At 39.5% G+C, this 144,179-nt stretch overlaps 2 protein-coding genes across 5 annotated transcripts; one reads left to right on the forward strand and one right to left on the reverse strand.

Annotated features, from left to right (window-relative positions):
* The first annotated feature begins 329 nt into the window (after positions 1-329).
* On the forward strand, positions 330-72,725 carry ABCB5 (ATP binding cassette subfamily B member 5). Its single transcript, XM_066238937.1, has 27 exons — positions 330-382; positions 3,314-3,371; positions 4,879-5,029; positions 7,945-7,999; positions 9,246-9,437; positions 9,519-9,690; positions 11,404-11,528; positions 11,619-11,796; positions 13,510-13,623; positions 13,935-14,045; positions 16,069-16,194; positions 18,310-18,513; positions 26,164-26,334; positions 36,352-36,513; positions 38,064-38,201; positions 41,630-41,773; positions 42,699-42,803; positions 42,993-43,070; positions 46,958-47,041; positions 50,378-50,581; positions 53,716-53,816; positions 54,675-54,815; positions 62,498-62,654; positions 63,007-63,204; positions 65,017-65,223; positions 70,773-70,919; positions 72,528-72,725. Exons 1-27 carry the CDS (start codon positions 330-332, stop codon positions 72,723-72,725), a joined length of 3,774 nt encoding a protein of 1,257 aa, XP_066095034.1.
* A 24,339-nt stretch (positions 72,726-97,064) lies between these two features.
* On the reverse strand, positions 97,065-99,696 carry SP8 (Sp8 transcription factor). 4 transcript variants are annotated; one of them, XM_066238939.1, is made up of 3 exons: positions 99,611-99,696; positions 98,772-98,868; positions 97,065-98,616 (listed from the first exon to the last, which is right to left on the reverse strand). In XM_066238939.1, exon 3 carries the CDS (start codon positions 98,581-98,583, stop codon positions 97,117-97,119), a length of 1,467 nt encoding a protein of 488 aa, XP_066095036.1. In that variant the 5' UTR covers positions 98,584-98,616; positions 98,772-98,868; positions 99,611-99,696; the 3' UTR covers positions 97,065-97,116. The 4 variants fall into 4 exon arrangements, with proteins under 4 accessions (XP_066095036.1, XP_066095035.1, XP_066095038.1 ...); XM_066238938.1 differs by lacking the exon at positions 98,772-98,868 and having other exon boundaries at positions 99,611-99,691; XM_066238941.1 differs by lacking the exon at positions 98,772-98,868 and having other exon boundaries at positions 97,065-98,612; positions 99,611-99,623.
* Positions 99,697-144,179: the final 44,483 nt, after the last annotated feature.

Raw genomic sequence — 144,179 nt, forward strand, 5'->3', positions numbered from 1 at the left:
GAGTAAAAATAAAATCCAATGTCCTGGAAAACTATGCATTGTCATGGAATCGGGCATTCCTTCTTTTATTCCATTTCCAGACTTTTCATTAGCTTCAAATCTAAGCCCAGAAAAGAAGTTATCGATTTAATGATAAAATGTGAAGAGACCTAACCAGAAACTTCAGTTGGGGTGGGGAACGGAGAGGCAGTGTGAGACTCAGCAGCCTGATTCTTCAGAAGCTGTTAGGCTTAGAAACAATGCTTTATATCAACGAAGTAGTAAAATTTTACACAGTCATAATATATTTGTTAATATTTTTATTTCAGAAGGATTAAGTTGTAAATAAGATGGCAAATTTTGAAAGAGCTGAAGAGATGCAAAAAAATTACAAGGGAAATAGGTAAGCTTTGCCTAAATTCTACAAAAATACCTTATCCTTTTCACAGCTGTAGCCAAAAAAAAAGTTTTATCTTTTTTCCTCCTAAAATAGCCATGCTATTTGCATTTTGTTGTACTTAACAGAATCAGTGCTATGACTGGTCTGATAGTAATTTTAGGAAGTATGGTAGCTACAGGATTTATTGATTGAAAACTTCAGATACCACTTCTTCTGAATTTTGTTAGCTTACCAGATCCAGAGAATTCCATTTTTAATTCTCTATGGATCCTTCATTCCATGTGGTACATTTAATAAAAGAAAACATTAGATTCTCATTATTTTTTTCTTTGAATGGGTATCTATCTGTGTGTGCATATATGTTGTAAAAATTTTTTAACCTATAATACATTAATTTAGTTTTAAAATGGAAATGGTTTAAAATCTATTTGATTTCCACTTTGACCATAATAATTGTGCTACATGTCAGTGTATAAACTGTGAGACTCCAGTGGACCCTCTGGTCACCTGGTTCATTGATGTGGGCACAACAGCCAGAAAGGGAGCTCCCACCATCACTCCCCATCTGCTCTTCTTCACTATTGTTTTTATTATTGTACAATCCTTATTTTTTTTTGAATTTATTGGGATGCCATTGGTTGATAAAATATTTAGGTTTCAGGTATACAATTCTATAACACATCACCTGCATGTTGTAAGTTCACCACTCCAAGTCTGGTCTCCTTCCATCACCATTTCCCCTCCTATACCCTCTACTCCCTCCCTACTTCCCTTTCCCTCTGGTAACCACTATACTGTCGTCTGTGCTTAGGATTTTTTTTTTTTTTTTGCTTAATCTCTTTACCTTTTTCACCCAACCCTATAACCCTTCTCCCCTCAGACAGCTGTCAGTTTGTCTTCTATGAGTCTTCACTTCCCACTCTGCTAGAAAAGAGATTTTTAAAAGCCTACTCGAGGGCCACCCAGCTAGCTCACTTGATAGAACATGGAACTCTTAAAAGAATACTCCACCCCTCCTTCCAGGGCTTCCCATGAAGGTCAGTGGGAGACAAAAATGTTCTCCTGAAACAAAAATTATCAAAAGAGAGTTTACTGGGTCTTAGGCTTCAAAATCTGCATTTGGGGTGGGAGAAGAGATTTACAATCTTAATGCACTTTTTGTCATCTAGGAGTCATCTTAGAGCAAATTGGCCCCATAAATAAGTAAATTATTAACCTCAAGTAAAATAAAATTAAGTGACTTCTCATTTATCAAAGCATATGGAACAATATGTTATAAAGCTGCAGAGAACTGGAGATTCGTCCTTCTGTGATGTCTTTTTTAGAAAACTTAATCTGATCCCCTCCAGTCTTCTGTTAATGTTTAAGAATCGTGTGTGTATTTAATTGACAGCTTTCCCTGAAATAAATAGATAAAATTTATAGTTTTCATCTGGACCTATTTGAAATGTAAACTAAGAAATGAAATTTTCAATGTAGACAAAATGCACAGTATACTTGTTCAATGTGTAATTAATAAAAGTTTCATTTAAAGCTCCCAGTTGCTCTTGAGCAATTTGTTACAAAGGATTAAAAATTCTAATCCACTACTTCATGCCCATTAGGATAACTACTATTAGAATTAATAATAATAAAATAAAGCAGAAAATAACAAGTATTGGTAAGGATGTAAAGAAGCCTTCTTGTGCACGGTTGGTGGGAATGTAAAATGATACAATTGGCTGTGGAAAACAGTATGATGGTTCCTCAGGAAATTAAAAATAGAATGACCACGTGATCCAGCACTTTCACTCTTGGTTTCAAAAGAATTGAAAGCAGGAATTGAAAAGATATTGGTATACCCATACTCATAGCAGCATTATTCACAGTAACCAAAACATGGGAGCAACTCAAGTGTCCATTGATTAAGGAATGGATGAATAGATTTTTAAAATGTGGTATATACATACAATGGAATAAAATTTAGCCTCACAAAAGAGGAAAATTCTGACATTTGTCACAACTTGGATGAACCCTGACAATACACTAAGGGAAAAAAGCCCAGGAGAAAAGGACAAATACTGAATGATTCCATGTGTATAAGTGAGGCTCATAGAGTAATCTGATTCAAGAGACAAAAAGCATGGTGGGGGCCAGAGGCTGGCAGGGTTTCAGTGTTTTAAGGTTCATGGTGTTCTGTGGGTGGAGGTGCTGATAGTAACACAATATGCGTGTACTTGATACCACTGAACAGTACCTACACACACACACACACACACACAGTTAAGATGGTAAATTCTATGTTTATGTGTACTTTACTATAATAAAAAAATCTCCAGATGTTTATCTTTAGTTGTTACTTTAATTAATAATTAATGTAGACAGCCAATGACAACTTAATTTTCCAGTGATACTATTCTAAAAATCTTTATCATTAAATTTGTTTTTAAAAATGCAGTGTTGGCCCTGGCCAGTTGGCTCAGCGGTAGAGCGTAGGACTGGCATGTGGAAGTCCCAGTTAGATTTCCGGTCAGGGCACACAGGAGAAGCGCCCATCTGCTTCTCCAATCTTTCCCCTCTCCCTTGTCTCTGTCTCTCTCTTCCCCTCCTACAGCCAAGGCTCCATTGGAGCAAAGTTGGCCCTGGTGCTGAGGATGGCTCCATCCATGGCCTCTGCCTCAGGCACTAGAATGGCTCCAATTACAGCGGAGCAAGGCCACAGAGGAGCTGAGCATCGCCCCTGGTGGGCATGCCAGGTGGATCCTGGTTGGGCGCACTGTCTGCCTGCCTCACCCCCTCTTCTCACTTCGGGGAAAAAAAAAATCAGTGTTAACATGAATTTGCTACCAAGACTAAAATTTGACACTTCTGCACAGTTATAATTTGAATATGTTGCAAATTATATACATTCATATTCACATTGTAACTTTTACATTTTAAACATTTATTTTCCAGAAAACGACAAGAACAATTGCCCAAAGTAAAAAACCAAATTGTTGGACCTTTTGAGATAGTAAGTGAGATCAGAATGTATGCATATCAGAAAATTTTATTGAATTGACAGTTGTGCATAGAATGATTGATAATTTGCATCAATTTGGGGGGAAGGGGAATTTAAAAAAAAATAATTCATCAGGTATTTTTAATAGGAAAAAATGTATAATCAACCCAACAGTTCTACAATAAAGGATAAGAAAAACTTATAACACAATATCCATACAATGCTGCCAATTTTGGAGGGGAAAAAGTGTGTGTATGTGTGTGTATGTGATGTATAAATGTTATTTCTGAGTGGTATGAAATTATGAGTGACTTTTACTATTTTGTTCACATTTCAGTATTTTCCAATGATAATACATTGATGAGTTGCTTTATTATTTTTTAAGTTCTATAAGCTTTTTAAACAAAAAAGAATTATCTAAATATTTTGTGAAGGCTCTGCATCAGAGTGTGTGTCAACACAGTTCTTTGACATTATGTTCAAGGAACCTTTTCAAATATGTGTTCCCAAAACAAGCCCTCCACCTACCCTAATCTCTAAATCAGCCTGCTATCAATATCACTAGAAATACCCATGAAACAGTACCTGTTTTTTCAAAGAGTCAAAAAAAATTTTTTTTTAATCTGGGAAGTAGCAGAACCTGAGAAACTCTGTCAAGTTTCATAAATACTTATTCGCTACTGCATGAACGAATGGAAAAATATTACATTTTTTTCATTCCTCACGTATAAAATATGTACTAGGTTTCTCTTGCTGTTATTCAAATCTAATTTCATTTCAATATCATTATACAACTTACCTTGACTTCTCTCAGTAAGGTAAATAATCCCCATTTTCAAGTTCATGTTTTGGTTTTGGAATAGTGCAGTGGGGATCCTATTATAGGATAGATTGTGAAGTGTTCAGTATTTGACTTTCAGTTATTTCTTTCTTATCCTAAACAGTTTTGCAAATTATTATAGACCCTAATTTATGGAGCAGATGTTGTCCTAGGTAGAAAAAAATATCTGAGTAATTTAAAGTAAGAATGGAAAATATAATTTATTACATTTAGTGAACTAATTTTTACTAGTTACTATTCATTGCACTTAGTTTTATCATTGCTGTGATGTTGATAAGCTTAGGGAATTGAAAGTTTGAAGATCAGTTGTTCAACCAAGATACTGTCATTGCAGTCTTTTGAAATATCTTAATTTGTTTCAGAATCAACCAGAAGAAACAAGTTTCTGATTCATAGCCATATCTGACCTGACTTGTGTCACAGGTCTACAATTTGTACTGATTTTGCTACTTTGTATTGTAAACAATTTCTGCAAAATACTTTGTAAATTCTTAGGATTGGCTACTTTTTTTTTTTTTTTTTTTTTACTTTCTAAATACTTGTCCATGATATTACACATTTATTTACTCTCTTAATTAATTTATAAAATAACATTTACCTGATGGCCTAAATTAAGTTAGTTTTGGTTTTAACTTTTCTACAGATATAATGCTACCATGTTTGGTTTACTTTTCTCAGTTTCGCTTTGCCGACGGACTGGACATCACACTGATGATCCTGGGATTACTGGCATCACTGGTGAATGGGGCCTGTCTTCCTATAATGTCACTGATTCTAGGAGAAATGAGTGACAACCTTCTTAGTGGATGTCTAGTCAAAACCAACACAAGTGAGTACAATATTTACTTTTCTATATTACTGGAGACTCAACAGCATTAAATAAAACAAACAGTGAGCTCATAATACAGATTACTGTATTGTCAAATAATATTTTTATAGTACATATTTAAGTCATGCATTCTTCTATATTGCCAGAACCAAAGAACCAAAATCTGTATTCATCAGCATTTTTCAAAGAAACAGAACAATAGAATGTGTTTATATATATGTGATTTTCTTTACATATATATATCATGTATATTTATATATATGTGATTATATATATACATATAGTGTGTATGAAAAACATCCTATTGTTCTATATATCTCTATATATTGAGAGAGAGACAGAAAGATTTATTTTAAGGAATACGTTCACTCAATAATGGAACTATCAGGTCCAAAATGTGCAGGGTGGGCCTGCAGGCTGGAGATTCAGGAGAGAGCAAATGTTACAGTTCAATCCAATGGCCATCTGCTCACAGAATATAAAAATCATCTGAGACTCCTTATAGCCCAGCTTGTCTCTCTAGGCGTTCAAATAATTTTCTATTTAAAGTACAGCATAAGAAATATAGTCAATATTGCAATAACTATGTATGATGTCAGATGGATACTAGATTTGTCAGAGTTATCACTTAGTAAGTTACATAATGTCCAATCACTGGGTTATACACCTGAAACTAATATAATGCTATATGTCAATTGTAAGTAAAAAATAAAAAATTATTAAAAAAGAAAGAAGTGATGATTATGTCAGGATTTAATCAAAGGCTTAGGCCATTCCAGGCCATTTATCTGTAATTCATCCTTTAAGAAGAAATCAATAATAACTAAATCTTTCAGGTAGCTATTTAAAGTTTCATTAATAGTCTATAGACATGCATGGCACTGTAGAACATAATGGAGCAAAGCAGTCGAAAAGAACAGACAGAAAATTACAGTACTAGAGACAAAGAGCCTGAATAAAGACAGGAGCGGAATCTTGCAATCAGGTGTGGAAAAAAAGTGCTTTTGTGCTTCCCATAATTACAGATGTCCTTTATGTTTGTTACCTTTGTAGCATCTTATTTTAAGGCATGTCCTTCAAGGGGACATTCTTTTGATGTAAATTCTATTAATTCTTCTATGCACTAACTTAGTGAACATTTACTTTTTTTTAAATCTGGTGGATATTATAAATATTCATAATTCCCTGATATTATATGTTTTTCTCCAAATTACACAGTAGGAAGTATCTTTATACTTTATTATAACTAGGATAAGTGTCAAAATAAAATCTTTCTGTCTTACAGGCATAAGCCTAGCTTAACACAGTGCACCTCCTGCTATGCCCTATTTCACTTTCAATACTGATTTATACCCTCTCGTGTTCCACTTGAAGGCTGATCTTTCTAGTGTCCCAATCTTGTTTGAGTGGAATAAAGCCACTGCCTCCACCTCTATGACCTTGCATGTGATGCTCTCCTATCTACACAGTTACTTATTAATTTATATTTTAATGATAGAAGCTAAATTAAGAATGTCATTCTGTTTGTTAAATGAAAAGGAACTCACCAATTGATTGAGCAAATATTTGTTGACGGCCAACTATGTGTCTCTTTCTCTCCCCGAATGAGTGAGGGAGGGCGGAAGGGAAGGAAAAACCTAGCCACCTAAGGCAGTATTCTTGGGAGTATTCCTTTTAGATCTACTCGATAACTGGTTGCCTTACCAGCTTCAGATAGAACAAGCCAAACACATCTGGTTGGTAGTGATTTGATTTTTAACTTTTGTTTTTGTTTAGGGCTTCTCTAGTTTATCTGAGTCTCATTGTGGAGTATACAGTCACCCTTCTAATACTGATTTTCTGGAGGACAACAGAGGAGAATTATTTGTTCCTACCAATGAGAATATAACTATTACTGATCAGGGGCCCATTTTTGTGCCAACACTGAGCTTTTGCATATGCTACCCCTATTAATATCGTCTCAAAAATGAGATTATGCCATTTTTATGTGATTCTAGGTACCACTCTTAGAATAAGGTTTATTATTTTTATTAGCTCAGTTAATCTCATTAAAACTTTTTACTAGGTTTTGCTACTTCTACGATGTCAACTACAGTATTTGGAATAAGCTAATTTAAATTTTTCCCTGCCATAATTTCATAAATAGAATAAGGGGAAATGATTGTTTGCATATAAATAATGATCATAGACATTATCATATGTAAAGATGTTATAGTTATGAAAGGGTGGAAGTCATGATGTTTGCAATTTCTTTTAAGTGTTTATTATCGCGGTTTCAAAAAGAATATGATGATTGTAAATATTGACCACCGTTTTGTGCTGTTGGTGAAAGCACAATCTTGGTATACTAATTAATGTTTGATACATTTTTTTACGAGATAATATGGAAAAGTTTACATAGAAAACTTGTAACTCAAGGAGTATTTTTACACACTGTTTTATTATGTTGCTATCTTTGTTATATTCAACATATTTCAATGAGCTTTATTTTAATTTTTACTATAACTACTGCTTCTAGAACTTTCCCACGTACTTACTTTTCTTGGCCTTTCTAAATTATGCCTGCGATATCTAAAATTGAATTCTAAATGCATAAATTCAGCAGGAAATAAGAGTTCAATTACACAGTTTTCACCTGAAATCAGATGTGTCCTAAGTAATTCTTCCAGGTATGAGCTTCATAATTAATATTAACTTGTAATTTTTCATGGTGCATGAGCACTTCTTGAGACCAGAGATAAATATTTCAAGATTTAAGTTAAAACAATAGAACATAAGTTGATCATAAACCTGTGTGTAGGCATTAAGTTTATTTTCTTGAGAATGCATTATATTTGGTTTGGAAAACTATGTATGAAACAGTATGGCCAATTGTAAATTAATTGCCTTTATAATTAAAAATAACTCTTTTACAGCAAATTACCGAAACTGTACTCAGTCTCAAGATAAGCTGAATGAAGATATGATTGTGTAAGTCAAAATGAAATGTTAATATCAAGTACATTGCATGCTGCTTTATGTATAAGGAAAAACTGAAAAGTTTGATTATTTATATTATTTATAAGTGATTAAAGCTAACCTGTCCTCTTCTTTCATTATGTATATAAAATATAATTATTAGATAATTTTCTTCTATGTGAACGAAATATAGGTTTATATGCGTTAAGTTGTATATGACAAAATTACCATCAATAGAAAAGTAGTTTTGACATTTGCATTTTTATATCAGTTTTGCCTCCTGTTACTCAAGGTACATATCCTAGAGACTGAAGGACTTATTTTCCTCTTTTTCAAATTATTTCCTTTAACAAAACTTATGAGAAATGCCCCTTCTATGGACTTTGGGGGGAAAAAGTGTACAATAGTGAAAAGAATAAAACAGTAAAGTTTTATTGACTAAATCTGCAGAATAATTATTCAGACTTTTGTAGTTCTGTTTAGACTAAAAATTATATAAAGTCTAAATAAGAATTTAGAAGGACATTCTGCGTTAACAGATTTATGTATTAAACAGTACACTTTCCTCTGTCACATGTATTGAGTTTGTTAGAGACATATTACTTTACTGAGCACATCCACTGGATTTCAGCAGTATCTCACTAAAATTATCAATATATCTTTGCTAGAGACCTAGGTGATTTCTCACACTTTCACCCGAAAGTGAAGCCTCTGTGTTGCACAACCCCAGGAGACACCTATCACTTTGCAATGACACCCTCTGGGTCATAATTCTTGACCTGTACTGTCCAGTATGTTAGCCACAGCCACATATGGCTATTTAAATTTGAATTAAACAAAATTACATACTCAGTTTTTCATTCTCAGTCACATCTCAAGTGTTCAGTAGCCACCTGTGACTGGCTGCCATCTTGTATGGTACAAATATGGACCGTTTTCTTCATGACAGAAAAGTCTGTTATGCAGTTCTGTAAGTTCTGTACCATGTGAACGTATCCCCTCAGGTTGTGCTAATAATGTAAGAGAGACATAGTCTAGTTGTCTTACTAGGGAAACCTAGATTTTTACATTCAATGCACTTCATTTTTTCTCATGGGGGGTTATTTTTAGTTATTTTACAGGTTTCAGCAAAAATTCTTTCAGTCAAATATTGAGAGAGCTTTTTGGGGGTGGGGGCTCCTGGAGGAGATTATTTTTTGATAGCAAGGGGAGAAGTTTGTCTTCAGTCTCACTAACATTTCCAATAATCTCTTACCAGGTTGACCCTGTACTATGTTGGAATAGGAGTTACCGCCTTGGTTTTTGGCTATGTGCAGATTTCATTTTGGATTATGACTGCAGCTCGACAGACCAAGAGAATTCAAAAACAGTTTTTTCATTCCATTTTGGCACAGGACATCAGCTGGTTTGACAGCTGTGACATCGGTGAACTTAACACTCGAATGACTGAGTAAGCAGATGGATGTGTAGCGTGTCAACTTTGTTTTCCTATGTGACATATAAATGACCTTGCTGCATGTACTTGTTTCAGTGACATCAACAAAATCAACGATGGCATTGGAGACAAGATTACTCTGTTGTTTCAAAACCTGTCTACATTTTCTGTTGGCCTGATGATTGGTTTGGTGAAGGGCTGGAAACTCACCCTGGTGACTCTGTCTACCTCTCCTCTGATAATTGCTTCTGCGGCCATGTTTTCTAGGGTAAGCAAGATGGCTAATGCAATGTTGACTCGAAGCAGGAATGTGAACTAGTTTTACTGAGTTTGTCAGAAGGACATTTATTTTCATTCTTTGTGTCCCAAAATACAAAGGGGCATTATACACCACTGTTACTTTTGATTTTATTCGCCATTAATCATCTTTTTATCTTCAAGTTATTAGGTTATGGTGAGGTTAGTTTTAATATCTTACTAGCATTAAAAAATATTCCTCTTCAATAAGAAGCCTAGTGCAGCTTCCAATGACAGCATGGGTAGTGTATTTATGTATGGATACATTGGATGCTGAGAGTGCCTTCTGTGTCCTAAATTCCCAGATAAATGTGTTGTTTATTTCACTGGAACAGAAAGAGAAAATACTATAACAGTAAATACTTAAACACAGTTTTAGGTCATCATTTAAAGTTTAAATTTCTAATAAGGCTCTGAATTATATATAAATTGTTTGCTAATATATATTTTTACATACTCTGTAAATCATTTTTAATTCCTTAACAAATTATGTATATGTATTTTAAATTAGATTTTAACACTGTTATACTGTGAGTTATACCACAAGGCAATCTAAGTTTTCACCTTGAGAAACCAGAGGTAAAAGAGCACACATGTCAAACCCCACGCAAACAGAAGAGGGGAAATAACAGGGATTACAGCAGCACTTAGTGAAATCTCCTTTCTCTGTCTCTGGAGTCTCACCTCTTAGTGTTTGGAGGTACAGCATTTACTAGGGAGGCTGCATTATGCAGTAATAGCTTCCAGGGTTATAACCCAGTCATTTGCGGGATCATCTTTCTCTTCCTGCCACAACCCTGTGACCAGTAGCCTCTGGAAGCCTCGCTTTTTACATAATAACAGATCTATTTAAATTAGGTACTAGGCCTGACCTGTGGTGGCGTAGTGGATAAAGCGTCAACCTGGAAATGCTGAGGTCGCCGGTTCGAAACCCTGGGCTTGCCTGGTCAAGGCACACATGGGAGTTGATGCTTCCAGCTCCTCCCCCCTTCTCTCTCTCTGTCTCTCTCTTCCTCTCTGTCTTCTCTCTCCCTCTCTCTCTCCTCTCTAAAAATGAATAAAAATTAAATTAGGTACTAATTTCCAGAGTGTACCCAAAAATAACTGTGTCCCTAATATCCTTCTCCAAATCAAGTCTTTACCAATTGCATTCACATAAATACTCATTTTCTAAGATTTTAAAAATACAGAGAGAAAACCATATAACTCTACAAGTAGAAGGCAAAAATAAAGATTTAGAACTAAGCTCTTTCACTGCCGTGAGACTTTTAATTTTTTTTTATTTTATTTATTCATTTTTAGAGAGGAGAGAGAGACAGAGAGGGAGAGAGAGGAGAGAGAGACAGAGAGAGAGAAGGGGGAAGGAGCTGGAAGCACCAACTCCCATGTGTGCCTTGACCAGGCAAGCCTAGAGTTTCGAACCGGCGACCTCAGCATTTCCAGGTCGATGCTTTATCCACTGTGCCACCACAGGTCAGGCCCGTGAGATTTTTAAATAAAAGTCAATTAATATCTCTGGCCACTGGTTTCCTCATCTGCAAATTGATGAGGTTAGGATTAAGTGATATTAAGTTCCTTTGCAATAATATTAGGCTATTGTATATTCTACTTGAATTAAATTCTCTGTACATTGTCAGTACCCCAGAGTCATTCTTTGGATAACTGTGGTCATGGTTTGTTACAGATAGTCATCTCACTGACCAGCAAGGAATTAAATGCCTATTCCCAAGCTGGAGCTGTGGCAGAGGAAGTTTTGTCATCAATTCGAACAGTCATAGCCTTTGGGGCCCAAGAGAAAGAAATTCAAAGGTCTGTCCCTTGAGTTATAACTATATATCTTGGTTTTATAAATATTTTGTTTTCCCCAAAGGCCAATATGTTATATTTTGTCTTTTTAAGGTATACACAAAATCTAAAAGATGCAAAGGACATTGGCATTAAAAAGGCTATAGCTTCGAAGCTCTCTCTTGGTGCCATGTACTTCTTTATGAATGGAACCTACGGACTCACTTTCTGGTATGGAACCTCCTTGATTCTGAGTGGAGAACCTGGCTACACCATCGGGACTGTCCTTGCTGTAAGTCTGGTCTGAGAACAGAAGTAACAGGCCTCGATAAATCTTTTCTTACCTAGAAAATAATAAACATTTCTCTTTGAACAACATTGGATATTCAAAGATAAATGTTTTTAATAAATATTTGTTTCTTTCAAATGACTTGTATACACCTTTCAATTATAGTTATGAATGCCGGGATATAGTCATCCAGCCTATCTTCTAAAAGCATTATACTTTTAGAAGAATCATAATATAATTTTCACTGGGAGATAGTTTCCTTAATGCAGCAGTCACAAAGGCCGGTCTCTGGGGAGACTTCTTTTCGATCTCTCTGAGACACACTGGGACCCTGCAGTCACCTTGCTAAGCGTCTTCCCTCTGGAAATACCGTGTACATTGGGCCCTCCTGCCCGTCCTCTGTCCTCTCAGCATACAGTAATGTTTAAAACAGACTAAAAGCTCCGTCCAACATCACAATTTAGAATTCTTTAAACTCTTTGGAATTATGCATTAAATTTGAATTTATTCAATTATCCTCCCAAGTTTCAACAATCAACAGATTATTTCAGGATTAAGAACTATTTACCTTGCTGAACTGACTTGATCTGGTCTCTATACATCAATTCATGTCTGGCTCCTCCAGACTATGTAGATTTCTTTTATTTCACATAAAGTCATCTTTTGAATTTGAGGTTTACATAGTTAAGATTTTAAGCTATTCATTTATTTCATATAAATGGAAACTTGGGCACAAAGAATATGGGGCGCGCCTGATTAGGCGGTGGCGCAGTGGATAGAGCGTCGGACTGGGATGCAGAAGACCCAGGTTCGAGACCTCGAGGTCGCCAGCTTGAGCACGAGCTCACCTGGTTTGAGCAAAGCTCACCAGCTTGAGCCCAAGGTCACTGGCTCCAGCAAGGGGTTACTCGGTCTGCTGAAGGCCTGCGGTCAAGGCACATATGAGAAAGCAATCAATGAACAACTAAAGTGTTGTAATGTGCAATGAAAAACTAATGATTGATGCTTCTCATCTCTCCATTCTTGTCTGTCTGTTCCTGTCTATCCCTCTCTCTGACTCTCTCTCTGTCTCTGTAAAAAAAAAAAAAAAAAAAAAAAAAAAAAAAAGAATATGGGGCACATCCTTGCTCCTCAATTTCTGTGTGACTAGGCAAACAACTTGCTACGCCTCAGTTTCCTCAGCTGTACGTAGGGAAAATAGCACCTAGTTTGTGGGTTTCTTTCCTTATTTGACCTTTTGCAGAGATGTGTCTATCTGAAAATGGACAGGTGTCCAGTAAGATAAGACTTCATAAATGTTTGGACAGAAATAGTACAATGTCTCGAAGTTAGTGAGATCTAACACATCCTTTTCTTTAAAGGTCAAGGGGTTGACCACAAGGAGGGGAGTGCAGCTCACCTCCTCATCAACCCACCTCCTCATCAACCAGGCTCATATGGCCGGCACTCCTCCGTAAGCCAGTTTTCCTGCTCAGACCTCCCACAGGTGATAACGACAGGACTAGCGGACAATCAAAAGCTGTTCCACATTAGGAAAAGGAAAAACACACTTGGATTAACTTATGTTTCCTTCATATTTGACAGCAGCTGCTATTCTCTCCTACCTGATTTTTCTAATGTCTGTCTGCCTCAACCACATATATACTTAATTCTGTTTGCTGTCTTATATCAATATAACCAAAGGAGGATAAATATTATTTTCTTTTGTTCTTACAGGTTTTCTTTAGTGTAATCCATAGTAGTTATTGCATTGGAACAGCAGCCCCTAACTTTGAAACCTTCACTATAGCCCGAGGAGCTGCCTTTAATATTTTTCAGGTTATTGATAAGGTAAGACTTCCAATTGCTTTGAAAGATGAGTAGCATTGCTGCAGGAAGGAAACCCAAAATAGGCATACTCATTTCACTAAAACAAAAAGATGGGCAAAATTCATGTTGGGCAATTGGCTATGGAAAGAGAGATTGTTTTAATTCTTCTACAAAGATATTGTGTTTTATTTAAACCTTCCTGTATAAATCAATGCACTTCTAAAGCAAAAAAGAAGACACTGTTAAAGAAAATCATCTTTATTTTATTTTAGAGTATAGATCATGTCAGCTTATTCCCTTGAAGATTCATAATGTTCTCTTCATTTTCCAAGAAACCTGCTATAGGTAACTTTTCAACAGCAGGTTATAAACCAGAATGCATAGAAGGAACTGTGGAATTTAAAAATGTTTCCTTCAGTTATCCATCAAGACCATCTGTCAAGGTACGTTAAAATTAATTATTGAATTGTACGGTTTTCTGATATCATCTGCTGGCTAAGATCTTCTCATATGAGATAAACGGGTTATTTTGCCAAGATTTAGCTACTTTTCTCAGAGACTTGAAGAGAGAGAGAGAGAGAGAGAGAGAGAGAGAGAAAGAAGAGGTAGTGGTTGGGAGGAGAGAAGGAAAAATCTGTAATGGACAAATAATCTGGATGAGCTAGTTACATTTTGCAGCCTCTTTTCCATATTCAACTGACTGAAGCCCCTTCCACTCCCTGGAGTTCCTTCACTCTATATTTGGAAGCAAACCAAAATGTCTGGGATTGATGTGCCACCTATTGGTTGTCCCTGGATGTTATCCCACTCAACATAACTCATTGCAGCCCAGTTTCTAACCGGGTGAATTACCCACAGGCTGTGCCTTTCTCTTCTGCCTCTCCCAGCGCGTTCCCTGCACGCGGGTCCTTGCCTTGGTTCCTTCCCTTCTCGCTTGTATGCATAGACGCACTCACGCATGCGCACACAGCACAGTTTATCCTCCTTTGTCATTCAACCTTTGACAAGTTCTTGAGAAAATGTGTCTGTCTCTTCTAGTCTTCCTCCTTTAATTTTATTGTGTGTGTATCCAAAAAAGGAGTTAGTTAAAGATTGCAAAGAGTAACTACAAATAAGTACCTGTTATATAGAAAATGACATGATTTTAAGCGAAACTAATAAAATTGTTAATGTCATCAATCTCTAATGCCTTTTAAAGTATACAAATGTCCCCTAAATAATTTGTATCCTGAAAGATCTACCTAATCCCACTTCCTTATTTTTCTCTAAGTCTTTGATTGAAATTCTCTTTTCTAAGCTCTTTTTTTTTTAATTTCTTGTTACTTAATTACCATTATTACAGTAATATTGTCTTCTACCAATTTCATAATAAAGCAATTTCAACTAAATTTGTGTTGCCTTCCTGGGAATTTAAGCACCAACTCTGCTATTATATTGCATAGTAAAGTGCTCTCTGGGTTTTAAAAAACTATTTTTTAAATGAACTTTTGAACATAGAACTATTTGTTAAGCTGAAGAATGAATAATTTTAAAAAGGAACAAATTCACTCATTTTAAATAAAACACAAATTCTTCTAAGGGAAGAACAGAAATCCACTCTCGAGTAAAAGTGCAGGTGGGAGAGAGGCCCTCCCACTGGGGCCCTGATTTCTCACCTCCTTTAGAGGATTTTTCTCTGCTTGGCCCTTTGAAGGTTTTATGTTTGGCTATTTGAAGGGCCTGTTTCTTTACAAATGGGGACATCAAAGTGAGAGAATCCAAGGAAAGATTCTGTGCTTCGGGCTGAATACATACAAATGCAAGCAAAGATAGGTGCGAGTTTCTCAAAAGGGTTGCTGTTGTCATTTTGGGAGGTTCCTCTCACATTGCAGGTCCCTCTGACACTAAATGCCGGTAGCAATCCCCAGTTATGAGACAATTTTGAAGTGCTTCCTCTAAGTTGAAATGTGCCCATGAAAGCCACCACCACAAGAGGGAAGGTTTCTATTGGTGGAGTCTCAGTCAGGGGAGTCCCTAGGAAGTTTTAACAGTTGTCTTACTTTGGAATATATTTTGCAATAATGTCAAATATATTCCAAGAAGGAGAACTTTCTTGAATCTGGCAAGATTTCATTCAGATATTGCAAATGAAAAGGTAAAATTTGTACTAACTTGGTAGTCATGAAATTCATAGAAAGTATTTCAGCTGAAAATACAGTTTGCTGTCGCTAGTTAATACTTAATGAGTACTCTTAGATTTCTTCTTCATATAGAGAGATGATGAGAGATTCTTTTACCCTTATTTTCCAAAATTATGTATGTTACTATTATACGTGTATGTCAAACAAACATAACAAAATCTAAATTTATTTTTAAGTACCACAGAAGAATCTGTTTTATGTTAATTACATTAAATTCCTGAGAATATGTAAACTATACTCTCACTTATCCTAGTTTTACAGAATTTCTTTTCATACGTTCCCATAGATTCTGAAAGGTCTGAATCTCAAAATTAAGTCTGGAGAGATAGTAGCCTTGGTTGGTCCCAACGGCAGTGGGAAGAGTACAGCAGTCCAGCTTCTGCAGAGGTTATACGATCCCGAAGACGGCTTTGTAAGTGCGCCTGGCAATATTACACATAGTCTACTCTACACAATGAGATTTGGAAATATTACGAAGATCTTACAGCTATGGCAACTTGTAACTTTTTTTTTTTTTTTTTTGTATTTTTCTGAAGCTGGAAACAGGGAGAGACAGTCAGACAGACTCCCGCATGCGCCCCACCAGGATCCACCTGGCACGCCCACCAGGGGTGACGCTCTGCCCACCAGGGGGCGATGCTCTGCCCCTCCGGGGGCGTTGCTCTGCCGTGACCAGAGCCACTCTAGCGCCTGGGGCAGAGGCCAAGGAGCCATCCCCAGCGCCCGGGCCATCTTTGCTCCAATGGAGCCTTGGCTGCAGGATGGGAAGAGAGAGACAGAGAGGAGGGGGGTGTGTGGAGAAGCAAATAGGCGCTTCTCCTATGTGCCCTGGCCGGGAATCGAACCCGGGTCCCCCGCACTCCAGGCTGACGCTCTACCGCTGAGCTAACCGGCCAGGGCCGCAACTTGTAACTTTTAACGGTGGAGCGTGGAGAGAAGCAAAATTGTTGTTTTTTCTAGCATGTTCATTTATTCAACAAATATTTCTTGAGCACCTACCAGTGCCAGGCATTGCTGTAGGTGCTGGGCATATATTAGTGAACAAAGCATAAAAACCTTTGCCCTCATCAGGTTTACATTCTAACAAGTAGAGATAGACAGCAAATAAAATAAATAAATTATATAGTAGGTTAGAAGGAATTAAATGCTGTGGAGAAAAATAACATAGTAATTTGTAACACCCAGAACTTACCAAGAATTTCAGTTTCTCAAAACATCCCAGAAGAATGACATCTGGAGATAATATACTTTCTCATTGTTTTCTGTCACCCATAGTGCTGCACTTAATTTTCTCACCCTTGTACATGGCATAGAGAAGGAGACTATGATAGTCACAGAAGCATGATTTTTAATGCTTCTATTCAAAGTTTCAGCCATTATTTTTAAAAGCAAATCTACTCTCCAATAGCCTGGTTTGACTTATATTTGACTTCTTAAGTAAGTCTTCATTTTGAGCCTACTGTACCCATATATTCATGCTAATATTGAATAAGTGATTGGATAACCATTCCATATAATTATATAATGCAGTAGCACAGAATACCTTTGCCTCAACGGAGTATCGGAGATGGGTAGAGAGACTCCATGAGTTATAATCATCAAACGTTTGCTTCTGTCTTTGGAATATGTTGGGATAATTGGTAATAGCACTATCAATGGAGAAGACAAATTCATTTACTATTATTTATAGCATTGAATAGGAGACACTTTTGCCTTTTGTAGAGGAGAGAGGTGTTAAAGGATAACATCCCACTTTTTTCCTAGGAAAGGATATTTCCTAGAAAAAAAAAAATGCAAAGATCACATTAATCTTAAGAAGGTTATTACATGTGTCTACATGATAACATTGTGGCTCCTTGAGTATATATGATTATAATACCTAATTTATGGATGTTAGAAGGAAGATGTTTAGGTAATGTGGTGAGATTTTAAGCCAATTTAAGTTCTCTTGGTTCCTGACTACCAGAAAAAGCTTCTTAACAATATAAATGCTATACATATTTTTATCAAAATTACTCAGTCTTGGCCCTGGCCGGTTTGCTCAGTGGTAGAGCGTTGGCCTGGCGTGCAGAAGTCCCTGGTTCAATTCCCGGCCAGGGCACACAGGAGAAGCGCCCATTTGCTTCTCCACTCCTCCCCCTCTCCTTCCTCTCTGTCTCTCTCTTCCCCTCCCGCAGCCAAGGCTCCATTGGAGCAAAGATGGCCCGGGCGCTGGGGATGGCTCTGTGGCCTCTGCCTCAGGCACTAGAGTGGCTCTGGTCGCAACATAGGTACGCCCCAGATGGGCAGGGCATCGCCCCCTGGTGGGCAGAGCATCGCCCACCCAGTCAGGCGCATGCGGGAGACTGTCTATCTCTCCCCGTTTCCAGCTTCAGAAAAATACAAAAAAAGTAAATAAATAAAAATTAGTCAGTCTTTGATTCCTGAAAAGCCATGCTTCTCAGCTTATGTTTTGGGCTAGTAAAAATGATATAAGCACAATGCAGTGAAAGGCATTCCAACGTGACTTATTCCTTTGGACTGGCAGATCACAGTGGATGGGAATGACATCAGAACTTTAAATGTGCAGCATTATCGAGAACATATTGGAGTGGTCAACCAAGAGCCCGTTTTGTTTGGGACTACCATTAATAATAATATTAAATATGGACGAGACGGCGTGACTGATGAAGAGATTGAGAAAGCAGCAAAGGAAGCGAATGCTTATGATTTTATAATGGAATTTCCCAATGTAAGTACACTGTGTACCTGTGTCCTTAGGTAAGAGCTAAAGCACTAGGATATTCCAAAATAAAATAACAAAGCAGTAACTTCTACAGAGTAGGGGGATATGGCTAATTTTTGAGTTGCCCTAAAGGAAACATCTGTAAGTGAGAGAGCACAGTAACAACTAAAAGAAATTCGTCATCGAAAGATAAGTTTAAAAAAATCACATTTAGTTCTAATTGGTTCTCACTGTAAATGACAAAGAAAAAAATAACAGGTTATGTATGAGACAAAATCATCATTTCAAACTGAGAAATGATGTCTCCCAAATGCTGGTTTGCAAGGCCATCTTGTGGCTGAGAGTGGGAATGTCACACAAAATATTGAGATTGGTTCTGTGATAAGGCAAAAGAAAAACTAGGATTGTGTTTTTAGAAACACATGGAGCTAATATTGGACAAGAAGGTGAAATCATACTTGAAAATAAATATAATAAACTAAAATTTTTGATATTAGGACGTATCTAAATGGGTATTTAGAATTGATTGATGTAAAACAATTTCTTTGCATTTCCCAAAGTAAGTGTTCATCAGTAGCACCTGAAATTGTTGCAGGGAGTAACTGTGAAATATGAAAATATAAGATTTTAAATTAAAATACAGAAAAAAATTCCACCATCCCTGAAGGCAACAATAATGAAAAAGTATATTTTCCTAGGTATATTTTACAAACCACTCTCCATTGTTTATAATATTTATGTTCTTTTCTTTTGTTTTTCTTTTTATAAAAACTTTCGTTATGCCAGTAAACACTTGCCATCCTCATTATTTAGTGATAATTAAGATAGCAAACTCATTAAAGACTTTACATCATTCTTTGCCTTATGGTTTAGGAAAACACAGACTTCCTTTTTTGACCTTTTGACACTTACAATGACTTTCTTTTCTCAAAATACCAGTCATCTTCAGTTTCCCACTTGGAATTAGGGAGCTTTCTGGTACCTTTTAAATTATACCTAAGTTACTACTTGCTTTTACTAAAGGTCCCATATTTATACAAAGATATCTTTGCTATAAATAGAACAATAAATCCTAAAGCTATAATCCAAAGAACAAATGAAAGAAACTGACTTTTAATGATGGAAACTAAATTTCACAAGCCATGCTTATCCAGAAAAATAAGAATAAGCACAATAATAAACAAAAATTCCAAAAAGTGGTTCATTCACATAGGTAAGAAAATTAAAGAACTATGCTGGAAAAAAAAAAAGAAGAAAAGAAAATACCATCACTTTTATAATACTTCTATGATATACAGGTACTTCTAAATTAATATACACTGCTCACAAACATTAGGGGATCAGGGAACATGCAGATACTCCAGGACTTTCAGCCTTTTTTGTTTTGGTTTTTTTTGTTGGTTTTTTTTATTTTATTTTTTACAGAGGCAGAGATAGACAGGGACAGACAGACAGAAACGGAGAGAGATGAGAAGCATCAATCATTCGTTTTTTCTTGCGCATTGCAACTTCTTAGTTGTTCATTGATTGCTTTCTCATATGTGCCTTGACCGCGGGCCTTCAGCAGACCGAGTAACCCCTTGCTGGAGCCAGCGACCTTGGGTCCAAGCTGGTGAGCTTTTTTGCTCAAGCCAGATGAGCCCACGCTCAAGCTGGCGACTCAGGGTCTCGAACCTGGGTTCTTCCGCATCCCAGTCCGACGCTCTATCCACTGCGCCACCACCTGGTCAGGCACTTTCAGCCTTTTGTAGAGTGCATTTTCACCAATGAAATAAAAGTTGGTTTTGCATCTCATTTGCATAATCGAACAATGTTCTTTGACTTGTCATTTGCTTTTCTGATGTTCCTGTTTAATTTAAAAAATCAAATGCTTCTTTTTTTTATCACTTCATATTCATTTTGAAATTTTTGTGAGCAGTATATTAGGATTAACTAATACCTGCTAGCCTTTTCTAATAAACAACCATAAGTCTGATTGAAATAGGATATTTGCTTCCAAGTACTGGATGAAAGGTAGCATTAAACTGTGATTCATGAGAGAAAGGAAGCTCATAAAGAAAGTCCATGAATTTGCAGCATTCTGCCTGCGAACAAATTTCTGACCACATCTCTGGGAACTGGAATCCAGACAGAACGTGGCAGTCCCACTGAGCTGAAAGACAGAGATAAAATGTCAGGGCAGCTTAAGCAAATGGAGAGGCAGTGAACGAGCCGTGGAGTTGAGGCAGGCGGCAGACGTCCACACAGGCATCCCTTGGGAATCTCTAAGTATGTATATAAGACTACCAAATGCTTACCAGAGAGCAGCTGCTACAAAGCTGAGAGTATAACAGAGATGCTAGAAGTGCATCCAGCAGGATGATGGGGATGTGGGAAGCACAGCCTAGCCAGACTGGGGGGATCACATTAACAACTTTCTATTACCTCAGGCATAGAGCTGAGACACCAATAAAAGCTACACCTTAGCAGTAGAGACCACACCTTAGAGTAGAGCTGACTCTAGACCTGCCCTAACAAATCCTGAAACCAAGCCATGACAAGATTCCCAAAGGAGACAGAACTTGGAGGTTGGGTCTGGCCAAGTTTCAAGACTTTCTAAATTCACTCCTAACAAAACATAAAACCAAAATCACACAAGTTCAAGGTGATAAGTCAATATCTGAATTGCCTATTAGAACAAAAATCAGCATTTTTCTCCAAAAGAAAACAAATCTAAAGTCTCTCTCCAACATATTGTGCATGGAATTGAGTACATCTTCTAAAATAACTAGACAGGCAAAAAAAAAATTATGATCCACAAGCAAGTAAACATACTCTACATGTTTATGTACTTCAAAAAGCTTCAAAATGAGGGAGGCAGAAAAGATACACCTGACAGGAGAAATAGACAAATCCACAATTTTAGTTGAAGTCTTTAGTAATTTACAAAATAAATAGGCAGAAAGTAAGAATATAGATGACTAGAACAATACTGTCAACCAAATAGATCTACCTGACGTTTATAGAAAACTCTACCCAATAACCACAAAAATACTTACTTAAGTGCACATGAAATGTCCACTGAGATAAACAATGTTATGACCATTAAAATAAAAATTAATACCTTTGCAATTTCAAAGGAAACATAAAATATATTCAGTCCATAAGAGAATTAAATCATAGAAATCAATAACAGAAATATATCTGGAAAACCCACAAATATTTGAAAATTAACCCATTTCTAAATAATCTATAACTCAAAGAGGAAATTTCAAGGAAAATTACAGGTTATTTTGTACTAAATAAAAATAAAAATGTGGCTTGACCAGGTGGTGGTGCAATGGATAGAGCGTTGGACTGGGATGCCGGTGACCCAGTTCGAGACCCCGAGGTCGCCAGCTTGAGCATGGGCTCATCTGGCTTGAGCAAAAAGCGCACCAGCTTGGACCCAAGGTCACTGGCTCGAGCAAGGGGTTACTCCATCTGCTGAAAGCCCACGGTCAAGGCACATATGAGAAAGCAATCAATGACCAACTAAGGTGTCACAATGAAAAACTGATGATTGATGCTTCTCATCTCTCTCCATTCCTGTCTGTCTGTCTGTCCCTGTCTATCCCTCTCTCTGATTCTCTCTGTCCCTGTAAAAAAATTAAAAAAAAAAAAAAAATAAATACAATGTATCAATAATGGTGGGATACAGTTAAACACTACCTCAAGAGAAACTTACAGCATTTGACGGCTATTTTAGAAAAGAAAAACGACCCAAAATCTGTAAACTAAGTTTTCACCTTGAGAAACTAAAATAAAAAGAGCACATCAAACCTCAAGCAAGCAGAAGAATGGGAATAATAGAGATTAGAGTGGCAATTAATAAAATCAAATATGGAAAAGTGAAATGTTAGGAGCAATCATTGAAACTAAAATCTTGTCCTTTGAGAAGATCAATAAAGTAAGTAAAACTATAGCAGGGCTGATGAAGAAACAACAAAAAGGAAGAAACTATCAATATGAGGAAAGAGAGAAGGTACATCACTATCGATCCCAAAGACATTAAAAGGAATACTATGAACAAGGCTCTGCCTATAAATTTGACAACTTGATGACGGTCAATTCCTTGAAAGACACAAACTACCAAAAATCACTTAAAAAGATGCAGATAATCTGTAATTGTGTAAGACCTGTAAGTATGAAAAAAAAAATCAACTAGATTTCTGAATAATTGTAATATTACAAATGAAACAAAAATTAAAAGTGGCATTCCCAATAGCATCAAAAAACATAACAGTAAATTTAATGAAAGATATGTAAATCTTCTTTGTGAAAATATCAAACATTACTAAGAGAAATTAAAGATCTAAATAAATAGGATGTACCTTACTCATTGATTCAGAGATTCAATATTTTTAAAGCTATGCATTCTTCCCTAATTGAGCTATAAATTTGATGCAATACCAATCAAAATCCCAGCATTGCATGTGTGTGTGTGTGCACAGAAACTGACATGCTGATTCCAAAACTGATTTGGAAATTTAAATGACTAAGAATAGCCAAAACAGTTTTGAAATATGAACAATAAAGCTGGAAGGCCTGGAATATCTCATTTTAAAGCAGCAGTTAAGACAGTAGTAATAGCATAAGTATGAACAAGAAGATCAGTGGAGCACAACAGAGAGTCCAGAAATAGACCCACATATATCCTGTCAATTGGTTTTTCAAAAGGCCAATGTATTTCAAGGGGGGGAGTCTTTTCAACAAATAGCACTAAAAAAATTTGGATAGCCCTATGGAAAAAAAACTAAAAGTGACCTTTACCTCACACCATACACACATATTAATTTGCCATGGATCTGAGACCAAATGTAAACACTGAAACTGTCAAACTTCAAAATTAAAAACTTAGGAGAAAATCTTTGTAACCTTGAGGTAAAGATTTCTTAGACAGAAATCAGGCGAGAAAACAATGATACCACTTACGCTTGATTTAGAATGGCCAAAATCCAGAACACTGGCAGCAATACATGCAGGTGAGGACATAGAGCAACAGAAACTCATTCAACAGATGTTGCTGGACATACTTATCTCATTTTACTTATGGTGCAAGAATATTGCTAGTGGGAATGCAAAATGGCACAGCCATTTTTGGAAACAGTTTGGTGGCTCCTTACAAAACCAAACATATTCCTGCCACATTATTCAGCAACTGTGCTCCTCGATCTTTACCCAAAGAAGTTGAAAATGTATATCCACACAAAAACCTACACACATATGTTTACAGCAGCTTTATTTTTTATTTATTTATTTTTATTAAGTGAAGGGTGAGGAGGCTAAGGCAGACTCCTGCATGCACCCTGACCAGGATCCACCCAGCAAGCCCCCTACCGGTGATGCTCTGCCCACCTGGGGCTACTTCTCTGTTGCTTGGCAACTGAGCTATTTTAGTACCTAAGGCAAAGCCACTGAGTCGTCCTCAGCACCCGGGGCCAACTTGCTCAAACCATTTGAGCCATGGCTGAGGGAGGAGTCCAGAAGCAGATGGTTGCTTCTCCTGTGTGCCCTGACCAGGAATTGAACCTGGGACTTCCACATGCTGGATTGATGCTCTATCATGGAGCCAACCAGCCAGAGCCAGCAGCTTTATATACATATATAATTGTCAAAGCTGGAAGCAACCAAAATGTTCTTTACTAGGTTAGTAGATTAACTTTGGTACATCCAGACAATGGAATATTATTTAGCACTAAAAAGAAATGAGCTTTCAAGCTATGAAAAGACATGGATAAAACTTAAATGCATAGTACTAAATGAAAGAAGCCAGTTTTAAAAGTCTGCATGCTGTGTGATTTCAACTATATATCATTCTGGAAAAGACAAAACTAAGGAGTCAGTAAAGAGATTAGTGGTTGCCAGGATTTGGGGAATGAGGGAGGTAGGTGAACAGATAGAGCACAAACAATTTTGGGGCCTTAAAAATACTCTGTATGATACAATAATGATGGATATATGTCATTATATGTTTGTCAAAATCATACCCAGAGTGAAGTCTAATGTACACTGTGGACTTTGGGTGATTATGATGTGTCAATGTAGCTTCCCCCGTTGTAACAAATGTACCACTCTGGTGAGTGCTCATTTCCATAATGGATAAGTCTGTGCATATCTGGAAACAGGGTATATGGGAAGTCTCTTTACCTTCCTCTCAGTTTTGCTGTGAGCCTAACATTGCTCTGTAAAAAGTCTTCTAAAAAAGTACATATTGCATGATTCTATTTATATAAAGTTCTGGAACTAGTCAAATTAATTTGTAGTGATTAAAATCACATCAGTGCTATCCTGAGGCAGGATGTGGGTTTTGATGAAAAGGGTCATGAGGAAACTTTCTGGGTTGATGGAAATATATCTTTATTGCATGGTGATAGCATGGGTATACTCATTTGTCAAAACTCATAGAACTCTATCCTTAAAACGAGTGCATAAGTTTATGATACATAATTATTAAATTATTCCTTGATAAAGTGTGTGTGTGTGTGTGTGTGTGTGTGTGTGTGTGTGTGTAGTATATAGTGACAAAGACAAAGAGAGGGACAGATAGGGAAAAAAAGGCAGGAAGGGAGAGAGATGAGAAGCATCGATTCTTCGTTGTGGCTCCTTAGTTGTTCATTGATTGCTTTCTCACATGTGCCTTGACCCAGAGGGCTACAGCAGAGCGAGTGACCCCTTGCTGAAGCCAGTGACCTTGGGCTCAAGCCAGCAACTGTGGGTTCATGTCTATGATCCAGTGCTCAAGCCAGCGAGCCTGCGCTCAAGCTGGTGAGCCTGCACTCAAGCCAGCGAGCCTGCACTCAAGCTGGATGAGCCAGTGCTCAAGCTGGCGACCTCTAGGTTTCGAACTCCGGTCCTCTGCATCCCAGTCTGACACTCTACCCCCTGTGCCACCACCTGGTCAGGCAGATTTACATTAAAAAAAAAACAAATTTGAAGATCAAACTCTAGAAATTAAAGTTTTAAAAAGGATATTTACATTTGTTTTTGAAGCAATGATGAATTTTGGATCAGGGATTTAATCCAACAGAATATTACTAACTATACTTCATTAGTTCCAGAAGTTACCTCTATCCTCAAATATCTAAAGATATCTACTTTGTTAAAGATTCATATACCAAAATAAGTATAAGAAGACCTAAAAAGCCTATCGAAATTGAAAAAAAGTTTTCAGGACAAGTTTATTTTTGCAATAATTTTTTTCATACTCTTTTTCAAAATATCCAGGAAAGAGAATGTGTATTATGCATTAAATTACCCCCCAAAATTATGAATAGTCATTAAGTATGTGTTTGTATTACACTGTTCTTCTAAAGCTATCAAAACATTCTAAAAATTTCCTAAAAACTTTGAAAATTGGTTCAAATTATTCATCTTCTTTAAAATCATGATTATTATATATATATATTCTCACTTTTTAATACCTAGCCAAATTTTTCTTAGATTCTCTCTTTATTAGACTTTTTAAAAAATAGTTGTTTGTTTTTACCAAAAAATAAAAAAAATCTAAGGTCAAAACCAGCCAGGCTGAACTAATGATTAAGCTGGTACCAAAGCATAACTGTAATTGTCGTTTCCTTTTCTAATCACTTGATCATGCTCTCTTTTGTGTCTGTGCCCTTTTCTATTTTTCATTAGAAATTCAATACCTTGGTAGGGGAAAAAGGAGCTCAAATGAGTGGAGGACAGAAACAGAGAATCGCAATTGCTCGAGCTTTAGTTCGAAACCCAAAGATACTGATCTTAGATGAGGCTACATCCGCCCTAGACACAGAAAGCGAATCAGTTGTTCAAGCCGCACTGGAAAGGGTAAGTGAACAGACCCATCTCTTATTTTCATATACCCGGTTCAGCATTTTCAAATACAAGAAAGTATAGTGCCCGAGTGGAGTATTTATTAAGCTTAGTGCCCTCCTCAATGTATGGGTGAAGGGTGTTCACCCTTGTAAATTTTATGTGATGGTTATAGAAAATGATTTGGAGAAGAGAAGAAGATGCTATAATTGGTGCTAAGAATACAAACTTTCCTCCCAATAGGCCTGCAGTGTGTCCCTCTGCTCAGTAACCCCACACCACCGCCACCTTCATGACTTCAACCACATCCGCTTTACCTTTTTCATACACACCTGTGAGGTTCTCTTCTCTGACAACTTTTCTTCCTTAGGACAATCCCAGAGTATGCTTTTTAACTTAATTGCACCTCAAGTAGAGAAGCACACAGTGTTATTTGACCTGAACTTGAACTTATTCTAACAGCCCTGTGCCCTCACACTTGACACTGACCTTCTGCTTACATGCTTCATGGCCACAGCGCAGTCATGACTGCACCAAACTGCACTGCATCGGGGAGGGTAGTTGGTGGTGATGCTGTGAAACCAGCAATACTGTTTTCAATTGCCAAATCCTCTTTTTAATTATGGCCTCCAAACCCTTCAGAAGGCTTCATGGTGCATTTTACTTTGACTTTATTTGAAAATGTGTGGTGTTTTTCTCTCAGGGTAAATATAGGCTTTTCTTTTTAAATACTGACTTTGTGGGACCAGAAATGTTTACTGCCAGCCAGAGTGCCCATTGCTTATTGGAAATATATTTCTTACTATTATCAATTTGCAATCAGAGTGCACACATTTTTTTTTCCAAAGTGAGAAGTATGGAGGTAGAATGACAGACTCCCACATGCACCCCAACCAGGATTCACCTGGCAAACCCCCTACTGGGCAATGCTCTGCCTATCTGGGGCCATTGCTCCATTGCTTGGCAACCAAGCTATTTTAGTGCCTGAGGTGAGGCAATGGAGCCATCCTCAGCAACTGGGGCCAACTTGCTCAAACTGAGCCATGGCTTCAGGAAGGGAAGAGAGAGACAGGAGAGAAGAAAGATGGGAGGAGGTGGAGAAGCAGATGGTCAACTCTCCTGTGTGCCCTGACTGGAAATCAAACCCAGGACATCCATACTCTGTGTCGATGCTCTTCCACTGTGCCAACCAGCCAGAGCCAGAGTACCTATATTTTTTTACCCTTGTTTCCATCCCACAATGAGTGTGTCACATGTTGCACAAGATATTTCTTATTTTCATAAAATAAACAAGTGATAAGAATCATAGAAGTTGCCAGGGGCAGAGAGAAAAGGAGAGTAGTCAGTTATAGTATAAAGCAGTGGTCCCCAACCCCCAGGCCACGGACCGGTACCGGTCCATGGGCCATTTGGTACTGGTCCTCAGAGAAAGAATAAATAACTTACATTATTTTTGTTTTATTTATTTTTAAGTCTGAACGATGTTTTATTTTTTTAAAATGACCAGATTCCCTCTGTTACATCTGTCTAAGACTCACTCTTGACGCTTGTCTCGGTCACATGATACATTTATCCATCCCACCCTAAAGGCTGGTCCGTAAAAATATTTTCTGACATTAAACCAGTCCGTGGCCCAAAAAAGGTTGGGACCACTGGTACAAAGGATAAAGAGTTCCAGTATGGGATGAAGAAAAAGTTCTTAAGGTGGTGGTGGCGATGGTTGCACAACAATGTGAATGTACTTAATGCCACTTAATTATACAATTAAAACTGCTTAAAAGTTAATATTATGCATATTTTACTACAAAAAAAATCAATGGCAATCTAAGCCTGAGTATAAAAGAATAGTGATACAAAAGAAATTAGTCTCTCGGATTGGGAGGACCCTACCCTTAAAAATGGTTAGAATGGTAAATTTCATGTTATACATACTTTATCAGCATTAATATATACCTTCTTCCCAAAACCACTGTGCCCTCTTGGGAAAGAAACTCAAGTCATACCCCAAATGGAGGCTCTTATGTCATTTTATCCCCTTAAACAGCTTATTTTGATCCTATTGTATATATAAGTACTGGATTTTGCTTTTACAGTGAATTGAATCATTATTACTTAGCAGGATATTCTAAAGTCTTAAAAAATATAATAAAAGCTTTAAAATATAGTAAAATATTTTCTGTGACAGAGATAAGTATGTCAGTGATTTCTATAGATTTAAATTAGTCCTGTTTTGTTCTCCCTCACAATTAAGGAGAACTCCTATATATAAGATATTGATTTTCCTAATTGCTACCATATAAAACATCTAGAATGTATTATTTATAGGTTAGTATTCTGGCATAGGTGACACATTTCTTTCTCTTGGAAGAAAGATGAGCTGATTTTTTAGCATTTTTCTCTTCTTGCCCACCACTTCATCATTTACTTTTTCTTGTAAGTTTATCCTCAAATATTAGCTTGTTAATAAAAGTTAAATGAAGGAGAAAGGTATTAAATGACTATACATTATTTTATGAATGCCAATTGTTAACTTATTTAGAAGTGAGAATAAAGAGATTTCAGGCTATAAAAAGAAAACTTTGTAATATAGAGTATTATTCCTTGTTACTAATTAAGTAGTACACATGGTCTCATCAAGCAAAGACTTTAGATGTAGTGAATGTGTTTCCTCTTCTAAAGGCTCTCAATCTAGGCATATAGATATTCACATGAGTAGATTTCTACAAGTTGAACGGAACGGGTCAAGGAATGGATGAGTCACTTATTAAATATGGCTCTAAGCGCCTGATATTTTGCTCTTTGTCATCCCATTTTACAAAAGAGAAAGTATTCTTGGACAGGTGAAGTGACCTGGCAGTAATTTGATATTGGTCAGCTACAGAACCAGTGTTGACCCAAAAGAATGTCAGGCCAATTGGCTTTTGTCATCATAGTGAGGTAGTTGAAACACCAGAAATTCCATGTTTCCCATATAATTACCACAAAGACCTTCTTATAGCAGATGGTCAGTTAAAATTTGGTAGCTAAAAGAGGTGGGAATTTGTAAATGAACAGCGAGAGGTTTTTCAGACTGTATTTTTGGAGTACTGGGAACTAAGGTTTTCCAGGAGCCTCTCGAGGAGTAGAAGAAGGTGGGGAGGTGGGGGGATGAGCGGGGAACGCTTCCCCACCACCAGTTCATACAGACCGCCCACCCACCAATGGGTGTGGGTTATTTTAAGTATATCAACTTTCCACATGTGCTATCATTGGTGAAAGGATTTTGCTTAAAATCCTTTAAAAAGCTTTTTAAAAAAAGAATTCTAAGACCACAGGCATATGTTGTCAGTGGACCCCAGTCCACCCAAGGCAACCATTTAAGTGGCAGTCAGTGGGAACTTGCGTCCTCATAGGTTTCCCACCCCCACACTCGCTGTGGGACACCAGACCCCTGTTTACAGGCTTCCCCAGAGAGTATAGTATCCCTGTGAATTGACCAAGCAGTCGAATGCAGGCCCTCTCCAGTGCTCACAGCTTGGCCTTGTTCCTTCTTTTCCTGTTGCCACCTTTATTCAAGGCTCGTTATCACCACTGGGGAGAAGCTAGCTGCTCTCTTCAGGCCCTTATCTCTGCCCTAGCAATTCTCCAGGGGTCTTTTAAAGCACCCTCTATTTCAAAGTCCAAGCTAATTACCTGGTGATTTATGGTTGTGCATGGAATTGTGAAGTAATCTGAAAAATGCCAGCAAAGTGTCAAGTAGAGACCTATCTTCCTGTTGACCTTTCTTTGGTCAAATACCTAATTGTTTGGCTTTTAGCTTTGTATGAAGTTTGAAGGAGAAGAGATGCTAGGAAATTGTTTCAAATCTGTACTTTCTAGAGAAATAATAGCACCAAAGGTATATTGAAAATCTACCAAACCTACTTTGAGGCATCCAAAAAATTTTAAAAACAGTGGAATGGATTGCACTACTCTTATCTCTATGGTAATTCTTGCTAATGGACAAAGCATCAGCTCAAATTTCTTTGATCAGTTTTCTAGGAGATTTTGGCATCCCAAATCTCTTCTGTTTTAAGTCTGAAACAGTGTGTTCCATTTTTGTTGTCATTCCCTGTGGATAGAACATCAGTTTTAGGCCACATGTACTACTGGACCAGTAAGCAATTTGTAGTACTCATCTGTGTTTCAGGTCTCCCAGGGATGACCATGCTTCATTGCTAAAATGTTCAGTGTTTTGAAAATCACTTTTCCATATATTTTCCCAGTTGTTTTTTCGGTTTCAGGTGAGAGGGTAAATCTTATTCTTGATATTCAACCTTGGTTGAAAGCAGAATCTGCTCTTTATTTTATACAATTAATTCTTCTTTTTTTTTCTTTTCTGTATTTTTCTGAAGCCGGAAATGGGGAGAGACAGTCAGACAGACTCCCGCATGCACGCGACCGGGATCCACCCGGCACGCCCACCAGGGGGCAACGCTCTGCCCACCAGGGGGCTTCGCTCTGTTGCGACCAGAGCCACTCTAGTGCCTGGGGCAGAGCCCGAGGAGCCATCCCCAGCGCCCGGGCCATCTTTGCTCCAGTGGAGCCTCGGCTGCGGGAGGGGAAGAGAGAGACAGAGAGGAAGGAGAGGGGGAGGGGTGGAGAAGCAGATGGGCGCTTCTCCTGTGTGCCCTGGCCGGGAATCGAACCCGGGACTTCTGCATGCCAGGCCGATGCTCTACCACTGAGCAAACCGGCCAGGGCCTGATTCTTCATTTTTTGAGGCATTGCTTTGGTATTTTCCTTTTTCAATAGTTTTACATTTTTTTCTTTTTTATAAAATTTAGAAATCACCCATTTTTTAAATCATACATAATAAACTATCAGAGAGGATAGTTTATAAATATTGTTTAAATGAAGTATATATTACAGAATCAAAAGGGGTTTACTTTAGGTGATGGGTATACAACATAATCACAGTTCAAATGCTATAGAAAAAAATGTTTACCTGAAACCTGTGTACTCTTATTGATCAACGTCATCCTGTTAAAGTTAATTTTTTTAAAAATGGTTCTTTGGTATATATGCTTAGTACTGTAAATTCTAAGGATTGCAATTTTTATCATTACTTGCACTGCAACAGAGGGGATTTAAATAGGTCTGCTTTGTTCACGTGTAAAACTGTTGCAAGAGTGTACATTTGCATGAAGACCTTTCCTTAGTGCTAGTATGAAGTACAGGAAGAAGAAACTTGCAATGTATAAGGAGTAGCCAATGCAAAAGGCTTTAGTCACATTAACAGGAAGACATCTCACAGAGACAAAGCAGGGTTTATGGACTTTGAGTGTTGGAAGGACCTGGGTTTGTGTTTCAGCATTGCCACCAACCTGCTAGGTGGGTCAGCACTATTGCTTAACTTATCTGAGAGGGAGTTTCCCAGCTCTCGAGGGGAATGAGCATACTTTCCCAATCAGCTCACAGGACTGTGTAAGCAAAACCAAGTAGAGAAATGTGAATTACAGAACCTTTCAAAACCTAACATTCTTTAAAATATAACATTCTCAAAAGTATGAATTATATTTGACATCTGTAGTTAATAATTAACCTGTAATTTTGTTTGGCTTGTTGATGGATGACTATTTCTATGGCTTTCCTACTTCCTTTTTAAAAAGATAACAGAACTGACTGGTGTGTATCACCTGAAATTAAAATTTATATTATATACATATAAATTTACTTACATATAAATATATATATTCGTTGTCTTGAGAAAAATGGCAATAAAATAGTTCAATTTGCACTATCTATAGTTATTTATTACAGCATCAATCATTTTTACCTTGATCATTTTATAGCCTCAGATCTCAAAACCATGGTAAGATCTGCCTATATAAAAAAATAGAAACCTAATAGAAAAAGACTTTAAAAGTTCTGTATCCATATATAAATACAGAGTGATGGGTAACTTTTAAAGAACAAAATTATTCATGTACACTGTTTCCCTGTTCAGAAACCTCCAATAAATTCTATTACCTATAGAGGAAACATTCCTTAACATTGCTTTACATGAACTAGCCCTAAATTCTATTCCTAGCCCCATAACCTTCTGTTTTCTACAACCTCTGTTATATGTGACCTCAGTAGTCTTCACAAATCTATGTTCTTTTAGGACCAACTGCCTGGTCTTGCTGTATTCTCTATTATAATTGTCCCTCTTCTCTTTTTCCCACTTGGCAAACTCTTATCCATTTATATTAAGACTCAAAAATCATCGATTTGGCAGTCTTTCTCTTTTCAACTAAACAGTTAATCACTTCTGTACAAGTATAGTATTTTTATATAATTCTATTACAGGTTTATTACTTCATTATAATTATTTTCTGCCTCCCATATTAGTTCTCTAAAGGACAAAGGCCTTAACTTATCTTTGAAATTGACCAGTAAACAGTCAAGGGTCTGCAGCTTAAAGATACACACATCATGGGTGTGTATGTGTATACGAATGCATATATTCCTGACATAACTGTATCTGTATTTGACATTTATAGATATACAGTATATTCCAAAAACCAGTATTAATAACAGTATCTGCTAAATGCAGAAACCTAGTTTTGATGACTTATAGTGTATTTACCCCCAATACTATTTCCCTAAGTAATAGTATTAAATTAAAGACCAGGTAGAACACCAAATTTAGGTAGTAACCACTTCTCTCTTGCCATTTTTAAACTGAGTGATATATGATTCCTCTTTGATTTTCCTGGCCATAGACTATAAATTCAAAAGGTTTTAAGTTATCATTACATGACCATATCTCCCAGTTCTCCCAAGAAAGTTCCAGTTTGCACCTGTGTCCTACTCAAGAGTGTCCTGATTTGGATGATACTTGAGATAATCACCTTAACATAAACTAAATATATCAAACTATACTTTTCTTCTTTATTTTAAAGAAGGTACTATTAAAATAGTAAAAAAAAAAAGGCCTGTGATAATAACAGTGTAACTGTTCAGTTTTTTGTAACATCTATTTGTTGCTCATGTATCTATAAATATGTTACTCATAGGAACAGAAGTTTTTAAAATAAAACATATTTATATTTTTCCAAATTATTTAACTTCCTTACTTTTAAACAAACATGTAATACATGTACATTAAATAAAATTGAGAAAAATAAGATAAGAATATAACTCATAGGCCAAATAATTATATATAGATACTATTAATATTTTAATATATTTCTAAATATATATATTAATGTTTTATATTAATATATTATATTTATATATAAATATATTGTATTTATATATAATATATAATATATTTACATATTATATATTAAATACATAATATATATTTAGATATGATGTATCTAAAATATATTAATATTTTAATATATTCCTATATAGGTATCTTTTCCTATGGATATATTTTTAGCATAGTTATAACGTGATGCATGTATTTTTCCTATATTTTTCCAGATAACATTATATCACAAATCAGTTTCCACATTGTTATTTAATCTTAATCAGTTTTCTTCATTATAGACTTGGAATAGCAGAGTTTGAAAGAAATTCTCGTCTGCTTCATTGAGAATATATATTGCAATGGAGAGACCCTTTCCAGAGAATAAAGAACACCATACCAGATTCTATTACCAGTCCTTCCAGTGATTAGATGAAGCCTTGAGCAAGCCTCTTGACTTCTTTGAGCTCCAGTTTCCTTCTCTGTAATGGATAAGAATAAAAATAATAACAGTACAAGTAAATATCAGAAATATGTCAGTCTTATAGTATTAATAATAACAATATTAGCTACCAGTTATTAAGTATCCAGAAAATTTTTAGTGTGCTTACAGTAAGCCAAAAGTATCAGATATTGTGCTAGACATTTACAAAACTACATTAATTCAAGAATAATCAAGGTAATCTTGTAACGGAACAATGAAGTTGAAAGACTTAGATTAAGATACGAAGGTGTATTTTAATTACATATTAGTTAAGTGTAGTATTGTTGCAATAATAGATAAAATGAAAGGAACAGTATGCAGAATACAAAAAGAGGCACAAAGTAATGATCACTTGATTTAATGACAAAGAGAGCTCTGCAGTACAACAGAGAAAGGATGGCTTATTCAAAAAATGCTGCTGGGACAATTGGTTCACTTACACATTAGTCCCCTTATGTGCAGGGATACATTCCAAGACCCCCAGTGGATGCCTGAAACTGTCGCTAGTACCAAACCCTTACATACACTATGCTTTTTCTGAAATATACACACATATGATAAAGTTCAATTTATAAGTTAGGCACAGTAAGAGATTAACAACAACTAATAATATAATAGAACAATTCTAACAATATACTGTAATAAAAGTTATCATGAATGTGGTCTTTCTTAAAAATGTCTTGAATTGTTTATTTTTGGAACTTTCTATTTAATATTTTCAGACGACAGTTGACTGAGGGTAACTGAAACCACAAAAGTGAAACCTTGGATAAGGAGATACTACTGTATGGGGAATGTACATTGACTCCTGCTTGACATCACACACAATTTCTGATGAATTCAGGATGTAAATAGGAAAGACAAGAGATAAAGATTGTAAGGTAAAAGATAGAAAAGAATCCACGTGACATTAGAGCAAAGATTTCTTAAATAGGACACAAAAATATCATAAATTGTAAGAGAAAATCTGATCAGTTAGGCTCCACTAAAACTTTTAAATTATATTCATCAAAAGACACTATTAAGAAAGTGAAAAGACAACCATTTAGACAGGAAAAGTAGTTGTAATACATAGTATCTGACAAAGTCCTCATATATGGGATATATAAACAACTCCTGAAAATTGACTAGAAAAAGAGTTCCAATAGAGAAATGAGCAAAAACCTACAATTCACAAGAGAGAATAGTCAAATTGTCACTGACAATATGAAAAGTTGTTCAACATTATAAGTCATTGGGGAAATGCAAATAAAACCCACGATATAATAGTACTCACCTACCAGACAAAGACAGAAAGTACCCAGTGCTGGTGAGAAAGAGTAACCAAAACGCCTGCACTTTCGGAGGTTTATAAACTAAGACAACTGCTCTGAAAAGTTGTTTGGCAGAATCTAAAAAAGCTGAGAATATGACTTGGCAATTCCTCTCCTAGGTACATAGCTAGCAGAATTGTGTGCATGTGTTCACCAAATAAACATGTATAATAGTCTATTCATTGTAGAAAAAACCCTGAAACTACCCAAATATCAAATAGCAGTGAGGTGGGTAAATAATTCTGGTACAGTTGCACAATAGAGTGCTATTCAGCAACAAGAATGAATTATTCACAATTATATACAACAAACTAGATGAATCTCAAAAACATAACAGTAAACAAAAATGCCCAGATATAGAAAGATATATACTACTTGATTCTATTTATATAAAATATCAAAAAGAAAGTCAAAACTACATCTATGCTGATAGACATCAGGATGGTGGTTACCACTAGTGTTGGTGAGCTGGACAACAGAGATGGGAAGAGAGCCTGAGAGTTTCAGCGTGCTCAAAATGACCTGTCTCTTAACCTGAGTACGATGCTTCTGCATATATTCAGTCAGTGAAAGGGCATTGATCTGTACACTTGTGGGTACCTTTCCATATGTATATGATTCTTGGAAAATTGTAGAAAACATATATAACCTTGAATTTGTATCTCCCTAGTGAAGAAATATCCCCATTTCAAAGATGAAGAAAATGAGAAATGTTGAGTTTAAGTTACTTAGTTACTTTCAGTTACTAATTGCCAGACAGCAGTTGGATGGCTCAGAATAAATGGTTTTTAGTTTCCTTTGTAGTTCTAAAATACTGGGGTTTTATAAATCCACTAATTTAGAATCTAACTTTCAGACTTTCTTTTTATTTTAATTTTCATTGGCCTTTCCAATCTATTAATGTTTCCAAATTTCTATATCCAAAGATAACATTCTCTGATATTTGAAATATGACAAGTAGTTTTCTTGAATATTGAGGTTTGTTATTTCTACTAATTTTCTATATTGTTTTACTTTTACTTATTGTTTTGTAGACAAGCAGAGGTCGGACTACAATTGTGGTGGCACACCGACTCTCCACTATTCGCAGTGCAGATCTGATTGTGACCATGAAAGATGGGGTAGTGGTGGAACAAGGAACGCATGCGGAACTAATGGCAAATCAAAGTCTATATTATTCACTTGCAATGTCACAGGTAATGTTTACATGACATTCATTATGTTAATGGGAATCCCAACTCTGCCCTTAATAGTTTTAGGACCTTGGGCAAATTAATTTTTTTTGCCTCAGTTTTTTTCATCTCTAACGGGGAAAATAATAGTAACATATTCATGAATTCCTGTATTAAATTAGTTCATTTAGTAAAGTGCTTGGAATTATTGTTGACATAATAAATTTTATTATGTTGATATTATTAGCATTATCTAATCAAACTTTTCAGAAAAGTTAACACCATGAAGATTAATGCTGTAAGTATTTGTCTTGAACATGCATGATTATTTAGACATATTCCTTTAGCAAATTTCCACGTAAAAATGAAATAAAAACAGGTAGAGGTATAGACACACCAAAACTTGTTATTTTTCTCTAGCAGCCTTCTCAGAAAAAGGAACTGTCTTCTCAGCGCACCTTCTTAGAAAAATTTATTATGCTAAGAAGTCAAAATTTTATTTTAAACTTCTCACAAAGTAATTATCTCCTTAAAAAAGCCAGATAAAAGATTTGTGTTTTTGGTAGAGAAATTCATAGGGGGAAAAAAAGTGATAGCATAAAGGAATGTGTGATTAAAGATGTTAGGATAGTATAAGACTGGTTAAAGTTCATTGTACTTTGAAAGGACTGATTAACAATTGTTAAGCTTGTCAAAGAATCAGTGTCCCTGGGAAGCCTTTCATGTGCATATTCCCCTTTGTACCTAAATCCACCTATGTCTTTCATCTCCACTCCCCACGGGGATCTGGGCTGCAATCATCCTGACCGGGCGGGCTCTGCACTGCTGTCTCACCCCTTCCTCCTCTCTTCCTGGGGAAGGCCGATTTATTTACTCACACCACTCAGAGGAGCAGAGAGTATGAGCTCCTTTATTTCCCCAAACCTGCTCTCATTTCTAGGAGTGGCAAGGAAAACAAAACTAGACTAAGAGCATTGTGGTTTAGGACTGTATTCTGTCCTATCACTTAAACAGTTTCATTAAGTTTAACTTGATATTTCTGGAATTCTTCTTGTTTCTGAGCTGGCCCCACCAATTTTGCTTTTTGATCCATTTGGAACGGGCAGCCGTGGCAGGCCTGGAAAGTATAACTCCCCTGAGATCTCCCTCAGGCTCAGGACCAACCGCACATTCAAGTGCCTACCTACGTGTAATAAATTTATAAGCTCCCAGAAAAAGTTAGGAAGAAGGGATCAGAAAGAGTATCTCTGAGTCATATCCCTCACAAAGCTCCTATAACCAAGATCTGTCCCTGCTGGTGGAGTAATTGTTTTGAATTAAGGCATTGTTTTCTCCAGTTAATTATAAGATTGGGGGGGGGCGTTAGGGAGAGGCTCAATAAGTGTATGTTATCACTAACATTTTAGCATGAGTTGAATTTGCTCTCTAGGAAGCCTGAAAACTTCAGCAAGACCTGCATGAGACTATATCACTTTTAGTAACAGAGACACTATCGTTTTAGAGGGATGCTTAATAAAGTTCCTTTGAGTTTTTAAAGCATTATTCTAGTGGTAACCTGTATATTATGATTTAAGGATATTAAAAAAGCTGATGAACAGATGGAATCAATGGCATGTTCTGAGCGAAGTACCAGCTCAGCTCCTCTTTGCTCCATGAATAGCATCAAGTCAGACTTGACCGAGAAGTCTGAGGAATCTACTCAATATAAAGAGGTAAGAAGTCCGTTATCAACAACTTTTACTCACATGTTCTCTGACAGTTTTGAACTAATCCTTATTATTATTTAGAATTTATTTGGGATAAAGTGTTACTATAGCACTAAACTTATAAGCATAAGTCTTTCCCAAACTTCACTCTAGCGTCACTGTGGCGCTGTAAGAAAGGGGCCCCGAGTAAGACTGCATCTTTGTCAGAGATCATTGTGTGGAGAGGAAAGCTCATTAACACGTTACATTATTCTTTCCTATGAGGCAAACCAGGGGTTAAAACGGTGGCTTAGGGAGTGTGGTACAGATACTACCCGTGGTGCTCATGACCAATCGGTCATATAAAGACCGAAATCTCCTCCACTAGCAGCACAAAGATAAGCACCAGCACCCAGGGAGCCGGTGCTCGCAGCCAGGGGCACAACCAGAGAGAACACAGTAAGCACGCAGGGGCTGTCCAAGGATGCAAGTTCGCCTTACATTCAGAAATGAATGCAATTCCCCTTATTAAAAAGTAATTTAAAGAAGAAAACTAATCTCAATAAATGCAAAAAATTTATGTGACAAAATGTATCGTCTATTTGCAATAACTCTCAACTAACTAGAAATGGAAAGAAGTTACCTCCACTGATTAAAGGGCATCAACAAAAACAATCCACAGCTCACATCATACTATATGAGGAGAGCCTAAGATCTGGAACAAAGCAAGGATGTACACTCTCACCGCTTCTGTTCAACATTGTACAGGAGATTCCAGTCTGCGCCATAAGGCTAGGAAGAAAAACAGTCGTCCAAATAGGAAAGGAAGATGTAAAACTGTCTCATCTATGTAAACGATCCTGAGGAAGCCACAGGCACAAAATATACTAAAACTGATCTTTGCGTTTAGAAAGGCTGCAGAATACATGACCAATGTACAAAAATCAACTCTAATTCTATATACTAAAATCTAAAAGTAGAAAGTTGAAATTCATAAAATATCATATACAATAATATAAAAAATATCAACTACTTGGGGGATAAATTTGATTAAAATTTCAAGACACACGCACACTGAAATATATGAAGTATTACTAAGAAAAATGAAAGACCTCACCTCCTACAGAGTGAGCCTGAGGCGGTTCAAGGCATCCCTGCAGCAGCCTCCCACCCTGCACCCGGGCAGCCAGCACTCCAAGCCCCCAGGGTGACCGGACCACAGAGGAGAGGCACTAGGCACCTCCCTGCTAAGGCCAACAGACAGGAGCAAGGCCATGAGAAAAGGTGAAGGGGAGCCGCCTCCTCTGAAGGGAACAGAGGAGCCAGCAAGGGCCACTGGTCATGCCATCCCTCCAGCAGCCCCTAGCCAGGGAGCTGAGGCCAAGGGGGATGTCCCAGCCCGAGAAGACCCCCAAAAAGAAGAAGACATTCTCTTTCAGGAAACTTCAAACTGAGTGGCCTGTCCTTCAAAAGAAATCAGTAGGGGTAGGTACAATAAGTTATTATCACTCACTAACATATTAGTATGAGTTACACTTACTCTCTAGGAAGCTTGAAAACTTCAGCAAGACCTGCACAAGAATATACCACTTTCAGTAACAGAGGCACTATATAGTTTTAGAGGGAGGCTTAATAAAGTTCCTTTGAATTTTTAAGGCATTATTCTAGTGGTAACCTGTATGTTTATCATTAAAAGTTATTGAAAAAGCTGATGAACAGATGGCATCGGTGGCATGTTCTGAGAAAAGTACCCCTTCGGTTCCTCTTTGCTCCGGGAATAACATTTTTTAAGAGATGGATAGGCCACAAACTGGAAGAAGATATTTGTTAAGACACATATCTGATGAAGGACTGTTCAGAATATCCAAAGAACTTCCAAAGCACAATAGGAATACCAACAGCCCAACTGAAAAAAAAATGGTCAAAAGGTCTAAATCAGAGGTCCCCAAACTTTTTACACAGGGGGCCAGTTCACTGTCCCTCAGACCGTTGGAGGGCCGCCACAGGCAGTGCTCCTCTCACTGACCACCAATGAAAGAGGCGCCCCTTCCGGGAGTGCAGGGGGGGGGGGCGGATAAATGGCCTCAGGGGGCCACATGTGGCCCGCGGGCCGTAGTTTGGGGACGCCTGGAATAGACATTTTGCCAAAGAGGACGTGCATGTGGGAAAGAAGCACACAAAAAGGTGCCTAACATCGTTAGTCATTAGAGGAATACAGATTTAAGTCATAATGGAGATATCACAGCACACTTCTTAGAACAGGTCAGTCTAAATTTTAGACTCTAAAAAGACTGTCTCTACCAAGTATTGGGGTGGTGTGCAGTGACTGGAACTCCACATTTTGCTGAGACCCAACAAAGAGTCAGTATGCAACTTTTTAAACTTCTGAATGTTTTTTTGTATAGTCAACTAACTAAAAAGTGAAGCTCTTCATGATGATAACCTTCAGAAAATGTCAAAAGGAGAGGATAGTCAAATTAAGTAACCCATTCTAATTGTGGTTTAGCCATCCTGAAAATAGATGTTAAAAACTTTAGAATTTGAAAAGTTCTGTTGTTCAAACAAGAGAGTTAATTATATTACCAGACTAAAATAAAGCAAGAATTATACAACTCTATAGACTTTCCTCAAGAATTCTCTGGTTATTAGGTTTGCAATATTTTTCAAAAGTGAACACCATGAGGAAGCTGGAACATATGAAATGTCCAGTAGTCTGCTGTCTACTTTCCAATTCAAAATCATTACTCACCACAGAGCAATTCACATGGTTTTTAAAGTTTATCTCCATGTCACCCTACACGTTCCCATTGGAAGGGCTGGTAGATACCAGAACAGCTACTTGCATCATGCTTACTCTGTATAAAACCTGAGGTTTTGCCTGATGTAATCCTTTCTCTGTAATAACATCAGCAACAGCTAAAATTTATTGGGTTCTTATTGTTTGCAAAAAATTAAGCTGAGTTAAGCTTAATTCTAAAACAGCTTTACAAGATATCATCGCCCTCAGAAAGATGAGGAATCTGAGGGTTGGCTAGTGTGAGTATTGCAGCAATTTACTTGTAAATGGGAAGCCCCAAACAAGCTGTTAACAAAGGTATTTGAAAATATTTTTGTAAATTAAATCATGAAACTGGAAACTGTTCAGGCTTAAAATGCTAATAAAACTTGTCTCTCTTTTCTCTGCCTAGCTTTTGTCCAGAGTCAGCTACCAGAACACATGGGTTAATTTGTACTTTTTAATAATAATGACTGAACGAAATGCCAAAAGGAGAAGTTGCACAGTCACTTTGGGGCAAAATTCCTTTATGTATTGGCATTATCATCAATAATATGGGCAGTGAAATTTTTCTAAGGAAAATTCTGCTTTCTACTCTGCCCCCTATGATATTTAATGGGATCTCATTCCAATGGGCTCTCAAACTGGGGTTTTAACCAAGGTATTACTGTACTTCTAGACAAGACTTCCTGAAGTTTCACTATTAAGCATTTTTAAATTAAACAAGTCTGAATGGCCTTCTGTGGTTCTGGGGACACTGGCTTCTGTTCTAAACGGAACTGTTCATCCAATATTTTCCATCATCTTTGCAAAAATCATAACTGTAAGTAAATCTAGTTTGCTTATATTTTTAACAGTTTTGAACCAAGTGGTGCTTGAGAGAACAGACCTGCTGTACTCTGATCCAGCAAGGGGAAACTAAGTCACCTCTACTGGTAGAGAGAGGTAGGGTCACCTCTACTGTGGGACCCGTGATAGAAAGGGTCGCGTCGTTCTCAGGGAATAAGCCAGCCTCTATTGTGAAGTGCTCGGCTCAGCCTTGTTGACCAGGCAATCAGTAAAGAAATGGCTTTGTTTTCTAATTTTGACTCCAGTGCTATATCAGCATTCCAAAGCACTGAAGCAATAAAATAGACAAATACGACTGCTCCTCTTTCAACTGGTCTGAACAATGGCCATTTTTTATTACCAGCCAGATTAGGGAGAGGAAATTTGGATTGTGCCAGGAGACCCAGGAAAGTTGGTGGATTCGGGGATTTTACTAGAGCTGTGTTAGGTTTCAGTCTCCCAGATTGGCACAGCTATGCTTTGGCAACGTGGATTGCAAATACATGTCTGGTTACTAATCTGAGGAGCAATCTCTAGGGGTATGTACAAAGTTCTCATATTGCAGGCAGTGCTATATAAATAGAAGGATGCTAAGAAAACTGAGTTATGAAAAGTTATTGGAAATATTTCAAGCTGGTGGTTTCTTTGAAAATATACTGCAAAAATAATAACAGATTGAGGATTTATTTGTCTGATTTCCTCTCACATACCTTAAGTGATAGAATTAACAGCAAATTATGTTTTTAATATATTTAATAAACTTAGAGGATAGAATAATGGCAATACTTTCCCCTCAGAAGTATGTATATAATCTATTATGCTGAAATCCACTTTAAAAATCCTGATGAATAAACATTTTAGTTTTTTTTCTCTTTCTTATTTTCCTCCAATCACCTGATTAAAAATCTATTCCTTTTCAGATGTTTGAAAATGATGATAAAACCACATTAAAGCATGATGCAGAAATTTATTCCATGGTATTTATCATTTTGGGTGTTATTTGCTTCATCAGTTATTTCATTCAGGTAAGCTTTCAGTGAATTAAACAAGTTTGAACATGGTTACATTTTTATGTTATCTTTCTGTATTTGAGTTAAAAATAATAACTAAATAGAACTAAATAAAATACAAATACATAAATCTAGTAACTAACTGTTACAAAGAAATGGAAAAGAGAGTTAAGAATAAATGTAGATTTTCTTTTTGTTTCACAGGGATTATTTTATGGCAGAGCAGGAGAAATCTTAACCATGAGATTACGACACTTGGCTTTTAAAGCCATGTTGTATCAGGTCAGTGTTTAATTGATCTTTCTCCTTGTTTTATTTAAAATGTGCTTTTAAATATTCTAACTTTGAGTATTTCTTTGACTTTTTTTTCTTTTATCTTTCTTTCTTCTTTTGAGGGAGAGAGAGAGAGAGAAGGGAGAGAGATGAGAAGCATCAACTCATAGTTGTGTCCCTTTAGCTGTTCATTGATTGCTTCTCATACGTGCCTCTTAGGCTGGTGACCTCAGGGTTTCAGACCTGGCAGCATCCCAGTTCAACGCTCTATCCACTGCCCCACCACCAGTCAGGCTTTAAGTCAACTTCTTAACATATAATCTCTCTTTTTATTTTTTATTTATTTATTTATTTTTTTGGTATTTTTCTGAAGCTGGAAACGGGGAGAGACAGTCAGACTCCCGCATGCGCCCGACCAGGATCCACCCGGCACGCCCACCAGGGGCGACGCTCTGCCCACCAGGGGGCGATGCTCTGCCCCTCCGGGGCGCCGCTCTGCCGGGACCAGAGCCACTCCAGCGCCTGGGGCAGAGGCCAAGGAGCCATCCCCAGCGCCCGGGCCATCCTTGCTCCAATGGAGCCTTGGCTGTGGGAGGGGAAGAGAGAGACAGAGAGGAAGGGGGGGGGGGTGGAGAAGCAAATGGGTGCTTCTCCTATGTGCCCTGGCGGGGAACTGAACCCGGGTCCCCTGCACGCCAGGCCGACGCTCCACCGCTGAGCCAACCGGCCAGGGCCTAATCTCTCTTTTTAAAAGCATGCTTTTTGTATCCCAAGCCCCAAGCAGCATCTGATGTCCAAATTCTCATATTTTTCTAAAAGCAATGGGAAGTTTCCCACAGCAACCTGTTGCTCTGAAGCAGTTGGTGCCTGACACCCTCTGCTCAGAAAGGTGCTGTCAGGGGCAGCAGGAGTCTCTTCTTAATCCAGACAAAGAAAAATCTTCTCGAGGGATCATAAGATGACTTAATGCCTGTGAGCTCACTCATGTTAAACTGGGCACACTAATTTTGTTTTTATGTTTGCTTGCTTGTTTGTTTTTTATGAACTCTTTTTCTCTATTGTAAATCTCTGATGAAATAAGATGGAGCTTTAATTAGCTAATACAATATTTCACACTTGTTGACAATTTCTGCTTATTTTTTTCTTTATGATTTATGTTTCTTCATGTTCAAGGATTTTCCATTTCTGGGAATTTTTTAAAATGTTCCCCGATTGTCTGAATGTTTAAAACAAAAGAGTATACAGTTTAACTTTTTCAAACATTACTTTGAAATTCCTCTGTAGAGGTCTCGAGGCCATGAGCCCTTTTAGCCAATAGATATTATAATATTAATCCAATATCCTGATTGTTAATAATGGACAGTGATGCTCTACCTAGCATTAACCAGTAACATTCTTGGATAAAGTAGCTTCTACTCATAAGAATGCACCAATTTATGTCACAAACTCTGGTCCTTCAAAAACATGCGCAAAGACACACAGAGGAAGTCTCTGCTCTTCGTGTTTATAAATTTCCTCGTAAATTTAACTCAGCCCTCTCAGCTTACTCTGTCTTCTCTCTTCATCCTTCAGCATTCTTTTTGATTATCTTTGTTTTCTTTTTAATTGGAGGAAAAGAAAATAACCGTATATTTGGTCTTTTCTTTAGAAGGATCTCCCCAATTTCACTTTTGTCTCTAGGAAGGGAAGCTCCTCACGCTCAGTTTTGCCTAACTCTCCTTACCTGGTTTTTGTCCTGAGATAAGACTTTTTAAGCCTTAGGAAGCATGCTGAGACTTGCAGTGCTTTTTATAACCATCTTGAAACCTCATTTGAGGTAGAGGTATTTATGGAATCAGGTGTGGTCTTTTTATAGGTATAAAATCTATATTTTATTTGATTACTTGAGCTCCTTCCAGTTGAAAAGAATGTTCTTGTTGCTGACTTCAATGGTTATAAATAATTTATTGCTCATTGTGCTTCAAAGCTAAATTTATATTTCTTAATGATAAATATTGACCTATAGATCTATTGGTTGTTGTTGTTTTTTTAACAGATAAGAAGTTTATTTTTGCCCATTATTCTCTAAATTAGTTTGCTAAGGCTTCCTTGGGAAGGTCTCTAAATCATAGGATGATGGCATTAAATGTTGATTTCTAAGGGATCTAAAAAAGCTATTTGCAAAAGGATTTGTGGTAACAAGTACTGAAGCAGGAGAAACAGGTACTGAAACTCAACTATAATGTTTCAGTTAGATGGGAGGCAGGATAGCTGATCAGAAACTGGCATCTGGTTGCCTCAGTCCAAATCCTGGCCTCAGCACCTGCCAGCTGTGTGGCCTTGGGCAAGTTACTTAATCTCCTCATTTATAAAATATAGATAATCATAGTATCTACCTCACAGCATTGTAAAGAATAAGTGGAAAAGTGCATACCAAGCGCTGGTCAGAGTGTTATAATATTTATTTCTAGTAAAATTATTGGAAAAAAATGAATTTGCTAGTATCAAAAGACCTAATAGCCTGGCCCTTGCCAGTTGGCCCAGCGGTAGAGCGTCGGCCTGGCATGCAGGAGTCCCGGGTTCGATTCCCGGCCAGGGCACACAGGAGAAGCACCCATCTGCTTCTCCACCCCTCCCCCTCTCCTTTGTTTCTGTCTCTCTCTTCCCCTCCTGCAGCCAAGGCTCCACTGGAGCAAATTTGGCCTGGGCACTGAGAATGGCTCCATGGCCTCTGCCTCACGCACTAGAATGGCTCTGGTTGCAACAGAACAATGCCCCAGAGGGGCCGAGCATCGCCCCCTGGTGGGCATGCCGGGTGGATCCCGGTTGGGCACATGAGGGAGTCTATTTGCCACCCCATGCTTTTCACTTTGGAAAAATACCACAAAAAAAAACCCCCAAAACAAACAAACAAAAAAACCTAATAGCCTTACTTATAATCATTTTACTATCAGGAATAGAAGAAGCAAGCTCATTTTTACTCAATACCAGCTGTATTCTAAAAACAATGTGAAGTACTTTCTTCTCATATGACCTCAGGATTCATTTATGGCCCTCTCTCTGCTATGCTTTTGTTTTCTCACTGGCATAAATCTGTAACCTGGGCATCAGGTTCCTGGCTGAGTAGTTGTAAGCCTACAGTTATTTCAGTCACTAAAAATAAGTCATTTTTCAGAGACAGTCTCCAGGTAATTTTAATCCACAAGAGATAAAAGTGGTTTGAGTGAGTGGGAGGAAACATTCAATAGCTAATAACAGGAAATCAGAATTCCTGGGGTTGAGAAGTGCTAAGTACTGTCTCTATTTGCTGTTGAAATGAAATTGGTTATAACATATGCTTTCACTGCTTGTATTTCTGACCTGTCTCCTTCTTCAGAACGCATGCTTATTGACTGCAGGGGTCTTATGGTGGCCTTTCTGCCTCCTTAGCTTTTCATAATGGCAGTGCTTCTAAAATCTAGAGGATAAATATGAAGTGTCAGGGAAAGCCTCACCTATATTGGTCCTAAAGAGATGGAGATAGACTTTTTATTATTAATCGGCTCAGGTAGCAAGGTTTGGAAATATTTCTAAGTTCTGTTATGCATTACTTTACTTTTAAATAGGTTCTGTTCTCCACAAATTACTTGTGGAGTAAACTTACAAATTACTTGGTGGTTCTGACAGTTTTTAACATTGATTATTATAACAATATTATAGCACAGCAATGAGTCCAAGCTATTAAACTTAAGTTTCCAGTTTAATGTCTAAGTATAGATCTTTATGAAATAAGAAAGAAAAGCTATTTGGTCCATGATGCTTACAAAAATTAACTACCTGTGAGTGAGGAGGCAGATACATGCCATGTGACATACTACAGCAAAATAGTAACTCAGAGAATCTTTTTGATAACCATGTTAATTCCCTTTTTTCTCTAGGATATATCCTGGTTTGACAATAAGGAAAACAGCACAGGAGCCTTGACAACAATATTAGCTACAGATATAGCACAAATTCAAGGAGTATGTATATTGCTTTTATTTTAAACTGGTATATGTATGTGATATGCATGTGTGCACATACACACATGTGTCTGTACATATATGAGCTATACCAAGATGAACTACATCTGTAAGGAGACCAAGTAAGTCCCAGAACTACCAGAGAAGTCTCAATAAAAGGTGTAAGGAAGGCTTTCAGTTCTGGATATTTTTAAGCAAAAATAAAGAGAATTTAGCAAAGATAATAGGGGAACTAGTGGACTGAAGAAGTTACCAAGAACGAGTTAGTGAAAAGAGCTCAGAATTAAATAGACAAAAAAGTAACCAAATGAAAACACACACAATTTAGAAGTTTTAATAAAAGAAGAAAGTGGGGTTTTTTCCTTCAGAAAATAAAATCTTATTTACCATAATGTTTAACAAGTTAGATTCATGTGCACACCTAGAAATGACTCTGTGCTAGTTGCTATACAGATCAAGTTAAAGAGATATGTATAATAATGACTGGTCACATTGTATGTCAACGAAATTACGCATGTTCAAAACTGATGGCAGAATGACCAGCATATATATGCCAAAGTGATGCTTAAATAAGTATGAGAAGCAGGGGAATCTGAAGAGATAAGAGTAATTTATAAATTTTCTTCCAGTTGTCCTAAGAAAATTAATCTTTATATCACAAGTGGGATTTCACCTATGATTGAGAACTTGAGTGAAAAACAAGGTTTCACATTTTTAAGTGAGATAAAGCTTACAATCTCTTTGTTGAAATAAGAACTCTAGCAGGTAGACTTTCCTTTTTCCTTGTCATGAATGTGGGAGAAGAGGAAATCAGTGTGGCGCTTCTGAATGGCAGAAAAATCTTGAAAGTATTTTTTATTTTGAAATATTAAAATGTCAATTACAGCATTGCTATCAGAGCAACAACTTATCAACAAAAACAGCCCATTTTATCTCGGAGGCTGTCTGTACAGGACATGGATGTGCGAGTGCAAGTCACTTTGTAGAAAATTATGTACCAAGATACACTCAAATAGAAGACTGTCTCATCGAAAATGTGGCAGGTTTACTCTTAAATGTTTTGAGAAATGAGGTTGAAATGTATAGTCCTTAGATTAATGTAAGTGACTCTCAAATGTTTATCTAATGTGGCTCAGTTAGGTATCCCTAGTGATTTCTCTAAAATTATGCAGAGTTTACAAATAAAAACATTTAACTTCTCATTTAAACTCTCAAGAGACAGAGTCAAGAGAGACAAATATATGGTGACGGAAAATGATTTGACTTTGGGTGATGGTCACACAACATAATCAACAGTTAACATGCTATAGAGATGTTTACGTGAAACCTAGGTACTCTTATTGATCAATGTCACCCCCGTTAAATTTAATTTTCTAAATAAAATAATAATTTTTTAAAAAAAGAGAGGAGAGAGTGTAAGTCAGCATTAAGTACCAAATGACATTCCTACTCTGGTCTCATAGGTCTTAGAGTTAAAATAGGTTTTCTGCTTAGTTTTCAATATTTGGGGATTGGATTGGTATCTGCTGTTATTTGTTTTCACATTTTGGAGTTTTCTTTGATAACTTAGTGAGCAATTGAGAAATAATGGACTATTGCCAAATGCAGTCTTGGAAGTGAAGCCGCACAAGTTTTTCTTTAAGAATGAATAGAGCTTAGGGGTGGATGAGGGGGAGAGAGGGAAGGACGTTTTATTGTTGTTATTTTAATGACAAACTAGTATGGGAGTACTTTAGTGAAAACTGACTTAATCTTTTAGAGAAGCAATTTGACAATAGCAAACAAGAATGTAAAAGCATATATACTGCTTAACATATAACTTCAAGCTAGAAATTTAACATTAGAAAATAAAAATATAAGCAAAAAATTTCACACAAAGATACTCATTACATCTTTATTATTAATAGTGAAAAATAGGAAGCAATATAAATATTTTTGATAACTATTTATAATGACCTAGAAAAAAGCTTGTAATATAATGTGAAGGAATAAAAGCAAGGTAGAAAAAGCTACATACACATAATCCTAACTTAAATATGTGTATCTGTTTATGTCTGGAAGGATGTAAGTTTTAGCAATATCTAAACCTTTTTCAATGGTCATTTTCATGATCAGAGCGAAGTATATGTTTTAAAAGGTGAATCTGATATTTTGGTTGATTATGGCTGTGTTTCTAGGTAAATAAAGGTCTCAGTTTTTCATCCCAGCACTAAAAGAGTTTAACATTTTGTTTACTACGTTTACATATGTCCTACTAAAAGTTGATTCATAAGAACTGCAGTTCTTGTAAAATCATTATAAAGATATCTCTACTAACTAAAAAAATTTTTAATTTCTTTTGTTATCTTATACCATGATGTTTCCAACTTCTTTTCTACTTTGATATTGTTCCTTTAGACTTTACATGTTGAAACCAAGTTATAAAGTGCAGAAAGAAAATGCAAGATATGGTATCCAAAGTGTACCCTTTAATGAATATCCTCAAATTTTCCAATTAAACTCTACGATGGCATAGTGGCTAAGAGTGCCAGCCTTCCATCAGTGCAGAGGGAAGGGGCAGGGCTGGGTGTAGAGCCCGAGTTCGGTGGGTGGGCACCCACGTGGGGCAGCAGCCTGGTGTGGAAAAGCCGAGATAGGGCAGAGTGAGGAAGATGCCTGGGCAGGGCCAGGCAGAGGTCATGATAGCAGGTTAGTTACATACAGAGAGATTGATCACATAAATCTATTAAAGAAAATGAGAGCCAGGTTTCTCACTGTTGAAGAGAGGACAACTTATTATAACTTAGAAGGAAGAAATCTGGAAATAACCTTGTGGTATTAGATTGGAATTGTAGGTATTGAAATGAACTCATGCATTTCAAGAACTGTAAATAAAGAAATAAATGCAGATTTCAGTGTGTGCATGCATCTACACACACACACATACACACACACACACACTCCCCAGTTCTGCTCACTAATACTGAGCACAACTGGCATTATATATGGACTTGTAAATAACGTTCTCCATTGAAAGGAACCAAGACTCCTTGGAGAAAAGACGGATTCCTAAAACATCTTTTTGTGTTAAAAAGTAAGAACAAATTTAAAGATTGATAGGAACATGTCAAAGGATAATAATATCGGACATAAGATAGACCAAGCATAATGACCCTACAGTACAGGACATCTTTAAAATACGGGAATTCTTTAATCTCTAAGTATAAATTCAAAGTTAAAATCTAACTCTAAATCATAAAAAAAAGAAAGCCTATCCTGTTTTACAAGAAACTCTAAGAGCAATTCTTATAAACTTTCAATTAATTGACTTTTTTTCCCCCAAAATCTGTCTCATAGGCAACAGGTCCAAGAATTGGTGTCTTAACACAAAACGCAACCAACATGGGACTGTCAGTTATCATCTCCCTCATCTATGGGTGGGAGATGACTCTCCTGATAATGAGTATTGCTCCAGTGCTTGCTCTGACAGGGATGATGGAAACCTCAGCAATGACTGGGTTCGCCAACAAGGATAAACAGGAACTCAAGCTTTCTGGAAAGGTAAAATAAAGGCTGTTGTTATCATCATAACATTTTAAGAGGAACAATGGGAGCTCCCATCTTTACAATATGTTAACGTCTTTTCTTAGGAACCTGTAAAGTGGTGTATATGTATTGAAATGCACACAGACAAGTTATTGGTGGGGTATAGATCTGTCATAGCAATGGGGCGCATGATTTAGACCAGGGGTCTCAAACTCAACTCAGCATGTGGGCCGCAGAGCAAGATCACAGCCGTTCGGCGGGCCGCACTAGGTCTACAAAAGGCAACTGTTACGCAACACTTTTCAGTGTCACAAAACGACCAGAAACTGTAGTTCGCATCACAACTGCTGTTAACTAAGCTAATATCTAGCTAGGATGCTAGAGAAATGAAAAATACAAGTAGGCCCCTAGGCTTACTTAATTTTATCCAAAATATTTTGAACTTCGTGGATTAGTCTGCGGGCCGCACAAAATTGTTCGGCGGGCCGCATGCGGCCCGCAGGCCGCAAGTTTGAGACCCCTGATTTAGACCATGGGCTCTGGAGTCAAGTTGGCTGAATTAGAATCCATATTCTATCACTGACAAATGTGTGATGTGAGCAAGAATATCAACATTTCTGGACTTTAATTACTTCATCTGTAAAGTAAGAATAATAATATCCACTTATATACTTTTTAATTACACAAAACATTTACCATTATTATATGCAAAGCACTTAGAATAGTGTCGGGACAGTAAATAGTAATGTCTTTCATTATTACTGTTACCACATCATAAGGGACTTTACTAACATGTGATTCCCATTATCTGAGTGTCCAATAATTAAATTTTCTTGAACAATTCTGGGTATTTTTTTTTTCAAAATAAGAATAAATATAATAGTTACTGAATGCCAAGTGGTTCACTTTTTTTTTATGCCTAAAACAAGGTTTTAGAACCATTTTAAGCTGATCAAAATGAATAATTTATTTAATTCCTTGAAAAATGCTTTGATATATTCAAGCTTCTCAGGATCAATTATATTCATAAAATAATCATTGTATTAGAAATGTAGGGGGAACATTATTAGTATTGTAGTATCATAATATCTAATAATTGACAGAGATGCCGTTTGATCTAATCAGAACCCCAAAGTAGGTCTCCCTTGTACAGCATTCCTGTCGACCTGGTCGTGTCCATCCACCTCTGCCCACCGTTTCTCTCCACGGAGGGCCAGTGCATTATCGTCCCAGTTCTTCTTTTTCTCTTCTTTTCCTTTCCTTTCTTTCCTTTTTTTTTTCCCCTCTTCTTTTCCTTTTCTTTCTTTCTTTTTTTTTTTTTTTTCCTTCTGGTGGCCTTCTACCTACTCTTCTTGGCTTTCATCTTGGTAGAGGTCCAAAGACTGTTTCTCATGACAACCTTTAGGAAGCTGCATCATGTAGATGCTGTCTTTCATTAGCCATCCATCCCCAGGTCTTCAAGCTCGGTCTTTCTCACAGTACGGTTTCAGAGATCTCGATCACACTGGTACACGGCCTCTGAGTATGAAAATGACTTTAGTATCTCTTATGGCCTGTAAGAGAAGGACTGGACCACAGTTGGCACATTATAAGTAGTCATGAAGAGTGATGCCAAGCACATGACTCATCAAAGTCTGGTTTGCGTGATCGTTGGACCTTTCCACCTTTCTCACACTAGGCAAGGATCCTTGGCATGTCTGCTTGGGCAATACAGCCTAAACTACTTACTCTATATTTGCCTCAGACACAGTGAAAAGTTGCTTAACCCTCCCCGTGTGCAAATCATTACAACTTCAAAATTAATGGGGCCTAATTAATTATATTTTACTCATCTCAATTTTTATGTCGTCAGCTTTAGCTGTATGTGTGCCCTTTGAGTTTTCCTGTGTGTGTTATTAGAGTAACTATAGAATATCAGTAACTCCCGTCAAATAGGCAGTAGCTTTCCAACAGTAGCGTTAAATCAGCCAACTTACCAAACATCAAAACTGAGACTAGGGACCAATAAAACATATCGCTTCATCTTTGGTGGCACATGTACATTTTGACAAATTGTCAAACTTTTTTTCAGACTTACAATAGCCATATTAGTAAAAAATAAAAACAATAAAAGACTATTTTCTAAGATTCTAAATTGGTAATAATTATTTCTCCATTGTGAAAAATGATCACAGACCGGTTTTTGGTTCATTTCTATTTTTTTTATCAAGGTTTTCTCATTCTCATCCATTTTCCTTGCATACCACAGAATGTTACAATGTGAGGTTTCTTTGAGTTAATTTTGAAATTAATGAGAATTTCGAACAAATTGTCAAAGTTGAGCATAGATTCCAGGTTTCCTGACCACGGTCTGGAAACCTAGTACTTTCCTGAAATCCAGGTTATCCTTCAAAGAACAGTGGTGCCCACCTGGGTCACCCTCTGCCCCATAACCCACTCTCCAGTCTGGCAGCAGAACGGGAAAGCAGGAAGGTTCTTTTTCAGGTGAACATATGTTCTCATGTCCAAGAAGTTATTCTAAGCCTAAAGTCTTCTCCATTTTGAATCCCACACAATTTCTCTTTTCTTAAAAAAACTATAAATATGGAAAAGCATTAATTATATTTGAATTAAATATTTTTTTAAGTTCACACACATCAAAATAAGAAACAGCTAGATCTTATACAAAATTCTCTACCCACATCTGTGTTACTTTATTGCGATGTTCTTGAACATTTTGGTTGCTATTGCCTTTTTGTGCTAGAAGAAACTGTTTATTTAATTCTCGGCTGTCTTCTCTTTGCGTTAGGTTGTAATTCGTAGGACAGTTTCTATACATTAATTACATATGAACATAATGCTCACTGATGTTTGACCTTTTTGCCTGTGGAACAAGTTTAAATAGAAGTTCAGTGAAGATTTGAAGGGGGGGCTACATTTATATCAGTGGACTAAATCTTTTCAAAAGAAGTTTTCCTTATCATGAAATATTATTTTCTTATCTCATTTTTGGGAAAGAACGAAGGAAGCTCAACAACTCCTTAGAAAAACTTACTGACTTGATGTACTTAACATGTCCCCTGTATTGTGTAAGTGACTGAAATTCACAATCAGGAGAATTTAAACCATTATTAATTTTGTTTCTGTCTTTCACTGTCCTGTTTTATAAGATAGCAACGGAAGCTGTGGAGAACATACGCACTATAGTGTCGCTGACGAGAGAAAAAGCTTTTGAGCAAACGTATGAGGAGACACTTCAGACTCAGCACAGGTGACGGTGCATTCGTACCCGACTCCATTAACTACGGTTTGTCCCTGTAAAAGTTGCACTCCTGCTGACCCCAGGGATCTCCCGCCAACTCATTTGCTCTGGAATCTTTCCTAATAAAGGCCTATCAGAATTTCTCATTTGACTTCACCAAGAAAAGACCAGAAGGGGAATCAAGAGGAAGCACAGTCAAAATAAAGTCTATGTTTTAGGTCCTCCCACATTGCCATGGGGCTTTTACTAAGTGTGCACCTTTCTCTTCTTCTCCTGAAGACCGAGGAAATATAGGCAAGAAATAAACAAGTTGCTCAGCTTTTTAAAACTGAATCTCTACAGTGGTTCAAATTTTAAAACCAATATATACATAATAAATGTGATCACCCCTTTTAATTTTAAACTAGTCCTCCTTGTCACATGTACTCAGTGATACTCTGTCTGTATCACTTTGTCAGAAAGACAGCTTTGTACTCTTACAGATGCATGCTTGTGGCTGGTACCTTTAATTTCTAGTATTTATTCTCCTGCTGAAAGATTAGGACAGTATTTCTAAATACAGCGTACTCCTAAACCAAATCTTTTTAACTCTTTCATTGACTGTCTTTCACAGACTTACCCATTCATGTAAAAATAAAGGCAACTTTGCTAAACTGAATTAAGTGTATAGCTATAGAGAAAATCATTACAGTTTTTGGTTTCTTTATAACTTTCCATAGTTTTTAAAAAAAAATCACTTTCTCTCTAATTCTTGGAAAAATGTATGTCCCCTAAATAATGTCTAGTCTTCTATATTCATTACTCTATGTTTATTAAAATATTTTTGTATACAATATGACCCACTATTTAGTAAATTTTGTGTTTCAGAAATACCTTGAAGAAAGCACAGATCATTGGAAGCTGCTATGCATTCAGCCACGCCTTTGTATATTTTGCCTATGCAGTGGGGTTTCGATTTGGAGTCTATTTAATTCAAGCTGGACGAATGACCCCAGAGGGCATGTTCATGTAAGTTTTACAAATCTGTAAACCCTGTGAATCATGTGCTTAGATTAACTATGAAGATGTCTGGTTTATAAGCATTACCATTTAAATCATATATGTGGGAAATGCATGCTGGGAAAATTTTTCTTTCTTTCTTATTTAATATCTGTAAGTGCAGTTTTGCTGGTAAAACACTAATATAACACGGGTAATCTGAGTTAAATTCCTAGGCGAATTGCTCCCTGTTTCAGCTTATGAGAATTTGGAAACGTAGGGGTGAAATATACCTTCAGGTCATCTGTTCCTTCTGGAATTTGTGAGGCTTCATGAAACTGACAAAGTGGAGACGGTTTTATCAAGTAGGGCTGTAAATCAGTGCGGTCGAGTTCTTGGCTAATCAAGTATTCCAGAAGAAACACACAAGTGAGCCTTTCCCTGGGAAAAGTCACATTTGCGGTCCAGTATGGCAGCCCGAGGAGGCTGCCTCTCCCCAGAGTGTTGCTGGAGCTTCTGTTTTGGAATTGTGTTCATATACTTATGACCTTGGGGTCTCCGCCTTCCTTTTCCAGCCTCATCCACCACTGTCTTTCTTGTGACCTGCACATCAGCCCTACACTTGCCATTTCTGTCCCTGGCGCTCCCGTCTCTTTGCACTTGTTCTTCCCTTTGTCTGGAACGATCCTTCCCGGGGTCCTTGTCGAGCTGCCTTTCTCAGCACCCAGGCCTCCGCTGCTGAGTCCCTCCTCAGGGACTTCCGCTGACGGCCCTAAGTAGTCCCCTCCTCCTCCTCACCCTCTCTTCTGTTACCATAATAGGCTATGATTAACACCTACCACTGGATGAAATTTCCTTTTTTCTTTCCTTCTTTATTGAGTGCATAGACTGTAAGCTCAGGGAGGGCAGAGCTTAACCTGTTTTGTCCACTAATGTTTCCCTAGAGCCAAAAAAGAAGAGGTTGGCACATAGTAGGCACATAATAAATATTTAATGAATGAATGGCTGAATCCAAAACCAAGGTGGGGGAGGAATTTGGACTACATAATTAAGCAGTCTAGGCATTCCTGAAAATGGGCTTCCAGAGTCCACTCTTCAACATGATCTTGTTTTCAGATTATTCTGTTTTTCTTCCCTTCTGCATCCATACATCTGACACCAGGTACTTTGGTAGCAGGACTGGGTCTAAGTCAAAAACAACCATTTATATAAAAATAGGATGCTTGTGACTGGCAGTCTACTTCTACATACTGAGATTTGTTTAGATTAAAACTAAAGAATTTTCTTAGTGAAAGAATGATACAATCTCACATCATGCTGATCACTATCCTGCCTGCAAGTGAAATCAGGCAGGATGTCTCTTGAAAAGGGCCTTTCAAGACTGCCAACCATTCTGTTCATCTGATAATCACTATTAACAACAAACCTTGACTAAGTGCTTACCCAGGTTTTAAGGATTTGTTATGCATTCTGTGATTAATCCTCTCAACTACACTGTGAAATGTTATGATTCCCATTTTACAGATGGGAAAAATTAAGACTCGGGGAGTTTACCTAACTTGCAAGTCACTTAATGAGCAAGTGTCAGAGCACAGATTCAAGTTCATGATTTTGCTTGGTAGACATTTTTTATCATCATCATTATGATTACTATTGTTACTCATTCTGTAAACAAACTTTCATACAATCTTTCTGTAAAATTTTTTTTAAACTTCTTGCTTAGTTTTCTGAACATTTAAATATCCAGAGCAGAGCTGATCCTTAACATAAATGGAACAAGTAACTCATTTAATGTTATTTTATGACCCTAAAATTTAAGAGAATCAAAAGGCCCCAATACAAAAATTCCTTCTCCTACTGGCATATCATACTTCTTAAATTACTTTTCACTGAATTCATTAAAAAGGGTCATTTCTGGAAACAAATATTTTAGCTGTCAGAGCATATGTAGAATACTTACATAAGAGAAATGACTAATAAACAATATCACATTGGTATTTCCCAGTGCCTGAGGAAAGGAAGAAGCAAGGAGCTATCTGAGCTAGGGTGACTAATAACACTTTTTGAGTTTCATTCAACCAGTCTACATAAAATAAGAATACTCATACTTCTATAATATGGGCAAAGGAGAGTGTCTGTGGGAAGTGTGAATACACAGCTCTGCACAAATGGGAACAGGTGAGATCTTACTTCAACACCAAAGTCTCCAGCCTTCTTGGAAACCCAGTGTAGCCCCTGCCTACCATGACTATCTAACAAGTGTCCCCTTAGAAACAGTAATTTACATCTGGCTTAGAAGACTCAGTGCCTTCCAGAATCTAGGGTGATAGACAGCTTACTATGGAATCAACTAATCGAATGGAAGACGTTTACAAAGATATTCCTGCCTACTAGAACTCCCCTTAGGTAAAAATAATTTTGTGTCAATGATTTAAATCAATAATTTCCTAGCTTGTCCATCAAAGAGCTGGTTCAAAATGCTGATATACAAAACTCACCCCATAAACCTAATCCAGATATTTGTAGATCTAGTATAGGACCAGGAATCTACATTTTACCAAACACCCAAGATGATTCTGAGGCACAGAATCTGAGAGGATCCTACTTTCTTTAAGAAATCTGAGCATGGGGTCTGAACCCAGGCTGCTCACCGTTGTTACTGTAAACCTCAGAGTTTTCTTTCAGTCACTACCAGAAACTTCCTAGAATTAGGCAAAAATTGTGGAAGTCATAGTTTAGTTTGTTTTAGTCACCCTACAAAATGTGAATGTATTTCTATGACTTACAGCTACAGGGGAATGAACAAAGGAAGTTTTAAGGGCAGAATCCCTTGATGTGCTCATAATACTAGTTGATCAGCATGGCTACTATGAGCCATAATGTTTTTTTCTAAAAAAAGAAAAAAGAGCAACATACATTTCTTATGGTAGCAGCTGTCTCCATCCATCTCTGTTATTACAAAAGTTTCTGTGAAATGAGCATCTTTTAAAAGGCATAACATTATTTACCAATGCCCAGGCATTTAGAAAACCTCTTGTTCGGTTCCCGTGCACATTGCTCAGTAAGACTCTCCCCCTCTGCGTCTGCTGACCCTGGCGACATTTTCAATTCACTTCACTATAAACCTGCAGACTCTGAGAAATACAAAGGAATGTTCTCCTGTCTGATTTTCAGCGCCTTTGGGTTGGCTTCTAGCTGACTTGTCCTTCGCGATATAGTGCAGAAACGATTATCACCCCACAGAGGTTTCTGTGACTCGTCCCGCCCCACATCAGAGCTTTCCTGTCTGTGTCTTCCTTCTTTGCTCTGTGTATTAGGCCACTAAGCAGAGCTCATGGCTAGGAAAGAATCAAGGCATGACAGCCTTCAGTACAGTAACAGTAAAAGCCACAGCTCTGAAAACTGCCTGAGAAGCAGAGCCAGGCTGTTTCTGTGTTGTGGCCTAGTCCTCCTAAAAACCCAAGTGCAGTTCTTGACAGGAAATCATCTAGGACTTTGCATATTCAATGTGATTACTGACCCAACGAGCAATATAGGCAGGTTTTCAATAAATATTGATAGTTGATTGATAGCTTGAAATAAAAAGGGATAGAAAGAAGCAAGCTAGACCCCTACCACCATCTTTGCTCCATAGGCTAGAAAACCATTAAAGAACTGCGCACACGGTCATTGCAATTAGGAAGGCAGCCATAGTTAGCCAGAACAAGGAAACCGGGAAAGCCTCCTTCTGGTGCTCACTGCAACGGCAGCCACCCCACTTCTGCCCCTCCTCCCTTGAGATTAGCCAGAAGAGAGGAGGACAAGGGAAAGAGACTCAGCAGAGGGAGCAATGTCTGTAGGGATCTAAAGGAGACCAGTCAGGAAGGTTTGCTATTACAGGAAACAAATGGCAACAAGCTCCAACATGCAGAGCACAAGAGCTCAGCCTGGTTTCCACTGGAAAGAGCGCCGTGTAAGGGAAACACTGAACCAGGAGGTTCAAGTTCCAGTCCTGCAGACCCACAGTGAGGTGACCCAGGCAAACTGCTTGATGCCTCTGGGCGAGAGCCTCCTCATTCTTCAGAAGTGACATGAGCTCCTGCCCTCCTTATCTCTTAGGCCATCAAATAGTCTCATGTATATGAAAACATTCTATAAAAGCCAGGGTACCCAATAAACGTAAATTGTATAGATTCTCTTTCCCATTGTTGAGGAAGGAATTTAGGATGGTAAGAAAAGGATTTTTGGATTGTTACCTTCTGTTTTCCAACAAGGAAACAAACCCAAGAACACAGCTGGTAAATATATGGTGGAGTTTGAATGTGGTTCCAGTGGTACCAGCCCCCAACCCCATACTCTTAGAGTCAGACACCAAAGGGGGGCAAAATGGATATGGGAGCTGGGCGAAGGGGGGACAGCTAGATCCGAACCAGTAACTGTTAGGATAGTCCTGTCTGGCAATTGTGATACAAATAAGCATTGTTCATTTAAATGCGTTTCTGTGTTGTTCCTAAACAAAAGATCTTTTTTTTAAAAAATTTTTTAATTTATTTTATTTATTTATTCATTTTTAGAGAGGAGAGGGAGAGACAGAGAGAGAGAGAGAGAGAGAGAGAGAGAGAGAGAAGGGAGGGAGGAGCTGGAAGCATCAACTCCCATATGTGCCTTGACCAGGCAAGCCCAGGGTTTCGAACCGGCGACCTCAGCATTTCCAGGTCGACACTTTATCCACTGTGCCACCACAGGTCAGGCCTAAACAAAAGATCTTTAAAATTCCAACTTTACTTCAGCAGCAATGATGAGTAAGGAGATTTCTCCATTGCTTGGGCATGCTTGAAAGACCCAGTGCAGTGAGGATGCAGTGACAATGGCCCTATGAATCCATGGAGAACCCATAAAAGTAGGGAAGAGGCTCAGCAGGTGAAAGTCCTTCCTAGATCTCTTCCTGCTCAACATTCTCCTCCCTCAACTCCCGCAACCCAAAGATTTTTGCTATGCATTCAGTATAGCAGTATAAATTCAGTATAAGTCTATATAAGGATAAACTGTAGATAAGATTTCTTCTTCTGTGCATACTTTAAGCTTAAGAAAGTACAAGTTAGACCTGTGGTGGCGCAGTGGATAAAGCGTCGACCTGGAAATGCTGAGGTTGCCGGTTCGAAACCCTGGGCTTGCCTGGTCAAGGTACATATGGGAGTTGATGCTTCCAGCTCCTCCCCCCCTTCTCTCTCTCTGTCTCTCCCCTTCCTCTCTAAAATGAATAAAAAAAACCCAGAAAGAAAGTACAAGTTAAATTTTAGGTTTTTTAATCCCTATTTTACACTCCTATGAGTCAAGAGTTAGTTCAACATGAGTCATTTCTGAACTATATGATATTTCTTATAATCTTACTTATTGGCATGAGGAAATATATAAGCAGTTATTATAGATTAATACTTTATGGCCTTACCGATGGTGGCGCAGTGGATAAAGCGTCGACCTGGAAATGCTGAGGTCGCCGGTTCGAAACCCTGGGCTTGCCTGGTCAAGGCACATATGGGAGTTGATGCTTCCAGCTCCTCCCCCCGTCTCTCTCTCCTCTCTCTCTCTCTCTCTCTCTCTCTCTCTCTCTCTCTCCCTCTCTCTCCTCTCTAAAATGAATAAATAAATAAAAATACTTTAACAAATGTGTTATTAGGTGACTTTAAAATATTTGTCATTATAGCAAATTATTCCTTTTTATATATTCCCAAAGAGGGGAAATTCCACAGACAAACGAGGCATGGAAGTTGGCCTGAATATTTCTCTGGATTAGGCTCTTGGTTTAAATGCCTCCAGGAGTTTGGACCAGATTTGAAGGATGTGATTCAGTTCTGGCATGGAGTTACAGCACCGGTTGTTGTGCATGAAATACTTTTTGAGTAGAAGTGAACTGCAGTTTAGTTCACTCTAGCTAATTGGGCCAGACTAGGGTAGGACAGATTCTGCAGCAGACTAGTCTTGACCTTGGGGAAAAATACAAAGGAGATGAATGTCCCTGACTCGACCCTCAATCACTCAATCACCACAATGTTAGGTTCTTCAGTGTAATCCTCATCAGCATCAGCCCCCAGCCCACTCTCCCTCCCCTCATACACACACAATAAAGGCAGCTTCGGGCTCCGTATTTGCCCTCCTCCACTGCAGCTTTCTTCATGCTTGTTGTACATCTAGTTATTTACCTTGCCCGGACACAAGTTTTAAATAGAAGGCCCCTCCCCCCCTTTTTGGTAAATTTCCATTTACAAGGGTCCTAACAAAGACATTAGCCTCTGTAGTCTGAGCCTAATGCTTTAACTGACTTCTAATGGTGGAAATTTTAGGACAGGTAGGTATTTGGAGACATCTCAAATCAGAAGAGGAAGGTGTTTTCTCAACTGTCTGAGAAGCCTCTACCCCTGGCCAGGTCTGCTGACTCATAATCCTATTATCTTCCCATCTCACCTGCTGACTCATGAGGGATGAGACTGAGGCTTAAGTCTGATTCAGTGGGATTATTTCCTTGCATTAAAAAAAAAAAAGAAAAACCTCTGATGTGTCAACTAAACTCATTAACCACTTCTGATATTTATAGTTGGGTATTAAGTATTTTGAATGGCATGTTGAACTTTAAACAATTTCTCTAAAAACACCTTGACATTACAGAGCTAGTAGCTGCAATAATTTTAGCATCCAACATCTTAGTAAACTGGCTGCTTTCATATTTTATACTGTGCTTGACCTTTGTAAAGACAAGATTCAGGACCTGAGGTGGGAGTCACTGAAGAGATTGCATCAACATCCACCCCTTGGTAGGTATCATCCCCGGAGAAATTCATAAGGAGCCCATGGTGGTTTACCTTGCTATGATCCATCATGGCAGACAAGCACTGGGTTCTGTCCTGTTCCTTACTGACTCATGTTTAAATACTGCCAGTGAAATTATCCAGTTGCAGCTGAATTATACCTTTAGCTCTGCTACTGAAATACATTACTTTTCATCCCAGTAAAATGTTTTCATGTCTAAAATGAAAAAGAAAGTGAGAATAATATTTAACCATGATCATTGGTATGCCACATTTCTGTGAATATTCTGAATGCTTCTAAATATCATTTGCATACTTACCATTTTATAATTAACCTGTTCTGAAACTGGGATCATAATCTGTAGCAAACCTAAAAGAATAAAGCTCTTTTTTCCAGTCTTGCTAAGGTGTATTTAAGTCAGATTTTGTTTTGAGAAACTTAACAAAGTCTACATGCTTTGCTCTTTTTGAATCATGTAGCATCAATGATCTGTTCTAACTACATGACATTGTATGCAGAAAAGGAAAAAAGATATTCATATCTAGTCTGTGAATTCAGGTCTCTCCACTGGAGACTCATTCTTTCTGTTGTAAGCTGAACTCTCTCTCATATCTCCAAGTTAGCAAGCCTTATATCAAGGTGGCTAAGAACTTTTGTATTCACTAGTTAGGGCCTTTGATCTGTGTCTCTGATTGGATGAGAAGTTTTTAAGATGACCTGAGCTTCAAAGGTCACTGTGGTGTACAAGCAAGGGATGGTCAGTGTGTGGTAGAAAATCACTAAGGAGATATCATTGTTGGGCCTTCAGCATTAGTGTTGGTGTCTAGATCAAAAGATTATATTCCTGTGCCTGCTTTTTCCTTTACTTTTAGAGCACCATTGTTTTGAAATGGGCCTGACTAAGATTCAAATGTTTTATCTTTTGATAGAGTTTTTACTGCAATTGCATACGGAGCTATGGCCATTGGAGAAACACTCGCTTTGGCCCCTGAATATTCGAGAGCCAAAGCTGGGGCTGCACATCTGTTTGCTTTGTTGGAAAAGAAACCAACGATAGACAGCTATAGTCAAGAAGGGAAAAAACCAGTAAGCACAACTGATTTTAAATGTCAACTTATTGTTAATTGTCCGTTTTAAAAGCTAATCTTCAGTTTGGACGATGTCTAGATAGTGAAGCTGATGGAAATCGGGGTTGTTTTTTTTTAGCAGCTTTGTGGAGTCCAGTAGTGAAGACAACAAGAAGTACAGATATAAAAGTCTAGACAAAAGTAACAGAAACCAATGTGCAGTCAGCAGCTCTACCGAGAGGAATGTGATGTTTAAAATTAAAATAGTGTGGAAGCATGCACAATTTTCAGAAAGTGCTCAGCCAGTGTGCTATAATGTGTTACAACCTTTCAAAGTCATCCTTCTGAACACTGCCAACTTTCTTTCACAGGACACATGTGAAGGGAATATAGAGTTTCGAGAAGTCTCTTTCTTCTATCCATGTCGCCCAGATGTTCTCATCCTTCGTGACTTATCCCTCAGTATTGAGAAAGGGAAGACAGTAGCATTTGTTGGAAGCAATGGCTGCGGGAAAAGCACTTCTGTACAACTTCTACAGAGATTTTATGACCCCGTGGAAGGACAAGTAGTGAGACTTAACTTAAATACAACTTATCTGGGGATTAGTGGTGCTATTCTTAAACATTCTCTTGGGCTTAAGCATTCTCACTGGTTTGCATAGGACAAACAATAAAGTAGTTAAAAGAAAGAAAAAAAACAAACAAAACTATCTCAACTAAAAAGACAAGCAAACCAATATCAGAAATGACTGGTAGGACCTTGAGGCTCATTATAAAGACCCAAACATTCATCAACCATTATGGTGGTAGAAATTTTGATTTTATGAACCATGAAATTCTTTTTAAATACAGGTGTTTGGAGGATGGGTCTAATATCCATATCTGGGCTCTTTCTTTCTTCTGTTCTGGTTTAAGACAGAACTAGCCGTTTCCTCTGCCTCCCCGGTTCAGGCTTTCTTGCTGTTCCCACTGGCCATCTTCAATGCCTCCACCCCCCAACTCCCAAAGCTTTATGCATGGTTAGGGCTTATGTGAATCAGCTCTGTTAAGTCCTGTATCCTGATCTCCAAGAAAATGCAACGCCTCCCTCCTCTGAACTCCAAAGGCTGTTTTTCTCCCCCGGTAATTTTTTTACACTACATTATATTCAGATTGTCTTTTATCCTCCCCTCAACCACCACCACATTACACATGTACACAGACACAGCTCCTGTTCTGCCTCTTCGTCCTCACAAAAAGTCATTAAGCCGCTAAAAGTCAAACACTTCTATTAGTCCTTGTATTCCTGCCATTCACAGTCCTTTCCCCATCATAGAGTCTCAGTGACTATTTGCAAAATGGAATGGTCCCAAATGCCTCCGTTTCCCAATATTAAGTCAAGAATGAGTACCAAAATTAGGTACCACCCATCTGTTTGCACATAAAAACCTGATGGTTTCCCAGCACTGATAGAATAACCTGTAGTCCCTACCTCATCCAAGGTCCTTCATGATCTGGCATGAAGAACCTCCCTCTTCAGACTCTTTTCCCGTCTCTGCCTCCCCCCACCCAGCTCATTGTGCAGTGTGCGTCAGTCAAACTGGCTTCTTTATGTTCTTTAAACTCACAAGCCTTTGATCTTGCTATTACCCTGGTTAGAATGTTTTTACTCTTCGCTGGCTCCTGGTCGCCATTCATATCTCAGTCTAAAAGCTACTTCCTTAGGTAGGACTCCTTACATAACTCTATAGAAAAGAATACATCCACCCACCCCCTTCCTATATTCCCACATCCTCAAATCACTCTCTTTCCCATTATCCTGTCTTCGTGACACTTTCTTTTGCTGAGTTTAAGTTCTTTGTTATTGTGCTCATTGCCAGCCTCTCCCCACTAGAATATAAGCTGCCGGAGGGCAAGAGCTTTGTTTTGTTTACCACCCTTTCCCTCATGCCTGAAGAGCCTTGGGTTGAATGTCGTTATACAGACATACAACTAAACATGGCTATGTGCAAAATGACATATCTCAATGTAGGGTCTACTATACCAGTCTATACCTACTCTTTCTGGGCTTTAATAAAGGGGGCTCCTATCACAGTGGGGGTTGGTCACTTTTCCTAGGACTTTACTATAGAGCATCAGGCTTTACTCTAGACTCTGGGCAGGTCTCTAGAATATGTTGCCATTCCTAGAAATGTCAAGTAATTTGAGGAATTGGAATTTTAGTCATTTACTCGCTGTCCCTTTCTATGAGACATATGATTTATGAGCCTTCCTTGGGTAACTACTAAATAGCTTGAATGCCTAACCTTCCTGTTATGATTTGTGTATGTGCGAATACAGTGAACTGTAACATGATACAGTGTTGGGTCTTCACATACCATGCTCCGTTCTGGTGTTGGCAGCTATTGGATGGTGTGGATGCGAAGGAACTGAACGTACAGTGGCTCCGTTCCCAAATCGCAATCGTTTCTCAAGAGCCTGTGCTCTTCAACTGTAGCATTGCTGAGAACATCGCCTATGGTGACAACAGCCGTGTTGTGCCACTAGATGAGATAAAAGAAGTGGCGAATGCAGCGAATATCCATTCTTTTGTTGAAGGTCTCCCTGAGGTAAGAGAGCATCTGAAATCTTGAACTACGAAGCTGCCAAGTTAGCTCAAGTAGTTTAGTGGCCTAAGTGGTTCTACATGCTCCTTGTATTGTGCAATTTATTTATATGTTTGTCACCAGCATCTAACGTGCTATTAGATGTAAAAAGCAAAGTTTGAGATTTTTATGTGACTATTTCTTCCAAGAAAAATTATACTAATATTTCCTGAATTAATTTTTATATTTTGATTCTTCACTTTGTGCCCATTTACACTTTATTTTTGTCTACACCACCATCATCCCCCTCTGGATGATTTCAGAAGCCCCTTAATCTGTCCCCCTGCTTTCAGTCTTGCTCCTTTATAATTCTTCTTCCTCACAACAGCTAGAGGGATCCTTTAAAACATAAATTAATTCCTATCCCTTACGGCATAAAACTCCCTAATGGCATCCCTTTGCACAAATCTCTCCTGTGGCTGGCAAGGCCTTCTGTGATGGGGCCCTGCATACCTCTCCAGCCCTTCTTCACCCTGTGCCCTCTGTGCCAGCCACACTGGCTTTTGTTCTGCTCATGAACACAACAAGTTGTTCCCTACCCCAGGACATTTGCTCTTGTTCTTTCTTCAGTTGGGACCTCCCTTCTTCTGGCTCTTTGCAGAACCAACTGCTTAACTTTCAAGATCTTTGCAACATCATCGTTGCAGGGGCCTTCCTGGACACCTTGTTTAAGGGTCCCCACCACTCCTGTCACCTGTCACATAGTCTTCAGGGTGCATATCACAGTGTAAAAGAACCCTGAGTGCTCACTGCCTTGTTTAGCGTCTCCTCTCCCCCCTAATTAGGTCTAGTACAGGGATGGTCAACCTTTTTATACCTACCGCCCACTTTTGTATCTCTGTTAGTAGTAACATTTTCTAACCGCCCACCAGTTCCACAGTAATGGTGATTTATAAAGTAGGGAAGTAACTTTACTTTATAAAATTTATAAAGCAGAGTTATAGCAAGTTAAAGCATATAATAATAATTACTTACCAAGTACTTTATGTTGGATTTTCGCTAAGTTTGGCAGAATAAATCTTTCTAAAACAACTTACTATAGTTAAATCTATCTTTTTATTTATACTTTGGTTGCTCTGCTACCACTCACCATGAAAGCTGGAACGCCCACTAGTGGGCAGTAGGGACCAGGTTGACCACCACTGGTCTAGTGCCTGCCATTCTGTCACCTCTCTGTATTGGCTGTGATCACTGACAAAGAACCTCAGAAAACTTAAAATTTTTTTTAACTAACAGTAGAGAAGATTGTTACAAATCCAGGAGTAGCACAGAGATAGGTAATTGTAATTTAAAGTGCTTGTAACATGAAGGTTTATACCGACATATACACTCACACAAATAAAATAAAAATATAGATACCAATTTTAAATTAGGAAGAAATTTTATGTTATTTTCTAACTCACTTTATTTATTTATTTATTTATTTATTTATTTATTTATTTTTACAGGGACAGAGAGAGAGTCAGAGAGAGGGATAGATAGGGACAGACAGACAGGAACGGAGAGAGATGAGAAGCATCAATCATCAGTTTCTCGTTGTGACACCTTAGTTGTTCATTGATTGCTTTCTCATATGTGCCTTGACCGGGGGCCTTCAGCAGACCGAGTGACCCTTGCTCAGCGAGCTTAGGTCCGAGCTGGTGAGCTTTTCTTTGCTCAACCAGGATGAGCTCGTGCTCAAGCTGGCGACCTCGGGATCTCGAACCTGGGTCTTCCGCATCCCAGTCTGACGCTCTATCCACTGAGCCACTGCCTGGTCAGGCTTCTAACTCACTTTAAAAAGAAATGCCAAAATTTTATAACTGTTATATCAAAGAACTAATCAAGTGCCCTATTCTTTGGGGGAAGAATAATGAGCACCATGTTGTATAAGTTTTATACTTCCTAGATCTATGCTTACCATCTCCTGTCCACACCAAATGGTGCCTGTAGCTAGACACAGGCCATTCATACCATTTCCCTCACTCCAGTAACCTTCTGTGCTACTAATCGTAAGAGGATTAACATATTCTTTAGAAATATTGTGACCCTGTGTCTTTGAATGGCAGTTCCCTTTTTTTATAAAATTTTATTTTTCATTTATTGTGTTGACATTATAAAACACTCAATATAACACCCCCTACACAGGTGTGTAAAAAAGGTAATTCCCTTTTTTAACCAAAGCATTCATTGCATTGTTGAGTCGTGGTCAGATGATGGTCCACACGACCCTGATAGTTTCTTTATGTATGGGAAAATGCTATCCATTTTATATTTTTCTTTTATTCTTAAATTGTTTGTCTTTTATTCTTTCCATAGTATTATTTCTCAGATTTACCCACACTACATACTACAGATACTTGGTGTGCTAACTTTTTACAATTAAACTGTGAGAATCAAGATGATGCTATTTCCTAAAAGAAAGACTAGCTTTTGACTTCAGATGACGATGTAAGAAGATCGTGAGGTCACCTTCTCCCCCGAATACACTGAGTCTACAGCTACATATGGAACAGTTTCCTCTTTAATAAAACTCAAGCCTGGCTGAGTGACAGCTCGTTGGGCAAATGAGAAAGAAACCACACTGAAGTGGGTAGGAAAGGTTGGGACATAATCATCATAAACCTCACCCCCACCTGCCCCAAACAGGGACCCACAACTGGGAGAAAACTCAAAACCCTGAGCTTCTCTCCAAAGAGTAAAGGGTTCAAGCCCTACCCTAGATACCTCAACTTTTGGGACCTGCACCTGAGAGATGAATCCTGAAAACATCTAACTTTGAAAACCAACAGGGCTATGTCCTGAGACCCACAAGACTAGCAGTCTGTGAGACAGCTCTTAAAGGGCCCGCACACTCAGATTTACCACCCTCGGGCCAGCTCAGAGGCAGCCAATCCCCAGTGCCAATTTCCAAAAGCTTTTAAAACCCATGCCTTCCTCCCCCACCCGGCATGCACAAATTTTGTATGTTTGTGCAAATTTGTTTGGTGGACAAAATAACGCAAGGCTATGTGCAGTCTTTATTAATCTGACTTAGAATGAATAATCAATTATTTCTTTACAAATATTTATGTATTTGATTACCAGTTGCTTCCTCAGACCTTCTGGGTGGTATATGTGATGTATATTACATATATTTAATACATATATAGCATATACAACTTATAGTATACTTTCTTCTAATGAAGAAAATACATCATTCTTAAATAGATATAGCCCTCAGGGTTTCAGGAGGGTGAATAGCGGGGAGTCAATGTCAGGCGTGCTAAGGGGACTGCACGTGTGCTATATGCCGTGGAGATGACCAGCAGGTGTTTGGAAATCTCGGCCTGGGGCCTGGGAGATGAGTTGAAGCAACACCGCTTGTGTCTTGAGGCTCCTCTGAGAAGCAGACCAGGGGTAGACCTCCCCTAGTGCCCACGATATCCCACAGTGAGATCTCACCAATCACCAGCGTGGCCCCTTGAGTACGACTTTGAGCACTGGAGCCACCCTGCAGCTGCTCCCCAGGGCCCTGAAACAGCCTCCGGGATGCAGTAGGGTTAGGGTTAGACTTTTTCTGATACTCTCTCCAGGACCCAACTGGCTTTTAGCCCCAGGTTCATAGAAAGAAGCCATTGCCCCTGGAGCATCTCATAAAGCAGGTGATTTCAAGGCACTCACCATCCCAGTGTCTGCCAGAAAATTGATTTAGATTTTCAGTTTAAACAGGAAGAAAGAATGGAACTCTATGATTCTTCATTAAGAAATGAAGACTCTGAAATGTTTTTAAACTGCTATTGAGACAGTGTGTATAGCTACATGTGTAGTCTGTTCTGCTTAATGAAATCTGAATTTGATTTCATCCGATTCATTCTTGAGACTAACATTTTCCTACCCTTCAGAGAAGGCCAATAAATGCACGGTCATTTCTAAGCTAGTACGTATGGTACCTTCTTCAGCTACATGGGAAAATCTCTGCACAATGTGAGTGAGACTGGCTGAAAGAGCTGCATGGCCAGTATCATTCCCCAATCGTCTCTGCTTTGGGTTTAAGATTGGAGTCCCTAATTTAGGGACTAAATTAACTGTGCAGTGTGTGGAAATAGGTTTATCAGATCACCCTGCCCTCTGGTCCCAAAGTTCATCAAACGCATTTCAGGAGGAAGGAGCCCCGCCCTGCTGGCAGTCCCGGGTAAAACCCCCGAGGAGAGAGTGGAAGTCTCTGTGGAGCATTCCACTTCAGGAGAGACACTTTTACTGAGCTTTAGTAATTCAGACATCCCTTGTTTTATTCAAAGTGAGCAACTGTGCGATTTAAAATTGAAAAATGAGCTGGATGGCCAGGGGCCGCCAGCGTGGCCATTCACATGCCGGCGATTCTGCTGCGGGGTCCGCCTTTAGAAGGTTGTACACTTGGACTCGCTCTCCAGTGGAACCGATCCATTCCCCAATTCTTGTCTGGGTGCCATCTGGCAACCACTGCTAGAAAGACATGTGAAACCCTGGAGGGAAGCAGAGTCAATGGGACAATCTAGAAAGCAATCAGGAGACTGCTCCCACCAACTGAACTGACCAAACATGATTTAGCAGACTGCAAAGGCTACAAAATATGAGAAATTTCCTTTACCTTTCGACAGAAGGAATCACTGGGGAAGGGGTCATTAGTAAATAGGAGAGCTGTGGAAACTTAAAGTGCTAAATGTCACTATTGAGATGCCAATCTTGCCTGACCAGGAAGTGGCACAGTGGATAGAGGGTCAGCCTGGGACACAGAGAACCCAGGTTCGAAACCCTGAGGTTCCCTGCTTCAGTACAGGCTCATCAGCTTGAGCGTGGGGTTGCTAGCTTGAGCGTGGCATCATAGACATGACCCTATGGTCACTGGCTTGAGCCCAAAGGCCACTGGCTTGAAGCCCAAGGTCACTGGCTCTGCTGGAGCCCCCCAATCAAGGTACATATGAGAAAGCAATCAATGAACAACTAAAGTGATGCAACTAAGAGTTGATGCTTCTCATCTCTCTCCCTTCCTGTCTGTCCGTCTCTCTCTCTCAAAAAAAAAAAAAAGAAAAATGTCAGGCAGATACCTGCACCCCGAGAACAGCATCCTGGCATCTTGAGAGATGTGCCTATAGAGATTTAGCAAGAGCCAAAATGAAGGAACCCTACCATTTCCTGTGTTTAGATACTTTCATTTTGACCTGAAAATAAAAGGTAATATTATTTAATGGAAAAAGAATTGTGTTTACTTGAAACTTTCTTATTTTTTGCCACTTTTTTTCTCTTATGCTTTAATTCTGACAGTTCCTTTGTAGGAGCATAATGGCAAAGGTCTGCTGACTGTGAGCAGACCAGATATGTAAATAAGATGGTAGTGTTTACTGCTGGTGCAGCATTGATTTGCAACAAAGCACAAGAATACATTTCAGTACTTGTTGGGACACAGATTTTCCAGAGTAGTGAAATATGAGATATTTAGATGGTTCTCAGCCACAGTTGCCATGCTAATTTAAATAACCAAGCATCTCTTTCTTAATTGTATGTTCCTATAATAGAAATACAACACACAAGTGGGACTGAAAGGAACACAGCTTTCTGGCGGCCAAAAGCAAAGACTAGCTATTGCAAGGGCTCTTCTCCGAAAACCGAAAATTTTACTGTTGGATGAGGCCACTTCAGCCCTTGACAATGAGAATGAAAAGGTGACATCCCCCACCCTTTTCTTTTTAATCTCAGAATATAATATCAGATATGAGATGGGGGGTCATGTTTAGAGAAAGAAAGGCCTGGAGAGAATTGTAGTCAGAGGGTCACCAGTTCTAAGTAAGGATTTGGTCTTTAAAAAAAGGTTACAGGCTGGTGGGGAGGCAGGGGGGAGGGACACAGGGCATCTCATGTTCTAGGAAGGTGTTCTCTCTGGAATTTGTCTCATTGTCAAGAAAGGGGTCTGGTACATGAAATGTTTCTCCACTCAAGGAAAGAAACACAAGAAAATTAACTTTTCCCTCTTGTTGTTAGTCCAGTGTAGCCAAACAAATGAATAAGGCGATCTACCTGTGCGACAGTGATTACACTGCATGTCAGAGGCTGCTAGTCACTGCATCTTCTGAGACTGTTCGCTCCGTTTGAACGGAAACAAGGAAGCAGACAGCCGTGTGACAGTAGACCCACCCGGCGGAGTCCTTCAGATGTTTCATTTTGTGATGTCCCTGTCCCCTCGTAGTTTCTTACACCAAGTAGGCCCTTCTTTGTTAAATGAACGTTGGTTAAATAAGTGATAATCATTAATACAGGGTGGGACAAAAGTAGGTTTACAGTTGTTTGTATGGAAAATAATACAATAATAAGTAATAATGTAAGAATAAACTTTTGTATACTTACAACTGCAAACCCACATTTGCCCCCACTCTGTATTTATTGACTGTTTATTATGTGCTTTTATTTCAGTCCTCACAACAATTCAATGAATTAGGTTATTTTATTATCATGCTCATTTTATAGATTAGAACAGTAAAGTTTAGAAAAGTTTAAGTAACTTCCCTAAATTCTAATACAGGGCGTCTGACCTTAGAGCTCATATGGTTAAACTCCCCAGTCAGATGCTGTTTGTAGATGATTATCAATCTTGATTTCCAAGGAGACAGTGTGTTATGAAAGAAAAAACTTTTCTTTTTTTTTGAAATCAGACATCTGCGCTGTAATCCTGGATTCATCAGTTATTAGCAGTGTGAGCTTGGTCAAATGACCAGGGCTTTTCAAATCTCAGTTTACTCATCAGAAAAGTGAAAATACCCCCACCTTACAGGTTTGCTGCAAAGATTTAAATGAGATATCTACCATTGGGACATTTTACATATTCATCAAATACTGATTTTCCAGTCTTATTTTCTTTATACACCCTTATCATCTCATTATAGCTGAGATGCTATTTTAGTCAGGAAAGTTTTACAGATAAATTTTCCAAAAAAAGAGAATACTGTGAGAAGAAATGCAGAAAGTAAATTAGATGATTCTACTTATGTGTGGAAATACTACTCTCTAGCTTTGAGTTTGGAATCATAATGAAATAACCATTTCAGTTTTATTCATTGTCACTAAAGCTCATCCAATTAAAAGTTTTACTTGAAGTGTCCATAACTATTTTTTCTAGGTTTCTACTGAGTAGGGCGAATGTTTTTCAAAGTAGGGCTACTTCCATGAGAATAAGAAAATGAACAAAGAATTTATTCGATTACCTTAGTTGATCTGATTTAGGCAAGTTTGTTAGCATCTAACGGGAGCTAGTGGTCACAAGTGCTCCTCTCTTCCAGGTGGTCCAGTGTGCCCTCGACAAGGCCAGCGAGGGCAGGACGTGCCTCGTGGTGGCTCACAGACTCTCCACAGTACAGAACGCGGATGTGATAGTGGTTCTGCACAATGGAAAGATACAGGAACGGGGAACTCACCAAGAGCTCCTGAGAAATCAAGACATGTATTTTAAATTAGTAAATGCACAGTCAGTGCAGTGATGCTACCGGAGTCGGCACACATTTTGATGTTTGTGTAATGCAAAAGAAAAGGACTGCGTAATCATTTGGCACGCTCCGATCTGGACTGCTCGTATCAGTGTCTAGAATCACGCTCTTCAAGTACAGACATGCTCTGTTTACACACCATCTTCCCTTCAGATTTTTTTTTTTAAAGGAAACAAAAATTTGAGATAATGCCTGTATCTTTTATTTTATAAAAATGGGTTGCATACTTGCTTGGACAGTAGCTTTCTGCAAAGTGAGTCTAGTTTCCCATCAACTTCTGCTATAAAACTGGAAATGTGTTCTAAGAGGGAAAATATATATAAGGCGGTTAACCAAACTGAAAGATTTTAGCAAAGAGAGTGTAAGATGTAATTGGGCCCGTGGCATTACTGGAAGAAAGGTTTTAATTTGGGACTTCAAGCATTTTCTAACATATAGTATACTTTGAGTTAGTCCTTTTCTCAAGACCTTAGGAATTTCTCTCTTCTCTCTCTCTCAGTGTTTTTCTCTTAATGAATATCCACTGTTTCCAAAATTTCTTTCCCTTTGTTATGGGGATAGGGAGGGTTTCAATGTAGAGTTCGGACAAATGAAGTAGACACTTCCACCTCACCAGGAAGTGAAGTGTCTCTCGTGATCCATCCTGAAAATTCCTGTATTCTGAGCTGGGCTATGGCAGGATGAGTCACAGGCCTACCAGTGCCTGAACACTTATTTACTTAAAATAAGAGCCACCTTTCATCACGGGTGAAAATTTTTAAATCAAGCATTATTATTAAATCAAGTCATTTGTTTAAATTTTACATGTACCTCATTTTATAGATGTATGATTTAAAAGTTCTGTGCAAATAACGATATTGGTCATCTGAGTCATGTTTTCCATTCACCTAAGTGTGTCATTTCATCTAGTGATTTTATTTCTATTCTCAATAACATTTTCTTTCATTTACAGTGAAACAACCAGCCTCTCCAAAGTGCACTCTGCCAGTCATCTACAATTTTATGAAAAAAAATTAAAACCACTTGTGTTATTCTACTTTTATTTATTTATTTTTAGCGCAAAACAAAAATAGGCTTGGGAGTCTGAGAAGCAGAGGTAGTATTTGGAAGCACTGCACCGGAAGCCTGTGGCCACAGCCTTGTGAGGATACAGAACCTTAGGTGGTGCGAGGTTAGGGGTGGGGTGGGGAGAGGGGCCGTGTGGTGTGGCTAGGCAAAAGCCTCGGAGCATGAGGACCTTAGGCTCCAAGTCTGGAGTCCCTACACTCTCCTTTCTCATTTATAGGCCCTACCTAATTTTTATCAGCATTTTATTTGAAAAGATTTTAAAGGATGCTCTACAGGCAGCATTCTCTTAAATGAAGTCACTGCCTTCACTGGAATAAGCAACTATGCTGCGAGTTGAGATCCTAAACCAGGTAGTCAGCCTGGTCCCTACCGCCCACTAGTGGGCGCTCCAGCTTTCATGGTGGGCGGTAGCAGAGCAACCAAAGTATAAATAAAAAGATAGATTTAACTATAGTAAGTTGTTTTATAAAGATTTACTTTGCCAAACAGCGAAAATCCGACATAAAGTACTTGGTAAGTAATTATTATTATCTGTTTTAACTTGCTGTAAGTCTGCTTTATAAATTTTATAAAGTAAAGTTACTTCCCTACTTTATAAATCACCATTACTGTGGAATTGGTGGGCGGTTAGAAAATGTTACTACTAATGGAGATACAAAAGTGGGCGGTAGGTATAAAAAGGTTGACTACCCCTGTCCTAAACGGTGTTCAGGGATCTGTGGGGTCGTCAGCTGATGAAGGCAGAACGTAAGTGGAGACCGGCTGCTCTTTAGGAACTGCCATAATTTAAATGTTTAAACTGCTATACTGTCCTTAAAATGGTTTTAAAATATATTCTAACTGACACTGGTTTTAATGGGAGGAAAGCACCTTGAAATGGTTTTTAAATATATTCTAATACTGTCCTTATACCCAAAGTTATTCCAATCAGCTATAGAATTGCCTACTTTGATAAGCCCAAGGTTTAAAGAAAACTTGTAATAATATTTTGAAAATGAACATTTACATATACCTTATTGGTTTTATATATCTGATATTTTCTTTTAATTTTTTAAACTTTATTCATTTTAGAGAGAGAGAGAGAAGAGGGGAGGAGCAGGAAGCATCAACTCCCATACGTGCCTTGAGCAGGCAAACCTAGGGTTTCGAACCTGCAACCTTAGTGTTCCAAGTTGAGGCTTTATCCACTGGGCCACCACAGGTCAGGCCAGTCTGACTTGTAATCCCTATACATTTTACTAAAGCAAGGTATTCTATAACTGAAAAAGAATCTAAATTAAAAGTTGATATTTTTACTGGTAAAAAAGGTACCATAGAAAATTTAAATCTAGGTCTTAAATTTTAAACTACTCATTAAAGCTCATAGAAGTTAACTATTAAACAATAATACATTTAGCTTTTATAGCTCACAACTTGATATTTCCTTAAGGGAATTAAGCAATGAAGGCCAGATTATTCAGGGCACCAAATCAGTGAATTTAAGATATCTTGTCTTCTTAAAGTATCTGGGATATAGTAGATGTTCAATAAATATTATGAGACTCAGTTCAAAAAAGACAACTATCATAGCAGGTGAGCATTATTGATACTAAAATGAGGCACACACATTTACTGAAAAACTGACTTGGTGAGCTGCAAATTGTTTTTTCTTCAACAGTCACATGTAGGTTGCCCCCTCCCCCATCCTAGAAAGCTGAAGTGGTGTAAAGCAAAGAAGCAATTACCATTAACTTGCATGGAAAAATTTGTGAGCATTCCCAGACCCAAAAACAAAGTACCAAATCACATTGAATGCATTTAGTTTTACCCTAAGTATGAGATCCTTATGAGCTCTCTTCGGCTTTTCTATTACCTTCAGACACATCTTGTTAACAGATGTACAGAATAAATGGAAACAAAGTCCAGGTGCTCACAGACAGTTCAAAGGCTTGGCGACTCGATGCGGAGATAGATGCCGAGTGTGGTTCTGCAGCTTGGTGGGGCCGTTTTCGCTGCTCAGGGTGCACGCTAAAATAAACACTGAACACGACTTTCACTTTCAACCCTTTTACGTATAATCAAAAATCCTCTTGAAGTTTCTTTGGATGGAGAAAACAGGTACCAACATAAGTCCTTTCTAAAAGGAAAGTGGTTTAACATGAAATGTCGGAAAGCGGAGTTACTTGTATCACTATGTCCTTGTCACGTGTTGTGATCAGCCACTGTTGACACATTGGATAGTAGACTTCTATTCTTGGCTAGCTTAACTCTATAAATGCTTTTTCTTTCCATTCACATGGCAAATGTAATTTTAATTCATTTTCATTTAGCTTTTAGTCTTATCATAGTTCAAGTTGTTTTTATTTAATTTTGAAATAATTCAGTACTTGAGCAAACACTGCCAAATTTCATACACTGTCTAATTTCCCATAAGACGTTTATCTACATTATGACACATCCCCTAGTCTTGAGTACTCCCTGGTCTCAGGAAAACACTGATTTCTGCCAGTCAGGATTCACAGCCTAATATTTATCGAGATTGACCTCAATTCAAACTTGCCCCAGCGTTCGTGCCCTCTGCTCATCCTTCGCCTTTGGGTTTGGATATACAGTAAGTAGTAATAAGAGACAGTAATAAAGCGCCACTGGGGTCAGTGAGGGGACCTATAAATACCTGGCCTCGAAAGTCCTAAATACAACAAAAATAGCGCACCAGAGAAGTGAGGATCTATCAGAGAGTTATTCTCTAAATGTTAGCCTTCAGCTATCACCAAACATCTCTGAATAGTACCTCAAGTAACACAACATATCTCTTTCTAGAAAATCCACACTGATAAAGCATGTATTGCTTTTCTATGGTTGCTTAACAAATTACCACAGACTTAGTGGATTGAAACAACAGAAATTTATCTTACAATTCTGGAGGTCAAAAGTCTAAAATCAGTCTCTGTAGGCTCTGAAACAAATCTCTTCCTTGAATTTATTTTTTAATTTTATATTGATTTGAGGAGGAAGAGAGAGAGAGAGAGAGAAGCATCAACTCATTTCACTTAGTTGTGCCATTTAGTTGTGCACTGTTTGAGGGTCTCCTTAAAGAAGATATTATTGAAATTTTAGAAAAAAGTTAGACAATTAGGTGTGAAAAACTACAGATGCATAATCGCTGCTGTGTTACTAGACTGAGGAAAAGAATGGTCTGTCTAGTAGATAGATCTGTGTTTTTGTAGATGTTAATGATGAAAGGTAATCTTTATAAGTCAAGTAAAATTTGCTATTGAATGGAGGTATTTTGTTTGATCATCAACTTTATTACAACACAGAAATATGATAAATGGCTAAAATATTTTCTGTCCCAGTTGAAAGTCAAGAAGAGCCTGACCAGGCGGTGGCGCAGTGGATAGAGTGTCAGACTAGGATGCAGAGGACCCAGGTTCAAGACCCCGAGGTCGCCAACTTGAGCATGGGCTAATTTGGTTTGAGCAAAAGCTCACCAGCTTGGACCCAGGTTCGCTGGCTCGAGCAAGGGGTTACTCGGCCTGCTGAAGGCCCGCGGTCAAGGCACATATGAGAAAGCAATCAATGAACAACTAAGGTGTCGCAACAAAAAACTGATGATTGATGCTTCTCATCTCTCTCCGTTCCTGTCTGTCTGTCCCTGTCTATCATTCTCTCTCTGTCCCCCCCCCAAAAAAAAGAAAGTCAAGAAGAGATTCTATGAAAAATACTGAAGTTGTTTAATTACCAAGACATTCTGAACAATTGTAAAATGAGAGAGAGAGAGAGAGAGAGAGAGAGAACTACAGAAAGAAGAAAAACCTATTTGGAAACAAAAAGCAAAGAATGTAATACACTCCAGCACTCACCTTAGTAATGGAAGGAAAAAGTATTCTACAATCACATCCTCAGAACACGAAAAAAGGAGGTACAAATTTAAGTTTAAATTCCTAGTCCCATGGCCCCAATTCAAGTAAAATTACACCTTTGTCAACATTAATTTTTTTAATTTCTTTAATCCCCAATTTCCTAGAGCTGAGAAGAAAGGGGTTAACGAATGGCACATTAGCCAAAAAGGAATAAAAGGTCATCAAGAATTAGAGCAAGGTCAGCAGGGCTCCCAAAAATGGAGGAAAAAAAACCCCTTCAAAGTAATGAAGGTAAATGCCTTCCATTATAAAGTGGAATGTTCCTAGCATTAGTAGTAGCAATAATAAGATTAATAATATAAGCTAAAGCTACTAAAAAGAACTTCATATTCATTGAGCACTCATCTATCCGACATTAACTTAACAAGAATAGACTAGATTCTATTAGACATTAACTTAACAAAAATAGACTAGATCCTATTATTTTTCATATTTTACTAAATGGAGAAACTGAGACATAGAGTAATTAAGGAACTGTCCCAAGGTCAAACACCAAGGAAATGACAGAATGAGGCTAGAAAATCTGACTTCATAACCTACACTCGACACATTATCCCTCTAAGATGAGACTGGAAATGGTAAGATACCATATTTCTCCATGTATAAGATGCTATCATGTATAAGACACACCCTAATTTGGGGGCCCGAAATTTGAAAAAAAATGTATTACATAAAGTTATTGAACTCAAGTTTTATTCATCATAAAATTCGTACAACTCCTCATCACTGTCAAACTCCCATCCAGCCTGACCTGTGGTGGCGCAGTGGATAAAGTGTCAACCAGGAAATGCTGAGGTCACAGGTTTGAAACCCTGAGCTTGCCTGGTCAAGGCACATATGGGAGTTGATGCTTCCAGCTCCTCCCCCTTTTCTCTCTCTCTGTCTCTCTCTCCTCTCTGTCTCTCTCTCTCTCCCTCTCTCGCTCCTCTCTAAAAATGAATGAATGAATAAATAAATAAATAAATAACCAAACTCCCATCCATTAGCCTGTCCTCATCTGTGTCTGATGACAAATCACTTTCTTCTGAGCCATTTCTGGGCAGAACGTGGCAAAACGTAATCTACCATAATATACCAGTAACAAGTATGAAACAATGAGCGCAAAGACAAGAAGCACGAAAAAGCAGGAAATGCAAGTAAAAAAAAACTACAACGAGTGCAAAAACAAGCGGGAAATGTAAGTAAAAAAATCTGCAACCACTGTACAAAATGCACCCAGTTTTTAGACCCCAAATTTTTTGAAAAGGAGTGTGTCTTATACACGGAGAAATGCGGTACTTTTGAATTGTTCACTTAGCAACTTGCTGTTTGCCTCCTCCTTATACTGCAAAAACACAAAGGGACGTAGCTCTTCTTTGGTTAACATTCTGGTGTGAAAGCTGGATTTTTTCCTGCCCAATCACACTCTGAAAAAATTCTCATTCAAAATTACAACTTGGAAGGGTTTAAAATACAGCAACTGGCACCAGCACATTTTCCTCAGAGCTCCTGTCTTCCCTACCTTCAGACACACACACTCACAAGTACAGCAGCAGATGAGACCCCAGTCTCTACACAGATGTCTCTCGCTGTTGAATCACCCCTGCTAGCTCTATTTTCAGGGTGTTTTATCATAACTATTTTGTTCCATTTGCAACCCACTTGCTGGTGCATCATTCCTCTCTCTAGTTAAAATAAAAAAAGATCTTGACAGCTGCATCATGCAAACACAAAGACAGACTTACAAATGTAACTGAAAGAAGTAGTAATATGTGCTTAGGAAAAAGTGGTGACTAAAGTGGAGTCATCCAAAGTAGTTCAGGCTCACTTACCTAGACTGAGGCTCCTATTCCTACAAATGAAAAATAAATACTGCCCCAAGTAATGGAATTGTTTTAAAGTGGGGGTGTTTAATGATTGACTCTAAAACTCCACATATTGTCAGAAAGCCTATGATGTTAACCAAGACCCGTGATGGCGAACCTTTTTATAAAAACCACCCACTTTTGCAGTACTGGTCAACCTGGTCCCTCCCGCTCACTAGTGGGCGGCCCAGCTTTCATGGTGGGCCAATCACAGCACCATTTGGTTGCTCTGCTACCTGCTCACCATGAAAGCTGGAATGCCCACTAGTGGGCATGAAGGATCAGATTGACTAGCACTGCAAAAGTGGGTGGTTTTTATATAAAGGTTCGCCATCACAGACCTAGACAAAACTAAAACATTTGGAGTGACCACTAGTAAACTGTATCACACACCCAGCATATACAAAACAAGCAACAGAAGTATGAACATAACAGATTTTTATCGTACAAATAAAGGGCAACACTCCCATGTTTTTCTATTATGTAGTTTTTGTTTTTGAGAGAGAGAGAGAAGCATCAACTCATTATTTATCCTACAACTAACAACCTTGGGTTTCAAACCAGCAGCTTCAGCATTTTGAGTCAACACTCTATCCACTGTACCACCACGGGTCATGCTTTCTTTATGTATTTCAAGTCGCTTCTTTGATAAGAATTTGAATCTTCACGGAAGACAAGAGTTAACCATTCTCCTTTCTCCATGTTAATATTTTTAAAGGTAGATTATAGAACCAAAGATAAGACACTTTCTTTGATTTACACTAGTAAAATTCTCCTGAAATTTTAGTAGAAATACAACCTAAGGACTCAGAGTATCTCTCTAAATCTACGGTCCATTTATCAGCAGCAGACAAGCGTTGATCGAGATGAATATATTTTAAAAATCAGATCCATGGTCTGTATCAGAATCTCAAATGGATTTAACAACAACAAAAAGGTTGAGAAGAATTGTTCTAGACAAAATTTTTAAAAACTTGTCTCTACATCTATATAGAATTCATGAATAAAAGTTTTAAACCTGAGCATGGATAGAATAATTAGTCAAGACCAGTAAGCAGTAACTTTATTTTCTCTGTTGCAGTATGGTTTTAAAAAGGCATAAGCTCTTGTCTCTTGTTTTTCTGTGTGTTGTTATTGTTTGTTTTTCTGGTCTCTTTTCAGTTTCAGTGTGTTAAGAATTTTTTGTATATGGTTAAAAAAAGAAAGAGCTTTTCTAAAAGTCTATTTACCACTATCAGTGAGCTCTCTTAGTTTGTTATACACAAAAGAATATCTTAATTTACTTAATAATCAAGTAACTTTATTTGGAGGACAAACTAAATTAACCTCTGTCCCCTTGTAACAATTTTAGATAAAAATAGATTGGGCTTAATTTCCAATAAATACATACCCACTCATAGATCAAGGTTTAATTATTTTGACACACTTTGTACATTTTAAAATTATAATACTATGATGTCTACATACTGTTAAGTTTTTACATAGTTAATTTTAGAGTCGTAAGGGCAGGATGATAGGGAGATTTTAATTTTTTTTCAAACAATAGTGTTTTCCTTAAAGAAAGAATGCCAGAAATAACTTCTATTTTACAATCATGAGTAATTTCTCAAACTATGACTGTGATTCATGATCAGGCTTAAGACTTATTTTTAACACAAAGTATGAATACAAAGTAGATGTTCAGTATTTGTTGATTTGATTTTTAAAATTTTTGAACAAAAATATATCATTTAAAATATGACTATAAGTTAAACTCTCATTTCTACTACCAGCTGAAGCTATATTAAAGATATGATCTAGGCCCTGTCCGGTTGGCTCAGCGGTAGAGCGTCGGCCTGGCGTGCAGGGGACCCGGGTTCGATTCCGGCCAGGGCACATAGGAGAAGCGCCCATTTGCTTCTCCACCCCCCCTCCTTCCTCTCTGTCTCTCTCTTCCCCTCCCGAAGCCAAGGCTCCATTGGAGCAAAGATGGCCCGGGCGCTGGGGATGGCTCCTTGGCCTCTGCTCCAGGCGCTAGAGTGGCTCTGGTCGCAGCAGAGCGACGCCCCAGAAGGGCAGAGCATCGCCCCCTGGTGGGCGTGCCGGGTGGATCCCGGTGGGGCGCATGCGGGAGTCTGTCTGTCTCTCCCCGTTTCCAGCTTCAGAAAAATACAAAAAAAAAAAAAAGATATGATCTAATGAGTCTAATCTACTTACTATATTCTTCAATTCCCTCTTCCCAATAACTCAAGGGTTGAAGACTCTATACTGGCTGTATTTTTTTTTTTTTGTATTTTTTGTATTTTTCCAAAGTTGGAAGCAGGGAGGCAATCAGACAGACTCCTGGCATGTGCCAGACCGGGATCCACCCAGCATGCCCACCAGGGGGTGATGCTTGGCTACGCTGGGGCATTGCTCCTTTGCGGGTGGAGCCATTCTAGCACCTGAGGTGGAGGCCATGGAACCGTCCTCAGTGCCCAGGCCAACGTTGCTCCAATGGAGCTCTGGCTGCAGGAGGGGAAAAGAGAGAGAGGAAGGAGAGAGGGACGGGTGGAGAAGCAGGTAAGCGCTAATCCTGTGTGTCCTGACCGGGAATCGAACCTGGGACTTCACACGCCGGGCTGACGCTCTACCACTGAGCAAAATGGCCAGGGCCTATAGTGGCTGTATTTAAGCATTTCTTGCAAGTGCTAATAAATATGTCACCAATGTATTTAAAAAGTTGAAGCTTGGCCCTGGCCAGTGGCTCAGATTCATTTTCTATGTATGCCATGGATAAATTAGCTCTTTAAAGGTTTCATGCAGCCAGAGGCCAAAACTTCTGGCTCATTCAGTTAATAATCTATTAAAATGTCAATATTTTGGTATCCAATAGACTCACTAATTGACTCTTTTTTAAACTTTTATACCAGTTATAGCTAACATGTTCATTTGAAACTATATTTACGACCACATGACAGTGCAAAACAATGTCCAGTTTTAACTGAGAAATACAACTGGTCGTTTTCTCAAAATTCTTTTGTAAAATGTTAGCATAACATTTCTGCCCCCTTACCATAGTAAATCTGTTACTAACAAAAGTAAATCTGGCCCTGGATGGTTGGCTCAGTGGTAGAGCATCAGCCCGGGGTGTAGAAGTCCTAGGTTAGATTCTTGTTCAGGGCACACAGGAGAAATGACCATCTGCTTCATCACCCTCCCCACTCTCTCCCTCTCCCGCAGCCATAGCTTGATTGTTTTGAGCAAGTTGGCCCCAGGCACTGAGGGTAGCTCCATGGCCTCACCTTAGGTGCTGAAATAGCTCAGTTGCCAAGCAACAGAGCAACGGCCCCAGATGGGCAGAGCATCACCCATCGAGGGCTTTCTGGATAGATCCTGGTCAGTGCACATGTGGCAGTCTGTCTCTCTGCCGCCCTGTTTCTCACTTAATATAAATAAATAAGTAAGTAAATCTATTTGTGGGTCCCAGTTTAAGGGAACTCTGTGGTGCAGAGGCAGGAATGGAGTTTCTGCTTCCAAAGCCCGCACTCCTTCCCCCAGAATGTTCTCCACTGGTCCAGGTCATTTGCCTCTCTTTGCAATGAAGTGACTCTCCAGAAATGGGCATGACCGTGAAAGACAAGTCACAAGAGGAAGTGAAATGGCAAATAAATATACGGGAAGAAGTTTGGGAATCTAAAGTTAACAAATTAAAGCAATAACGAGATTTGTTTCCTGCTTTTTTTAATAAACAAGGATTAAGAATTCAGTGCATGTAAAACTGGCTCTCTTCACTGCTGTTTGCTGCAATATAAACTTACAATATAAACCAGGACAGTAATCTGATCATCTCTATTTGAACCTCCAGAATGTTCTTTTCCCTCAAGAATGCCTTCTTTTTCTAGTATCTTCAGGAAATAATCAGAAATTAGAGCAAAAAAATCATGCATAAGTATGTTCAATAATTTAGAAACAACTAAATGCCCAGTATTATTAGGAAAGTAGGTAAAAAGTTGATATATTCAGTTGATAAGTATTTTACTAACATTTAAAATTATTTTTGCAGAGAGTTTTTTTAATAGTAAGGGAAATTTATTTTAATATTAATGGGGGAAGCAAGTTAACATTTATATATATGTAAGAAGAAAATCACATAGAAAAACGATATTATGAGTAAATACACAACTGTATCTCAGAATTGGGGTTAAGGTAATTTGTTCTTTCTGTTCTTTAAAATTTTCTTGCACTTTCTAGAATATCTTCAGTGAGCATCTAAATTTCTCCAAAGATTGAATTTAGAAATGAAGAAATGGAGTCTTGGGAATAAGAGGGATGTAATATGATTTGACAAATTTGTCTTTGTTTGTGAATGCCTCCCTTTAAATTCAGAGATAATTATATTTTGAAGAGTTCTTAACCCCGCCTGACCAGTGGTGGTGCAGTAGATAGAGCAACAAACTTGGATGCTGAGGGCTCCGATCGAACCCCTGAGGCCGCAGGGTTGAGTGTGGGCTCATCTACCTTGAGCTCAGGGTCTCTGGCTTGAGCACAGGATCATTGACATGATCACATGGTCGCTGGCTTGAGCCCACGGTTGCTGACTTGAACAAGGAGTCACTGACTCAGCTTGAGCCATCCCCCCCTCCTTCACCCCCCATCAAGGCACATATGAGAAGCAATGGTTGGCTCAGCGGTAGAGTATTGTCCGGCATGTGGAAGTCCCAGGTTTGATTCCCAACCAGGGCTCACAGAAGTGCCCATCTGCTTCTCCACCCTTCCCCCTCTCCTTTCTCTCTTTCTCTCTCCTCTTCCCACACCCAAGGCTCCACTAGAGCAAAGTTGGCCCCCGCACTGAGGATGGCTCCATGGCCTCTACCTCAGGCGCTAGAATAGCTCCATTTGCAATGGAGTAGTGCCCCAGATGGGCAGAGCAGTACCCTCTGTTGGGCAAGCCGGGTGGATCCCAGTCAGGTGCATGCGGGGGAGTCTGTCTCTCTGCCTCCCTGCTTCTCACTTCAGAAAAATACAAAAACAGAAAGAGAGAGAAGCAATCAATGAACCACTAAAGTGCCACAACTACAAGTTAATGCTTCCATCTCTCTCCCTTTCTCTCTCTCTCTCTCTCTCTTAAAAAAAAAAAAAGTTATTATTTTAAATGAATATCCAATTGGTTTTATAAAACAAAGTTAAGGCCTGGCCTGTGGTGGCACAGTGGATAAAGCGTCGACCTGGAAATGCTGAGGTTGCCGGTTCGAAACCCTAGGCATGCCTGATCAAGGCACATATGGGAGTTGATGCTTCCAGCTTCCTCCCCACCTTCTCTCTCTGTCTCTCTCTCTCTCCTCTCTCTCTCCCTCTCTATCTCCTCTCTAAAATAAATAAATAAAATAAAAATTAAAAAATAAATAACACTTCAAAGTAATAAAAGATTTCATTAAAAAAAAAAAAGTTAAGTAGGAAAGTATAGCAGTTTGTGGGAATTGATTTAAAATGTAATTATCCGGGGAGTGCTACCATCAAGCCAGCCTCCAAAATTAATTTTTCTAAACCACCACTTCTCAGTTCTTCTGCCCTCTCCCAGTCAACAGCTGTATTGCCTGGTGAAAGCAGAATCTAAGGGGTGGCTATCCGTTAAGCCTATGTCCTTGATAAATTCCCTGTTTACAGGTATAAGACTGCCTGTATTGTTCTTCATGATTTATCTGATCGGCATACATGGCCTGTTAATACTGTTTTCACTTACTCTTCCGAGCTGTGTGAAGGCAAGATGGATAAACCTTAGATGCCAGGGCCACTCTCCCCCTCAACCCTTATTAACCTGTATCGTAGTCAAGCTACACAGAATCTTAATCATGATTTCTGGGAGAATCACAAATAATAATTATCAAGAGAAACACAAAAGAGAAAACCATCCCATTAAATAATGGATTGCTTTTTGAGAAAATGTCATGAATAAATGAGTGGCTATTACCTCTTATTTCCTACAGCAATACATACATCCACAGAGGAAACACAAACTCTATAGGAACGAAGTCCTTGAATTTCTGATTATTTCGTCATAATTTATGGAATCCCTAACCGGAGAGTTTCATATGCAGTACACATAACCCTAGGAATAGAAGGGTCCGTGTTCGTGCAGTTCAAGAGCAATTAAACCAGGTGGTGGGTAGACGGTACCTGGAGAATAGAATTTCCAGAAACAAAACTGAACTACTTGAATCTAATTAATAGAAATTAGGGTATTTTTAAAAATACCTCCTTTCGTACAGCTTTCATATAATAAGACAGTGTGGAGATGCTGACCAGCAAACATCAGCACAATATTATTTTCTTGACAGCTAGGTAAATGCAGTTTCTAATTACAGCAGGGTAAAACTCGTCATTCTAAATGTGTAAGGAGAACCCAAAATGAAGCCACGTGTGCTAAAGAATAAAAAGCACAAGAGAGTGAAGAAAAATCAACTTTTACCTTGCAGGTAACAAGTAAATCCTAACTTCACTAGGTCCTTCATTTTCCTTTTAAAATAGTACAGAGTGCTACTGTTAGCATTCTTGTAAATAGGAATGAATTACTTTGTTTTTATATTGTCTCTTTTTAAAAGTTTTGTCCTTATAGGTGTATGAATTTGATTTTTAAAATGAAAAATCAGGACATCCAGTTAAATTTGAATTTCAAATAAAAATCATGTTTAGTAAAAATGTCCCAAATATCACATGAAGTATACTTATATTAACACATTATTTGTGGTTTATCTAAAATTCAAATTTCACTGTGTCTGTGCATACTACTACAGTTTATCTGGCAACCCTAAGTACAGTGTACATACATTCTAAATAAAGAATACTTTTCTTTTTTATGAAACACCTTATAATCTTACTTTTAAAAAAATTTTTATTAATTATTATTTTATTTTATTTTTTACAGAGAGGAGAGAAAGAAAGGCATGGGGGAGGAGCAGGAAGTATCAACTCATAGCTGCCTCTCCTATGTGCCTTTACCGGGCAAGCCCAGGGTTTTGAACCAGCAACCTCAGCATTCCAGGTTGATGTTCCATCCACTGAGCCACCACAGGTCAGGCCTCTTATAATTTTATTTAACCAAGACAATAACCCAGGCAAATATACTGCTCCATGGAGTGCAGGAGATACATTGATCTGTGCTTTAAAAAACAAAAATCAACCATTAGGTTTTAAAGCTTTCTACACTTTGAGAAACATCTCCTTACCAAAAAAATCACCATAAACTTAACTTGAAAAATATAGAGGAAATAAAGTTATTAGATTATTTGAATTTTATAGTTACTATATTAAGAAAAATTATAATGAGTACATAAGTCATTTTAAACTATAGAATTAAAAATAGGCCTAGGCTAAAAGTAGAATATTATTAAGAGTAAATTTTTAATCATTTGAAGTAAAACTATCAACTGTTCAAAATTTAATCTGATGCTTTCATACATGAAATAAAAATAAAAATGGAACTAGATATATTTTTTAGATTTTAACTATGAAAAATAGAAAACTTTTTATTCCGAGAAACTATATTTTAAAAACACATCCCGGAGGACTAGCTTTCTAGTAACTTACTAATTTAGTTGTAGTCTCTGCATACATAGGCAAGCTGACCATAGGAAGCTGATCAAGAGTCAGTGTTTCACGGAGCTACAATCTACCACTGACCCATGTGCAATGCAACATTTGTTGCCTTTAATTCTTTTATAAGAATTATATACCAATATTGATTCCTTAGGTTTGACCAGTATACCAATGTCATGTAGGATGTTAACAAGGGAAAACTGGAATTCACTGTACTATTTTTACAACTTTTCCATACATCAAAAATTATTCCAAAAGGAAAAGTTTACTTTAAAAAATAAAGTTTTATATATATATATATATATATATATATATATATATATATATATATCACTGCTTTTGGAGTATAAAATAATGAGCAGTTCCAAAACCACTTCATAGACATAAACACCATTTCGGTCTGACAGGGATTTCTATTGTAGCCTTCTTTTGAAATAAAAATGCTCTCTACAAAACAACAGGTGAAATTTTGAGAATGGAACACTTCATTGACTCTGATTTTCCTGGGTACACATATTAAAATATTCAAGTGAAAATGTCACTAAGCAGACTCTGTTCACATTTAATAATTATATCATCTACTAAATAAATTAAATCATATGCTTTCTACAAAGTACATGCAACTGAAGAACATATAATGTTCTTTTGCCAATATATTTACAAGGTTGTTTGACTGCTTCCGTTTCATATTACAACATTCGATTGTGATAATACTAAAAGATATCGCCATTGAGGACATGGGAACTATATGTGGACCTTGTGAAAACTGAGCTACTGCCATTTTAAGCCAAGTAGGTATTTATTGAGAGAAAGAGCAAAAACTTAATTTGCTTAATAGTACAAAGGCTACTGAATTGTCAACCTCATATTTTTTTAAACTTCACTAAATCAATGTGAACATCTTATAAATAAATGTATTCCCACCTGCTACCAGGTTCCCCTCCCTTATAAAGGCCATTGTTTGTTAAATTGAAAGGGGAAAGAAACTGCTCATGCTAAGAGAAAGAAAGAAAGAAAGAAAGAAAGAAAGAAAGAAAGAAAGAAAGAAAGAAAGAAAGAAAGAAAGAGGGAGGGAGGGAGGGAGGGAGGGAGGGAGGGAGGGAGGGAAGGAAGGAAGGAAGGAAGGAAGGAAGGAAGGAAGGAAGGAAGGAAGGAGAGAGAGAGAAAGAAAGAAAGAAAGAAAGAAAGAAAGAGAGAAAGAGGAAAGAAGGAAGGAAGGAAAGAAGGAAGGAAGGAAGGAAGGAAGGAAGGAAGGAAGGAAGGAAGGAAGGAAGGAAGGAAGGAGAAGGGGAAGGGGAAGGAAGGGAAGGGAAGGGCAGGGCAGGGCAGGGAAGGGAAGGGAAGGGAAGGGAAGAGAATAAAGAAAAGAAAAGGGAGGAAAAGCCAAAAAAAGATCTAAGTGCGGAAAAGAGAAATGAAGCATTGATCAGTGGAGAATGAGCCCAAAACTTCCTGAAATGATGCGAAACCTGATGACGGGTTACCTGCGTGATTAGGGACATTAAACTGGGTGCAAAATTGAATAGTACAAATCCTCCAGTTTCAGGTGAACTCGACAATCACCTGAGCTCTTGTGGGGGGTAGGGGAGTGGACATCTACTTCCTTCTGTTTCTGTGCTTAAAACGGAGCAGCTAAAAAACTTACAGCTTGAAGGATTGGTTCCCTGAAAGACATGGAGATAACCCCAGGTGAATTAGTGAGGGTTTTTTTTCAACATTCTCATAGACTACAGGGTGAAATGAGCATAATGTTGTAAATCAACTCATTGTCTTGGCCCTTTCAAATTAGTTGCCAAGAGAGGAGTGGAAACTTGCTAAGCAGGCTCCAGTTTCTCTGTGTTGATTTAGAAATCCTAAAGCTTGTGGGAGCTCAATTGATTTAATGCAAAAAAATTTAAAGGGAAGGAAAGTAAACAAGGAAAATGCTATGCAAGGAAACACTGATGGGAATGGAGTATCAAAGGTTTTCTTTTAAAAACAAAACAATAAAGAGTTCTACTGTGCTTTTAAATTACTAATTTAGATTTCTTTGACTTAGGTTAAGAGTCTGATTTCCTTTTGAGTTTTAAGATGCCATGACCCATTGAAATATTCCACAGCTGTTTCTTACCTATCTTGGGGGGAGGGGGGAATTAAATATAAATTAGAATCTTAAAGAATTAAGTCTGCATTTTTTTCTAATAGATGACTATTTTGAATGAAGCAGCAAATGCATTTTTTCCTTTTAATCTCACCCCCACGGGAAGTCCATTTCTGAACTGCAAAACAGGCAGGTTCAAAACATTGATTGCTGCAGCTCCAGGTCTTGACGCTTTTACTCAGGAATCAAGCAAAAGGGACTTAATAATTCACCAAAATAAGTGATGAGAGGTGGCAAGACTAAATCCAGGTATTTGGGGGCAAATCCCAGGAAATCTGCCCTTTTTGTTTTTCCAGGAAAATGTGGCTCCACCTTGAATCCGTGTGTACTTTGTCCTGATGGGAATGCATATTTTAATCACCAAAGCAAATATTTTTTTCAACCTCAAACAAGACCCGTTAGTGGAGATTTTTTTAAAGTATTTTTAAACCACAAATAAAACTTAAATTAAGGAAAAAAAGTGACTACAAACTGCTTTGCAGGGACAAGAAAGGTGAGAGTGGGGAAGACCTGCCTCGTGTCCATCTGAAGAAGGACACTTGTCGCGTAGTTGCGAAGCTTCATTTAGCATCGAGTGACCTAGGAAATCCAGCTCCCAGCGACAGCGCTGGGGGCATTCCCACTCCAACAACTCATGAAATATTACTGCATAATTATTCACCTTCTGAGGCCCATTAGAACTTATCAGCAGAGAAAGAAATTTCATTTAAACTCACCCCTCTGTGCTAAATAATTACTGGGACAGGAGATCAAAGCGGGAAACACGGTCTTCCAGGGTTTGCAACACCTAGGCCCAAGAGGGGGAGAGAAGTCGGCATTCCAGCGCTTCCGGCTTTCCGGACCCGGAGCGAGGGGTGGGGGCAGGGCTGGAGTCACAGGCTGGACTGAGGGAGGAGGAGGGCGGTGGTGGCTCGGGAGCGCCTGGAGGCCACAGTGTTTCTATGGGCAGCTGCAAAGGCTTGGTGTTGGAGGCCCTCGCTGCAGACCAGACAGGCCAGCCCCCCCTGCCTTCTCCGCCTCTGTGGCTTTAACCACAGGCCAGCCATGGTTAGAGCCGGCCCCCCGGAGCCGGTGTGCAGGTGTGCACCGCTGAGAACTCCCTGCATAGAGGTGTTGAAGAAAATGTTTCCGCACCAGCCTCATCACAGCGTGCCTTGAACGCACACAGACAGTGCAGGCAAACCACCAATAAGTGCCAAGTTTAATTCTTGATGTGCCTCGAACCTCGAAAATACGAAGTGGAGCTCTGGGTCCAACCTGCACGATGAGCTTCTAGAACGAGAGGGCCTAAGTCCTCGAAGCGCCTAAGACAGGGGTGGAAGAGAGGTTTGCCAAGAGCTGGATTCTTCTTCACCCTCCTCCCTGAGCTGCGGTACCTTATCGAAACCTTTAAAGGAAGTGTGGCACTTATTTCAGTCGGAGGTGATCCGTCCTCACCTCTCTTCACGTGTCACCAAAATACGGGGCCTGGAAACCCTGCTAGCACTCCGCGTGGATCCAGCCCCCCAAAGGGTCGAGAGACAAGGAGGGAGAGGAAGAGAGCCCTAGAGAAGTTACTGGGCTTTAGGTATAACGTGATTAAGAAAAAAGAAAAATCTGTTCACAGGCACAGTGATTATATATCTGTATCTATAAAATGCTGCCTAGTCACCAAGGTGGCTAAACTGGCCTTTGGTTCCGAACATTAAACAGAACAAAGCGTTTACACAGCCAATCAGCCTTAATTTTGTGTGGGAAAAGGTGCGTCAAGTTCCTTCCTTCGAGTCTGGCCAACTCATAATGAAAAGACAAGAATAAAACTCCCCCCCCCCCCCCCCCCCGATGAAGGACGCTGTACTTCCTGGAAGGCCTCGTGCGAGGGGAGGCAGATGCGAATGAACACCGCAGTTTGGCCAAGAAAGGAACACAAGAGGTGAGGGAGGGCAGGCGGTGGTCTCTAAGGCCAAGGGAGAGATCCAAGCATGTTCGGGAAGAGGGCCTTGGCCAGGCAACGCAGAGGCAGGCTGGGATGGCCCCGGCAGGATGCAGCGTGGGGCGCGCCACCCCATAGGGTGAGACGGAGGCCCCAAGCTCCAGGCCCTCGCTCGGATGGCTGAGGGCAGCGGAAGGATGCTCAGAGTCTGGAGAGCCCCCGCCGCCGCCCCTGCGTCTTGTGAAAGCTAGGAGGCCCGGCTTGCGCACCAAGGGGGCTTCCTGCGGTGATTCCCAGGGTGAGTTCGTGCAGGGCCAGAGGCGCCCCGAAGCACGGGCCACGTCGACCACATTACCGCCCGGGGCGCGCTGCAGAGCGGGCGCAGGGCACAGGGTGGCGCTCGCTGTCCACGGCGCCTTAGTGTGCGCAGGCAGCTGGCCCTGCCTGCCAGCGGGGCCGCGGGCGGGGGCTCGTAGGGAAGACCCTGACCTCTGCCCCACGCTTTGCTGCAAGGGGCGGGGGTGGAGGATGCAGACCCTGCCGCTTCCCCGCCTGAGGCCCCTCCCAGGGGTGCTTCTGGGAGCATCCCGCACCTCACCTCGAGGAACCGGGCAAGAAAGAAGAGGTCGCACTTTGAAAGGCTGGGAAATTCTACCGGACTCAAAGCTCCCCCGAATTCAATGAAAAGGGAAATGAGGGAAACTTGGGGCAGTCCAGACAGACCTCAGCTAAGAGCCCTGCAGGAGAAGCAGAGAAAGCCTCCACCGTCCCCTCCCGCACAGCAAGAGTTAGGAAGCAAAGTTAGGAAGTGGGCTTTTAAAAAAAAAAACAAAAACACCCAGTAGATCGGCCTTCGAACCACAGCGGAAAGTGGCAGCTGCCAGGGGCGCTTAAGTGCTGGTTTCTCAGTCACCCTCAAGTCCTCCGCTATCCCTAGAGCTTACAAAGCCCGACTGTCGTTAGCAGCCAAAGCAAAACGAAGAAGGCTGCTTCCTCCCCGCCAGGAGACTCCGCAGAAAATTAAATTAAATTAAACACGCGCCCAGGGACCAAATAAAATAGATCCCTCCTCCCCCCTGCTACAGCAAATCAACACTTGTGTGCACAGGGATGCAGCGAAGCTAAAGAGATGCGCACTGACGCGCATCACCTTAAACCGCAGTGGCGGGAGCCCAGGATAGCAAGGAATTACCGGCTTTCCTTTAATCCGGAAGCAGGGAATAAATAGGCACAAGCAAATTCTGAATCTTATGTTTTAAACAACAGCAACAATTGTGTGTCCAGCAAAGTCTTCAAAAGATGCCTCCCAAAGCAACAGTCAAAACTTAAAAATGAATACAGCATTAGTGTATACACTTCACTCCTTTCCATTCTTAATTTATACAGGATTTTCTTTAAATGCACTGATAGAATTAATCTACTGGGCTTGTTGTTTGTTTGTTTTTAAGAAAAGCAAACAACTGTAGAAATCATATTTTATAAAAGAAAGAGACTTGATCATACCTCAGTTTTTCTTAGAGGTGTAGGGGAAAATAATAAGGCCAGTTTGAACAGAAGCAGGAAAAAAATCAGCAGAAAAATAAAAACCTCAATTTATTCAAAACAGCTGCTTCAAATCAATCCCCCTTTGAGGCTATTTGTATAAAAAAAAATTGAGCAAAATGCAGAACTTCCTGTTTTAGGTGAGCAGAGAATAATCAAATCCATAATATTTTTTTCTAAAGTTCCTGCTTTAATTTACAAACCCAAACAATCATCTGACCTTTTAGCTAATCCTCTAAAATACTTATTTTAAAGAAATTCCTTCACAGTCCTGCTGTAACATTGCATTTCATAATCTCACCGAAAGATCTGAAGGGAAATGAAAATGTTGATGGCAGAACCATCGATCTGCCCACGCAGGAGTCCAGCCTCATCACCTGCTTGTCTTTAATTTTCAATTTCAGCATTCTTTCCCCGAGGGAAGCCCAGGCGAGAAGTTCTACCAAGACTGGGATAAAGAAGACAGGAGAAGGAAGGCAAATCCATCCAGGAACTTTTTCCAAGATCAATTGATAATAAGAGAGTAAGTAAATCATCGCGTTTGCTTCAATTAAGTATCTATCATAAAATATTTTAGCTGATAATCCAACCTCAACAAATCACAGTCACGTGTGTCCCTAAGCGAAAGAAAGCATCCTGAAAGAAGTTGAGGCAGAAAAGGAGAAAGCAGAATAGGGAAGAAATACTGAAGTTTGGGAAAGAAATGAAGCAGGTCAACAGAAAGGCGGATTGAGGCTGGACTGATATACGCTGGCCTGACCTCTGGGTCAACAACCAGTTTAACTCCACCTTGATCTGCAAGACTGGAAGTTTGTCCCTTGGTTCAAAGTGCAACCCTTTGAGTGAGCCTCCAAGGCACTGTTAGAGGTACTTCACACAGACAAAGCAGGGAGAAATCACTATTTTGCACTTCATCCACTGTCCTCCGAAAAGGGTGTTCATCACCAAAAGGGAACCCTGCCCACGCTGCAGCACAGGAATCTAGAAATACTGCTCAGTAACCATCACAACAAAATTCACCAAAGCTAGAAGGGAGAGCAGGAGCGGAAGGAAGAAAGTGAAAGTTTGCAATCTCCACTACAGAAAGATCTGTCCCCCTTCAACCACCCCAAAGAAATTCTCAACAAAATCTCTGTCATCATCCACCTCTTAAATCAAATGTGAGCTGCAGGTAATGCAACTGATACGATTATAAATGTACTAAGCAGCTTTCCTTACCTGCTACTACATTTAACTCCTTCAGAACCGTTTCCTCCTCAGCACTGCAACTTTCAATAAAAAAGAAACAACACTTAAACTGTGTTCTGTGTGTTATCCCTAGGAAGAAAGTGACAGAGAGACTATTTTACATTTTAAAACCATTATTTAGAACAATAATATACCAAAGAATTAGAGCGAACTTGCTTCTCTAAAACCAAAGGGATTGTAGGTCTCAAATATCTGCATAGCCAACAAACAGAACCAAGACAGCCTGCTACTTTAAGCGACAACTTGCCAGTATTCTAAAATTTTATCCTTAGTTGATTTTTTCTTCTAAATTTACAATATTCATAGCACTCTGTATTTTCACTTCTGTTTATATGGATAATGATTACTTTATATACATTTCAATGGAAGATTTTCAGTTGGAGAGGTACATCAAGCCTGAACTTAGGGTGGGGAGAATGCAAATAAGGAAAAAAAGAAGCTAAACTTAAAAGAATCTGAACACACTAACTTTTTATTCAATTTGATTCAAAATAATATTTATCTAATAGTGAAATAGTTTGATATAACAGCAATCAACATTTAAAGTATAATTTTTATGTTTCAAAGTATGGCTCAAGGAACCCGTTGCTTAAATGCACTTAGACATAACAAGACAATATTTTTTTATTAGCATCATTGACACCTATGAACAATAGCCTAGTAAATAGATTAAGGTTTAACCTTCCTTTTCTTTGGTGGCTGTTTAGAGACTTTAAAAGAACAGATAACTCATTTCAACAGGAATCTACTACTGATATTTACCTCTACGTAATCTTTAGCTAAGACATGGAATGCCAAAAACAAGCTTTTGTTAGCTTGACCTTCTCCACCCCCTAACAACAAAAGTTATCCCGGAATCCATGTTTTTATTTTGGATGTATTGATCTTTCAGTGTAAGTCTTGCCCTTATAAATACCAAATGCTATCAACCTGACTCCTTCTAGAGAGTGAGAAGGAAGCAAAATAGAAAATTTCTTTGAATTGTTTTGTGTGTTAGTCCAAATTTTAAGAGATCAGTAAATCCTGATGCTTTGAGCTAAATCCACTGGTAAATAATTAATTACATTTCTTAGATACTATAATCTTGATCTTGGTAAATAGAGAAAACAGTTTAGCCAAATAGATCATTCCATCTAAGTAATATTAAAGGCAAGTATTTAAATATTAGCACAAAACAGGATTATATTTTGTTTAGACATTTAACTGAAAATAAAATCCAAATGTCCATCGTTTAAAAATAAAAGAAAATACAAATTAACTGGCCTAGTCTTTTATCTGAGTTTATTAATACCATTTAAAATATTACAAATAAATCAATTACATTTCATGCATTTAAAATGCAAGTCTAAATGTTCCAGAGAAAGGCTTTCATTTCAATGTGAAATATCCAAATTATTTCAACATTACAATGAGCAATTAGTTTGCAGAATTTGCAAACATTTAAATGTAGTGTCAGGAGTGTTTACTAACAATTAACATATTACCTTCAGGAAATACACAACGGCCAAAGTTAGTTGAGTTTCACTTGGACAATTTATTTAATACATGGGTTTTGGCAAACCCAGTTATGAAATATAGGAAAACTCTCACTTTAACTATGCCTGAACTGCCAGCAAATGCAAATAAGTACATGCTCCATTAAATTAAATGTCATCCCACATTGATCAAATATTGTTTTAGTTACAGTTTGATACCTATCTAAATTCATATTCGAGCAAAACTAGGCCCCGAAAGTGCATTTGTGGCTCTGCACCTCCAGAAGTGAGTTCAAAAAACCCGCAGCTCATCAGAACTGCAACAATAACTCTTAATAATATCTTGTAACAAAAAAAAAAAAAAAAAAAATCAAGTTTACTTCAATATATTTTCAAATATTTACTGGAAGTAATGTACAAGAAAAATACTATACAAAATCGTCTCCTGGACAACTGCACCTCGCACCCATTCACTGGTGGAGTTATAGTTAATTGGTAACTAATCTAGAACGATTCTCCAGTTGTACAAACCATTAGGTTCAGATATATTTTACAAAGTTTTTTTTCCCCCTATTTTCCCTCTTTTGGCATTTAAACTACAGCCTCGTCTGAAGTAAACGATAGCTTCTTCACTTGTTTATAAGTTTAAATCACACACAAAAAGTTTCACCCTAAGAATCTTCAATGAATTGTAAGAATTTACAGAAATGGGTACTATACAAATTGATGTCTGGACTACCAAAAAAAAAAAAAAAAGAGGGGGGGGGATTAGGCTCGGGAGTTGTGAAAAACGAGGTAGAAAAGGACAAACACGGAGATAGTGAATCTGGTCTCACCGGAAAGGGGCATTTTTGCATAAGAAAGACACCTACCCTCACCCCACCCCCACCCCATAAGTTAAGTTAGTGCGATCAAAATAACTTTGGGATCAATATTAGCACAGTTTCAACAGGAAGAAAGATTTGCTCACTGCTAGAGGAAAAACTATCTAGACGGGAAACCAAGTGGAAGGATGCCTTTTTATTTCTTCAGGATTTTAGTTAAAAAAAAAAAAAAGTTATAAAGATGAAAGAAGGCTGATGCAGCGATTCACCGAGACTGCCTTTAGCTGAAATTTGCATCGGTTCCACCCCAGGGAACAAAGAAAAAGAGGCCGAGCTGACGTTGGGAGAGCTAGACTCTGCAAACTCCGGATCTCCGTGCGGACAGGCTCCCGCACAAAGCGCCGCCAGCTCGGCGAAGGGCGGGCACCCGCCAGGCTGTTCTGGAACCGAGTCGGTGGCTGCCCGGGCGGGGATGCCCCACGCAGGCCTCCTGCCGTGCCCTCCCCACGGCGCTGCTCAAACTTGCTCAACCGAATTGCTTCCACTTGGGCAGAGGCCGGTCTCCCAGGCGCTGGAATTGCCCAACTCTACCTCCAGGGACGCTTGTTTCTAAACGATAGGCCAGCAGGCTGTGCGGGGCTCCGCCGGTGTAACCGGGCGGAGAGGGAAGCCAGGGCCCGGGACCGCAATATTTGTTACTTACATGTCCATACCCCCTTTACTAAGTTAAGTCACAGAGGGAGTTAGAAGAGGAACAGAGGCAGAGAGCCGAGCAGTAAGCAGGAGAAAGAGGCTGCAGCTGGGGCCAGGGCAGCCCGAGACGGAGCGGGGCCGGGTGGGAGGGGGCCAGGGGGAGGGCCAGTCGCGGGGCGCGCGTCACTCCAGGCCATTGCGGTGCCCGGGCTCCGGGGGCTGCAGCAGCTCCGGGGAGTGGCAGGGCGGGCTGCCCGCGACGCTGTGCTCGCTGTCGGTGTCGCTGCCCTTCTTGCCACCGCTGCCGGAGCCGGCGGAGCCGCCGCTGCCGCCGCTGTGAGTCTTCACGTGCTTGCTGAGGTGGTCGCTGCGCATGAAGCGCTTGTTGCAGACCGGACAGGCGAAGCGCTTCTCACCCGTGTGGGTCCGCAGGTGCCGCTGCAGCTCGTCGGATCGCGTGAAGCGCTTCCCGCAGAAGAGCCAGTTGCACACGAAGGGCCGCTCGCCCGTGTGCCAGCGCAGGTGCGCCTTGAGGTGCGACGTCTTGCCGTACACCTTGCCGCAGCCCGGGATGTGGCAGCTGTGCAGGCCCTTGCGCCGCAGGCTCGCCCCCGCCGGGCCCAGCCGCTCCGCCTCCTGGCAGTTGGGGCAGTCGCAGGTGGCGCGGCCCGAGTAGCGGCGCGCGGAGGAGCGCGGGGAGCCCCCCAGCGGCGCCGACGGCCCCGCGCTCAGCATGGAGCCCCCCGCGCCGGCCAGCGGCGACGGGGCCGAGTCCGGGTAGGAGCCGGGCAGCACCGGCTTGAAGCCGTCCATGAGGTGCTGCCCTGCGGGGCTGAGCAGGTGCGAGGAGGCGCCGCTGCTGAAGGCTGAGTGGCTCAGGCCTGAGTAATCCGAGTTGTAGCCTCCGAGCGGCGAGTGCAGCGAGGTTTGGAGCCCCCCGGCGGCCGGGTGCAGCGAGCCGGGCAGGGCCGCCGCGCCGTTCGGGTTCTGCACGTCGATCCAGCCCGCGCCCACGTCCCACCAGCTGGAGGCGCCGGCCGAGCCCACGTCGCCGGCTGCGCCCAGGCCCGGGTGCGAGGGCTTGAACCACGACTCGTAGGGATGCGCCATGCCCACGCGCGGGTAGATGCCCTGCAGCCCGTCCACCGAGGTGTGCACCTTGGAGATGAACACGGGCTGGTGGGAAGCGTCCTGCGAGTGCGCCGAAGAGCCGCCGCCGCCCCCGCCGCCCCCGCCGCCGCTGCCCCCCGAGACGCCGGGGGCCTGGAACACCGAGTAGTCGTTGGCAAAGGGCGAGCTGGAAGCGGCGGCCGCGGCCGCGGCGGCGGCCGCGGCGGCGCTGCTGGAGGTCAGGGAGAAGGCGCTGGAGCCGGGCGAGCCGCCGCAGCTGAACGAGTCGGACACCAGGGCCGCCGCGGCCGCTGCAGCTGCCGCCGCGGCCGCCGCCGCCGAGGACGAGCCGCCGTTCCGGGAGGCCCCCGACACGCCGAAGCTTGAGAGGCTGGAACCCACTACATTACAGCTGCCGGAGGAGGACGACGAGGAGCGTTTCCAGGGGTGAAAGCCTTTGCCGAAGGAAGAGGAGCTGTCCGAGAGGGAGGAGGGAGACGGGCTGGGGCTGCCGATCTTATTACAGGTAGCAGCAAGCATGGCCAGAGGAGTGGATCCCAACCTCGGTTCTTCCTGCGGGAAGGGGGAGAGGAAATGGGGTGGGGGAAGGGAGGTGGGCAAAGGCCAGGTGGGGGAGGGAGGAAAGAAATCTGCATCAGATCTCCGGTAGCCCTCAAAACGGCCCACAGCACCCCATCTCTCGTTGCGGCGTGCCGCCACCAACTCACCTGGCTCCCCCAACAGCCCTGGCGCCCGGCTGCTTCCTACTCTATGGGAGGGGACAAGTTTGGCTGCCGGCGTCTGATTCGGGAGCAAAGCGCCATGCTAAAGAAGAGTTTGACAAATATTCTCACCTAAAATAACACTCTCGTGCATAGAAGGCCCCAGGCACTTCGAAACAAACAAGCAAGCAAAAATCCAGATTAGGGAGAAAGGTTTCCTTTGCCAAGAAGCCTGGGGGAAAACCATTGGGTGGCTTTTAAAAGCGCGTCCCCTGTAATCCAGAAAGAGCTTTGAAAATCCTGTTCCGGTTCCCAGAAACCCCATCCCGGCTGTGTCTCCCAGGCCAAAAGAGGTCAGACTACTAGGCTGGCTCACTCGCTTTTCCTGCTTTTCTCTTAATTTTTTAAATTGTCTACGACAGTTTAAAAAAAAAAAAGTGAGATGGGTTCAACGTACCTGGAAGACAAGGCTGGCTGCGGGATTTTTTAAGGGAAAGAGGGAAAGTCTGCAGTTTGCCCAGGAGAAAAATTTTGTCTCTTTACCCCCGAAATCTTCGCATGTAAAATGGGCAGGGCGGACGTCCCCCGGGCAGGGAGCGGCCGGGCTCTGCGAGGTGGCTTGTCTAAATGCCCTTCGAACCTTTTTCTGCGCTGAAAAGAGTGACTCTGCCCACCCCTTCCCCCCCTCTTTCTTTTCTCCAAACTCACTTGTATTTAGAGGGGGGGAAAAAAAAGCTCTCAATAGAGACTGATAGCCCGTGGCCTGGCCAGGGCGACTTTAACCCCCTCTGATCGGCAATAAAAGGAAACTAATTAAAACAGCAAGAGAAAATCCTGAGACTCACCCCTAGAAGTGAAGTTGCCATCACACAAAAGTGCCCTCCTCCTCTCAGAGGATCTTTTTTATATTGATAAATCAGAGGCAGTGTTTTTTTTAGAGGTGTGCAATACAATGATCAGTTCCGCCCATTCCACCACTATTGTAGCTCCCTCTCCGGCTTTGAAGTGCCGCGGAGGCGCGGCCAGCCAATCTGCGGCCTCGCCGGGCCGCGCCGCGCGCGCGCCGTGAGGTCATCGGCGCCGCCGCGGCCGCCGCGGGGGAGGGGGGGGGGGAGGCGGCGGGGGGGGGCGCGGGGGCTGCGTGTGCTACAAAGCGGCTGTGTGAGTGTGTAGCAGTGTAACTGTGCGCGCGTGTGACCAAGCTGGGAGACGGTGAAGATCGGGGAGGAGGATAGGGAATGTGAGTGTGTGAGTGGAACAGTGACTGTGGTCAAGGGGAGGGACAATGCAAAGGAGGAGAAGGGTGGGTGACAGTGTAACTGCGTGTGACAAAGAGGGTAAAGAGAAATCAGTAAGGGGTGAGAGGAAAGGTGTGAGTGGACTATAGTGTAACTGTGAGTGACAAACGTAGGGAGGGAAGAGAGAGACTGTGGTAAAGTGTGTGTGGGGGGGGTGAAAGAGAGGGAGTCGAGAGCGCGCGCGCGTGTTTGTGTGTGTGTGTGTGTGTGTGTGTGTGTGTGTGACAAAGCTGGAGATGAAGAATAGAAACAGTGCAGTGAAGTCGACATTCATAGGAGAGGAGAGATTGGCGATTTCAAGAAGGAATCTGTGAAGTAGAGTGAGGTTGAGGGAATATTCACAAACGCCATCTCTGTCGCCAACTTCCTCCGGTTCCTTGTACCTAAAATCCGGAGCGATCTTTTTCTTAACTTCTTCGACATTGTCACTACATTTTTTGAAGAAAATTGTACTAATACCTACTACCTTTCCTTTCCCGACTCCACAGCGGAAAGGTAGAATGGTGGGGACACAGGGGTATTTTAGGGTTGCGTTAGGGCGGGTGTGAGCCTGGGTCTACGAGTTGTTACTTTGACGCTGTAGCTTTCTCCCTCTTGTTTTTTCCTCCTGAAGTGGGACTCGTCTTTAGAAGTGGCAGTCTCGCTCTAGGGGAGGGGTATGTTTGTCCCTTGGCGATGAGTAAATTTCAATACAAAAGGATTCGATAGAGAAGTGGGTGAGAGAATATTGTTTTTTCTTTGAGTGAGAAATTGAAGAGCGTTGTGTGGAATTTAGAAGTCTTCACTGGAAACCCCCCAAGCTTCCTGAGAGAAAATTTAGGATTTTGATTGATATGTGTGGGTTTTATTTATCTGAGAAGAGAGACAAGGTTTTGACAAATCTTGGGCTGCATGTATGGAGGCGTCTGTGTCTAATAGTATTTGGGCCAGATATCTATGAATGTTTGTGCATGTTAATAGATACACTCAGTTAAAATTCAATGGGTTTTAGTCACTTACTTGCCATTTGTGTTATTAGTTGCCTTCAGAAATGTCATTACAATTTCACTGCCACCACAAGGTAACATCTTAAACCACAGAAAGCACCACACCAGTGTAGCAAAGAGTCCACAGCTCTTGAAGCCCTATTAAGTATTCATGTTTAAAAAAAGTAGTTCATGTTTTAAGCAGTTGTAAATGTTCTCAGAAACCTAATTTTAAGGCAGAATTAAAATGTTACTCGCTGGGAGAATTGTTTTATTTTGACTAGGCAAACATGTTTATTGCTACACACACACACACACACACACACACACACACTCCTCAAGTGTGTCACAGCTTCTAGGAATGTCAAAAAAAATCCTCCTGGGGTTTACTGAAACCCAAAGTCAGGTAATATCATTTGTTTAAGTTTCATTGAACAGAGTTGAGGCTGATGTTGTGGTGTGAAAATGCTTCTGACCCCTTTTGAACATTGTTGGAATATTGACTGTACATCATATCTATTGATTAAGGGGATAAGGTACACTTTCATACTTTGAAGTAAGTGTGAAGTAAATTAATGAACTGCTTTCTTTCTCTGAAGGCTGACGCTTACCATAAATGTCGTGTTTCTCCCTGCAAGCCACTCTGAATGATTTTAGCGTGTTGAGAAGGCGTGACAGGCCAGCCCAGAAGGAGGAAGGGGTGGGGGAAGGAGGGAACTCCGTTTAACAAATAAAAGAGAATTAACTTCATTGCTTTGGTCTTCTATAATGATATTCATTTTAAGGACCTAATATATAGTTGTTCAAATTTGGGGTTTAATTCTAATCCATACTGTCACCCTCAAAGGTGGAGGGAAAAAAGCTTTGAGGGAAGACTCCCTTCTAGGAATAGTTATTTAATCTTTTTATCTTTCTGTCTTCTGGAAGGAAGTGAGACAGGACTATTAGAAAGTTAAATGCTGATTCTGAGAGTAAACAGGCATTAACCACTGTTTCTTCAAAAATGCCAGGAAGTAGAAAAACTCAGCATCATGTGATTACTGTTTTGAGCTACCTACTTCGAAGATTTTTTATTTGTATAAATTCACTTTAGAATTACATGAATTCTTTTCTTAACAGTGGGTCACAATATGTATGTGGATTTAATGAATATACTGGATTCTTCAATTTACATAGGGTTGGCTTGCAATACTTAGGGATTTTCACAGGGGTTTGTATGTGGATCTTTCATCATTAAAAGATATACTCATTCCACTTACTCCTATTTAAAAAGTTAGGTATTTATTTCTTAATGCCAGTATTAGTAAAAGGGCATTTTTTTTTACACTTAACCCTCCCTCCACCCCCACTCGCAATAAACGATTAGTGTTTGTCCTAAGTCATAAGACAGCAGAGTTTTAAAAAAGGAATGACAAAGAAAATTATATAATTGACCAAACATTAAAACAGCAATAATGTTGCTTCTGGTTTCAGTGAAACTAGTCTTAATGGCCTTTCTTCACTTTTGAAAAGTGACTTCATCATTCTTGATTCCCCTGCACGAGGGAACATCAGTAATTCATGGTAGATACAGCCTGTCTAGCAAAGCATTTCACATTGCATAGAGCTCAGTTTACCTTTTGTGATGTCGATCATTACTCCTAAGTATACTACACTGCGATAATACAGAGGTTTGGAAGGGAAAGGGGAAGAAAGGTAGGAAGTGTAGGTTTTCTAACAAAAGTTTCCCCCACTCCAAATGAAGTTTAACGTAAAGGCAGGAAGGGGGGAGATGGAAATTCTGCTGTTTCTTGCAAACCTGTGGGATCCACTTTCAATAAAGCTAAAATCTATTAGCATTCTGTATGCATCTGCAGCATAAATTTCATTTGAATTTCAAATTTAATAAACCAGGAGGTTTTTAATCATCCCTGGTTTTATTTGTTTGATATTAACATGCTTATTGACCGGGTCTGGTGACCAGTTTGATCATTACAGGACAGCAAAAAGTTAATTAAAACGACCACAGCCCCTTAATCATATCATCTGTCTCATCCATGTCGCTCTCTTTATTACCGGTGATGATGGATAGTCTTCCAGATTAATTTCTCTGTTTCTTCGATTTGGACAACAGCTTTTGGGACCTAATTTACATCCTGGGAACAACTTGCTCAAGTATATCTAACACCTTGCAGCTACAATATACATCAACATCTCCTTAGATGGAACAGAAAAGGAGAGCTTTTTTTTTTTTTTTTTTTCCAGGCGGATTTGCAGACTAATCAATGCTGCGATTTGGAGCTCTCACGTTTTCACAGCCAAAGCAATGGAAGGTCCTAAAAGCAAATTAAAGGCCTCAATCCCTGCTTTTACTTTTCAGGGAGCGGAGAGTGAAATATGACTCGGCTGTTTGGTTAAATAGATTAAAATATGTAGATACAGGGACAAGTAAATAAAGCCATTTGTAACCATTAAGTACAATTAGGGATTTATTGTCGAAAACATCAAAGTTATCCAGGCTTCCAAGTGTCCGGCATCACATCTACACCAAATACAGTTTTCAACGTTAGTGTGGTCCAGTGTATACACAGCGCTGAAAAAGCCTAATGGGGGCCGGTGAGGGGGCGGGGGGTGGGGGAGAAGGCACAGGAGCTGTACAGGCGAGCGCCTCAGCTGGGGACGTTTAAACCAGCTCTTCGCATCTCGGTTTGCCGAGCGTTGGCAGGGACGCGCCAGCCCTGGAAGCAGACAGGCGGGTGTCCGCTGTGGACCGAGCGGACCCTGGCAGGGCTGCCGCGCCTTCCTGGCGGGTGTCTCTCCCGAGATGGAGAGATGGCCCCCAATCCCTGGCCACTGTGCGGGGACGAGGCGCGCGGTAGCGTTGACTGCTCAGTAAAGCGTGAAGAGGGGCAGAGAGGAAGCCCAGCGCCTCCGGCGGCTGCGGGGAGGAGCAGGCTGGGCCAGCCTGGGGGTGTCTCCAAATCCGGAGCTCTGTGGTCCAAGTTTCTTTCCTGCTGAAAAGGAAACCTGGCCAGTCGTGGACCTGTAGATCCCTGAGGGGTGCCCTTTAGCTGTCCACTCCTGCTTTTGGGCGGCTTGACTAGGAAGTTGCCTAACATTTCCTGGGAAGGGAGGTAATAAAAGCCCCTTGCTGGTGGCAGATTGTTGAGCTGTAGGTGGGAAGGGATCGGTACGCCAGAGCCTAGAGAGGGCTGTATTTTCCTGATTGGAAAATGGGAACTTCCACGTTGAACAATAGCCCCTATTAGTGAGGTTATTCGGTTTCAAACTGTCCGGCCACTTTTATAGCCGAGTCCTTACTTTCCTGGTACTGCTTAATTGGATGCATTTGTTGACCACAGAGAAGCAATAGTGACTCTTGATCTGCTTGCACAGGCTCCGCTGGTGGATGCAAAGCATTGCTTTGGTGACTCTTTTTGAATACTTGGGACCACTTGAAAAGATATTTTATTTATTTTTTCTTAATTGACTCTCTATTTTTCTTCCATATCCCACTACTTAATATTCAATGTTTTCTTCCCTGTCGCTTCAAAACATTCAAAAGTTAGGGACAGTTTAATTAAAAGACTTCTTCATCTAACTAAGGATACTACATGCTTTGATTCACTTTAGCTAGGGCATTCAAACTGCATTATTCAGAAGACAAGGAGGACTTTCTCCATGTATCAATCTTATAAATATGTAGGTAACTTCATAGGCATAGGTGGGAAAAATATGAAGATATTTACCAAAACTAGTATTTCTTCCTCTATTAAAGGAAGAAAAATTATATTTCCTTATTTGCTGTCTACATGCATAATGTTCATGTCCTCAAAGTATGTTGGTATGATCGAGTGCTAGTTCTACAGGCAGGCGTGTACTCTATGGTATATTTCATATTTATCTCTCTGCCAGCCCACAGATGAAACTGACAATTAATTCTACAGCACTTCATATTCCCCTTTCATCATGTAAATGAAGTCAACATGTAAGGAAAAGAGAGTTTGCTCATTTGGGGTGAATGGTGTGTGTGTCTGTGCGTCTGTCTGTCTGTCTGTGTATATTCTTGTTTTGCAAGGCAAGAGAGAAAGAGAGGCTTAGACATTCAGATTAGTTCCTCTCTGATTTTTTTCCTAGAATGGATTTGTTTCGGCTGTTTTCTCTTTCGGTATTATATACCACTTTCTCACGGCTAACACGCAGAGTTAAAAACTACTAAATTCTTATCCTCAACACTATTGATTTCTTTTCATTCTGTTCTGTTACTAGAGGAGGTAATGCTCCCAGATTACCCCGTCTTCTCCTCCAGACGGTTGACAATTGCAATCGCAGTTTCGGGAAGATAAATGTTACTTTGGGAATTGCGTTTAATTACAAATAATCTAGGAGCTGCACCGGGTCTCTGGCTTTAACCACACATGTGTTCACGTTATTGTACAAGGTTTACAAACGGGTGATATTTCTGAAAGTGAACGCAGTTTGCTTTTTTAAAATCAGGGGACAAACCTTGATGCTCCTACTTGGGGTTTGCCAAGGGACCCTCAGAGATAGCACAGACCAAAAGTAACAGCAACAACGAAAAGTGTGGGGGCTCAGAGTATTTGAAAGCTTAAGAAAAAACATTTCTACTGGCATCTGCCTCAGGTCAATTGTATTTAAAATAAAAACCTGAAAATAAACCATTCTTTGCTGAGTTCTTAAAATTCCTTATACATACCATTTCTGTAGAGAGCATTTTGAGCTCTCGTATTCTTATTTTCTTTTTCTGACAGAAGTTGTGTAGATTTTCCCTGAAATAGCCCGGTGGTTATTTTTTACAGTTCCCCTTGTGACTCAGCTGCTACCTTTGTGTGTCTCATTCTTTGCTTATATGGCAGCTCAATTAGTGTTGTTTGTATGTGTGTGCTCGCTTTTTTTCTAATAGTCTTATTAACAAGAAAAAAGGTGGCGAACAGGTTATTCTCTTAACCTGACCTGGCTGTAAGAGTAAGATGAGCAGCACTGAACAGATGTCCCCATTTAAGCCGTTCTTTTCCCACATGCCTGCTGGATATTGCAGGCGCGCAGGAAGCTCGCTTCAAACCTGGCCCATTTCAGGCCATAATGGCCACGTTATTTCGGCCCAGTGAACACGAACAAAATCGCGTGCTTTAGAATCATTCGACTCTGAGTCCAGGAAAAGCAGGGGGTGTGGTGGCAGTGGGGGTGGCTAGGGAGGGGTACGTATGTGGGGGTGGGGGGTGGGGAGCCGATTTCATCTCGGATCGCAGGAAGAGAACTTGCTCAAAAGAATTTTTCCCCCAGCAAATATGGTATAATTTACAGCGCAATTTAATAATCCAAGGGGCAATGCAAAAGCCCTTTGCGTTGTAAACCGCTTCTAATTACCTGCCAGAGCAATTAGCTGACTATCACGAAGAAATTAGATCGCTCAATGTAGCATAAATAATGCGAATAATTTTGTAAGAAGAATGGAAAGCGAGACCTGGTGTTTCTTTATAAGGAAATAACACCTCGTACAGTACGAGCCCTCCACGAACACATATTAATGTCTAGGCATGCATGGCAATGAGTCCGAGCCGGAGCCCTCTGGCTGCAGTTCAGTCCTTCCCGTTTACGTATGCGGGGTGAAAGTCGGCTTGCAGGCGTTCGATCTCCAGCCTTCCAGCTCGCAGTAATTAACACTGAGCGACTTCAATGGGAAAACCTGTTTTCCAGATGATTTTTACAATGCAGCTTTATGTCTCATTTGGCAGTTTAAATAGCTGGAGTTGTTTTCTGGCTTCATCTCTACTATCATCTGTTGAGCATATTTTGCTTAGAATATTAAATCCCAACCAAAACCTGGGTGCAGGCTTTAGCTAAGTTGTTTTTTTCTTAAGAAGTGGGGCCATCAGAATCCACTTTGAGGAACGAAGGCAATGCATTCTCATGGGGACATACGATATCTTTCTTGAAAGAGGCTGCAGAGGATAGTGGGATATTTTTGTGTGATTCACTTTATCTTGCTTTTTTATTAAAAAAAAAAAATCTACCTCCCTGATATTATACATGTAACTCATTTCTCTTGACTTAGTGTTTCCTAGAAAAGAATTTGGATGGTGAGCTCACACATTTCTTAGCAAAGGATTTTTAGAGTAAAGCGAAAACCTAATTTTGGAGGAAAACTGACCGTGCATTTAGGTATGTGACAGCCCTATCGAGCTCTTTGTAATTTACTGGGTTTGCAAATTACAAATAAGAAGACAGCTTCAAAGATATTTGGAAATCGAATGTGTGCGTTGACATCTACACATATACACACAAGCTGTTGCCCACAACTCCACACTTTCCAGGGCCTCCAAAATGAAGGGAGTCATGGTCCTCACGCTCCCCAGTACCTGAGATGGGACACACGTTTGGGTCAAGTTGAATCGTCCCAGAGAGCACCCTTGGTAATCGAATGGACGTCTGTGTTGGTCACAGCAAAAGCTGTGGCATGACCCCGGGATTCGCTTGGTCCAGCTCTACAGTCGGGGTGAGTTCCGTTCCCCCAGCCCTCATAGTTTAGGGTCAGCATCCCCACACCCCACTCATCCTAACACATCGAAAGCTTCCACCGGGGCATTTTTAAAACATCTCCACGCCTGATTTCAGTGACTTTTGCAAGACTTGGCAATGGCCCTGGCCCGACTGGCCGCGCACGTCCAGGGAAGATAGGTTTTTGCTGGTGATTGTAGAGTTCTAGGTGGAAGCAGAAGGAACCACAGTGATTAATTTCATCCACCCAGGCTACAAATTGGATTACTGCTGTTTATGGTGTCACGTCTATGCAGTCCTCCTCCTTTACATAGACCTGCGCTGACCACCTTAGGCTCTCCACCGAGCTCAGGGCTGCTGTGCTAGGGGGCAGGATGTAAGCCTACAGAGAGTAGGACACACTTAACAGATGCCGCCTCCACTTAAGACGATGTTAAAAATATCTACATCAGCTCTAGGAAATTCGTGACGTGATGCGCTAATCACTGGTTTCAAGGGCGTCTACCTATGAGAAGTCCCTCTTCCATGTCCAGACAGAAACGCCCATCTAGACGGAACAGAGCACACGTTTTTATTTAAGGACTGACAAGTATCGACTCCAGTACTCAGCAGAGGTTAAGAGGATATGGATTCTGGAGGAGGAACAAATGTTGCTCAGACACTGAGAAGGCAATTTCCTACAATCGCCTTATCCGAACCTCCTAATTTACTGAATTGTTCTTCGTAGCTCCGTTTCTCCCCAACCCTCAGCGTCACTTCTCCCCAAGATTGCCGGGAAGATTCACCATCTTAATAACAAAAACCCTGCTGGCCATCAAAGAAGGCTGCCCTATTTTAATTCAAAACAAGAGCTAGGATGGCAGGACTTTGGGAAGATCAAACTTTTTGCTCTTTGAAGTGTCTTGCAATTAACCTGCAATGGCCAATGGAGCGCCTCTTTCCCCCTCCTTTGTCCTTAAGTGATTTCTTACTAATTTTGGGCAATGCTTTTTAAGGTGAAGAAAATAAGATGAACTGATTATTGTCATGTCTGTAATTGCTCTAAAAACATTTTCCAATGGGGTCTGGTAAAGCAAACACATTGGTCTTTGATCAACACTGAAGAAAGCAAACATTGGAAGAACCACAGCCCACTGCGTTGGAGTCTGTACTGAGCTTTTTAAGCCCTGAAATGAAATGCCCATTACCTCAGAAGGGCAACTATATATTAAAGACGGAAAAACTTCTCACTTTTTCTGTAGATGGTACTTCAAGTAGTTAACTAGATTATGCCTATTTTAACATAGGCAAAATCTCCCTCCCCCGGGCCCGAAGCTGGAAAAAGCAGTTGTTGCAAACTCAAACGATTTGATAGTACTATCCAAGGTCAGTTTATTTGAATTTTTCTAGATAAAAACGTTCAAAGACGAATGAATCTATTTCAAAACCTTTTTCCCTTTGGTTTAAGAAGTCTTCTAAGCTTAGAGAACGAAAGGAAGACAAAATTGACTTCTACAATTTTGGCATACTTATCAAATAAAACTCTAAAAACAGTTGTGTGGCCAGCTATTAAGAGCCAAGGTCAAACCAAAAGCAGCATTTTGTTGTTGCTAAAAGACGCCTGTATTATTATGGACTGGCTGGTCATTAAAGAGTGGCTCAATTTCAGTCTTTTAATAGATCTTAGCGAAATTAACAGAAAATAGGCCAATTAATATATAGTATTTAAAGTTTCAAAATAAGCCTTAGATATTTACAACTAGTTTTACTAGCTTATTTGCTGCTGATTTACCAAGAAGTCAAGATCATTTCTTAAATGTAAGCTTCGGTGATTGGAATTTCCTACCACTTAGCTACCTAACATTTAATAACAGAATTTCCAAAACCAGTTAGAAACAGGTGAGGAAATGGTAGGTTTAGAGTGGTACGTCCCAGTTCGTAACTCAGTTGGAGGGAGAACGCGGGGGACCGAGCGTCCCAGAATCACTAAGCGCCTCCGCAACTACCACGCTCCGCGCAGGAGCAGGCTGGCCGAGGCCACGGGCCGCGCAGGAAGCCGCGAAGACCCGCGCGTTCCCGCGATGAGTCGTCACGGCACCTTCAAAGGTGCTGCGGTTGCGGCCTTCGGTTGCACGTCGCCCCGGGGTGTTTTGTCCTACAGAGTTTTCCAAAGGTTTTGTGTCCCTTTACTCTGCTGTGGTCCTCCTCTGAGGGACAGGGCAGGAGACCGGCAGCGAACACCACACGGCGAGAGCCAGGGCTGGTGGGGGCTGAGAAGCGGGGGCAGGCCCCTCTCGCCCGCCCGCAGCGGTGGCAGGTGCCCCGCGCTGTCCCGGAGCGGGAGCTGCCCAAGTCGGCGTGGTTAACAGCTGGCCCCGGGACTCGAGAATACAAGGTGAGTGAGTAGTGGCCAACTTTCCCCACTCGTCGCAGGCCCGGGAAGAAACCGAGCGACGGCTGTCCGCGTGGCAGGCCGGCCGGCCTCCCGACCGGGGGCGGCGGGCTCCGCGCAGGCTGTCCCCGCGGGCCGGCCTGGGGCTCGCCCTCAGCCCGCGGCCGCAGTCAATATATTTGCGTTCGCCTTTCTTCCCGGCGGCCACTCCCTTTCCTGCGGCCCCGCGCCTCGCCCCCACGCGCGGCCGCCGCCCCACGTCCTGCGCGGCCGCCCGCGCGCAGGCTCGCGCCGCTCGCACCTCCCGCCCCGGGCGCAGGCCGCCCGCCGGGGGGCACGCGCGGCCCCGGCAGCCGCTGCGGCGGGAGGCGGAGGCGCGGGCGCTGGGCTCCGCCGCGGCCGGTCCGGCCCCGCCCCGCCCCACCCTCCGGCCCTCCCCTCCGCTTAGCCGCGGTCTCCCGCCGAGCGCCGCCGCCGGCGCCGCTCCCCGCCCGGGCCGCAGCCCGCAGGCCGCCGCGGCTCGCGGGCCTTGAGCGCGGCGTCGGCTGCTGCCCAAGGGGCGGCGCCACTCCGCCCCGGACGGCGGGTGCGCGCGGACTCCCGGGCGGGCCAGAAAGCCCCTTCCGCCGCCCGGGCGGGACGGCAGTCGGTGTGCGGCGGCGGCGCCCCACCCCTGCACTCAGCCGCCCGCCCCGCTCCTCCTCCTGCCCTCCCCCGGCCCTCCTCCTCTCCCACCCCCCGAGGGCTCACACACCCCGCGGGCGGGAAGGTGCCGCCCTCGGGGCGGACAGGAGGGCAGGCCGGCGGGCGGGCCGCGGCCGGCAGAGGGGCCCGCCGCGCGGGGCTGCAGACCCGACTCCCGCTGGGCGGCGGGCGCGGCGGGGGCGGAGGGGGCAGGGGCCGCGAGCGCTGGGGGCGTGTATGCGGGAGGGGGTCGCGGACAGGTCAGGCGGCCTGGGACCACCCCACCGGGCCATAGTTGAAATCTCCTGCTCTGCTGGTCTCCCCCCCCCGCGTGTTGACTGGACTGGATTGGCAAAACATCTTCAGAAAATTTATATTCTCGTTTCTCTGCCGGCGCTAATATATCAGAATGAACTAAAGGGCTAGTTAAAACGCAGATTGCTGGGCCCTAGCCCCAGAATTTCTGCTTAAGTAGGTCTGGGGTGGGGCCCGATAATTTGCATTTCTAATTAGTTCCCACGTGATGCTGAAAGCCGTCGATGCGGGTACCACACACACTACAGAATCCCTGCTACACCATTCCTCTCCACTCTTGCTGGAGTGGAGGATCCCCCACAGGGATCTCAAGTGGCCTGCTTGTGCTGTCATTGCCCAGGTAGTTTTACCTCTTTTGAAGGTAAGCTCTGTATTGAGTATGGACTGGATTTTCTGGCCAGAAGCTCTAAATTTGAGGCTGACCAAACGCTGGAATGTCATTCTATTGCCAGTAGTGCTTGAGAAAGTGAGGCTGCATAGATGTGGACCAAAGGAAGTCATTTCCTCGTTCAGAGCCGAACTAGGGCGATGTGTCTCTCTGCTCCAGCATAAATCTAAAGGGAAATCAAGCAATTAATTCCCTTTTGATGTAATGACAGTTTCCTGTCTTGTCTTAATAACTCTTTGATATATATTTCAGTTCAATGCTCTGAATATTTTTGCATGTTTTATATTTTACTGAGGGATATAAACAATTTTAAAGAAGGGCAAAAAACAAACAAAAAAAACCCCTAGATTTAAGCAGAAAGGAAGTTTTAAACTTTTTAAAAACCACATTGCTGTTGAAAAATGCTACAATGTTTTTTTAAAAAGCATCCTAATGTATTTAAAGGGAACATAATCTTAATCACTTTAACACACACCGCCTGCCCTCTCAAATCTGGTTCCTCAAAAATAAATTATTTGAAAACCTAGTGTGAAATATATTTTAACAATCCAATCCAGTTAGTTGAGGAAAGTTGAGAGTTAGCTGAGGAAAACTACTCAGAAAGGAACCCGCTAAACTTTTCTTCTCCTGGTGGGCGGTGTTAATCATCTGGTTGGAGCCTTGTAGTTTTCATTGTCAAATACTTGGGTTCTCTCAAAGGCAAGAAAGTTGGGGACTTGCATTCACTGTTTTTCAAGAGGAGATTAAACACAAAATCGATTTAATGGAGCATCTGTAATCTTAAATACAAGAAGTCAAGAGCTAAGGCTACAATAGAAAAGTTAGCTTTCCTCCATTGTTCACACAATCATACTCATATTTTTGGAACTTAATTATCAATGAAAGCTACTACATCAATGCAATACAGTATAGGCAAATTACAAGAACCTTTTACTTTCCCCAGTTGGGTTTAAATTGCAAATCTTAACGCTGAACAGTGTGTTTTTGGCACTGAATATTCAATACAGTGAAATGTGTTTTAAGTGAACCACCCAAGGGCCCAGGAACATTTGCTTAATAATGATACTTTGCAATTCTATAGGGCCTTTCAGGCAAGGATCTCAAGTGGAATGCTCTTTAACTATACCCTGCATGGGAAACCTTGGGAATATTTTAAAGTGCTCACTTAAGGCCTATTGGAAAGAATCTTTAGTATAGATTTCACAGTATGGTTTTAAGAAATGAGGTACTGCAGAATTTTCAGTCTCTGGGGTATCAAATTCATGGATGTGTGATAGGTACTGAATATTAGTTATTCTATGTAAAGCTTAGAATATATATTTCCAACAACTATTTATTTTGACAATTTTCAAACCTATAGAAATGTTGAAATAATAGTACAATGAAACATTTAATTTCAGTAAACACCCACATTCCTTTCATCAGCATTGACATTTTTACCATTTTGTAACAATTGCTTAGGTTCTCTATTAGATAGATGATAGATGGTGATAGATAGATAATAGACAGATAGATATTAACATAGTATAGGTAAATATAGGATATAATTTTTTGTTTCTTTGCTTGTTTGTTTAGTCATGCACATTCATGTACATCTCTCCCCACACATTTAAAGTAAATAATGAGCTCTGGCTGGATATCTCAGTTGACTAGAGGATCCTCCCTATACACCAGGGTTGCAGGGTCCATCCCCAGTCAGGGCACATACAAGAATCAAGCAAAGATGCATAAGTAAGTGGAATAACAAATCCATCTCTCTTTTTCCCTCCTTCCCTTCCCCTCTCTCTCTCTAAATATTAATTTTAAAATGTTTTAATTAAAAAATAAATTATAAACATTTATTGCACTTCTTTTCTTTTTTTAAAAAAACTTTATTCGATTTTCAGAGAGGAGAGAGAAAGAGAGAGAAAGGGGAGGGGCAGGAAGCATCAACTCCCATATGTGCCTTGACCAGGCAAGCCCAGGGTTTTGAACCGGCAACCTCAGTGTTCCAAGTCGACGCTTTATCCACTGCGCCACCACAGGTCAGGCCTATTGCACTTCATTTTCAAATACTTCAGGACACTTTTCCTGGTTGAAGGGCATACTTCTACCTAATTATAAAGCCAATATAAAGAATATATTCTTATTGTTCATTTAAAAAAGGCATTTCAATGACCTTCTTTGAATTTGGAATGTTCATAAGTCTTAGTATTGTCTGTGAACTTAGGAAATGAGAATTAAGCCAATGCTGGTATAAGCAATTCTAAAATGCTATTCTATTACCCAGACATCTTAGGAATTTGAAGGACCTAAGATTCTGATTAAAGAATTGCTGTAGAAATAACCATACTAAGTGTTTTAAAATCAGAGTTTTAAAACAATACAAAAAACAAAATCTTCTTGTCATACTTATAGAACACAAGAGAAACATTTATGTCCCAATTCAAGTCCCCCTAGTTAATCTGCTTTTACCTTAATTAATGTTTGATCTAAATTATCAGAATAATTGTCTTAATTATCCACTTCATTTGGATATCCAGTGTAGACTTGACCAAAGTGAAAATAACATTGGCAGTTACGTACTTTGAGAGGTGAATGTAAAAAATTTACATAATTTAGCCAAAATGGCCAATTAATTGGTATAATTATGAATGTCTAGACTTAGCTTTTATGGGTAGGCAGACGAACTAAAACCTATCCTTTTTTCTCCTTTTTCCCTCCTCTAGCTTTAAAGATTCATATTTTTCCCTTATTGAATATTTTTACATTCCTAATTTAAAATATTCTCATATTTTAATAATATAAACATGTTAATTAAAAGCAATTATCCAAAGACTGTCAAGTACATCTTCTTGCCTCTTACAAGTCCTTGAATTATGACATAACTTAATGTGTGATTTATCCCACTTTTAGAAATGTATTTAATTACATATTTACCTCTGTAGTGTTAGTGCCTTATACTTAATATTCACTAATTAGCATTATTCACTCTTCTATAGAAAGGCAATTTCTAACTGCATGAAATTCCTGGAGCTTAAAGCCATCTTACAAATGTGGATAATTTTTCAGTTTTTTTAGGTGTGAAATTCATACAGATTCATGTAAAAATTAACAGGAACATTAAATTTTATGCATACAATTACCTTTTCGGGTCAGAATCAATATTACTTTGACTATTTAAATGTAATGTAATGTTTTCTTTTATTCTTACGTAGCTCACATTTTTAAACATGTCTTTCTACCATATTTCAATAAAGTCTTCATCTTCTGAAGCTTTTGTCAACTACTCACGGTTATTGTCTCTGAACCTGGGACATTTGTTATTGCCAATTACCGAAAAAAATTGAGAATAAAAGTATCTCCACAGGCGATACGCCTTTTCATACATTTGGGGAAGCTGTAAATATAGTGAATAATGAATTCCAAATTGGGAAAACTGGTCTCTGTTTTCAATTCGACTGATTCTCTGCATTAGGTTAGATGACATATTACTTAAGCTGCTGGAGCCTCGGTTTGTTCATTAGTAAAATACGGATATTACTTGCCCCGCCAACTCCACAAGGTGGCTCTGAGGGATCCAATGAGATAAGGTATGTGAATTGTCCTAGTTATCGAGTGCCTACTTCAAACAAACATCAGCAATAGATGCCAATTTCAAGGTATCTGTAGTCTCTGGGTAGGAGAGCAAAAGTGCAGGAAGCCACCAGCACAACATATGGTAGAGAATTGAATGTGTGTTCAGTGAGTTGTACAGATTATTACTTTGGATCAGTAGGGATTTGCAAGAACACAAAACTAGGGGTCTTTTGTGGCTTATAAGAAGATCCATGTAACAGATGCGGAACCTTTTGAAGATTAAAACTTTTACTTTTCAGATTTTTGATGGGTAAACCCTAAGCAAAGCTAGGGCACCCCTCATTATTTGACTGATGAAGCTAAAAATGGAGTGATCAGACATTTCTAGTAAAATATGTATAGATAGAATTAAAAGGTAATAGTAATGAGTTCGGGAAAAGCTAATTGTTGGAATTTTGCTTGGATTATCAGGTAAAATGGTATTTGGAGACCTAATTAGTAAACACTGCCTTGTACCAGTATCTTATCTATAAAAAAGACAGCTGGTTCATTTTTTTAAAAAATTGAAATAAATGGGGCTCCAAGTCTGTCATCCTCTTTTCTTTGTCAGGGAGGAGGTCCTGCCCACTTTGGGGCTCTGGCTCTACATCTGTCATTCCATTCACCAATGAGTCTCAAAGTTGGGACACCACAGCTGTCCCATTCTTTTCAACCTGTTCTGGGGTGGAAGAGTGAGACAACTGGCTGGCCGGCCAAGGCTCATCGCATATTCAGCAAGTCTGTACAAGCACTATCGTGTAATCGTATTGTTCTTCCTTTTATTTGTAGAGCAGAACTTTTCAGTTTAAAAGGTCATTGGAATGTTTATTTTACTGTGTGTCCCGATTTAATTATTTTGCTATGAATTGTATTTGTTAATAAAACAATGGTGTCAAACTGTTAGCCATAATTTATGTTCTACCAGGCACAAGTGAGCATTTGCGTAGAAGTAGTTAGTGAATGGAAGAGGAGACGAGAATCCATTTGAAAGGTTCTGGTTAGGTTTCCTTCCAAATAAGGACTAATCTGTTGACTTTCCAAATAAGACATGTGGACAGAGCAAAGAGTCTTTTGTGTGGAAGTAGCAAATTCTATTAATTTGGTATTAATGGCTCAGATCTGTCACAGGCATGGAATGTAGAGAATCAAATCGTTTTTCTATTGGTTGTTGACTGGGCTGATTCTGCTAAACTCTGCAGCTTTGAGTTGGTTGGAGTTAGTGGAGACAAGATTAAAGTTCATTTGGACTTTCTTTCCACTGGCTGGTGTGTGTGTGTGTGTGTGTGTGTGTGTGTTTGAATTAATCTTTAATTATCCCAATCATCCTGATTGAAAAGTACTAACTAATTTTTAGTTCTAGAAATTTAGATCACTCCACAGGTAGGTTGGGCAGTTCCAAAGAAACAGACTTTAGAGTCAACAAACAGCAAACCAAATTCTGAGGAAAGTACTACATACACAAAATATAGGAGAGACAGATGAATTCTGATGATAGTTTCCATTTGGAAATTCAAGTTTATTTTCTAGATCTAAGAGTATTTTGCCAAAGAATATTATGTTCAACTAAACTTACATTAGGAAAATTAGTGATAAAAATAATCAAGAATATAAGATTTCGGCAACACTAAGACATACACAGAGGTTGAGCGGAGTAGCTGGAACCAGTTTCTGTTATTGCATATATATAACAAATTAGCTTTTCTAAAATATGAAAACTTCTAGATTCTGTGATATATCCAATCCCAGAGCCAGAAAACAAATGTGGAATATATTTATTGCTTTATCTTGTTGTGTTCAGTTTTTTACCTCTTTAAAATATTTAATGTCTAACTCCCCATTTAATTTTTTGATAAAAAATTTAATGTAAAATTATAACTATTTTGTGACTGTATATGGAATTAATTTCTTTTTTAGGGATAATGGAGTTGATTTTGCTACTTTTAGTAATGAGGATGATTCTGCCATATTTCTTCAGCAGAGGAAACAGCCACGGATTGCAACAAAAGCTTCATGTGTTGAAGGAAAAAAATTGTATTGGAAAGAGTAAAGTTGACTAGAGTTTGCTTTTACTTAAACATATTTCATTTCCTTATATAGACTCTGAAAAGTAGCATGGAATACTTTGTCTTCATTTCAGCTAAGTGCAGGCTACTCGGAAGTTCTACAACTGAATGGCAGGTAGCCATGATGGTCCAATTATATACATAATCTATTCAGTGACATGTTAACTGCTGGTGATGATTACTTTAAATTGTAGTTATACTCATTATATATTTTTAACTGAATAAGGACAACAATTCTGCTATCATAAGCTACTTTAATGTAAATAGTTTCTGAACAAAAGCTGCTTTAGGAACTTCTAGTTAAGTATAGCAGATTGAACATGAGTATTTTTCTGTCCTTTCTCTGGAAACCTATCAAAATCATAATCAAAGAAAATGAACAAGCAAAGAAGAATCAGGAAATAAACTAAGAAACAAGTAGTTATGGAATCTAGGAAACAATCCAGCCAGACAAGAGGTGAAGGAAAGAATAACAAATGGGTATTAGTTTTAGAGCAACCAATCCAGACTGAAACAAACTATGGGAGGGAGCAGAAAAAGAACTGAAGGAAGTGGATGTGAGCAAGCTATCAGATACAGAGTTCAAAATGATGGTTATAAGGATGCTCAACAAACTTAGGGAGAACTTCAACAAAGAGAAAGTAACCATTAAAAAGAACATAAAAACCATAAAAAGAACCAGTCAGAAATGAAGACTATAGTATCTGAAATGAAGAATACACTAGAAGGAATCACCATTAGGCTAGGTGAAGCAGAAGACTGAATCAGCAATTTGTAAGACAAGGTAGCAGAAAAAGGAAAGAACGGTTTGAAAAATGTGGAGAGTCTAAGGGACCTCTGGGACAACATCAAGTGTGACAACATCTGAATCATAGAGGTACTGGAAGGAGAAGAGAGGGAGAGCAAGGAACTGAGAACCTATTTGAAGAAATAATGGCTGAAATAAACTATGGGAGGGAGGACTTCAAGAAAAACAATGCTAAAGTAATGGATTATTTAATGTGCATGAACCTTTAGAAAAATTGATGAAGTTTTGACAAATCTGTTATAACATTTGGAGAAAAAAATAGCCAAAAGTACCTAGGAAACTAAACCAGTGTGTAACCAATAAAATCAATAACTATAGGAAAAACAAAAATGTTAGTGAGAGGGGAAACAATCAGAATATAACACTTGGCTCAATAGTAAACAACATCTATCATTATTGATCTAAATAAAAATTTCAATATACTGTGTCAGGTAGATGAGGGGAATACATGTGGGGTTTTTTTGGAAAAGAGGTGAGGTAGTATAAAATAGCTCAATCATTAGTCATATCATCCATTATAAGAAACCAATAGGCAATATAAAATTATATATTTGCCATTTGAAAATACATACTTAATTACTAAAAGTGGTTGCTTTGAGCTATTGGATTTGGTTGGGGAACGGTGGACAGATGTGGGAAAGGGGTGCGGAGACATTTTAATAGTATTTGATTTTTATACCGTATGCGTGTATTACATAGATAAAAGTTAAAATTAATTTGAAGAATTACTGTAAAAAAAATCAACATGTGGTTTGAGGAAACACCTTCAAATTGTTATTTTACTTCCAAAGCAGTTAACAGGTATGTGATTTTTTAAAAGGCTTTCCAAATAAAAATATTCTTTTAAAGTTTTACTTTTAGAAATGCTAAAGCCAAAGTTCTATGGGATCAGAATTCCAATCAAACTGTGAAAAAAACAAAACTAGACTAAACAGGTTATAACAACGAAGGAAATACGCTACATGTTTTGGGTTTTATTCTACCTCTGTGATTTCTTAGTGGCAAAGTTCAATACAGGCAATATGCCTGGGTTTGATTAAGCTCCATCACTAACTGATAGGTGATCTTGGGGCCAGTAGCTTAAATTCTCTAAGCAACAGTTTCTTCTCTAAAATCACATAGAGTTTCTATCTCATAGGGTCATTGTGAGGATTAAATGAAATGAAATGAAATGAAATGAAATGAAATAGGCCCTGGCCGGTTGGCTCAGCGGTAGAGCGTCGGCCTAGCGTGCGGAGGACCCGGGTTCGATTCCCGGCCAGGGCACACAGGAGAAGCGCACATTTGCTTCTCCACCCCTCCGCCGCGCTTTCCTCTCTGTCTCTCTCTTCCCCTCCCGCAGCCAAGGCTCCATTGGAGCAAAGATGGCCCGGTCGCTGGGGATGGCTCTGTGGCCTCTGCCTCAGGCGCTAGAGTGGCTCTGGTCGCAACATGGCGACGCCCAGGATGGGCAGAGCATCGCCCCCTGGTGGGTAGAGCGTCGCCCCTGGTGGGCGTGCCGGGTGGATCTCGGTCGGGCGCATGCGGGAGTCTGACTGTCTCTCCCTGTTTCCAACTTCAGAAAAATGAAAGAAAGAAAGAAAAAAAAAAAAGAAAAAGAAATGAGGCCTGGCTGGTTGGCTCAGCGGTAGAGCGTCGGCCTAGCGTGCGGAGGACCCGGGTTCGATTCCCGGCCAGGGCACATAGGAGAAGCGCCCATTTGCTTCTCCACCCCTCCGCCGCGCTTTCCTCTCTGTCTCTCTCTTCCCCTCCCGCAGCCAAGGCTCCATTGGAGCAAGGATGGCCCGGGCGCTGGGCATGGCTCTGTGGCCTCTGCCTCAGGCGCTAGAGTGGCTCTGGTCGCAATATGGCGACGCCCAGGATGGGCAGAGCATCGCCCCCTGGGGGGCAGAGCACCGCCCCTGGTGGGCGTGCCGGGTGGATCCCGGTCGGGCGCATGCGGGAGTCTGTCTGACTATCTCTCCCTGTTTCCAGCTTCAGAAAAATGAAAAAAAAAAAAAAAAAAAAAAAAAAAAAAAAAAAGAAATGAAATACATTACTTAGCAAAATGTTTGCAATGTCACAGGCATTTATTAAATACTAACTGCTCTATTTTTTTTGCCTTTTCCTTCTTCCTGGAACAAAGAATATTTAGCTTTATTAATATGCATTGTCTTCTACCACTGGGTAATTAGGCTTTTAAAAAACTTGTTCCATTAAATAATTGTTATTTCTAGCTACATTTATTTGTATAAACAAATGAATTATGGGCCATTATATGCTCTGCAACTGAATTAATTGTTTAATGTGTCTTTATTATATATTATGCAATAACAGGTAACTAGTTTCTAATATTCTGAGGGAGTAAACTTAATAATAATTACAATTATGTAGGACTTTCATTTGTCAGGTTTAAATTGCTGTAAAAATAAAATCTAATTAAACTTTTGATGAAATGTGGGTAATTTATTATCCCCATTAGAGAGATGAGAAAACTGAGGTTTGAAGATGGTATAATTTGTTAGAGGCTATATAGTTTATGTCTTTAAAAGACATTTCATTCTGTTATAATAAACATTATATGCCTCAACTCATTGTAACTTTATCATTTTAGCACTGTCTTAAGTGCTGCTGAATAGGTAATAAAACAATTTTCAAAACTTGAATATGTAGCCAGTAATAACTTTATGCCACAAATTGGATGGTATTTTTTAATCCTAAATAACTGTAGGGCTACCCTTGGTTGCTGCAGGATCAGTAAAGCTCTTCCCCATTGGTTGCTCTGATCTGTTTATTTGTGCATTTATTCATTCAGTAACTGAAGAGTGTCCCCTGTGTGATAGGCACACTGCTTGGTGCTGGGCATCCATAGATGAAAGGTATGGTTCTTACCATCCAGCGTTCTAGTGGGGAGATCTATCTGTACACATTTGTCACATCATGCTATCAGACATAATGCAAATGTGAAGAAGAAAAAGCACCTAGAGTCCTAGAAGTATCCAGAAAGAGTCAGTCCCAATTTAGGCCAGTCCATCTTAGACTGGCCAGGAGCAAAGGGCCTCTCATCTGGAACTTGCCCCTTCTCTTTGAGAGGTGACCCCAGGCAGATTGCTTTGGCATTACCCTTTTACAAAGTTTGTCACAATGACATTGCCGTACCATTTCTGGCAGTAGCACTCTTGAGACCTCTCACTGTCTCTAGGCTACCCCATGGGACAATATTCTAATATCAATCTTAATCTTAGTGAATGGGCCTCTAGTTGCTAAGACCCTTTGCTTGTTGGCTTTGTGTAGCAATCTTCAAGTGAATAGCAGACTGGGCTTTATTTTCTGGGGTCCAGTTCACAGAGGCACTTGAGAAACATGACCATAAATTCCATGCTTCATTGCTACCCTCTACTGCCTTGGACCCCACATGTTTTGTATCTGTGTAAACAGGGGTATATGGGATCTGCATAATGATCCTATAAATGACTCTTCATTCACTTGTTTGTGTTGCCCTGGTCTGTCTACTGTTCTTGTGAATTACTGATACTGGAATGCTGCGGAGATGAATAGTGCGACTACAATGGCGAATACATTCCTGAAAAGATTAAGGTGGAGTGTACTGGTTAAGACTACAGTGATGTGAATGTTCGTGGTCATCTTGTATGAGTTTCTTAACTTCTAATGCTCAGTTTCCTCATCTATAGAAGGAGAATAAGCAGTATTAAGTTCATGCCGTAGTTGAAAGGAATAAACCATAATAAGTGTCTAAGGCGGACAGGCTGTGCTGGTTGTTCCCTATATGCCGGGCATTCATTTCTGCAGAGAATCCAGCGGGCAGAGGTTACCAGCACTTTTTCTGCCTTTTGCCTCCAGTGTGGTCACTCAGAGGATGGTGCTATTTCTCCAGCATGTCTCACTTTGGTGTTTGCCTCACTTTCAGAGACTGGGTCTGCAGATGGCAGTTTTCCTACTGTCCTTCCATCTCTGAGATTGCAGCTGCTGTGAAACTTTGTAAGTCTAGGGGATGTATTAATTGGGACATTGGGAACTGGCTGAATTTCACTTGCCTGGTGTTTACCTCTCAGGAGTCCTTTTATATTTTTATTTCAATCTTTATTTACAAAAATTATGAATAGGTTAGTAACATCATTCCCAAAAGTGTCTATTTAATGTCATTTTTATGTAGCATGGAACACCCAATAAGTAAGTGTGACAAAATATTGCATTTTCTCTGTTATATAAACAGAGCAATGGATTGTTGTGACTTTGAAAGCGCAAAAGTAATTTTCTGCAAGGAATGTGGAATGTTTTTATTAATCACAATGTATATCGTAATCATAGGCTCCATAAGAATTCTAGTATTTTAACTCTAAAAGGTCAACATTTGATTACTTGTATTTTGATATTTGGTATTTTACATTGCTTTAAGAATTTTTTTTCTTAAATTTTATTATGTAATTTTATTAAAGTCTTAATCAGCAAGCAGAATTTTCTAAATGTCTACTTAGTGTTTTTCTTCCAGTTTTTTTGAGAAACAATTGACAGACATCACTGTGGAATTTAAGGTGTAGAGCATGAGGGTTTAATTTACATGTATAGTAAAGTGATTATCACAATAAGTTAGTTAATATCCATCATCTTATATAAATACACACACAAAAGAAAATAATTTCTCCTTGTGCTGTCAACTCTCAGGAGCTACTCTCTTAACAACTCTCATACACAGTATCACACAGCAGTGTGAACTAGCGTCATCATGCTGAACATTACAGCCCTGGTACTTACTGATCTAATAAGTGGAAGTTTATACCTTTGACCATCTTCATTTAATCCATTTTTCACCCCCACCTCTGGTAACTACAAATATGATCTCTTTTTCTATAATTTTGGTGGGGATTTTTGTTTGTTAGTTTGTTTTTTTAAGATTCTACATACAAGTGAGATTATACAGTATTTTTCTTCGTTGGGCTTACTTCACTTAGCATAATGCCTTCAAGGTTCATCCATGTTGTCACAAACGGTAGGATTTCCTTTTGATGGCTGAATAATTGTCCATTATATGTGTGGTGTGTGTCTATATATATTTTGTTTTATTTATATATACATACACATATATAAATATATTGAATAAAGAAGTTGTGATATATATATATATATATATATATATATATATATCACATTTTACATATTCATTCACTTAGATATATTCCCGGAAGTTGAATTGCTGGGTCATATGGTAGTTCTGTTTATAATTTTGAGGCATCTCCATACTGTTTTCCACAGTGGCTGCCCCAGTCTGCATTCCCACCAACAGTGCACAAGGGTTCCCTTTCTCCATATCCACACCAACATTTGTTATCTCTTTTTGATGATTTGTTATATCTTTTTGATGATGGCAATTCTAATAGGCATGGGTGGAATTTCATTGTGGTTTTAAGTTGTAAGAATTTTTATTTCTTTTTATTTATTTTTTTTAAGTTTTAAGAATTTTTAAACCAATTTGTCATGAGACTGCTCTTACAGAAGAATAGTTGAAGAAAATTTGAAATATTTTCTTCTTTTGAAAGTAGACCTGGAATTGACCTGAGGTATAAATGATGTATTACATATATGAGTCAAAGATGGTGTCTGCAGGATTACTACTAGGCTAAAGTTAATCACCTCTTAGAACTTTATGTCTACCCCATTGGTCTGAAAGTTCTTTCAGAGTAATCTTAACCCTCTTTATTTTTCTTCCATAGAAAATACTAAATGAATACTCACATGAATTAAATGAATACTCACATGAATTAAATAAACATGATGAACTTGAGATTTGAATTTTTTTTTTTTCAGAGACAGTGCGAGAGTCAGAGAGAGGGATAGATAGGGACAGACAGACTGGAACACAGAGAGATGAGAAGCATCAATTATCAGTTTTTCGTTGTGGCACCTTAGTTGTTCATTGATTGCTTTCTTATATGTGCCTTGACCGTGGTGCTACAGCAGACTGAGTAACCCCTTGCTCAAGCCAGCGACCTTGGGTCCTAACTGGTGAGCTCTGCTCAAACCAGATGAACCCGCACTCAATCTGGCAACCCTGAGGTGTCGAACCTGGGTCCTCTGCATACCAGTCCAACGCTCTATCCACTGCGCCACCATCTGGTCAGGCGAGATCTGAAATTCTTGGAATGAACTCTAATTTAAATTTTTATTGAGGTCTAATAATTTTTACCCATACCATTTTTAACTGCTATCACTTCTGGTCAGGTTGTTAGAAGACCAGGCTTTGACTTCATTTGCAACATTAGACAGGGTTTATCATGTTTAGAAAACAACCTAATAAAACACTGGGATCTTGAGTACGACGTGCTGGATGAACTATTTTGATGAAGATATTTAAAAAAATAATTGTTGTAAAATAATGGTTTGGAAGAACAGATGGAATCATTTGTCTAAGGGAGATTGCTTCTAATTATTTTGTTTCAGAACACTAAATATTGAACATAAAATAGGAAGAAATTAATATTCAAAATGCATGGTGTCTTTGGTTGTTTTTAAAATCATGATTTCCTTTTTCTTCTCATTTTTAGCAGCTCCTGTAGCACTTGGAAAATCATATACACTTCAATCCCAGGAATAGTGGTATTGCCAAAGCAAAACACCTTCTATTTACATATAAATATCTTCATTCAGCATGACTGAATACCTTTCTCATTTATAATGAAGTGGCAACAACTACAACAATCAAATTCTAAGACATAGATACTAGATTAAAGTGACTGAGCATATCTCAGGATCAAAAAACAATCTTTCAAAAAATTCAGCCTGGTCCCACTGTATAATCCCTCTTAAAGCTATTTTGAATTATTGCCAGATCTCTGGCTATGATTTTGCAGTCCCAGCCAAATAATCCATAAGACCTTTAAAAGAGAATATCGGAACTTTCTGCCTCATCCAATGACACAGAGGGAGTGTTGATCTATTTTCACTATACCATCCATCTTTTGCTCAGAGACCAATAGTTTGAATTTATAAAGTGACCCATAGAAGTCAATGAACATTGTGGTTTCGCGTTAACCACAGTATTGTCCCTTCAAATGGAATGTACAGTTTCATCACAATCCACCTTAACCCTTTTGTGTCCTCAAAGCAGCCCGAAGCTTATTTATGTGGTCAGTTAAATGACTGTTGACTTTGACTTATGTACATCATGTCATGCTCTTACCATTGAACTTGAAATATATTGAAAAGACAAATTATAGCATTTAAAAACAGCATGCTCTATTCTGCAATTATTTTTCAATTTAAAGTAATACATTAACTTATCTTTCAATAAACATCACTTAAAAATCAATCTCACTACCAGTTTAGCACACTATTATGTCATCTTCCTCTTCACATACATTTCTGTCCTGTTTAGTTTTGACTCTTTACCTCCCCCATTGATGAAGAAGCATGACTCCACAAAGCTTACAGGACTGAAAGCATCTCAGATCATACAAACAGGGGAAAAGTGTGGGTACAGCTGATTTTTATGAAGTTGATAATACTTCAGTTAATACAGTCAATGGAATGTTAATTTTTTAAAGAGATTCCATAAATCTTTGACTTTTATACATGATACTACAGAAGGAATATAAATAACCTAACAGGGGTATAATTAGAAAAATAATTCTTTTGCATGTTTGAATTAAGTTGATTTTTACAGAGTATAAGAAAAAACTATTAAATCAAAGAATCTACCAAGATTGTCCATTTAACATTAATATATATAATTATTGATTTTATATTATATTCAGTTGCTATTACATTTTAAGGATCTAAAATACCATATTTCCTCATGTATAAGACACAGCCTTTTAAAAAAAACTTGGGGTCTAAAAACTGGGTGCGTCTTATACAGTGGTTGTAGATTTTTTTACTTGCATTTCTCTCTTTTTTGCACTTGTTTTGAGCTCATTGTTGAAGACAGTTATTTGTCATCAGATACAGATGAGGACAAGCTAACGGATGGGAGTTTTGACAGTGATGAGGACTTGTATGAATTTTATGATGAATAAAACTTGAGTTCAATTACTTTATGTAAAACATTTTTTTTTCAAATTTTGGACCCCAAAATTAAGGTGCGTCTTACATAAGAGAGCGTGTTCTACTTGGAGGAATACAGTATATGAGGTTAATTACTACTTAAGGAGCTACCATCTGATCCATTAGTGTACTGTAGCTGATAAGAAGGTGCTCAGAGACACAGGACAACTACCGAAGAGCCCACTGAGTATCAGTAGAGAGCGTTCAGTCCGTCCACCTAGAAATCTACCAAGTCCCTGCCTTTTAAAAGCTGTCAGAGAGGTCCCAGGAAACCAGATTTACAAGAGTTTGTAAAATACAGAAAAACAAATCAGTTTAGGCATTTTTTAAAAATGACTTTGAGTGGGCCCTGGCCGGTTGGCTCAGCGGTAGAGCGTCGGCCTAGCGTGCGGAGGACCTGGGTTCGATTCCTGGCCAGGGCACACAGGAGAAGCGCACATTTGCTTCTCCACCCCTCCGCCGCACCTTCCTCTCTGTCTCTCTCTTCCCCTCCCGCAGCCAAGGCTCCATTGGAGCAAAAAATGGCCCGGGCGCTGGGGATGGCTCTGTGGCCTCTGCCTCAGGCGCTAGAGTGGCTCTGGTCGCAACATGCCGATGCCCAGGATGGGCAGAGCATCGCCCCCTGGTGGGCAGAGCGTCGCCCCTGGTGGGCGTGCCGGGTGGATCCCGGTTGGGCGCATGCGGGAGTCTGTCTGACTGTCTCTCCCTGTTTCCAGCTTCAGAAAAATGAAAATAAAAATAAAAATAAAAATGACTTTGAGTGATTCTGAAAGAAAATAAACATCTCATGAAGGAAAGAAAAAAAGAAGAAAGAAAGTAAAGGAAAGAGTTATTTCTACTTCTACTCTTTTCCAGGACTTTTCTAAACAATTCTAATTTTTTTTTTAATAATAGCTTTATTGAGATATAACTCACACACCATAACATCCACTTACTAAAGTATACAATTCAATGGTGTTTAGTACATTAATAGGGTTGTGCAACCCTCACCACAGTACATTTTAGAACATTTTGATTACCCCCAAAAGAAGCCCGGTGTCCTTGGCTATCACCTTGAACCCTCGGCTCTCCTCTCTCCCAGCCCAAAGCAGCCACTAACCTACTTTCTGTCTCTGTAGATTTGCCTATTCTGGACATTTCCTATGAAAATGGAATCATATTCCATATGGCCTTTGTGACTGGCTTCTGCTATATAGCATGCTTTTTTTAAGGTTTATTTATGTTGTAGCATGTACTAGTATTTCATTTCTTTTTATGAATGAATAATAGTCCACTGTATGGATATATGGCATTTTGTTTGCCCACACATCAGTTATGAATATTTGGGTTATTGCCACCTTTTGGCTGTTGTGCATAGTGCCGCCCAGAACATTTATGTACACATTTTTTAAGGACACATGTTTTCACTTCTTTTGGGTATACAGCTAGGCCTTCATCCCAGATGCTCAGCGACAAACAGCCTCCACACATATAGGCTAAAGCCCTTCTGTAAATTCTGAAGTTATTTTCCTGAGCCTTTGATCTCAAACCTGACAGGTTAAGCTGAAATTCTACTCAACTTTCAAGGCCCACATCATTTATTCATGCATTCAGTCAATAAATTTTTATTTAGTCCCTACTATGTGTCAGGCACTATGCTATGTGCTGGGAATACAACAGGAAATAATAATAACAACAAATAGTTTTTATCAGACCTTTGTTATATTTTCGACAAATAGCATTCTGATTGCTTGTTGAAATGAAAGACGATGAATTGGAAGGATTAGAAAACATAGATTCAAAGTCTATACCTTTAGTCTGCCAATTTCTTGTTATGTAATATTGGGCAAATTATAGTATTTTTCAAATGTTTCTAATCTGTGAGACATATAATATTTTTTACCTCATGAGGCTTGTGAGAATTCAGTTTAATAAAACACATGAAAACATTCCATAATATATAATAAGTTACTAATGTTCTGTTTACTATGCTGGTCCCTATGCCAAGGGTAGGATTGTTAGGAAGACTGGGTTTTCTCAGGTGGGTCTTAACTCGGCCACTTACTGACAAGGTTGTTGTGAGGATAAAATTAGTTAATACATATAAAATATTTAGAATAGTGCCTTGCACATAATTAGCATTCAATAAATATTAGTTGTTATTATTTATGAGGAAGATACATATTGTAGAATCTTTCTCTTTTAAATTTCTATTACTAGCCGGGTAGCTCAGTTGGTTAGAGTGTCCTCCTGATATGCCAAGGTTGCAAGTTTGATCCTAATCAGAGTACCTATAAGCATCAACCAATGAATGCATAAGTAAGTGGAACAGAAAATCCATGCTTCTCTTCTATCCCTTGCTCTCTACAAATAAAAATAAATAAAAAATAAAATTTTATTTTATTTTATTACTTAAAAAAAATCTTCTCTGCTCTGCTTGACAAATCGCACCATTTTCCCTATCCCCAGTAACCAGAAGCAGACTTTACAACGAAATATAAACACTTCTAGTATGTGAGCAGCCCCGGAAACTTGCCATGTCACAAAAATCAGGGTTGTAATTTGTTGCAGACCCATTCATCTAATATGAATACTAATATACATTCATCTAATATAATACTCAAAAAGTGTGTGAATTTCAGATATGAGGCATAAAATATGTCTTACATTTTCCCAAGCTACTTTCTGAATAGACATGGAGGTCACTGTAAAAATCCTAAGACTGAAATGAATATTTAACTCTGACACTTATGAAATGTTCACAATTTTCAGATAAGGTCCAAATCTCTTCACTATGTGAAGAGATTTTATTCCCTTTGTTTTTTAGTTTCCCTTAATAAACTGTGTATTTAATTGCTCATGATGACTGAAATTCACTTGTTAATATTACTAAAATTTATAAGTATTCATGGATGGTTAACTTAATTGGTTAACATTAATCATGATTGGATACCATTATGGGTGTGTGAACTTTGCCCCATTTAACAGTTATGACCTATCCGTAATGGTAATCCCCTATCCATTACCTATATCCTCGCAAATATATGACATTCATTATCATGAGAAAGAGCTACATCTTTCAAGAAAATATATTAGTTGCAGTCAAGATAAGGTAATAAATAAACAGTTGCTAAATATGATAGCTTGAAGAACATAGAGGTTTATTTTTCTCTCTTACAACAGTTCAGGGCAGCTTGGCTCCGGGAGATCATTCAAGGGCCCAGCTTCTGTTCTCTCCTCCGGTTTGCACAAGCATCCCCACAGCACTATTGTCATCTGCTCGGTCACAGTGGGATTGCCGCTGTCCAGGTTCCTTCCACTGGTCAGAGGAAAGAAGAAAGGAAATACGCCCAGTATCCTCAGGCTCAGGCCAAGTAGTGGCATTTATCACTTCTCTTTACATTCTATGGCTACACCTAACACGAGGGACGCTGGGAAATGTGGCCTACTGAGCAGTCATGTGCCCAGAAAGGAAAATGGATTTTGGTAGACTGCTAGCAGTTTCCACTAAATACATTATTTTGTTGATTCACAGAATTATATCACCAAGATCATTTATTTCAATAAACCTTTTCTTTCATGGATTCATAGCAATTTAAACCTGTTTTCCTATTACATTGGATTGCTTTTTATCACTCTATGTGGAGAGCAAAGCTCATGGTTGGGAGTAAAGTACTCATTGATTTGGGCTGTTTTCTGGAACAAAGCCAGAGAGCCCAGGAATCTTTTGAATGAAGAATACATTTTCCTCAGGGGCCAAAGATGAATACTTACTATCTGGGGATATCAAAGGAGCTATACTACATTTAAAATCACTTTGGAAAGTGTAAAGCTTTGTATAAATGCAAGACTGTTATTACAGTATTATTATCATGTAAGTCTCAGTGGTCTATTCTTTATAGTGCATTATGTGTATTGGCTCAACAAGGAGTTGAGCTCCATATAAAGACACTTTATTCTTTACCTTTCCAGTTAACTTTTCCATCTGTCCTAGAGTTTTGTGTGCTCCGCAAAGGCGACTAAAATGTGATGGTAAATAGAACAGACTCTGTCACAAAAATGAATAATATAACAGACCCTTGTGTTTTTCATCATTATAACCTATATATATCTATGCAATATTACCTTCTTGTCCAAACACGTAACATTTTCTATATTGGTAATATACTAGTTTTTCACAATTTCTTACAATTTGCTCTTACTTATTGGTACTCTTTTAGAAAAAGCTGTATTAAAACTTATCTTTGTTTACCTTTGTTTGCTTTTTTACCCAAGAGTCTCATAATTATTTGGAATGTTCTTTGGAGAAGGATCTCTTAATTTCCTCACCATTCCATAGACAGATTTCCCAGCAAAAGGAGCTTGTTTGTCCTGTGGCGGTGTCCTATTCCAGTAGGTGACAAGAAGCCTCTAAACATCTTGCTTCTTAGGAAAAGAAAACAAAATAATGCATATGTTTTAAAAATAATGAACTAATTTTTTCTTGTAATATGCTCTATTATCGTTATTCACTGGTAGTGTTGTCATCAAACAATAATTACTATAATTGCCTACAATTTTATTTTTTGTACTCTATATGTGGATTCCCCCCTCCCCTCTATTTCCAGAAAAAAATGAATGAAAGGGGAGCTTTACAGTATTAATAATCCCTTAAGAGTGCCCAAGAATATATTAGGAGAGTGAAACTTAACTTTTTATTAACTAGGTAAATCCCTGCACATTAGTAGCCTTGAAACATGAAGAATACCTTGCCTTCAAAAGGCTCACATTCTCATTTCAGAAAAATTGGACCACGCCGAACAGATGAATAGAAAAAGTTAGTTTTGCCCCTCATGTTAAAACATATTCCTTTTACAAAGTACCTATCTTGACTCACCAAATGTTAGTCTAGATCTTCCGTGGGTTAATTTTATACACGCTCCTATTGTTTTAAGAATGTTTGTCCTCACAAGGGTCTCTTCTTTCAAAAGGAAGCCCATTTGGGGACTACGGTAATCTTTGTTCCTGATTAAAATTTCTCTGCCCTTGTTGCTTTGTGTTTTATCTTTCATAATAGCTCAATCCACATTCCATGGCTTTGTGATTAACTCTGAATATGGAATCTTAGTGTCAGTTTCATGAGCCTCAACTGAACATAAAGCACACTTCTTTGTTTCGTTTAAAATTTCTGCAGCAGCATTGATTTACCTCGCCTTTAGTTTTGTTCGCTGAGCAAAGAATTTTCTTTTGAGCTTTTCCCCCTTTCTTTCTTAATTGGCCTGCTCTGGTGGATGATTTTGTGAAAAAAAATTTTTTTTTTTGGGGGGGGGGAAGGGACTAGAAAGGAGTGGTTCAAAGTACTGACCAGTGATTCATAAAACTGATTTTCCCCCCTTACAATTAAAATAAGCAGTGACATTTAGCTATCTACAAATCCTAGCCCTACTGTCCTCAGTGTTAAGATAACTGATTAGTTCCGCAGTCCTGGCGAACACCTCCCAGCATTCACCTATAATGGGCCATAAACTTGAAAGCCTTCTAGGCCTCATTCCCCGGTGCCTGGGTGAGCCTTGCAGGGTGGAGGAGGGGCACTAAGCCCGGTGGAGAATGAGTGAGAAACACTGACAGAATCACAGGGGAGTGAGAAAAAAGAATTTAAGAGGATTATGACAAGAAAGGAAGCATTTGGAGTCCTGGGAGGTGATGCCAGTCAGGATCTCTGCATTGCGAAGAAAAGAGAAGAAAATTTCCCTGCCCACATGTAGGCCTTGGGCAGAGAATTTGTTTCCCTCTGGTATCCCCTTCCACCTTCCTGAGAAGCCGTGGTCCTGCATGTGAGGAGGGAAGGGACCAGGCCAACCTCTCCAAAGAAGAAAGCTTCCTGGAAAAGGTGGCCTTGACTCCCCATTTTCATGGGGTAGGAAAGGACAATCAGGAGAGGCATGAGTTTTGGCTAGACAAGCTTGTAAGGTATTTTTCCCCCGCCGAGAAGGAAGGAAGGGGTCGGAGCCAGAAAGTGTGGAATAATAAAAGGCTTTATTGAGTACAGAGCGCATCCCGCCCGACGAGGTTCCCTGGCCCCGAGAAAAGATGGAGGCCAGGGAAGTCGCAAGGGGTGACCCGTGTGAGGGATATTTAAAGGGTCCTGATGACATCTGAAAAAGGCAGGCCAACATGATTCCAAGAGGAACGTAGAAAATTGCTATTCAACTGTGGCTATTCAATTTAGGGTGTTCTAAGAAGGGCTTTTCCACAAAAAGCTTTGGACTTTCTGCAGGAAGGTCAGGCAACATTGGCATTTAAATGATTTTAATCTGAAAGTGTGTTTTGATAATATTAGATTGTATAGGTCTTTTTATTTTCAAGAACATGTTGCAAATATTCAGTGCTAGATAATACTGCAATTTTGAATTTAAAAAATTCACTAGACTTGTTACTGCTCATGTAATTTTCTCTCATCAGTTTATTTCCAGCGCCTATAATTTACACAAATTGACAAAAATATTCAAGATTCTAAATATGTATACTTGCTGAATGTAGTAGTAAGCATTATATTCTTTTTTTAAATAACAGGAAAAAATTGCTTAGAATTTGCTTAACAATAGTACCAAATACTTTAATGTATTCAAATGCATCATAGATACTGACAGCATTTTAATGTCTTAAAAAGTCATTTTGAGGACTAAACCCAGCAGCAAAGCGATAACTGGGTTCAACACAGTCCTTCAGTAACAGTGGAGCTTTGGGACACAGAGAATTCCCCTAGTAGACAACAACTAAAGGAATCCAAGGGAAAAGAAATCTTTACTTATGACCATCACATCAACAGACACGTGTGTCCATATGACATTGCCATCTTTGCTAGGATTTTTTCTTTTAATTATGACTTCTTTTAGAGCAAGTTTTTTAGGTTTGCAGCACAACTGAGCAGATTAAGAGATTTTTTTTATATACCCTGTACCCCCACATACGTATTCGCCATTATCAGCGTCTCCCACTAGTTGGTACGTTTGTTACAGTTGATGAACCTATATGAACGCATCATAGTCACCCAAAGTCCATAGTTTACATCACAATTCACTCTTGGCATTATACAATCTATGAGTTTGGTCAAACGTATATGCATGTACCCGTCATATTCGTCCTTCCTTCTCCCCGCCCCCTCAACCCCTGGCAATCTTCTGTCTCCATTCCTTTGGCTTTTCAATAATATATTGTTGGAATCATACTATATGTAGTTTTTCTGACTGGCTTCTTTCACTTAGCAATATGCATGTAAGGCATCTCCATGTCCTTTCATGGCTTAATAGTTCATTTCTTTTTAGTGTTGAATAGCGTCTCATTGTTTGATTGTACCACAATTTATTTGTCCATTCATCTACTGAAGGACATCTTGATTGCTTCCAAGTTTTAGCAATTATGAATAAAGCTGCTGTAAACATTCATGTGCAGGTGGTTATGTGGACGTAAGTTTTCAACTCCTTTGGGTAAATACCAAGGAGCACAATGGCTGGGTTGTATGGTAAGAAAATGTTTAGTTTTGTAAGCAACCACCAAACTGTCTTCCAAAGTAGCTGTAGCATTTTGTATTCCTAACAGCGAGAGTTCCTGTTGCTTTACATCCTCGTTGTCAACATTTGTTGTCAGTTTTAACAGGAATGTAGTGGTATCTGGTCATTAATTTGCATTTCTCTGATGACAGTGGGGCATTTTTTCATATGCTTACTGGCCATGTGTATATCTTTGGTAAGTGTCTGCTAACTAAGATCCTTGGCCCATTTTTTAATTGGGTTGTGTTTTCTTGTGGAGTTTTAAGAGTTTTGTATATTTTTTTGATAATAGTCCTTTATCAGTTATTTCTTTTGCAAATATTTATTCTAGTCTCTGCTTGTCTTCTCTTGACATTGTCTTCAACAGAGAAGTTTTTTATTTTAATGCAGTTTGGTTGTCAATTATTTCTTTCATGGACTGTACCTTTGGTAGTGTATCTAAAAAATCACCACTATACCCAAGGCCTTTTAGGTTTTCTCCTATGATATCTTCTAGGAGTTTTATAGTTTATAGTACAGGAGTATATATATAGTATAATTTATAGTATGGGCGTTTATATATAGTTTTAGGTCTGTGATCCATTTTGAGCTATTTTGTGAAGGGTGAAACATCAAGTTTTGTGGGGTTTTTTGGATATGGATGTGTACATAGTATATTTCAATATAATTGAGTACATTGTTGGTTTTATTGTGAATAAACTGTTATCCATTAGATCAATTAAGAATAAGGAAAATAAGCCTGACCTGTGGTGGTGCAGTGGATCAAGCTTCAACCTGGAACGCTGAGGTCGCCGGTTCAAAACCCTGGGCTTGCTCGGTCAAGGCACATATGAGAGTTGATGCTTCCTGCTCCCCCCCCCATCTCCTTTAAAATGAATAAATAAATAAAAATAATTAAAAAAAACAAAATTAAAAAAAAGAATAAGGAAAATAAAAGTCTTTATTTTATCTTTATTATTTCTTTGATGCCCTTCCTTTCTTTATAAGTTGGTGACTATATACTTTTTTTTCTCTCTAAAGAACTTCTTTTAACATTTTTTTGCAGGGCAGGTCTACTGGCAAAAAATTCCTTCAATTTTTTTTTGTATTTTCTGAAGTTGGAAACGGGGAGGCAGTCAGACAGACTCCTGCATGCGCCCGACCGGGATCCACCCGGCATGCCCACCAAGGGCCGATGCTCTGCCCGTCTGGGGCATCACTCTGCTGCTACCAGAGCCATTCTAGCGCCTGAGGCAGAGGCCATGGAGCCATCCTCAACGCCTGGGCCAACTTTGCTCCAATGGAGCCTCGGCTGCAGGAGGGGAAGAGAAAGACGAAGAGGGGGAGGGTTGGAGAAGCAGATAGGCGCTTCTCCTGTGTGCCCTGGCTGGGAATCGAACCCGAGACTCTTGCACAACAGGCCGATGCTCTACCACTGAGCCAACCGACCAGGGCCAAAAATTCCTTCAATATTTGTTTGTCTGAGAAGGCCTTTATTTTTCCTTCACTTTTGAAGGATAATTTAGCAGGGTACAGAATTCTGTGTTGGTGATATTTTTCTCTTAACATTAAGTAACCCACTCTACTTTTTTCTTACATACACAGTTTGTGAGAGTTAGATGTAATTCTGATCTTCTTGTTTCTCTGTAGGTAAGGTTCTGATTTCTTTCAGGATTTTTATTTACCTTTGATTTTCTGTAGTTTGAAAATGATAAGACTAGGTATAGGTTTGTTTGTTTGTTTTGCATTTATCCTATTTGGCATTATCTGAGCTTCCTAGAGCTGTGTGGTATGATCCCTGACATTAATTTGTGGAAATTCTCAGGTATTATTGTCTCAAATATTCCTTCTGTTCCTTTCTCTCTTCTCCTGTTATTCCCATTTCACATATGTTAAATCCTTTTCTAGTTACTTCATAGTCCTTGGCTATTCTGTTCTTTTTTTCCCTTCATTCTTTGTTTTCTTTGCTTCAGTTTTTGAGGATATTGACATACCTTCTAGCTCAGAGATTCTTTAATGGGCTGTGTCCAGTCTACCTATAAGCTCATCAAAGGCATTCTTCATTTCTGTACAATTTTTTTAATCTCCATCAAGACAGGTTCTTTCTTAGGATTTCCTTCTTTCTGCTACATATGTGTTCTTGTGTGCTGTCTTTTTTATCCATTAGATCCCTTAGTATATCACAGTTGTTTTAAATTCCTTGTCTGAGAATTCCAACATCCCTGCCATGTCTGGTTCTGATGCTTGTATTTTATGCCTTTTGGAATATCTTGTAATTTTGTTCTTGGTAGTGAACATGATGTGCCAGGTAAAAGGTCTCATGGGTATTTAGTAATGTGATGATGAGATGTGGGAGGCAGGAAGGATTCTATAATCCTATGATTAGGTGTCAGTCTTTTAGTGAGCCAGTGCCTCTGGGCTGTGAACTTTGTGTTTCTCGGCTTTTTCTATCCCTGTGAGTGGGACAGGGTGGCTGGAATAGGCTGGAGCTGGCTTTCCCATCTTACACCCCCAGTTATGATCAAATCACTCTTTTTTTTTTCATAGAATTTATCACTCTCTGGAAATTTATTTCTATTATCTTTTTTCCATTTTGTTTTCTTTGATGGCATGCCTTAGTAGAATGTAAATTCCGCAAGAGCTGGACTTAGTTTCATAACACTGTATCCCTAGCCCCCAGAACAGTACCTGGTACTTAGTAGGGACCTGATCAATGTGTGTTTAATGAATGAATAAGAAGAATTCCCATCCAAAGTAATCCTGTTTAACTCCAAACCAATATCCCATCCTTGCTTTTCTCAGCTGTCACATTAGATCTTACATGCTCAAGCCATTCATTTTTCAGACCTAAATTTAAATTTAAGTGAGTATAATGTAAACAGACTCAGATTCTCTTCAGATGGGTAGTGCAATGGTCGTCAGTCCAGCCCCGGGTTCTGCAGACCTTTCTCCCAGTCAGGATAGAGAGCCTTGTAGGCTGCTCTGAGATCTGGAATTCTGTATGCCCAAATGACCTTGAGACTCTTCAGTGGTTTCAGGTCACAGTTATGTCCTCCTCTTATTGGTCCTAGTTTTCAGGACTATTTGCTGCTTGTTTTCTAACCCCTCCCTCCCAATCTCTCTGAAGCCCTGCTCTTGGCAAGGGTCCAGTTCCACATGGACAACATGCTTAGATGGCAACCATCTGCCATCCACTGGCTTGCTCTCCTTCCTCGCAGTCAATACCCCCTCCCCCATTCCTACCCAAATTAATTACTGCTTGACAGTCCAGAAAGTGCCCGTAGGCTGGGGAAAGTAATGCCATTACTCAAGCCTGCCCAGAATTGCTTGCCTTTGGAGAGAAGGAAAGCAGTAGATAGTGCATAGCTTCAGCAAACCTTGAAGTCTGATTTGTTTTTGGAGTAAGCATTTCTTCTACTGCATATATTTTATTTTAAATGCAGGGGATACATGCAACATTGATCTGATCAGAAAAGTTTAACAAATTGACATGGGAATTTTTTATTTTTTACCTCTCTCTCCTTGCTTACTTACTGGACACAGTACCCCACTGCTGCTCCCTTCAGGAGTGCTTCACCTGCAATTTCCCTTTGCTTTTACTGCACCTTTGTAAATAATCACTTTGGTTTTCTAATGATCTGCTCAGGTGTGTCATTTGTTCTGTTCAGGTGAGACCCTAATTGCAGGGATATGAATTAGGATAAAATATTAGTGCATTGGGTATTCTCCATGTGTAAAGAGTTAAAAGAAAATAGGAGAAACTCTTCAGGACCAAGGACTAGCTGAAATGTTCTTAGATATGACATCAAAAGCACAAACCATGTAAGAACAAACTGGGCTTCCTCAAAAACTTTTGCTCAATGAAAGACCCTGTTGAGAAGAGGAACAGGAAAGCTACAAACAGAACAAACACATTTGTAGCCTTTTTGAAAATCATGTATCTGATAAAGTAATCTCAAAACTCAATAGTAAAATAGGAAACAATACAGTTATAATCATAATGGCTAAAATAAAAAAAATAGCAATAACACCAAATGCAGACAAGGATGCAGATAAACTGAATCGGCCTCACATTGCTGGTAGAAATGAAAAAGGGTACAGCCACTCCGGGGAATATTTTGGCAATTCTCTAAAAATCTAAACATAATTTTATCATGCAATTTAGAAATGATGCTCTTGGGCATTTATCTCAGAGAAAACGTATGTACGGACCAAAATATCTATGTGGATGTTCCTAGCAGCTTTATTTGTAATAGGCAAAAGTTAGAAATGACCCATATATTCTCCTATGGATGAGTAAATGATTAAATGAACTGTTAGATCCATACCATGGAATACTACTCAGCAGCAGCAACAATAAAAGTCAGCTATCACAGTACATGCATAATTTGGGTGGATCTCAAGACAGTTATGCTGAATGAAAAACTTACAGATATAAGGTTATAGACTGAATTAACCTACTTATAGCATCTCAAAATAACAAAATTATAGAGATGGAGAAGAGAATAGTGGTTGCTTAGGGTTAGGAACAGAGGTTGGGAGACAGATGAGTGTGAATGTAAAAGGTGTCACCAGGAGCGGGGGTGGAACGGGGTGGAAAGAGACTTTGCATGGGGCAAGGGGTGTCACAACGCATTGTGTAGAGGATGTTAGACTGAGTGTAACCCTAGAAACCATGTCAACACAATAAATTAAAAATAAAAAATTTTAATTAATAAAAAAACGGTACCACTAAGGATCTTTGTGGTGATGAAAAAGTTTTCTACCTTGTAGTAATACTTCTACAAATCTACAGGTCATAAAATTCTGTAGAATCTCTCATACCCCCCACCACATGAGAATACCTGTCAAAACTAAAAATCTGCATAAGGTCATGTAAACACTAATGTCAGTTTTCTGGTTTTGATATTTACTATAGTTATGTAAGATGTTACCTTTGAGGGAAACCAGGTGAAAAGTATGGGAAACCTTACTGTATTATTTTTGCAATGTCCTGTGATTGCAAACACAAAAGTGTAAAAAACACAAAAGTATTTAAAAAATCATCCAAAATTGGAAATATTAACTTGGTAAATGCATTGTTTTCACCTTTAGTTTGGGAGGCTGAGAGATTAGGGTAATGCCACAAGCACTCTGTTGTTAGCTGTAGGTCTTTGCTAAGCTGTGTCAGTAGTTGTTTAATTGGCAAGAGGACTAAAATCAAGATCCCAGTATTCCCAAAGGGAACATTTTATTTTTAATTGTTGTTTAACTTAAAAACTTAAACTTTTACAAAATGGGTTTTTCATACATTATCTCTTTGTGAAAGCCTTTCCAAGGAAGAATATACAATCTATAGAAAAAATTCTCACTCTACAAATGTAAAATTTTTACTTTCAAATGCTAATTATTTGCTCCTTCAGAATGTTCAAACTGGTACAGAGACCTCACGCATCTTCTGGAGCCCTGGGCAACTTACAGAGAGTCACTAAAGAGATGTCCCTGTGCAGTTTAACACCCCTCTGCACAGTGAAGTCAGAGAGTAACTCTGTCCACCCAGCTCTCATCTCTTAGGTCATGGCTGCTGTAGTTGCCAGCTCTGACACGTCTCGGTGATGGTCCAAACCACAGCAGCTACAAAGACACTATGAGGAGTGGTGCACAGGAGTGTGGATACACTGACCAAGCAGTGGGAGGTACGAGAGGCTGTAGATGATGCCTGTTTGACCTCATTCGAGGTGACAAGCTTCTCCCTTTGGTTATAGTCCCAGGGAGCTTGGCTTCTAAGTTGGATCACTGACCTAGGGCTTAGACAAGGTAGAATTGGACAACATTTCAAATATCTAATTAATTCAGATAAAAAGGGGAGACACCAGTCTGACTTCATTAAATCTTAGAATTATATACAGTACTTCCCAAAAGGCTAACATTAATATTTCAATGCTGTTCAAAAATACATAAGAAGCCCTGGCCGGTTGGCTCAGCGGTAGAGCGTCAGCCTAGCGTGCGGAGGACCCGGGTTCGATTCCCGGCCAGGGCACATAGGAGAAGCGCCCATTTGCTTCTCCACCCCTCCGCCGCGCCTTCCTCTCTGTCTCTCTCTTCCCCTCCCGCAGCCAAGGCTCCATTGGAGCAAAAGATGGCCCGGGCGCTGGGGATGGCTCTGTGGCCTCTGCCCCAGGCGCTAGAGTGGCTCTGGTCGCAACATGGCGACACCCAGGAGGGTCGCAACATGGCGACGCCCAGGATGGGCAGAGCATCGCCCCCTGGTGGGCAGAGCGTCGCCCCCTGGTGGGCGTGCCGGGTGGATCCCGGTCGGGCGCATGCGGGAGTCTGTCTGACTGTCTCTCCCTGTTTCCAGCTTCAGAAAAATGAAAAAAAAAAAAAAAATACATAAGAAAATATATGATAGCATTTCAGATGCATATATGTATACTATTATCATGTAAGCAATTCCTTGACAATTTTTATTTTTTTAATTTTTTAAGAGTATTATTTATCTATTTTTTAATTGATTTTAATTTATTGTGTTTACATAGATTCTAGTGTTGCCCCGAATACATACCCCCTCCCTCGTATTCCCCTCAACATCTCTCTTCCCCCCTTCCCATAACGCCCTCCCCCCTTCCCTTCAGCTTTATCCCATCCTATCATCCCCTTTCCCTCTGTTCTTTTTCTCTGGTCCCTTTGATCTCTCGTCTGTCTCAATTCCATTCCTCAGTTCACATTGTTCATTGGATTCCTCAAATGAGTGAGATCATATGATATTTTTCTTTTTCTGCCTGGCTTATTTCACTTAACATAATAGTTTCCATGTCCATCCATGTTGTCACAAAAGGTAAGATTTCCTTCTTTTTCATGGCCCCATAGTATCCCATTGTGTATATGTACCACTGCTTTTTAATCCACTCGTCCACTGACTAACACTTGGGCTGTTTCCAGATCTTCACTGTTGTGAACAATGCTGCTATAAACATGGGGGTGCATTTCTCCTTTTGAAACAGTGCTATGGTGTTCTTGGGGTATATTCCTAAAAGTGGTATAGCTGGGTCAAAAGGTAGTTCGATTTTTAATTTTTTGAGGAATCTCCATACTGTTTTCCACAGTGGCTGCACCAGTCTGCATTCCCACCAGCAGTGCAGGAGGGTCCCCTTTTCTCCACATCCTCACCAGCACTTATTCTGTGTTATTTTGTTGATGAACGCCATTCTGACTGGTGTGAGGTGGTATCTCATTGTAGTTTTAATTTGCATTTCTCTAATGATTAGTGATGTTGAGCGTTTTTTCATATGCCTATTGGCCATCTGTATGTCTTCTTTGGAGAAGTGTCTATTCATTTCTTTTGCCCATTTTTGATTGGATTGTTTATCTTCCTGGTGTTGAGTTTTACAAGTTCTTTATAAATTTTGGTTATTAACCCCTTATCAGACATATTGACAAATATGTTCTCCCATTGTGTAGTTTGTCTTTTTATTCTGTTCTTACTGTCTTTCCTTGACAATTTTTAAAAAGACCTCAAAAAATTCCCTAAAAAATATTCCCAAAGGCTGGAATGGATGTTTTGTCTCTTCTGCCACATTCAGGAAGGAGTACTCTGAGGTGTTCAGTACTAATGCGCTTTCCAAAGTACGGTATGTTAAATATTTCCTTTGTAATCTTTACCTTGTCTTCAAGACATGCGAATTCCTCTTTTCATATGCCCAAGTTTTGATCCATCCAAGTTATAAATAATATTTTACAAATGAATAAACAACTCATAAAGTTATAAAAAGTTGCTGTATTCTCATTTTCTAGATTAAAGAGATGACATAGTGGAAGAATTTCTGGATTTGGATATAGTCATCTTTGTCATCTGTGTGACTTTGGTAAGTTACAAACGTGATATGTCTTGGTTTTCTTACTAGTAAAATCTACTATGCCATAGGTGTCTGGAAGGATGAATGATGTCGTAACTGTTGAAGTGATTTGCAATGTAAAGTACTTACATTGGGGCTAACTCAAAGATCGAAGTTAGTGGTATTGGCAGAGATTGATTTCAGGTCTTCACAGATGTGGTTCAGGGCTGTATCCTGTAGATTTGTTCCATATTTAATTTTGCTGCTCATCTTTTAACATTTGCTAAACTGGTGTGAGGACAGTGAATATAGTTTTCTACAATTTGACACAAAGAGTACCAGAGCAAGATCATATCTGTCACAGATGAAAATACTCTATTGATGTGTCATAGTAATCTTTCATTGGTTTATGGACCCAAAATTCTCCAGGGGGACTCACAAATCCCCACAATGTTTCTATATGCCAGGTTTTTCATTTGGAGTCCTGATTTAGCTGACAGATGGGTAAAACCCACATGTAGCCAAATGACTCTTATAGTCAGTACAAAGTTGACAATGCTGAAGACTAGTTATTCCAGCTAAGATTCACCGAACTTCCACCCAGACTATGCTTTTCAAATTCCATACCAAAGATTGTTATTTTAGGTTAATGCCAGTGCGTTACTCCCCAATGCCATTGCTTTAAAATATCATACCCCTTTCCAATATAAACACTAACTTACAGAGAGCTCTTTTGAGGAAGTCAGATGAGATCAGTAACTGCATTGAATTCTACAAAGATGTGAATGAAACTGTGTTTTGGAGATTCATACACAAATTAGACTGGGAGACTGTTTCTATTTATAATAACAAATTATAAAATCTTAAAAATATAAGAATTAAATGAGCATTAAATATTGAATCTCCAGCTATGCCCTGTCACTAATAAACTGATTTACCGAAGGTCTTGTAGACAGTAATGGGTAAAGCTAGAATTTGAATCCGGGTCTTCTAATCACTCCAGTTAATTTCCTCCTAAAAAGTTTATTCATGACAAGTAGAGGGCAACAAAACCCAGCTGAGAGCAGGTGCTAGACAATCAGCCAAGCTACCTCTTTAACACTCCTCTTCGTAACTACACGATTCAAATTCGTAAGGATGGGTTTTAAGATCTTTAATGCAAACTTTGAATGAAGTGCTCAAGCCAAGTATCTGCTGTACTTGGAATCTGGATGAGCCCTTGTTGATTTGGAAGATCCTCTCTGGTCTTTTTCTTTTCTCAGCCAGTGCCCCATTGCCTCTCTCTATAAAAACAACCAAAGAGATTAATGCTCTTATGCAAGGATTTTAGCTGCTATTTGGCCAGTAAACGGTAGGGCTTTGCACGGAAGACAGGCAGCCACTGCCAACTTTGCCAATACATATGGCTGATTTGGTTAAGGTAACACCATGGCCTTGAAATAGTATTTTCTTTCATTAATAAACATCTTTTTACCCAAATACTCTATTTACAATTTTTTTTCTTACAAGAATAAAACCAATGTTTTAGGAAAGAGTGGTTAAAAAATTAATTACTACAATATAATTCAGCATCATGAGAAAGAAATTTTCCTTTCATAATATTCTTGTGTGTGTGTGTATATATATACATATATACATATACATATACATATACATATACATATACATATACATATATATACATTTCTTTCTAGAGTTGTTATGCTTAGCAGTAATAGCGAGTTTGATGCAAAACTATGTAACAACTTCTTATGAATACCGAAAACTCCTCCTAGGTTAAATCCAACAGTCTCTGCTGGATTGATCACTTTGTAAAAGCTGTTCTCAAATTTTAACTGTTAAGATCATCTGTGTAAAAGCATATCTCCAATAGTGGCTGCCAACTGTGTACATGCATGCTGTTTCTTCTGTCAGAGGGTGGAGTCTTGTTTCCCTTTCCCTGAATCTGGGAAGTCCATGTGATTTACATTGACCAATAGAATACAGCAGAAAAGTCTCTGGGTCAGTTCTGGGAGCAGCCCACCATAGACCCAGCATTTCTGCTTCCCTGGTCTTGGAAACCAGCTGCCATGTTGGGAAACTCAGACTAGCTTACTGGATGGTGAGGGGCTGTGGGAGAGAAACACGGAGGAGGACAGGGTTGCCCCATCCATGGTCGGTCAGGAGCCCCAGACTGAGTGAGACTCCATGAATAATTCAGCTCCGAGCTGAATGCAGCTGCAGAAGTCAAATCTGCTGACACCATGTGGAGCACAAGTCCAGCCAGTCCACAGAACTGTAAGGGAAAAAACCAATCATTTTTATTTTTAAGCCATGATATGTTGGAATGGCTGGTTATACAGACAAGTAACTCAAGCAACCTGCTTGTTACTCATGCTCATACCTTGGCATCTTCCACAGAGTTTCTGACTCAGTAGGTTTAGATAAGGCCTAGGGGAATCTGCTATTTTAACAATATCCTGGAGTAGTGCAAATTCCAGGTAGTATTTTTCAGAACCAGTGCTCAGGACCATTACTTGAAGCACACCCAGGGAGTATTCAAAAAATTTGTTGTCAAGTATTCAGAAAATTTTAGAACTTTTGTTTATATATTTTCTCCATCTAAAAATTATAGAGAAATTAAGCTTGACTATTCACATCCTGTGTATGAGCTGGCCACATGAGTCACAGGGCACGCTGTTCTGCCAAGAAAGGGGGCCTTCTCACCCAGGCCGAGTTGCCGCTGTCGCCTGCGTTTCTTTCAGAGCTCTGCAGTTCACACGTGTGTCTCCTAAGCAGGGCTACAGTGTTCCGTTCTGAGTAATGGAGTCCTCACCGTGTTTAGTACTAAGATGAGGAGTGACCACTGACATCTTATGCTTTACCAAAGTTCAGTCGTTATTTTTGAGACAAAACACTTGGAAGAGTTGTCAAACCAAAGATAAATATTGTATTTTTCTTTTACAAATACAAATTCCAAGTTTGCTGACCTTTCTGTGATAAGTAACTGTAACTAGAATGCTACCCAGTAAAAAATCAACATATCCACACACACTCACTAATTCTGTACCAACAATATAGAGGCAGTTTTCACAGTTAGTGAAAAAAAA

This window comes from Saccopteryx bilineata, chromosome 7 (assembly GCF_036850765.1).
Source record: "Saccopteryx bilineata isolate mSacBil1 chromosome 7, mSacBil1_pri_phased_curated, whole genome shotgun sequence".
Classification (NCBI taxonomy): Eukaryota; Metazoa; Chordata; class Mammalia; order Chiroptera; family Emballonuridae; genus Saccopteryx; species Saccopteryx bilineata.

Excerpts from the sequence above, each read along its gene's own strand:
- ABCB5 (XM_066238937.1), top strand. The coding sequence starts at position 330 with ATGGCAAATTTTGAAAGAGCTGAAGAGATGCAAAAAAATTACAAGGGA. Across the intron at positions 5,030-7,944 it reads TCTAGTCAAAACCAACACAA|CAAATTACCGAAACTGTACT; the intron begins GTGAGTACAATA and ends ACTCTTTTACAG. Across the intron at positions 18,514-26,163 it reads TTATAATGGAATTTCCCAAT|AAATTCAATACCTTGGTAGG; the intron begins GTAAGTACACTG and ends ATTTTTCATTAG.
- SP8 (XM_066238938.1), bottom strand. The coding sequence starts at position 99,631 with ATGGCAACTTCACTTCTAGGG. Across the intron at positions 98,617-99,610 it reads TGGCAACTTCACTTCTAGGG|GAAGAACCGAGGTTGGGATC; the intron begins GTGAGTCTCAGG and ends CCCTTCCCGCAG.